We start from the raw sequence: 144,179 nt of genomic DNA on the forward strand, positions 1-144,179 counted from the left end.
CTGATGCTTTTCAGCTCCTCTTTAGACCTGTGAGAAAATTTTTGTGTTTATACTCCCCTAAGGAGTTTTAACTGTCATCGAGAGAACCAAAATTATAAAAGGGCTATTTATGAATTAGGTGGAATAGTAAGTATGATTAGCTGAATTTTCTGGCATTTTCAACCATTTTCTTTTCTTCTTTTTTTAAAGATTTTATCTATAAGTAATCTCTATACCCAGCATGGGGCTCAAACTCATAACTCCAAGATCAAGTGCTGCATGCTCTACCAACTGAGCCAGCCAGGTTCCATTTGGAACTAAAGCATGTGATTATTCCCAGCAATTCTATTCTTAGATATATACCCCCCAAAATTGAAAAGTTATGTACACAAAACTTGTATAAAAATGTTCATAGCAGCATTATTTACAATAGCCAAAAAAAGGGAGATAACCTAAATGCCCATCAGCTAATAAATGAATAAACAAAATGTAGTATCTCCATAGAATGGAACATTATTTGGCCATAAAAAAGGACAAGGTACTGATACATGATGCAACATGGATGTACCTTGAAAACATCATGTTAAGTGAAAGAAGCTAAGTGAAAAAAAGTCACATATTCTTTGATCCCATTTGTACTAGATGCCCAGAATAGACAAATCTGTAGAGACAGAAAGTAGATTTGTATTTACCAGGCACTGAAGAATAGGACGTGAGTGCTGATGGATATAGAGTTTCTTTTTCAGGTGATGAAAATGTTCTAGACTTGGTGGTTACATAACTCTGTGAATATACTAACCACTGAACTATATACTTTTAAAAAGGTAGTTTTATGGCATGTCAATTACAATGCAGTAAGGCTATAAAGTATGTGGTGATTACAACCTATTTACTGAGTCACTAAAAGAACCCTCGTACTCTGCTAAAGGGTGATAGGATCCAGTTCACCTTGTACATGTATCAATCATCCTGAAAGCTACTTTTGAACCAAAAATTTTGTTTCAAGACATCACTCTTACTATGGTTAAAAAAAAAAGAAAACAAAATATTTTTTAAACGTAAATATATTTAAAAAATTAAAACACCTAAGAAATGCAGTCTATACATATGAAAAAGTAAAATATTTATATGCATAACAAGTAGTAGCAACATCATTCATAAGCAGCAGTTAGTGTTTATTTTCCCCATATTTTGGTTTAACACCATAGTGGTAGTTTATTCTTCTTAGGGAAATTGCATAAGATACATATAGCATATGATGAGTAAGTTATAGAAGACTGTGTAATTGGAAAATTAATTCTAAGTAACAATATTCCCTCTAAAAACACATTTATTATTAAACAAATTATTTTAAACTAGTGGACAATAAAATGTGCCTATAACTTATTAAGTCCAAGATATATAGTCAACTTGCATAAAATTACATATGGCATTTTAAAAACAGCCTATTTCTAAAATATCAGTAATTCAGGCAACTGGGATTTCCACAGGAGATAAATTGCCATTAATTTCCTTTCTATGATGAAAAGGTCTGCCTTAAGAACATTACAATCATGTTAGTAGGAAATGCTATAGCATACTTTAAAAATCAAAACATATGCATTAGGATATTCTTTTATGGGTCCCAGCCCTATAGCAGCATTTCAGATGGAGATTTAAATCTAGTTAACCACATTTCCAAATGACTTGGGTTTTTATTTTCTAGAAATACAAATCACCTGTGTAGGTTAGTTAAGAACTTAAATTTCCATTATAAATGAGAAACTATCATACTGATAATGTAAAGATAAAAGAAATAAAGTACTTGGATAGTCTAGTACTTTATTAGAAATATATCTACTAACTCCACAAAAACAAATTTTACATGTAAGCAAAATACTAAAAATTTCTGATTTGGGAGAAATAAAATAAAATACAGTGAATGGTTGTTTCTTCATCTCTAACTGTAAAAATCCCTTTTGCCTATTTATTTGACCCGTCTCTATTCATGCAATTTAATGAATCCTCAAAATAATTTACACATCTTTATACAGAATTCACATCTACATCAGTAAACTGCCAGTCCTTTTATATTTTCAGTGCCTTATCAAAATATGGGTAACAAAGTTTTTCATTCTATGAGGCAGGAAGATGTTTCCTAAGTACTTCTTTGGATGATGAGGATATAGTATCTGGGAAGGACACGTCAAATTCTATTAGAAGGTCGCCACGCTGGTCAGGATTTTTTGGAAACGGCAGCCCATATCCAATAATTCTTCTCCTCATTCCAGGCTTCACAATATCATTTATTGACATAGGTATGGTTCTTCCATCCATTGTTGGCACATTAACTGAGCAGCCACACAATGCCTGAAATAGACCAAATAAAATTAACAAACTTCAGAACTTCAAAAACTCAACAACAACAACAACAAAAACTGGGTGTGAAAGATGAAACCACTAAGGTAAAATTTTAACCTCCAAAAGAATATCAATAATTATAAGACTTTTTCCCTATTAAAAGATCCCTTTAGGACATGCATGATCAGACATACTACAAAAGAAGGAAAGGAGGAGGGGAAGGGAAGGAAAAGGAAAGAGAAGTAAAGGATGTCTTCCACATTGCCTTGAAATGAAATGGAATGTTTGAGGTTGCCATTACAATGTTAAAAATGCAGGGATGGAACTGGACAAGAAAAGAGGGAGAAATTTAGGAGTGAGAGGAATAGGATAAGAGCAGCTACCTACTTGTTTGGAAGGAAAAATGTTAGGATAAGAAATACATTTATTGATCTAGTCAACAAATGTTTACTGAGTGTCTACTATATGCCACACATTCCTGCTAGATGCTGAGCTTAGGGACCATGAACACAGACCCCACCTCAGGGAATGCACAAGGAACTCAGAAGCAAACCGGTAATAATAATACAGTATAACGTGAGCACAGAGGTGCAGAAGTCTTTTGTGAGACAAAGGGCACCCAGCTTACCCTCCCCACCTTTAGCTTCTGAGAGTACAGAATGCTTGAGCTAAACATTGGACCAGTAGCAGGTTTTGAGGCAGAGTGAGGAACAACAGTGTTCCATAGATTAGAATTTAGACGATGACATAAATGTATGTAAGATAATAATAGAGCAAACTTAGGAAATGCATAAACATTTATGGGTAGAAATCAGATTTAAAATGACCTTCATTTTAAGCTAAAAAGTCTGGACTTTATGGTAGATACTATGTGGGATCATTTAAGAATTTTAAGCAGGGAACTGACATGGCCATGTTTGCAGGATTATAATGCAATTTGAAAAAATAGTGTCTAAAAATAGAACAAATAAGGACTCATATTAAAGCAGTATGCTTATAAATTATTTTAAATTAATCTTTTTGTTATATAATTATTACTCCAAATTAACAATTTTAGAAAAAATCTTATACATGGACTTCAATTACAATGCATATCTCATAAACCATACCTATAAAAACTGTTAAGCCAGTATTAGGCTTCATAGTACATAATCTGGTTAGCACTTCAAGTTGGCATTTAAATTGCTAATACAGGTAACTAAACTTAGAAAATATAATCTTATCCATAAAAGAGATATAATAGTAGTACTACCTCTGGAGGGTTCTTATGAGAATTTTAAAAAATAACATATACTAAACATTTAATAAATATTAGCTATTATTTACATAAATTCCCTAAGATCGGATGCATAATTCTGTTTGGTTTCAGAATCCCAGGTCCTACTAACTTACCTCTCGTAAACTAATTTTAGCAGTGTAAATTATATTTGATCCATCTCTTTTAAATTTTGGGTGATCTTTATCTTTAATGATAAAAACAATGTCTGCTGGGATACTAGTTGGTGTTTCATCTCCTTCCCTTGGAAAAGTAATTTTGGTGCCTTCTTTCCACCCTTTTTTAATCTCGATGGTGAGAATTTTGTCCTCAGATCTATAACTCCTTCCATCAGGATTTAACCTTTTTCGAGAAATCTTCATCCGTTTGGTACAACCAGTATATATTTCTTCAAGTGATACTCTAAGTTCGTGAATAACTGGAGGATCTTGTTTGATGCGGGATGGCCCCACAGAATTTCTGTCTCTCGGATATCCATTCATGCTGAATCCAAAGGCACTAAAAGGATCTCCATCTACTTCCATTTCATCAGAATCTCTACCACCAGCCATCCGTCTTCCAAAGAAAATTTCAAAGGGGTTGGAACCTCCAAAAAATGCTGCAAATGTGGCATGAGGATCGCCATGAAAAGTGTACCGGAAGGTACCTCCTTGTCCATCAGTACCTCCTGCTCCTCCTTTCAACCCTAAATGAACAGATAAACGTGATTAGAAAAAAGCTTGCAACTCTTGAAAGTTAAACTTGCAAAAATTGTATTACTAATAAACTTTGGCCAACTTAGGTTACAATCTATTAATATTGGCCAGAAATGCTATTATCACTAAATGCAGAACAGCTACCTAACTTTTGACCATTCCATCCTAAGTTAAATTTTTAGCTTTCAAATTCTTCCTCCAAATCCCCATCTTTAGTGACAATTTATTCCTGAATCTCTGTTCCACTGGTAAATAAGAAAATAAAACCGGGAACCTGTTATCTCATAAACTACTGGTTGGACAATCTGAAGTATATAAGTTTTCAAAAGATGTCAATTGAAATAGGTCTTTGGTAATCAATGCAAAATGCATAACCTAAGTCTTTAAGTGCCATTATAATCGGTGAGCATAATCAATAATATAAAATGCCATATTCATACTAACTAGCTTTATTTCAGGTCTTTTATTATTTAAGAATTAATTAAAATAGAACTCTTTCTGTGGCAGAAAGGGAAAAAATTCTGATAATAGGACACCCTATGAAAAATGTTTTTTTAGACTCCAAATTATTATCCCTATTCTATCTAACAAAATTGTTTATCTAGGCATACCATCTGATAGCATTAATTTCAACAGCATGTAGAAAAAAGACTAAAATCAAGTGCTGTAAACCCTCTTGACATGTAAGTCCTTTGGACTGGTTATTTCTGTCTACTGTGGACAACTCGCTTCAGACACCAAGATAGTGACCTTTTTACTCTGTTCTTTATTTTATTTTAAAGATTTTACTTATTTATTTGACAGAGAGAGACAGTGAGAGAGGGAACACAAGCAGGGTGAGTGGGAGAGGGAGAAGCAGGCTTCCCGCGGAACAGGGAGCCTGATGTGGGGCTCGATCCCAGGACCCTGGGATCATGACCTGAGCCAAAGGCAGATGCTTAATGACTGAGCCACCCAGGTGCCCTGACCCTGTTCTTTAAGGTTCAACTAAGTAATATGTAGCTCACAAGTGATCACATATTTGACAGCATTTTCCATTATATACCAAAGAAAGTTTCTATTAAAACCCACAAAACATTAGTATAGTGATCTTTTAAGGGATCAATACTGACAAGAATTTATATCATTACAGTAGTAGCAAAGTTTCTGAATGAGCCTTATGGGCATTCCTGATGAAGGAAATAAGCAGGAAGAAAATCTAAAAATTTTAAAACTGTGATAAATCCAAAGGATTAAACTAAGAGATTCTAATATGTTCAAACAGTAATTTGAGGGCAGGAAATATCTTTTATTCATTTTTGCATTGCTCATGTATACAGGGTGAAAATGATAGGGGTTCATATTTATTGAATAGAGAATGAACTAGTTCTTAAAGTCTAAACTTTAAAAGGTGTCGAGTATCAGGATAGAGAAGAGGTAAAAGCAAAAGCAATATAAAGTATAATCACACATACACATATGAGACTTAATAATAAAAAAATTATACTCAGCATGCTTTCAAAGAGACTTAGTTCTGCATGTTTTATTCTATTTGGCTTCTTCCATTAAAAGGTATACATATATTCTTATTTCATCCAACAGTGTCAGCTGATGTTTACATTTTTACCTTCATCCATGAATAGAAATCTGGAGAGACCAAGAAAAGTCTAATAATCTGAAAACTGTCAAAATATGAATTGAATGATATATCCAAAGAGCAGTTAGGATATCCCTTATAGAAACAGAATGGCAAGTATAAGCAGAACAAGGATATTAACATGCAGCTCATACATACTTCTTTTTATAAATTTTAGTGGTACAGTTATAACTCCAAATGTTAAAAAAAAAAAGCTAGAGACAGATTTTTATATATGATAGATTACGTATATAACTCAAGGTCATGACCAGTGTGACTAAACCAATGCTTAAATTACTTTAATCGTTTCATCTTTCATCCCACAAATATAACAGAGCATAATAGTTTAACAGAGAGTTAATAACATAAATTGAGTAAATTAGCTTGCCCAATCTAACTCTCTACAAGACAATATCTAAATGTTTGGACTCCTAATAAATTCATGAAAAGAAGGAATAACATTTTAAGTTATTATATTATGGGTTTGGCTTTTCCCTAAAACCTCTTCCCTTCTCTGCCAAAAATGGTAACTCAATCAGGATTACAGAGTCCCTGAGAAGATTCACACAGTCTGATGTGGCATTTATCAAAGCGGACAAAAAGGCTCCAATGAAGCTTTGAGGTTTTCCTTGACACTAAACAGTCAAGTACATAGCTTAGCTAAAGGACAAGGCTACTATATAAAAGACCGCAAAAATCCTACCAAAATTCTCAACAGTATAACTGAATTATTATGCAAGTACTGCTTTGCCTAGCACTCGAATTGTAACAGGCATGTTATCAACTATACGGTCAACTCTTTATTACATACATTTTGACTGCTTATGGAAAATTTTAATATTCAATTGGATTCTCTCTGCTCTCCAAAATGTTTTCTAGACACCATCATCACTTTGCGTGATCAAGGAATATGCTCTAGAATCAACATCTGCCTATGCTGTAGAAAGACTGCTATTATCTAAAACCAACCAACCAACCAATTTGCAATCCAAAAACAAATATATGTTCGGTATACTATCTATAACCATGATTTCCACTAGTTAGTTGAAAGTGTGTCAAAAGAAGCAGCATTGGAGAAGAATTAGGATTTAAAAGAAAAAAATTATAGGACTTTAATAACTCATACTTTAAGGAGATCTGATATGTAAAAATCTAGATTTATAGCAAGACTTATAGAGTTACTAGCATAATGAGAACCTTTAAGCAGCTTTGACTCACAAAAATCCAACTTATTTTTAAAAACACGTAGTAAATAAAAAGAGATCCAGTTGATTAAATATGGAAACTAAAGAACTGAAGAAGCAAGCTGGTATAGATTAATATACTAAACACAAGTTTGATCATATAAATACTACCTTTCAGTATTTAAAGAAAGTTATTGAGTAAACTATAAACCAAAAAAAGGCATAAGGAAAAAGAACTGTTAGAGAACTAGGATACTGTAAGGATGTGTTACTAAAAGATTTTTTTTTTCAGTCTTTTAATACAAACTTCTGTTGACATCCACTGAACAATTCAGAACTAAACCTAAAACCTTCTGGGAGAGACAGGTTCAAAATCCAATTTTCAATTTACATAGTTGTATTTTTTTGTTTTCAAATGATTCAACTATGGAGAACATTTCTCTCTTTTTAAAAATAGCTTTGCTTATTACACACTATAAAATTAACCCATTGCAAATATATAATTCAGTGATTTTAATAAAGTTGTAGAGTTGTGCAGCCACCATCACAATCCAGTTATCGATCATTTCCATCAACCCAATGAGTTCTCTTTGTTTCTATCTGTAGCTAAGCCCTGCTCCCACTTCTAGCACTAGGCAACCCACTCATCTGCTTTCTTTCTCTACAAGTGTGCCTTTTCCATGCATTTTATATAAATGGAATCATAGGATATGTAGCCTTTGACATCTGACTTCTTTTATTTAGCATAGTTTTTGAGGTTCATCCATGTTGTAGCATGTTTTATTATATCAATCCTTTTAATTGCTAAGTAGTATTCCAGCATGTACGTGTGTGTGTGTGTGTGTGTGTGTGTACATATATGCCACATTTTGTTTATCCATTCACTTAATGATAGTACTTTTAAATTGTTCCCAATTTGGGGCCATTACAAATAATGCTGCTATGAATATTCACATACATGTCTTCTTGTGGACCTATGTTTTCATTTCTCTTTTATAGATTTCTGAGTGGAACTGCTGGGTAATATGGTAAATTTAAAACATCTCTATTTTTATCCAAATTTTTTTAAACCAAGCCTTTAAAATTGTGGATATTAGAGATTTTCAAAACATGAATAAACTGGATCACTGGTTCTCTTACTTTCTAACTATATAAATTTAGCTTGTTCAACTCATACACTTTTCAGTTCATAGTTCCTGTTCCCATTGTCCCAGGCCTTGAAAGAGAGTGTAATAACTGGAGGGGGGTAAGGAGTATATTACATAAATTACTAATAGCCCCACAGTCCTAAAATTCAGTATTTTGTTACTACTGGAGAAACACATTGGGTGATGGAACCAGGCCTCCAGGCATAAACTGACCAATGAATGGCAAAGAGAAAAAATGTTTTCCCATTTAAACAGTATACCTAAAAGGGATTTTTCCAAAGTATAAATGAGCTATTCTGAATAAAGAGCAAAATAAACATAATGCTTTTCTGTAAAGGAAGAGTAATTTCTAAAAAATAGCCAAATAATTTTCATTTAACTATATTCTCAAGTAACTCATAACTAGAGAGTATTTCTGAATATATTTCAATGCTTTAAAACACTTATTCTTCCCTATTACCTCTATTGCTTATATCAATTCTCTGAATCAAGAACAACAACAAAAAAGATTCAGGGTACACAGATGATACTGCTTTCATTTTTTAAAAATTCATTCACTGATAATGATCAGTAAAAGTCAACCTAGAGAAACATCACTCAAGAAAAACACTATTAAGAGGTAATGTTAAGCCAAGAAAAATGTATCATGTGATGACTTGAAAATTCTGAAGATAAATATCCTTAGAAAACACTGAATCCTATGGCTTAGTTATAACCAAACTTGAGCTAGCAGTGAGATGTGGTTTAAGCAGGGGCTATCTGCTTTTACAGGGGAATGTTTGTGGATTTCTTTACAAAATTACAAATAACTTCTTTAGAAGGAGTATATTGTTTGTAGTATCTCAGAATCCTGTTTAGCTTTTGAGATGAACCTAATCATAGTATTTTGATTAGTAAGGCCATAAGAAACAGGCAGAATTGAACTGGCCATTGCGTGCCTTTTTCAATACTGACTTTGTAAGAACCTGACACAGCAGGTCCTCATCACACCAAAACCAAGAGCAGGAATAGCAATTTTTGGCAACTCAAGTCAAAAAGAAAAACAAAACAAAGAAAGGAAAAAGAAAAAAAAAACCTTTACACAATCACCCTGCTTATATAAATTTAGTTTTTTAACTCAAAATGAGCAGTTACTGCTTCACTGTATTTTAGCATATATCTGATTAGGAAAACTTTATGTTAAATACGATAAAGGAGGCAAAGAAATAAAAAAGATTTCATAACTACAATGATTTAAAAGAGAATATTTTGGGAGAAAAAAATTTATAATGAAGTAACTTAGTTCTGATTCAAAATGTTGAAAATTCCAGAATCTGTAGGAATTAAAGTGTTTTTGTTGTTGCTGTTAATTAGCAATTTAAAATAGCCTTACTTTATAGCCACATTTATATGGAAATGATGGACAAACTTAATTTAAAATACAGAACGATAAAGGGATAATCTTAATAACCCCCATTTACTGTACTCAACTAGTTTCTGATCTCACGATGAAAGAAACAAAAGTATGGCAGGGAGAGCAAAAGGAAGTTGTCATGCTTTCCTCTATACCTAGGTAGTAAAATTTCTGAAGACATAAAGTGACCTGTAAGTAAATCAATAACTGTTCTAATGAGGTGGCCATTTTAGGTCAAAAACTGTATTTCTGAGATCTCATTTTCTTGGCACACAATTACTGTTTACAATTAAGCTAAAAACTTGTTCTGGTATTTTATGACATCAGGAAAATTCTTTCCTCTCCAGGCAAAACGCCAAAAACAACCAGAACTAAATGCCTGGGCCTTCTGCTTCTCAGAGAGAAGATTCTATCTTGTTCAATCTAAATTAAATTGCTATCAGAGAGGCAAAAAACTTGTTTTGTTTTTGTGAATAAAATATAAACTACCCAGAATTTGAACTGCCAATCTTAACATTTTAAATGAGTGAAGGACCTTTAGTGGTTCCGGCAGAAAATTCATTAGAAAACAAAACAGGTTGCATAAGACTTTTGACACAATTCATTAATGGGTATGGGAATGTGATGTTTCTTTTCAAATATACAATGTTAACGTTATAAATCTAATGGCAGAAGATATATGTTATTACAAAATGCCAAAATCAAGAAAAAGGCAAACAAGTATATTTCATTCACAGCTATGTAATAATATTCATTCAGATGATCTAAGATAAAATCTTATTTTTATCCATTATTTGTCTTTCTACTTTGATGTCTGAGAATTTAAAGATAACCAGAAGGCTGAAAGAGCTGGGGGAAAAAGAGAGAGAGAGAGTGAGACAGAGCTGGAGAGACCAAAAGATATACACGGAATACTTACCTTCCTCCCCAAACTGATCATATATTTCTCTCTTTTTAGGATCACTCAATACTTCATAAGCTTCTGCGACCTCTTTAAATTTTTCCTCTGCTTGAGGAGATTTGTTCTTGTCCGGATGAAATTTGAGGGCTTGTTTTCGGTAAGCCTTTTTAATATCTTCGTCTGAAGCTCCTTTTTCAATTCCCAAAATGCAATAATAGTCTTTCCCCATTTCGAATGCCTTGAAATGAACTTAGATTTCCCTTTGTGAAAGAAAACAGCGTCCCCAGTCTTAGCAGTACGATTCTAAGAAAAATAAACCAAGCTGGGTATTTTAAAAGTTAAAGCAAATCAGCAATTCAGCTTCGCTGTCTTAAGGCAGCAAGCAAACCACGTCTCTGTATTTAATTCCTCCCTCAAAGGCTCACTTACAGATAAATATACACTACACAGGAGACAGCCTCCTTCTAGATCCTCCCATTTTCACTACGTGTCTCTGTACTTTCTAGAACAGCAAATGCTACAGGACGTCACTTCCCCAGCTGCCTCTAGTCAAAGTACTGAGCTAGGTTTTCTCCTCCTCCACGATTAACTATTCATTTTCCTTCTGGCTCTCCCATTTTTATTTCCTTTTTAAGAAGCTGAGTGGATTCAAAAACCAATATTTCAGCATAAGCAGGTCATAACTACATATTTATTTACTCTATTGTAGGTGAAAAAACAAAAATAATTACAGCCATTAGGCATCCTATGTTAAAATAAATTAAAAGTATTATACAAATAAAGGTACCCTTGAACTTATTTTAGGTATTTTAATTTTAATTTCAAGTTATCCAAATGTAAGATATACAATACTAAAATCTGGTTTGTTTAAATTAAAATTTTCAGATAATTTGTGTCATTTTTAGAATTCCTGGGATCTAGCAATCAGAAATGCCAAGAAGTCAATATGCCAATTTCACATTGTAAAAGGCTACATATCATTAACATCAAAAGCAATAAGGGACTTAAATATTATTTTAGCTAGTGGTTTTAACTAGTTTTTTGTAGTATACAAGAGTTAATAGTCTGGCAAACTAAATATTTGTGAAAGCTTCATATCTGATTTTAGTTACTTCAGCAAAAACAGAATGAGATCCCACTTTTCCCCCACTCCCCGCCTCCGCCCAATTCCTAGGGTCACTATTTAAAGAATTTTTGTGCTGCAGGAAAGATAGAAGACAAGTATCAGGTTACAGACAGTAAATACTCATGTTTCTTATAAGACCTTGACTGGATCATTTTAAAATCTGGATATGCTATTTATGGGGCAGTGATATGAGAAGTATTTTTTTCTTTTAAAAACACATTTCCCTAATTATAAATAGCAATACACATTGCTGAAGATTTTGGAAAACACAGAAGGAAAAAAGAAGAAAAAAGTATAAAATGAAAACCTCCCTATCATACCACTTTAGGTAATCCCTGCTAAATGTTAGTGTATTTCCTTCTAGTCCTTTTTTTTCTGATAGATATTTATGTTTATTTGTTGTAGTTTTGTATTTTTTTTGTTAACAAAGTTTATGCCCTATCATTTATATACCCTTTCAATGTCTGCTTTTATATATATATATGTATATATATATGATACTTATGAGAAAAATTTTCAATGTATATTACTCATCTTTTATCTCCTATATTGTTATGTCATCTTTTCAAAAATGTTCCCATTTCTAATATGGAAAGATGGATTAATAAGAAAATATGAGGAGAATTGCACAGAGCCCTATAAATAGCTTAAATCTGTAAGCTTAAAAGAAAAACAGAGCATGTAAAGGAAAAGTAAATGTACATATATGTTTAGAATATGATGAAAAGTTAATGATCACGTGTTAACCTTTAAAGATATGGAAACACCTACTCTATATGCCAAGCAGCTTTACATTCATGATTCAGCAATTCTTTCGGAACGTTCATCTTTGTACATTTGACAGCTAGGATTTCCTATTTTTCAAAACTCTCTCCTTTAAAAATACTTTGGTTTTAGAAATGTATAGCATCTGTCTAGCCTATTTACAGGTTACAGAGGTTTGTCAGCTAGCTATTCAAGCAAATTTTTTAGTCCCACCAAGGAATACTCAATGTCAAAAGGTTAACCATTCAAATCCAAAACAACTTGGGGAAAAATGCTAATATCCAAAGTCACCTTAAAACTCCTGCTTTAAAAAAAAAAATGCAAGTTGAAGTCCAGTGCAATGATCAGCATCTAGAGTAGGGTAAAAATATAACAAAAATCACCTTTTCTAGAATTATTCCTCTTTTATTTTTTTTATTATTATTTTTTAAAGATTTTTTTTTTAATTTATTCATTTGGGACACAGAGATACAGAGAGAGAGAGAGAGCATGAGCAGGGAGAGAGGCAGAGGGAGAGGGAGAAGCAGGCTCCCCACTGAGCCGGGAGCCCGATGTGGGGCTCGATCCCAGGACCCCGGGATCATGACCTGAGCCAAAGGCAGACGCTTAACCATCTGAGCCACCCAGGCACCCCTAGAATTAATTCCTCTTTTAAATATTCACTACCAAAGAAACACTGACATTACTATCTATGAAAAGTCTGAATTGTTCTGGTGGGTAATGCTGGGAGGAAAGAAAAAACAGATTCTTATCTGATTCAGTCATTTTTAGGTAGCTAGAAATATTATCAGGACTTGACACATTAAAGGATTTTAGAACCCAAAGACTAGATCTTCCACATTTCCGAGAAGTGCATTACATATTAACAAATGGAAACAAATCTGACTTTCCACATATAGAGAGAAGGGTGATAAAGGATTTTCAATCTTCTTCAAATATCATACACACAAAAAAAAGAATCATAGTGCTAAACTTGAAAAGCAAGAATCCATCTCAACTTTGAAATTTCAAGTTAATAAGGAAGCAATTATAATTTTAAATAATATAAAACAATCTAGCTAGGTTTTGATAAAATGAGTTGTGTAAATGATTCTTTCAAACATTTGGGAACAATGCCAACAGACACAAGATAAAATGTTCAACATCACTGATCATCAGGGAAATGCAAATCAAAACCACAATGAGATACTACCTCACACCAGTCAGAATGGCTAATATCAAAAAGACAAGAAATAACAAATGTTGGTGAGGATGTGGAGAAAAGAGAACCCTTGTGCACTGTGGTAGGAATGCATATTGGTTAGGCACTGTCAAAAATAGTACGGAGCTTCCTCAAATATTTAAAAATAGAAATACCACACAATCCAGTGATTCCACTACTGGGTATTCATTCAAAGGAAACAAGAACAGTAATTCAAAAAGATAGATGCACCCACATATTCATTACAGCATTATTTACAATAGCCGAGATATGGAAGCAACCTAAGTGTCCATTCACAGACGAATGGATAAAGAAGATATTATATGCATGGAATGAATAAGTCACAGGGATGAAAGGTACCACATAGGGAATATAGTGAGTGGTATTATAACAGTGTTGTATAGTAACAGATGGTAGCTACACTTGTGAGCATAACATAACATATAGAGTTGCTGAATCACTATATTGTACACCTGAAACTAATGCAATATTGTATATTAACTATACTTCAGTAAAGAAAATAAATATGGCAGCATCAGGAGGAAAGGTCGTGGGGATCAAGGCCAGCTCATACCCAGAGCCAGGTGAGCCTGACTACCTTTCCACTGTTTCAATGTCAAGTGAGCAGAAAAAAAGCAACATGGATCCCAGGAAACAAGGTAGGCCCAAGGAAAAAGGAAACAGTACATTCAGGCTACGGAGGAAAAACATCCTTTTTTTTAAGAGCTAAAATTCACTGGGCACCTGGGTGGCTCAGTGGGTTAAGCATCCAACTCTTGATCTCAGCTCAGGTCTTGATCTCAGGATTGGGAGTTCAGGCCCTACGTTGGGCTCCATGCTGGGTATGGAGCCTAGTTAAAAATAAAAAAAAATAATAATAAAAATAAAATAAAATCCACTACATTTTTATTTTAAAAGAATGAGAAACACTCAAATAAGCAGAAAAGTTATTCCTAAAATGTGTAGATCTATACTACTCTCCTAGGATTATCTCTCAGAGCCTTTGAAAGGAGTGTGGCCCTACCCACACCTTGGTTTAGCTGCCAGAAGTGTGAGAATAAATTTCTGTTGTTTTAAGATGTCTCCTTTGTGACAATTTGTTTTAGCAGCCCTAGAGAACTAGTACAGTGAGATATACAAAAAAGTATATGTGATGTAAATTGGCAGTTCAAAATGGTTAACAATAAAATAAACACCCATTTATCCATTAAAAATAAATAAATAATAAAAATAATTTAAAAAACCATTTGGGAACAACTCACAACCCTGTGATCAAAACCTGAGCTGAGATCAAGAGTCAGACACTTAACTGACTGAGCCGCCCAGGGGACCCTGGGAACAATTATTAAAAATGATTTTAAAATCTCTGTAAATACCATACCTGGAAATTTGTCCCTAGAAATAATCCAAAGACAAAAAACTATTAAGTATACCAATATACTCATTGCAATTAGATGCAATAGAGTAGTGGATTGATATAATTATTAAACTACATAGTACTTCAGAGAAATTTTGCTCTTATATTTACTTTTTCAGACTGAGCTGTCTCCTCTACCACTTAGGGGTTAAAAATCCATTACACAGTCACTTTACATTAAATTTTTTTCATCTAAGTTTTTTTCATCTATGAGATAAGTGTAGGTTTTTTTTTTTTTTAAATGGGGGTGTGTAACCAACTGTCATCCCTATAAATAATTATCACGAGGGACGCCTGGGTGGCTCAGTCGGTTAATCGTCTGCCTTCGGCTCAGGTCATGATCCTGGGGTCCTGGGATGGAGTCCCACATCGGGCTCCTTGCTCGGCAAAAGGCCTGCTTCTCTCTCTGCCTGCCGTTCTCCCTGCTTGTGCTCTCTCTCTCTCTGGCAAATAAATAAATAAAATCTTTTAAAAAAATTAAAAAAATAATTATCATGACAAAAATAGTATGTAAAGGGAAAAGTAGCGGCAGTTTTTAGGGAAAATGGAGCTGAGATGTGAACAAAGCTCATTTAATATTTTTAAAAGTACAAAAAGGGTCACCTGGGTGGCTCAGTCGGTTAAGCATCTGCCTTTGGCTCAGGTCATGATCCCAGAGTCCAGGACTGAGCCCCACCATGGGCTCCCTGCTCAGCGGGGAGTCCACTTCTCCCTCTCCCCCACTACTCGTGCTCTTTCTTTCAGATAGATGGAATCTTTAAAATAAAAATAAAAAAATAGGGGCGCCTGGGTGGCTCAGTTGGTTAAGCGACTGCCTTCGGCTCAGGTCATGATCCTGGAGTCCCAGGATCGAGTCCCACATCAGGCTCCCTGCTCAGCAGGGAGTCTGTTTCTCCCTCTGACCCTCCTCCCTCTCATGCTCTCTGTCTCTCATTGTCTCTCTCGCAAATAAATAAAGTCTTAAAAAAAAAAAAAGTAAAAATAAAAGCAAAGCCAAAAAACTACATAATAGTCTATTTGAAATATTGTTTAAAAATCACATAAATCCTGGGGCGCCTGGGTGGCTCAGTCGTTAAGCGTCTGCCTTCAGCTCAGGTCATGATCTCAGAGTCCTGGGATCGAGCCCTGCATAAGGCTCCCCGCTCTTCGGGAAGCCTGCTTTCCCTCTCCCACTCCCCCTGCTTGTGTTCCCTCTTTCGCTGTGTCTCTCTCTGTCAAATAAATAAAATCTTTAAAAAAAAATCACATAAATCCTGCTTATATGATTTTATAGGTATATATATGTGTGGCTGGCTCAGTTGGCATGACATGTGACTCTTGATCTTGGGGTCCTGAGTTTAAACCCCATATTGGGTGTAGAGCTTACTTTAAAAATAAGTAAATAAATAAATGAAAATTACAAAGAGATTTTCTCCTTAATGTTTACAGTTTACAAGCTTAAATTCTCATGCTGGGGTAGGGGTGATTCATCTCTAACTGAAGGTAAGTTACAATATATTTTAAGAGATTTTAATTTTTTCAACCAAATCAGAAAACTTAAGTGTGTTTATTATTTTGTTCATCAAAGTTTTTTTTTTTTTAAACACAGTTTAACAGTTTTTGTGCCCAATAATATATGTGGAGGAAGTGTGTCACTCTATCTTAGGGAGACATGGGCCAGAATTAAGTAAACATTCTAATGACTTTTTTTTTTTTTTTCAAAAACTTCAACAAAGCTTCCTTATTTGTGATATTATGCTTTCATAGTAATTACAGATAAATATTTTTACAGAAGAACGAGTCCTTTTTGATTGTATAATCACAGTTTAAAATATTATATATGTTTAGATCATGAGAGCTAAAAATAGCACTTTACCACACACAATCTTTAAAGTACATAAGTAGTCATTCAACTGATGCCTTCTTCACCTTCTACTTTGGCTTTATTAATAGACAATAAAAAAGGTTTTTTTCCGGGCGCCTGGGTGGCTCAGTTGGTTAAGCGACTGCCTTCGGCTCAGGTCATGATCCTGGAGTCCCTGGATTGAGTCCCGCATCGGGCTTCCTGCTCGGCAGGGAGTCTGCTTCTCCCTTTGACCCTCCCCCCTCTCATGTGCTCTCTCTCTCTCAAATAAATAAATAAAATCTTTAAAAAAAAAAAAAAAGGTTTTTTTCCTCCAATTCACAAATCATTTCTCAGTTTATAATACATTAGTACGAAGAAAGACAGCATGCCTTCCAGAGTCTCAGAAGAAATCACTATTGAAATTCAGATCATCACTTAAATACTTAAAGACAGATGACTTCTAATATTTTAACAGTGCTCCTGTTGGAAGCTTTTTGTCAATATTTAATTCTTAAATGGGTACATTTAGTCCAGAAATTTCTCATCAAGTAATTAATTTTAGTAAGTTGTGACTTCCATTCCCCAGTACTTCTTATCCCAGAATAAACAAACCGAGGCTCTTTTACACCTTGTTCCCACAGTGCTTTAGATAGCTGAATCGTGGTTATAAAATTTGCTAGGGTGGCACCAGGGAATACTGACAGTGTAGTGGTTAAAAACACAGATTTTGGAGCCAGACTGCCTAGGTTAGAGTTCTGACACCACCACTTACTAGCTGTGTGGTCTTTGACTTAACTTTTCTGTGCCTCAGTTTCCTCATCTGTCAAGTGGGATTAGCATTAATATTACTTCATAGGGCTGATGTGAGGATTAAATGAGATAAATGTGTGATACACTTAAATGTGACTGGCACATAATGAGGACTATGAAAATGTTAGCTACTATTGTGATGACAATGATCTCATCATATGAACTAGAAGAACTTTTTTCTAGAAAAAAAATTACCATACCATAGGAATAATAAAATGTCCTTATTTACATTTACTTTTTTATATACATCCACACACAACAGCTGTCAAACTAAGAATAAATGGCTCTTTCCAAATAGCCCAGTTAATATTTGCTACTTACTCATCTTGACTCTGTTAAAATTTAAAATCATTATACTTTCACATAGGTAGCATTCATTGTATTTCAAATGCAAATCTCAAATACATTGACTATTTCAAACACAGTAATCAAGCAGTGTGGTATTGGTGAAAGAACAGGCAAATAGACCAATTGAACAGAATAGAGAACCCAGAAATAGACACGTATAAATATGGTCAACTAATCTTTGACAAAAGAGCAAAGGCAATACAATGGAGAAAAAACAGTCTTTTCAACAAATGGTGCTGAACAACTGGACATCCACTTGCAAAGAAATGAATCTAGACACAGACCTTAAACCTTTCACAAGAGTTAACTCAAAATGCCCTGAGGACCCAGTTGCAGCTGCGGACCCCGGTGGCAGGGCCAGGTTCGGAACCGTGAGCTGGATTCCTTTCAAGACCAGGCAGCCCAAGAAACAGATTGTCCCCAAAACAATGGAGAGAGATTTTGAGAGGGAGTATGGAAAACTCCAGCAGCTAGAGGAGCAGACCAGGAGGCTGCAGAAAGACATGAAGAAGAGCACCGTTGCTGACCTGACCATGTCCACATCTGCCAGGAAGATACCCTTGGATTTGCTCTCCAATCCCCTCTGCGAGCAAGACCAGGATTTCCTGAACATGGTGACAGCTCTGGACACAGCCATGAAGCGGAAGGACACCTTCAACCAGGAAAAGGTGAACCAGATTCAAAAGACCGTGACTGAACCCTTAAAAAAGTTCGGCAGTGTCTTCCCGAGCCTAAACATGGCGGTGAAACAGCTGGAGCAGGCCTGGCAGGACTACTGGAGATTGCAGGCCAAGGTGGAGAAGTACGAGGAGAAGGAGAAGACGGGGCCCGTGCTGGCCAAACTCCACCAGGCCCGAGAAGAGCTGTGGCCTGTGCAGGACGACTTTGAGGCCAAGAACAAGCAGCTCCTGGATGACATGCCGAGGTTCTACCACAGCCAGCTCGACTACTTCCATCCAGCCCAGCTTTGAGACCCTGATCCGAGCCTAGGTTTGGTACTACTCTGAAATGCAGAAGATCTTTGGAGACCTGACCCAGCAGCTTGACCAGCCTGGCCACCCTGATGAGCAATGGGAGAGGGAGAATGAGGCCAGACTGAGTGAGCTCAGAGCCCTCTCTGTTGTGGCTGATGACTGAGTCCTCACCACCCTTGCAAAGACTCCTGGGACACCTCTCTGGTCTTTGCCCTTGTCAAGCTTAGGCTCAGGCATCAGCCAGCAAAAGGCCCTCCCCTGAGAGAAGTACGGGGACAGCAGTGGCCCCTGCTCTACCTCACCAGCCCTCTGCAATGAGCCTGGCACCAAGAGCCCCAAGCAGGCTGCTAGCTCCCCACCCATAGCAAGAGCCCAGATGGGTAAGCAGGGCAGAAAAACTCCAGGGGCCTTCTCATTTCCAAAAGAACCATCCAAAGGGCATCCTGGCCTAGGGCCTGAGCAAGCTTCCAGCCTTCAAAGGCACAGGCTTTTTTCTGCTCACCTGAGGTCTTAGCCTTGCTTGTATGGTCATGATCACATCTACCTCCAGAGACCCATCCTGGGGAGTCCATCCGCCCTTGTTGTCTTTCCACTTCAGACTCCTCTTTTCTGAAGAGGCCCGAGACACTGCCATGGGGAACAGACCCCTCACTCCAGCCTCCCAGCATGACAAAAACTGGCTTAGCCCACTTTTGTCCCTTAGGCCAAGGGCAGAGAAAAGCCCCAAGCCTTGCAGGTTCCCTAGGAAACCCGACTCACCTCGAGTCAATAGGCTACAGACCACACAAAATGTCACAGCCTGATTCACAGACCTCAAAGCAAGAACAGGGGTTTGTCTCACTAGAATATTTGGAATTTTATTTTTTCAAGTAAAGTTTTCAATAAAATTAAAAAAAAAAATTAACTCAAAATGGATCACAGACCTAAGTGTAAAATACAAAACTATAAAACTCCTAGGACATATGAAAAAATCTAGATGACCTTTGGTTTGGCAATGATTTTTAAATACAATACCAAAGGAACAGTTCATGAAAGAGAGAATTGATAAGCTGGACTGCATTAAAATTATAATTTTCTGCTGAAAAAGATATTGTCAAGAAAATGAGTAAACAAGCCACAGATTGGGAGAAAATATTTCAAAAGACATCTGAATCTGCAACAATGTGGATGGAACTAGTATTATGCTAAGCGAAATAAGTCAATCAGAGAAAGACACATACCATATGTGTTCACTCATATGGGAATTCTTAAGAAACAAAACAGATGAACATAGGGGAAGTGAATGAAAAATGAAATAAGATAAAAACAGAGAAGAGGGACGCCTGGGTGGCTGTAGTTAAGTGTCTGCCTTCGGCTCAGGTCATGTTCCTAGGGTCCTGGGATCGAGCCCCGCATCGGGCTCCCTGCTCCGCGGGAAGCCTGCTTCTCCCTCTCCCACTCCCCCTGCTTGTGTTCCCTCTCTCGCTGTGCCTCTCTCTGTCAAATAAATAAAATCGTAAAAAGAAAAAAAACAAACAAACAAACAGAGAGGAAGGCAAACCATAAGAGACTCTTTTTTTTTTAATTTTATTTTTATTATGTTAGTCACCATACAATACATCATTAGTTTTTGATGTGGTGATCCATGATTCACTGGTTTCATATAACACCCAGTGCTCCATGCAATATGTGCCCTCCTTAATACCCATCACCAGGCTAACCCATCCCTCCACTCCCCTCTAAAACCCTCAGTTTCTTTCCCAGAGTCCATAGTCTCTCATGGTTCATCTCTCCCTCCAATTGCCCCCCCTTCATTTTTCCCTTCCTTCTCCTAATGTCCTCCATGCTATTCCTTATGTTCCACAAATAAGTGAAACCATATGATAATTGACTTTCTCTGTTTGACTTATTTCACTTAGCATAATCTCCTCCAGTCCCATCCATGTTGATGTAAAAGTTGGGTATTCATCCTTTCTGATGGCTGAGTAATATTCCATCGTATATATGGACCACATCTTTATCCATTTATCTGCTGAAGGGCACCTTGGCTCTTTCCACAGTCTGGCTATTGCGGACATTGCTGCTATGAACATTGGGGTGCATATGGCCCTTTTGAGACTCTTAACTATAGAGAACAAACTGAGGGTTGCTGGAGGGGAGATGGGTGGAGGGTTGGGCTAAATGGGTGATGGGCATTAAGGAGACCACTTGGGATGAGCACTGGGTTTTATATGTAAGTGATGAATCACTAAGGTCTACTCCTGAAACCAATACTATACTATATGTTAACTAACCTGAATTTAAGTAAAATCTTGGGAGGAAAAAAAAAGGACATATCTGATAAAGGACTATTATCCTAAATATATAAAGAACTTTGTTTCCCTTCTGACAAAATGGGAGATATTTGCAAATGTCTTATTGGATAAAGGGCTAGTATCCAAAATCTATAAAGAACTTATTAAACTCAACACCCAAAGAACAAATAATCCAAACAAGAAACAGAAGAAGACATGAACAGACATTTCTCCAAAGACGACATACAAATGGCCAACAGACACACGAAAAAATGTTCAACATGACTCGGCATCAGGGAAATACAAATCAAAACCACAATGAGATACCACCTCACACCAGTCAGAATGGCTAAAATTAACAAGCCAGGAAGCGACAGATGTTAGCAAGAATGCGGAGAAAGGGGAACCCTCCTACACTGTTGGTGGGAATGCAAGCTGGTGCAGCCACTCTGGAAAACAGTATGGAGGTTCCTCAAAAAGTTGAAAATAGAGCTACCCTACAACCCAGCAATTGCACTACTGCATTCACCCCAAAGATATAAATATAGTGATCCAAAGAGGCACCCACTCCCCAACGTTTATAGCAGCAATGTCTACAATAACCAAACTATGGAAAGAGCCCAGATGTCCATCAACAGATGAATGGATAAAGAAGATGTGATATATATACATAATGGAATACTACTCAGCCATTAAAAAATGAAATCTTACCCTTTGCAATGACGTGGATGGAACTAGAGGGTATTATGCTAAGCGAAATAAGTCAGAGAAAGACAATTATCATATGATCTCACTCATATGTGGAATTTAAGAAACAAAACAGAAGATCATAGGGGAAGAGAGGAAAAATAAAAGAAGACGAAATCAGAGAGGGAGACAAACCATAAGAGACTCTTAATCATAGGAAAAAAACTGAGGGTTGCTGGAGGGGAGAGGGGTAGAGGGATTGGGTAACCAGGTGAGGGACATTAAGGAGGGCATGTGATGTAATGAGCACTGGGTATTATATAAGACTGATGAATCACTGACCTCTACCTCTGAAACTAATAATACATTATATGTTTATTAATTCATTTAAATTTAAAAATGGAAAAACAAAACAAAAATATATATGTGAAGAATTCTTAAAACTCAACAATAAGAAAACAAACCAATTAAAAAATGGGCCAAAGACCTTAACAGAAACCTCACCAAAGAAGATATAAAGATGGCAAATAAGCATATGAAAAGATACTCCATATCAAATGTCATCAGTGAAATGCAAATAAAAACAAATATACCACAACAAAGCTATTAGAATGGCCAAAATCCAGAACACTGGCAATACCAAATGCTGGCAAAGATGTAGAGCAAAAGGAATTCTCATTCATTGTTGGTGGGAGTGCAAAATAGTACACTTTGGAAGATAATTTGATGGTTTCTTAGAAAACTAAACATATACTTATCGTATGACCCCACAATCATGTTCCTTGGTATTTACTCAAAGGAACTGAAAAACTAGGTCTACACAAAAACCTGCACATGGATATTTATAGCAGCCTCATTCGTAACTGCCCAAATTTGGAAGCTTGGAAGCAACCAAGATGTCCTCTAGTAGGTGAATGTGATAAACTATGGTCATTCAGACAATGGAATATTATTCAGTACTAAAAAGAAATAAGCTAGCAAACCATGAAAAGACATGGAACTATAAATGTATATTACTAAGTGAAAGAAACCAGTCTGAAAAGACTATATACTATATGACATTCTGGAAAAGGTAAAACTATGGTGACAGTAAAAAAAAAAAAAAAAAATCAGTGGTAGTTGGGTTAGTGGGAAGGGAAGGATAAATAGGTAGAGTACAGAGGATTTTTAGGGCAGTGAAACTGCTCTGTATAATACTGAAATGGTGGGCACATGACCTTATACATTTGTCTAAATTCATAGAATGTATAACACCAGAAGTGAACCCTAATGTAAATTATAGACTCTGGGTGATAATGATGTATCAATTTAAATTCATTAGTTGTAAATAAATGTCCTATTTAGTGGGAGACATTGATAATGGGGTGGGGGGATTGTGCATGTGTGGAGGCTTATGGGAAACCTTCCACTCAATTTTGTGTGAACCTAAAACTGCTCTAAAAAAAAATAAAGTTTACTTAAAAATTTAAAAATAAATGTGAAAAAGGTATAATGTTTGTATTCTTAAAATACGTTTTTTGTTTTGTTTTGTTTTTAAGTAATCTCTACACCCAACGAGGAGCTTGAACTCATGACCTGGAGATCAAGAGTCGCATGCTCTACTGACTGAGCCAGCCAGGTACCCCTTAAAATATGTATCTTTGATTTTAGAGTCAGATCTTTCCAGCCCTAATTCCTGTTGCTGCAGTTTCTGTTGTAAGTTTGGAACTCAGATGCTAAATTTTAGAAAAACCTTAGACTTTGAGCATGAGTTACAATACCTAAAAATTTTGTCATCATTACAAATGCAAATTTATCTCTAGGGAAAAAAATAGAAAAATATTAAAGAGATTCATTTCTTACTCCATCTAGGTTATAAGACAGAATAAGTAAACTTAAGGCAAGTGTCTATAAGACATTAAACCCTATTTAAATGTTCTAGAAATCCTATTTTTTTCTTAACTATAAAATGTCCTTCTTTAGGTTATTACAGTAATTTGGACTCGTATTTGGAATTAAACAGTCAACAGAATTTGAGTGCATATTGTATAGTATTTGATGAGTACTATAAAACTTGTTTTAAAAGGTGGATATTATCATAGTGAACATTTTCCATGAATAAAGTATCTCATTCAGCAAATATTTACTAAGTGCTTACTATGTGCTATAAAAGAGATACACAACATCCTCACTTTCATTCAACTCATATTCTAGTGGGAGAAGACAACCAAGAAACGAGTTAATAAAGAAATGATAGAATTTTAGATAGTTTGAAGTGCTTTGAAGAAAAATTTTAAATGTTTCTAAGGCAGGAATTGATGGAGAAGGGCTACCTTACCCAGGATGGTCAGGGAAGACCTCGCTGTTTAGCTCTGCTTTAAGAATTATACTAAAAATTTGGCACTAAGATAGGTAGAGGAAAAGAGGCAAGGCTAGGTATCACAGTTTTAAAAAACTATAATGCTTTCAGAAGAGCAAGTGGACTGATGAAGAGCGCTTAATGACCTCTTTGATTCTATTATCAAGAAATGTATTCAGGGGCACCTGGCTCAGTCGGTTGAGCGTCTGCCTTTGGCTCAGGTCATGACCCCAGGGCCCCTGGATCGAGCTCTGCATTGGGCTTCTTACTCAGCGGGGCATCTGCTTCTCACTCTGCCCGCAACCCTGCTCTCATGCTCTCTCTCTTACTCTCTCTCAAATATTAAATAAAATCCTTAAAAAAAAAAAAAGAAATGTATTCAGCTCTCTTCACCTTTTCCATTTATTCCCCCCTTCCCCATGACCAATCTGTACATATCCCTCCAAGCCTACGGCTAACAATCAAGTTAAACAGTTTGATACACATAGGGTAACAATTAATGGCTTTAAGTAAGTGTGTTATGTAACTGTCACAGGATTTAAGGGACCATTAAGCCATAGAGAGTAGACGATGAAACTTGGAATGAGAGGAATTGGTTCTAATATTCCTAGCTTCAGTATTTAGCATCTATATGAAGTTCTGGAAAAATGACTGTATCTCTGAGACTCAGATCCCTTATTCTATGAAATAGATAACATCATTTATCTCATTAGACTGACATAAAGAATGAGAAAATATGTGAAAGGGCTTTACAAAAATAAAATACATACAAATGTTAATTATATGCTCATCTTGGGCTGGTATGGGGAAGTTTTATAAAAGAAAAATATGAGCAGGGTCTTGAAAGATTGATAGGATTTAGAAAGAAAGAGGGGCATGGGGAAGGTTTTCTATTTGGACCGAGAACACAAAGCCCCATGGAAAAGAACATAAAATGTATGTGATACAGCAAAAAGACTGGTCAGATTACAGCATGGGATTTAGGAAGGCTCACATTAAGAAGCTGACAAAAGAAGTTATGGTTAGATTGTTGAGAGTTTTGAATGTCATTTTTTTAACTTAATGACTGCTCCTTCATGTTCTTCAAAAAGGGTCAATTCATTAGGTCTTTGAAAAAACTTTATTTTTCTACATAACCTCTATGCCCAATGTGGGGCTCAAACCCACAACCCCAAGATCAAGAGTGGCATGCTCTACCGACTAAGCCAGCCAGGAGCCCCAAAAACAAACTTTCTTTTAAAAGGTATTTGACATTCCTTTCTTTCTTTCGTTCATTCTTTTTCTTTTTCTCTTCCTTTTCTTCCTTTCTTTCTCTTTCTTTTTCTTTCTTTCTTTCTTAGATTTTATTTATTTATTTGTCAGAGAGAGAGAGCACAAGCAGGGGGAGCGGCAGGCAGAGGAAGAAGCAGACTCCCCGCTGAGCAGGGAGCCCAATGCAGAACTCAATTCCAGGACCCTGGGATCATGACCTGAGCTGAAAGCAGACACTTAACCAACTGAGCCACCCAGGGGTCCCAGGTATCTGACATTTCTTTTTTATTATTATTTTATTAAAAAAAACTTTATTAACATATAATGTATTATTTGTTTCAGGGGTACAGGTCTGTTATTCATCAGTCTTACACAATTCACAGCGCTCACCATAGCACATACCCTCCCCAATGTCCATCACCCAGACACTCCATCCCTGACATTTCTTTTTTTTTTTTTATTCTTATGTTAATCCCCATACATTACATCATTAATTTTAGATGAAGTGTTCCATGATTCATTGTTTGTGCATAACACCCAGTGCTCCATGCAGAATGTGCCCTCCTCAATACCCACCACCAGGCTAACCCATCCTCCCACCCCCTCCCCTCTAGAACCCTGTTTGTTTTTCAGAGTCCATCATCTCTCATGGTTCGTCTACCCCTCCGATTTCCCCCGCTTCATTCTTCCCCTCCCGCTACCTTCTTCTTCTTTTTTTTTTCTTAACATATATTGCATTATTTGTTTCAGAGGTACAGATCTGAGATTCAACAGTCTTGCACAATTCACAGTGCTTACCAGAGCACATACCCTTCCCAGTGTCTATCACCCAGTCACCCCATCCCTCCCACCCCACCCCCCACTCCAGCAACATCCCTGACATTTCTTAAGTGTCAGTTTACTTTGAAGCTAGTGAAATTACTTTCTTGGTTCTAAGGTATATTCTTGACAAAGTTTCATTAACATTTGTAAGCTTCGAGAGTAAGAGTAAAAGATGTCAAACTAACCTAAAAAGAGAACAGAGCTGGGTGCCTGGGTGGCTCAGTCATTAAGCGTCTGCCTTCAGCTCAGGTCATGATCCCAGGGTCCTGGGATCGAGTCCCACATCGGGCTCCCTGCTCGGCAGGAAGCCTGCTTCTCCCTCTCCCACTCCCCCTGCTTGTGTTCCTGCTCTTGCTGTCTCTCTCTCTGTCAAATAAATAAAATCTTTAAAAAAAAAAAAAAAGAGAACAGAGCTTTTATCAGTCATAATTCTCCCTGGACTACTCTCTGTACCACTGGAATTTCCCAGCACTTCATCACTATAGTTATATTGGTAACTCCCAAAGTTTTCAAGTTTTAATACTGTGTCATTGCTTGATTTTAATACTTTTCCTGCAGAAAGCACTATAATTGAATATACACATTTAATTTTATTGAATTAATGGCTTTTACAAAAGAAAAGATTTACAACAAAATTTAAAAGTACAGGGGTACCTGGTTGGCTCAGTCTTGGAGCATGCAACTCTTGATCCTGGGGTTGTGAGTTTGAGCCCCATGTTGGGTGTAGAAATTACTTAAAAATAAAATTTTAAAATAAACAAACAGGGGCATCTGGGTGGCTTAGTCAGCTGAGTGTCCAACTCTTGATTTGGGCTCAGGTCATGATCTCAGGGTCATGAGATCTAGCCCCACATCGGGCTCCCCACTGGGTGTGGAGCCTGCTTAAGATTCTTTCTCTGCCGGGCGCCTGGGTGGCTCAGTTGGTTAAGTGACTGCCTTGGGCTCAGGTCATGATCCTGGAGTCCCGGGATCGAGTCCCGCATCGGGCTCCCTGCTCGGCAGGGAGTCTGCTTCTCCCTCTGATCCTCCTCCCTCTCATGCTGTCTCTCATTCTCTCTCTCTCAAATAAATAAATAAAATCTTAAAAAAAAAAAAAAAGATTCTTTCTCTCCCTCTACCCCTCCCCTCTCCTCTCTAAAAATAAATAAATATTAAAAAATAAAAATAAATAAAATTTAAAAGTACACGCCTTCAAAAAAATAAGATAATGTGAAATTGCTTTAAGAAGTTTATAAAAATTAGGAAGCCATGCTCCCGATGCCCCACTCTGCTCTGCTTGCTAGGCCCACCGGCCCGCACCCACCATGGCCACCATTCAGCAGCTGGTTGGAAGATGGCGCTTAGTGGAAAGCAAAGGCTTTGACGAATACATGAAGGAAGTAAGAGTGGGAATGGCTCTGTGAAAAGTGGGTGCAATGGCCAAACCAGATTGTATCATCTCTTCTGACGGCAAAAACCTCACCATAAAAACTGAGAGCACTTTGAAAACAACACAGTTTTCATGTAACCTGGGAGAGAAGTTTGAAGAAACTACAGCTGATGGCAGAAAAACTGAGACCGTCTGCAACTTCACAGACGGTGCGTTGGTTCAACATCAGGAATGGGATGGGAAGGAAAGCACAATCACAAGAAAATTGGAAAATGGGAAATTAGTGGTGGAATGCGTCATGAATAATGTCACCTGTACGTGGGTCTATGAAAAAGTAGAGTAAAAATTCCATCATCATTGTGGACAGGAATTAGCTGTGAGGATGAACAAGCTCAGTTCAATGAGCAAATCTCCATACTGCTTTTTTTTTCATTACTGTGTTCAATTATCCTTATCACAAACATTTCACATGCATCTCTTTCAAAGTGTTGATTTAATTAGGATCATCCCTTTGGTTAGTAAATAAATTTGTGCTAAAAAAAAAGTTTATAAAAATTTAGGGGCGCCTGGGTGGCTCAGTCGTTAAGCGTCTGCCTTCGGCTCAGGTCATGATCCCAGGGTCCTGGGGTCGAGCCCCACATCGGGCTCCCTGCTCAGCAGGAAGCCTGCTTCTCCCTCTCCCACTCCCTCTGCTTGTGTGCCCTCTCTCGCTTTGTCTCTGTCAAATAAATAAATAAAATCTTTAAAAAAAAAATAGCCCAGTAACAACTTGCCCTTCTTTGTACCCTTTTTTACAAGAAGTCATTGAAAAACTTACTAGAGGACTAGTGAATATACAGTGAGCTAATCTCATACTTTCCTAGCATTTTGGAATTAGTTAAAATAAAGTATTCTCTATATTACTTTTTAATACTGAATCAGAGAGCTAAAAAAAAAAAACTATAGAATTCTAGGTCATTTTAAATGGGTCTTGTAAATTGATATTTGATTATAACACTTTGACTATGTTGAAAGATCACATAATCTAGAGCAATGCTGTCCAACAGAAATATAAAGTGAGCCACATATGTCATATAAGCATTTCTAGAATCCACATTTTAATAAAAGTAAAGAGAAAAGTAAAATTAATCTTAATAATGTATTTTATTTAACCCAATAAATCTAAGATATTATCATTACAACATGTAATCATTATAAAGATAATAATGTTATTGAGTTAAAAAAATGACATTCAAAACTCTCAACAATCTGACCATAACTTTTTCTGTCAGCTTCCTAATATGAGCCTTCCTAAATCCTCTGCTATATAATCTGACCAGCTTTTTTGCTGTATCACACACATTTTATGCTCTTTTCCATTGGGCTTTGTGTTCTTAGTCCAAACTGAAAACCCTCCCCGTCCCCCTCTTTCTTTCTAAATCCTGTCGATAATAATAATCTTTTACACTCTTTTTTTGGCACTAAGTCTCAGAATCCAGAACGAATTTTACACTTATACAACATCTCAATTCAGATAGCCACATTTCAGGTCCTTAGCTTTCATGTGGCTAGTGGCCACTGTATCAGCCAGTGTAGACATAGAGGTTTCTATGAATCACCAGTGCTATAGTCCAATTTTTCAGAAATCTCAACCTATGAACTTAAGTCTCACACATACACATCTCTCACATGTGCATTTATGGGAAATAAAATCTTAACAGATGCACTCTAAAGAAAAGTCCATTTTTACTTATATAAAATAGTATCCCCGTGCTCACTTCAGCAACACATACACTATCGTTGGAATAACACTGAAAGATTAGCAAGGCCCCTGTGCAAGGATCACATGCAGATTTGTGAAATGTTTACTATCTTACGAAAAGGTAAATATGTGAGGTGATGGATGTGAATTAACTAGAGGGGAGGAATCCTTTCACAATGTAAACATATATCAAATTATCTGAAGTATCTTACAGTTTTGTCAATTTTACCTCAATAACATTGAAAAATAGCATCCCATTTGTTTTAAATATTTTTTTTAAATTTATTTATCTGACAGAGAGAGAAACAGCGAGAGAGAGGGAACACAAGCAGGGGGAGTGGGAGAGGGAGAAGCAGGCTTTCCGCGGAGCAGGGAACCCAGTGCAGGGCTCGATCCCAGGACCTTGGGATCATGACCCGAGCTGAAGGCAGACGCTTAACGACTGAGCCACCCAGGTGCCCCTAGTATTCCATTTTTTATCTTTAAGAAAAGATACTTGAGGGACGCCTGGGTAGCTCAGTCGATTAAGCGTCTGCCTTGGGCTCAGGTCATGACCTTGGGATTGAGCCCCTCATCAGGATCCCTGCTCAGAGGGCAACCTGCTTCTCCTTCTGCCCCTCCCCCTGCTCCTGCTCTCTCTCTCTCTCTCTCTCTCTCTCACATGCTTTCTCTCTCTCTCAAATAAATAAAATCTTTAAAAAAGGTACTTGTATTTTTTTGAAATGATACTTTACATTTAAAGTAGTGGGAATGGCTCCATTTACACATGTTCACTTAGTACATTTCTTTCACAGTGCTGAAAGTAAAAGCATCACTAGGAAATGAGGAACTTATGTGATTTTCACTTCATTCTTTTCTAAAGTTTCTCCTCTCATAAGGAGTCAGAGAAAGCATCAGAATCTTCTACATTAATGATGATCAGTTAAAAAACTGTTTTTGAGCAACATCAGTATTAAATACAGTCACCCAAAGTAATGTCTCTGAAGTGATATTTCTTTGGTATGTGTAAAGGAAATGGTGTGGATGTATTCCACTCTTCCCTCTGGGCACGGAGCTTACTACCACTTTGAGACTCAGCCTCTAGTTGGGCAAATCTGAGTGCCAGCTTGGATTAGGCTCCCTTGACCTTGATTTCCCGTATTTTCCCCAGTATCTCCACTCTATCACTTATCACAACTACATAACCATCTGTGTGCTTATGCCTCACCCACAGGGTCGTAACATCCCTGAGAGTTCCAGTTTGGGGGTTTTTTCTACAACTTTTTTTCCCCCTAGTACAAAGCCTTATAATACATTGCTATTCAATTAACTTTTACTAAGTAAATAATTCAATGAAGTGAGAAATTACAGGGACGTAAAGTATGACTAGGATATAAAAAGACAAATGGGTAAATTTAAGTAATAAAAAGATAGAATGTGTACAACTTGCCAACCAACTGTATCTGGGGATTTGGAAAGATTTTAGGTTGCCCTGGTTTCTAGATTAAACAAAGGTGTGCTCATTTGGGCTACTACTGACAGTATAGAATGTAGAATATAGGAAGAGTACATTTGAAGGGAAAAAGGAGATCCACCAGAACATGCCTACCACCCTACTGATCACTCATTCATCTACGTTATTTCTGTACTTGGTAAATTTTATCGCTTGCTAAGACTGCATTCCTAATTACCATCTATGTTATAACAACTCATTTCTCTGGCTAACTCCCCAACTATAATGTAAGATCATATAGGGCAAAGATTTATTTGACTTCCAAAAACCTAGTAAAACAATATTTAATTGAATTGAATGTGGATGAAGATGTCCAGGAGAGAGTTGGATATTCTTAATTGGGGCTTAGGAAAAAAGTCTTGGCTGAAATAAAGCTTTAGAAAATATTGTAACACAGGTGGTATTTTAAAGCGGAAAAGAGGAATAATTTTGAAAGAATGAAAGACAGAACTTTAGGATACCCAGCATTTAAAGGGCACACCAATCAAGAGGAGACAATGAAAAACACTGAGCAGGAGCAGAGACCAAGTGAGAATGCAATGGCAGATACTACTGATTATGAACCAAATAGCTATTCCTAACTTCTTTCTCGCTTAACAGATACCAATTTCTTCCAAAATAATGAAGTCAAGGAAGGGGGAGTTTCCCCAGTCCCGGGGGAGTGACTCATGGTTAGTTTAAATCAATTATAGTAATCACATTTCCTTTTGCCAGTGATTGGTGTAGGGGTGGCCAATGAGATGTAAGGGAAATGCTCTGGGGAACTTTAGGCAGACTGTCTTCCCTATAAAGAAATACCTACCCAGGAGAAACCCCAGCACTGCCTTTCTACTTTTGGAAAATGAAAACACAATGCTTGTTATCTTACAACCCTGAAGATAAACATCTGTGACACAATGAGAATGGTAGAGGGTAAAGAGAGCAAGCGGCTGGGTTCTCAATAGGGTTGTTGCATCTCTGAATCAATCCTGGAACCACCCATCATTGGACTTACTGTTAGAGAAATTCTGTTACTTGAAGGTGAAAGCATCCTGATACCACTAATGTCCCAAAATCAAAAGAAGGAGCATTTCATGAAGGATACAGGAAAGTCAAGAAAGGTAATAGAAGAGTACCCACAAAAGTGATTTCGGTTTCAAGAGTTATAGGTAATCATGGTAAGCACTCAAAAAAACATTAACTATGTGCAAGCACTATTCTAACAACAATATAACCTCATCTACTCTCTCACAACAATCCTCTGAAGTAGATGTAATTATAGGCAACGAAAAGCAAAAGCCAGAGTCCAGGGAATTGAACAAGAGGGGCATGAAAATAGAATAGTAAATTTAAACATTTCAAGAAAGTCATCTGAAGGAAAGAAGAGAATTGTATATAAAGGAGGGAATAAAGGAGGTTTTAAGATGGTCAAGAGAAGAAGAAAACAATGTAGAGGAAAATGAGATATATAAAAATACTTAAGAAATGATTGTTTAGGTAAGGTTCAGAGAAGATAGGAGGGTTTGGTACCAAGAGTATAAGTAGATAAAATTTGAACAAAATGAGAAGTGGGCTCTGAGATTAACAGAAAATAGGTAAGGACCAATTTATAAATTTGAAGACAAGAGGATGGACTAGGAAGAACAAGAAGTTCATAGATGCTAGCCATGTTCTTTAAAAAATTTTTTAAAAAGGAAATCCACTACTACAGAGCTAAGAATGAAAGTAGAGCATTTGATAATGGTGATGGTCTGGCATAGCAGTTATGAGAAATAGGAAGGAAACTGATCGGAAACAAGTGAGATTAGTAAATTGGACCCAGCTGAAACCAAGAAATCATGATGAATAAACATTCATTTCTTTACAAACATTTTAAGGACCTTCCATATGCCAAAGCACCTTTCTAGGTACTGGGGATAGAGTTTGAACAAAAATTCCTGCCTCATGTACTTTACGTTCTAATGGGGAAGATAGAAGATATTTTTTTAAGAATTTTTTTTTTTTTAAGATTTTCTTTATTTGTCAGAGAGAGAGAAAGAGAGAGTGTGCACAAGCAGGGGGAATGGCAGTGGCAGGCAGAGGGAGAAGAAGCCTCCCCACTGAGCAAGGAGCTCAATGCAGGACTCGACCCCAGGACCCTGGGATCACGACTGGAGCCAAAGGCCCACGCTTAACTCTGAGCCAACCAGGCATCCCTATAAAGATTTTTTTTAAAGATCTTTTGAGAGAGAGAGAGAGAGAAAGCAAGCATGTGAGAGTAGGGGGGAGGGGTAAAAGGGGAGCGAGAGGGAGAGGAAGAGGAAGAGAATCTCTAGCAGACTCTGTGCAGAGCATGGAGCTCCACTCCAGGCTCAATCCCAGGACCCTGAGATCATGAGGAAACCAAGAGTCAGCCACTTAACTGACTGAGCCACCCAGGCACTCCTATAAAGATTTCTTAATAATTAAAAAATATATTTTTAAAGATTTTATTTATTTATTTATTTGAGAGAGAGAATGAGATAGAGAGAGAAAGCATGAGAGGGGGCAGGGTCAGAAGGAGAAACAGACTCCCTGCTGAGCAGGGAGCCTGATGCGGGGCTCAATCCTGGGACTCCAGGATCATGACCTGAGCTGAAGGCAGTCGCTTAACCAACTGAGCCACCCAGGTGCCCCAATAATTAAAAATATTTTAAAAAACACTACTATATGCAATGTTAGATGATGGTAGGAGCTAAGGAAAATAAAAGAATTAAAATTTTAGATGGAGTGGGCAGAAACGGCTTCACAGAGAAAATGGTATTTGTACTATGACCTAAAAGAGGAAAGGGAGAAAGCTACGTATAGATGTGGGGGTTGATACCAAGTAGAGGGAAAAATCAAAGTACAGAAGTCTGGAGGTGAGGGAATGCCCGGCATCTTCGAGGTGCAGCTGTGTCAAAATGATGGGGTGGGGACATTCGGAGAAATAATAAGGGGCCAGATGGTGTAAAGTCTTGTAGGCTCCTAAAGACTTTGGTTTGTATTGAGGGAAGATGAGAAGCCATTGGAGAGTTTTATGCAGAATGACGGGATTGCCTTGATTTCTATTTTAAGAAAAGAGTGGGAAAGTATGGTGGGCAATGATGGAAGACCAATAAGAATGTATTGCAATAATTCAGGTGGTTTGGACAATGATGTAACAGTGGTGGTATTATTTATCTTAAAGGTAGAGTCAGTAGGACTTCCTGGTGAATCAAATGTGGGATGTGAGAGAAATCAATAATAACTACAAGATTTTTCAGTTTCAGCAAACGGAAAGAACAAAACTGCTATTGACTAATATAGGAAGATAGAAGAGCTGAGGGGTGGGGAATTGGGGAGTTCAATATTGGACATATTAAGTTTAAGATGCTTATTAAACTTACGAATGGTAGTATCTAATAAGCAGTTGGATATAGGAGTCTAGTATTCATAGAAGCAGTCCAGACGGAAGATAAAAAATTGGGAGTAGAGGTAAAATTAAAACCTTGAGGCTAGAGATTATACTAGAGTGAATGTGGATGGGGAAAAAAAAGTTCCAAGGACAGAGTCCTAAGATTCACAAATGCAGTAGTAATAATAACTATTACTAGGAAGGTGGGACCCTCTCCCTTATCCCCAGGAGATGAATCTTAATTATTCAGAACCAAGTACGTTACTTGCTAGAGTAAGCCTGTGATTCAGCTTTGGTCAGCACAAGGTTAGTCCGACTGGTGTTCAGGGGAAGCGGGTAGTAGAAAGGTTTCCTTGCTTTTTTAAAGACAAGAAACTTTCTTCTTCCACTTTACAGTTATGACTGCATACACTGGGAACCATGGCAACCCTTATGCAATCATTAGGAGCATTAAGCCACTAGCTGAGGATGGCAAAGGGCAAAGATGAAAAAAACATGGGTATCTCATGTATTGCTGAGCTGTAAATCAACCAGCCGTAGGGCCACTCTATGCCTGGATTTTTTGGTTATTATTTAATACGGGTTTTCATTACTTATGGGAAATAGCATCTGGTTATAATAATCTCATTTTTAATTTTCATAGCAATGCTTAGGGTATCAAAAAACAAACTGAAACTCAGGGGGTGCCTGGCTGGCTCAGTCAATAAAGCATATGACTTTTGATCTTGGGATCGTGAGTTTGAGCCCCACGTTGGGCGTAGAGTTTAATTTAAAAATAAAAACAGATTTAAACACAAATGAACAAACTGAAACAAAAAAGGTTAAAGTTGGCAAGGTTAAATAACCTAACACTTAGGTAACAAATGGTGAACTGAAGCTCATCTAACTCCAGTGTCTATTTTAAGTGATTAGGAGTTGTGGATTTAGAGTGGACACTACTGAAAGACAAGGGGAATGGGAGTTGGGAATTCTTTTTTTTTTTTTTAAGATTTTATTTATTTATTTGAGAGAGAGAGAATGAGAGAGAGAGAAAGCACATGGGGCGGGGGGAAGGTCAGGGAGAAGCAGCCTCCCTGCCGAGCAGGGAGCCCGATGCGGGACTCCATCTAGGGACTCCAGGATCATGACCTGAGCCGAAGGCAGTCGCTTAACCGACTGAGCCACCCAGGCGCCCTGGAGTTGGGAATTCTTGAAGGGACTGGCAAACTAAGGCCAGGAAGTAATAGAGATTGAAAGAAAAGGGAAGTGTCAGAAGAACAGATAGAGTAGATTAGTAAACAAGATAGAGAGTTCTTCTTAAGAGAAGAATATTAGAGTTGAGGATTTTTATTTTTTGAGTAGTGTGAAGACTAGACATAGGTTATGCCAATGAGAGGGAATGTAATTGTATCTTGAGTGCTCAGGGACTGATTGGTTACTATTTACTAACACACACTGTGGCATGCTATTTTATGTACTTGGGATTCAGTGCTAACTAAAATACACAAGATGTTCTGTGGAGCTCACACTTTGGTGTGAAGGACAGACAATAAACAAGCAAACAACTAGAACTTTGGTGAATATGGAGTTGCTGGTCAGAATAGTCAGAGGCACTCAGTAGCATCTGATTTGAGATGAAATTCCCTGGTTGTGGCTTGGCTAGCAACTGACGCCTTTACACAGGGTTGCACACAGAACACAAGTGAATGAGAATCAGGATGACAGTAACTGGCAATTATGTGAGTATTTCAAATAATTTTACATATGCACACTCAAGAAGTAAATGTTTAATGAATGAATGATCTGATCATTAAGTTTCTTCCATTCCAAGTCTTCAACCCATTACTAAATAAACTACAGGTTACTTTTTTAAAGATTTTAAGTAATCTCTACACCCAACGTGGGGCTCAAACTCACAACTCCAGAATATTCTTTGTTAGACTGATGCAAAGAACTATCTGAAAACAAAGATGGAGTCTTTGCAGTGATTCATGGTTTCATTCAATATTCACTCCCCAGAATAAGCTCCATGAGGGTAGGCATATTTGTCTATTTTGTTCACCACTGTATCTCCAGCACTTAGAACAATGCCCAGCATTTTTACTGAATCGAATAAATAAGCACCTACTGGATGACAGGTATTATGTTAATCACAAAGGTAAATAAAACAGTTCCCACCCTTAAGGAGTTTACCATTTTAAAGGCTCTAAGTAAAAATCTCTTGGTCTTCACCTGCATCAAAGTACATCCTTAAAGAGCAAGGTTGTTAAGAATCTAAAAGCATTATCTGTCCTGGATAAAAGAAATTTACTGTAGGCTTCATATGATCTTAAATTTAAAAAATAAACTACCATTCTATCTTGAAAAATTAGTATTTGTATCACTAGGTACTACAATTAGATGACCTGTTATAAACAATGATTATGGTAAATCAAAGAAAAATAACAATTTCAGATGCTCCTTTTAAAAATTTTAATTCCTTCTTTTCATTTTCCAATCCTTTCAAATATATCTTAAAAATGAAGTGAGAATATCAGTTAATATGAAGCAACATAAAAGAACAAACAGAATCAGAAGGCAAATTCCAAAGAGATCACTGCTATAAATAGAGACATGGAAATGTCAGGACAGAGAAGCAAAGTTCCACTAAAAAACAACAACAAAACTGTATGCCAAGTGGCCTTTACATCTCATACCCACCCATCTTCAGTTAAGGATTTCATTGGCAAAGATCCTCTTTAAATAATCTATTTCAAAGCATAAATGTTGTGAGTAAAGGTAGATGTCCTGATTACAAAAATCAAGATGTTTTTGGTTCTGCAAAGATTCTTCTTTCCTAAGAAGAATCTAAGAAGCAGAAAACCTCCAACTGAAATTTAACCCAATCACTGCTGCTTCAGAGTTCTTTGATGAAATTAAGAGCACTGGATTAGGAATCTAGTGTTGACTCTGCAATTAATCTTGTCACTTTGTGCATGGCTCTCAAGCAATCCAGGTCACAATTTCCTCCACCATAATATGACAGAAACAGATTAGATGATCTTCAAGGTCTTTCCAAGTCTGCTATCCTAAGAAAAATTGAGTGAAGCTTCTTTTCCATGCTATATAGCCTCAAAAGCCCCCAATATTCATAACCACATATTCTACAATTTGAACTATAGCTTTGAAGGGAAGTGGTAACTATGATAACAAACAATTCAATTTGATATTAAGATTTTACCAACATAAAAGCACCAAGCCATACTGGGCAAACCAAAGAGTAAGATCCAGTCCTCAACCAGCCCTCTTTTATACAGAGAGAAAAGGGGAGAGAACAAGATCTCTGTGTTCAGAACATGTACTAGTCTAGCTGGGGAAACAAAATTTAATTAAGCTAAATTCTGTATTTATTAAACTTTTTGCATAAGAGGGCAGTTTTCAAACTGATAAGCGTAAGAATCAACTATTATGCTTTTTTTTCTTTAAATAAGAAATGTGGATTTCCTAAAACAAGTTTCATTAGGCCCAAATATCCACATTTTTAAAAAACACCCAGATAATGCAGGGTTTTTCTCAAACATACCCTTGTTTAAGAAACACTGCCCTAGCTCAGATCAACAAAAAACTGATAGGGTTAAAAAACAGAAAATGCTTCTAGGGTGCCTAGGTGGCTCAGTTGGTTAAGCCACTGCCTTCGGCTCAGGTCATGATCCTGGAGTCCCTGGATGGAGTCCCACATCGGGCTTCCTGCTCGGCAGGGAGTCTGCTTCTCCCTCTGACCCTCCCCCCTCTCACGTGCTCTCTCTCTCTCAAATAAATAAAAATCTTAAAAAAAAAGAAGAAAATGCTTCTAGACCTTGAGTTCTCTTGACTATATGCCCATAACAACTAGAGAACAAATTATAAGGCATCAAAAATTAGCAAAAGTCTGATGGAGCAGTTATACTTCAGTGGCTCTCAAGTGTGGGCTGCACTTTAAGGATCAACTTAGGAAGTTGTTACACATACAGATATAGACCAGTGAAATCAGTCTCTGGAAGTGGGGGCTAGGGCTCAGCTTTATCATTTTCAATTAGCAATAATCGTGTCTGGGATATAGCAGCTCCCTGTAACCAATGCACTGAATTAAGTAAAAGATCAATGGAACTGGTTAGTCAGGTTAAGGTTGATGAAAAAAGATGATTTTAGGGCGCCTGGATGGCTCAGCTGGTTAAGCAACTGCCTTCGGATCAGATCATGATCCTGGAGTCCCAGGATTGAGTCCCGCATCGGGCTCCCTGCTCAGCAGCATTATATACCAGCTTTATTCTAAGTTATTGGGATGTATGCTATAGATTTAACTAAAATTACTCAGGAACTGGGTGGTAAAGCCAGTTTTTTGAGACAGATGCTGTCAGGAGTACCAAATTTTCAACCCAGCATTATCCCTACAGTAAGGGAGCATTATGGTATATCAGTAAGGGCAGGCAGCTCTGAATTTTTTTCACTAAATATTGTTATTCAATTTCCTATATATTTTATGATGCTGTGCTGTATCTCCCCTGATCCTGGTCAAAGGACAGATCCTGCTTACACACAGGCTGCCAAAAGATGTGTGCAACTAGCCAAACACTATTTATATATTCAAAGAGGCCCTGTGTATGATACAGTAAGGATGGTCCTTCTCTCATTAAATTTGAAGAACCCTGTAAAGTTGGGAAATAGTACTTTAGCAAGTCCCTTTCTCTTCCCCCATATATACCCTCTGCCTTCGCTGAAGGGCAAAGAAAATTTTTCTTATTCTCATGAAGAACCTTTGTCTCAAGCATTAATTGTTCTAAAAGATTAAACTATAAAGAATTTTAATTTTCCTAAGAGTCTGATTTTAAAACTCTTGGTATGCTTTTTTTGGGAGGTGGGCTATTTTGTAGAGGAATCCAATATGCCAACAGTACAAACACTATCATAGATGCTGTGTGGTAATACAGAGGAAAAATTAAAATTAAGCAATCCTATTCTTTTCTTGAAGAGCTTATAATCTAGTGATGTGGATTACAAACACATAAACCCCCTAAATAATGTATTTGAAAAATAACACTAATCATACCAAATATGTATGTATACACATAGGCTCTCACACATTCACACAGCATAGAGCACTATGTATATTTTAGTAAAGCATATTACTAATCCAACCAATGCAATTAACACAGAAAAACAAGCTTCTATCCTATTATACAACATATGGGTTCTTTAATTTTGTATGTAATATTTTTATTACATCAAGACCTGCCTTCTCATGAAGAACTTTGGCATATATCTTGATAAAAACAAATGCAAGTATTTTTAAAATCTAAGTAAGAAATACTAAGTTGTGAACCACACCACAGAAATTAGAGAGATCCATTTCATTACTTGACTTTTTATAGATTCTTCCATTCTTTCAACACAGGTTGCCTGGGTTCAGATCACTAACACTAACATGTGACCTTGGGCAAGTTAGTTAACTTACCTGTACCCCAGCAAAATGGAGATTTTAATAAGCACCTCATAGAGGTATTGTAAGAATAAATGAATTAAATACAGATAAAGCACTTAGAATAAGGCCCAGTATATAGCACTAGCCACTATAAGCTATTGCTGAGTGTGCTATGCAGTAAAGACACAGAAAAAGACATGGCCTTTATTGTCACCGACCTTACAATTTAGTGGGAATTCCAAATAAATAAGTGATACTACGCTATTATTGCCATGATGTAGTACATGACAACAAAGAATCCCTAAATTTTAGAGTTCTCTACAGGCTTTCTGGAAAAATGGAAATTACCAGGCAACAGTAAAATGGAAGAGGTGGGAAGTGTACCTGACAAAAAGGGAGCTCTGCAGTTATGGATAAGTGAGAATGATGAGGATAATAAAAGTCTGGATTTAGGGCAAATCAATGATCATAAGCAATATCCTAGTATTCTTCAGTCTTCTTACAGCCCTTAAATCAGGACAAACTATCAAATTTGGCAACCAAATTAGATAAGAAATTTCTAATAACTGAGGGTGAGAGGATGGTATTTTAATTTCTGAAAGGGTAACAGACAGAAGTCACAGTGTAAAAACATAAGACTTTTTATTATCCTTTACTGTTGGCTACTTTTCAGAAACAGATTAAATTGCCCTCTCTTTTTGGTATGCCGGTAAAAGGAAGTTGTGTGACTTACCAAAGGGCACATGGGTCGTACTTGAACACAGATCCTCTTGGGCCTAGTCCAGAGTCCTTTCCACTATCTGGGGCTGCCTCCAGTTTCAGACACTGGTCAAACTGTTTTTCTCCAGTTAATTTGTGTTAACAACTTTGTTCTCTTATATGGGTGCCTGGGTGGCTCAGTTGTCTGCCTTTGGCTCAGGTCATGATCCCAGAGTCCTGGGATCGAGTTGCACATCAGGCTCCCTGCTCGGTGGGGAGTTGGCTTCTCCCTCTGCCCCTCCCCCCCAACTCATGCACTCACATGCTCTCTCTCTTAAAATAAATAAATTTATTTTTCTCACAAAAATAAAATCCTTAAAAAAAAATAAAATGCTAATATATACTGCTTCCATTCACACCTTAGTCTGAAATAGAATTCTAAAAACTCAGTCAAAAGGGATATAAAAGTCATTAAACCAATAACCAACCTAATGATCAAACACCCTAATGACATCCTGGACTATTTAATTTGAAGTGGCAACTTTTCTTCTCACATCTAACCTGAAACTGTTGTGACTGTGTACTGAGAAAATATTGGCCTGGTTTAAATGACACACAGTATATAGCATGAAGTTATCAGATCCTTCTGGCCAAGAGTTATTAGGAGGTAGGTGAACGGTAGAAAGTTGAGGCAGGAAGCCTATCCAATTTTGTCACTCTAAAATGCCTGTTAGAGGAAGCCTGGGTGGCACAGTCAGTTTTGCATCCTACTCTTGGTTTCAGCTCAGGTCATGATCTCAGGGTCATGAGATGGAGCCCCTTGTCAGGCTCTGAGCTCAGCGCAGAGTCTGCTTGGGACTCTCTCTCCCTCTCTAAAATAAATCTTTAAAAAAAAGGGGTGGGGAGGCACCTGGGTGGCTCAGTTGTTAAGTGTCTGCCTTTGGCTCAGGTCATGATCCCAGGGTCCGGGGATGGAGCCCGGCATCGGGCTCCCTGCTCTGCAGGGAGCCTGCTTCTCCCTCTCCCACTGCTTGTGTTCCCTCTCTCGCTGTCAAATAAATAAATAAATAATCTTAAAAAAAAAAAGAAAAAAAAGCCTGTTAAAAAAGCCATAATGGATTAGGGGGAGGTGGGTAAAATCCATAATGGACTATTTTTCTCCAATAGCTAAAAATAAGAATCTGTTACTATTTCACAGATTTAATAAATCCAAAGTGAAAATTGTGCTAAGAAAAAAATCACAGTCATTTGGTAACCAGTAAGTCAGAAGGTAAAAGAAGAAACTTGCCAGTGCATTTAATAGTCCAACTTTTATTACATTTGCTAATCTTTTCACTCTGTTATTTGGTAAATCTAAATGCTCCCTACTATACTTCTGGAAGTTCAAAAACACCAACTTTTGCTTCATCCTAAGGATAAAATATGAAATACCAATTTCTGTGGTAGGAGTCTGACTATAAAATATAATCCAGGCAAATATTTAGCCAACTCTCAAAGCATAATAAGCCAATTTTAGATTATTAGCTATGATACACCCACTTTTAAGAAATTTACATTGCCAAAGGGAATAAATTTAGTCAAGAAAAGCCTGATGTTGGGTGCCTGGGTGGCTCAGTCCTTTGAGCGTCTGCTTTTGGCTCGGGTCATGATCCTAGGCTCCTGGGATAGAGTCCCGAGTCGGCCTCTCTCCTCAGCGGAAGCCTGTTTCTCCCTCTGCCTGCCGCTCCCCCTGCTTGTGCTCTCTCTGTCAAATAAAAAAATAAAAATCTTAAAAAAAAAAGCCTGATCTCATCAATTATAACAGTAACAGAAAAGTACAAATGGCTTTGAGAAGAATGAGTGGACTGAGAACTCACATAGCCTAATCAAAAGTTACTGATTAGTTTTCCCACAATTCAGTTGCTCTAGCAGGATCCTGGGGTTTACCAAAACTAAGATTTGAACATAACTGCAATTCAAAAAATGTACATGGATTATCCTTTCTTGATTATAAAATGCCAGAAGCTGAATTACATGTTTATTACTAGTTTCCATTTGCACAGCACTTTCTGGTTTCTGAAGAGCTCACAAATATCTCATTTGAGGACAGTAAAGGAAGTTATGATCATCAATGTAGATGAGAAATCTGAGACACAGAGACTAAGTTACTTGCCCAAGGTCACAAAACCAACTAAAATGTAGAGGCAGATTTTTTTCAATATGCATTCTTTGAACAAATATCTAAAACGCTGACTAGGCATTAGGGACTGGTCAATGGTAGACAGACAGTCCTTATTCTCCAGTTTAAATTCTAAAGGAAAAGAAACAATAAACAAGTAAACACATAGAACATAACTTCAGATAAATGCTATAAAATGATAATGGGATAGTGATTGCAGAATGGCACAACTAGAGGTCAGAGATGGCCTAAGGGGGTGACATCTGAACTGAGCCTCGAATGATGAGGACATATCATCCATGTGAAAGTCTATAAAAGCATCCAGGCCAGGCAGAAGAAAAAACAAATATAAAATCCCAAAGGCAGCAAGTATCTTGGACAGCAAGGTGAGTGAAGAAGAATGAAAGGGAGGAGTATTTAGAGACAGTAGCCTGATCATATGGAGCCCTTACACCACTCCAGGAGAGAGGATTTAAAGTGCAATACTTGGGGCGCCTGGGTGGCTCAGTCAGTTAAGTGTCCAACCTTGTTTCAGCTCAGGTCATGATCTCAGGTTGTGAGATGGAGATCTCAGTGTCGGGTTCCCCACTCAGTGGGGAGTCTTCTTCTCTCCTTCTTCCTCTCCTTCTACCCTTCTGCCCACCCCCACCATGCATGCTCTCTGAAATAAATCTTAAAAAAAGTATAATAGGAAGACAAAGATTAGATGATCTGATTTGTTTTAAAGGAATCATTCAAGCTGCTATATGAACAAACAACTGCAATATAATCAGGTAGAGGCTTGAACTTCAAAAGTACTGGTAATGGATCCTTGTTACTTTTGAGAACTTAACATGTATATTACATATTTTTATAATTTCATAATTTTAAAAAAGCAAATTGTAGAGATTTAAAGGTGGAAGCAGAAAAACCAAGTAGAATACTATTACAGTCCAGGACTGAGGTGATGGTAACTTGGGAGTAGTAGAAATGAAAATTAATAGAATTTGGAATATACCACGAAAGTATGGTAGAGAGGTCTTCCCAATGGAGAGGAAGGGGCAGGAATGAAGGCTGACCAGTGGTTCTCAATGTCCTGGTTCCAGGACAGTCTACAAATAAACTACAGATGAAGGGCCTTACTTTGAATATTTAGACACAACGAAAATAGAAATAAAGTTTGTTTGGAGGTATATTATATCACTCTGTGGTTAACATTACGTTGATCAGAAGGACTGGTATATGTCCAATTAATAAAATACGAAAAAATCAATTGATTAATAAATGTCATGTTAGACAAACTTTCTCAAAACATAACTGAAAAATTTTTGTTTAGCAATACCCCCAACAATGCTTTTAGTCTTTTTTTTCCAGTTATACTTAAATCTGTAGTCCAATACATTTGCTGCTTTTCCAAATACAAATCCTCACCCCTCCAAATCTAAAGGGATAGGTATGAACACTGAAGAAGATAATCAGAGCTATTAATGGTTAAGACGGTAGGAAAAGCTTCGTTGGAGGAAAATGACCGCCCACTTGTAGCTATATGCATATATCTGTCTAGTTATCTGACTTACTTAGGGCCCTGAACAAGCGGACACATTAATTACCAGGAAGACCGCAACACACATTTCTTCCAATTACTCTTAAAACTAGCAATGGGAAAAGTACTTTTTTAGCCCTAATTCACAAAACATAAAATGCCCAAACTGGTAAAGTTCACTTAGATAACAGAAAATACACACACTTAAAAAGTTATCCAGTCCCGCGATGACAATTCAGAACATTACATTTGGGTTCTCATAGGCAGGGGCTGGGGTAAACTACTTTTAGGAAGCCACAGTCAATTTTGGTCAAGAGATGGATGTTGTTGTTAATTATAAGATGACCTCAATAAAACTGGCCCTGGACAAATACAGTATTAGGTTATTAAGTGTAGTTACAATGGAATTTTACGAACAATCACGTTTTTAAGAGGCAAGGGCAGTCGTGATTTCACAGCCTCATCGACATCACACAAAAATACCGAAATCAGCTCGAGAACTAAGAGGCCTCTAACCTGAATTCATCCCCACTTGTGATAAAACAAATCTGCCAATCTATAAGTAAAATACAGGGACACTTTACTACCCTGAAAATCAGGACGAGATCCCGCCAGACCGGGCGGACGTTTTCGGAAACATCTCCGCTTGGCGTCCCGGGAGCACTTCTACCGGGGACACTCCTAGCGGCGGCGCTCTCGAGATACTGTAGCGTCGCCCTTACGCCTGTCGACGTGACTCCCTTTCCTATGGATACACAGAATGACCCTTGGCGCAAAATTCACCCACCGTCCCGCCCCGAGTCTGCAACCAATAAAAAACAACTACTCTTTCTTCAGGTCTTAAAAAACGCAAGCCAACCGGGGTCACCGCGCTAGTCTCACCCACCACCCCGGAAGTACAAGCAACACAGCTTCAACAAGAGAATGAGCGTAGAGGAGGCGCCAAAAATAAATCCCACTCTCGCGATATCTTAAACACAAGTCTCGCAACATCCTTCTGCTTCTCCTTGTTTTTCAGCCCCATCCCCACACCAGTTCGTTGCTTCAAAACATCGCGAGATTTTCTCCTTTCAATCTCCGCCCCTTTACGGCACGATGGTCGCACAAGAATGTGATACAGGCTCGACGGCCGCCATTTTCTTTCTTTCTTAGCAGTTGGCTGAGGGAAGGTCTCTGCGAAGAAGCGGCAGCGGCCACTATAGCGTAGACATGGCAGACTACTCAACGGTGCCTCCACCTTCTTCTGGCTCAGCTGGTGGTGGAGGTGGCGGCGGTGGTGGTGGAGGAGTTAACGATGCTTTCAAAGATGCGCTGCAGAGAGCACGGCAGGTAAGTCTGGACCGCGCGGCGGGATCCGAACGCTCATGGTAATTGGCCGCTGGCTGTGTAGGCCGCTACTTTTTCGCGCATGAGGAAGAGGAAAGAAGTGCCCTTCCGGGCTCTGAAATGTGAGGAGATTTATGGTTCCCCACGTTGGTAATACAGTTTGGAGGCTGGAGCTCGGTTCTGTTTATCTTGGTGTCTAAGCCACTTAGAAACCCCAACGCGTGTTACGCATAGATGGCTTTAGGTCTGTAGCTTCTGCGGCAGTCGCGCTTCTTTGAGGAGTTAGCTTGGCATTTTCTTTTTTTCAGAGTGAACATTCTCCTCCATGGGATAAAGCGCGCTTAGTTTTTACACAATAGTGTGGAAGGTTCTGGTAATGAGTTTGGGAGAGGACTAGGGTCTGTCCTCAGGAGCCATAGTAAGAGAGGGATATGTCAGTAGAGCAGTCTTTACAGCTTCCAGCTCATTCGAGCTCTGTCGAAATTGATCTTTCGGTATCATTCTCTTTCATATCTACAAGGAAGAGACTTAAGAGAGCACTAGTATCCCGTGTTGGAATCCTTCCTCAGAGCAGGATTTACGTGTCAGTGTGTTCTACCAGTCCTTTCCCCTTATTTCTCAAAATGGCTTCAGGCCCATTATACCCGAAGTTTCAGTTTGAATCTGCCTCTCTGTTCAGAGTCGTAAACTGACCAGACCTCTTTGTATTACGTAGGTGCGTACATTTGCCCTGAAGGCAGTTCTTTCCCAAACGAAAGCTGTTAAAAAAAAAAAAAAATTACTCCAGGAAATTTAAAGGCTTCTTAATTTGATAGTCCCTTAACATAACTGTAACTTAAAAGGTATGGTGTTGATACGGAGTTGTATGTAAGCAAAATAATTTTATTCTCGTTATGACATTTTTCATATTAGGTGCTAGACATTTTTAGATTACAGCGTTAAGCGAATGGGAATCAGAAACTAATTTTGTGGTATGTTTTGTTTGCGTTAGGAGTTAACGTTGTTAACCTTTTTAACCCTCCAGTTCCATTAAAGCATCATTTGAGTCAAACTGCGTAAACTCTATAATAATGTAACAAATCGCTCTTATTTTTATAATGTGAACACATTATAATTAAACTTACCTATACTTGTGTATGATCAGAAAGTCAACAAAAAAGTCACCATTAATACTAATTCTGCAACTTTTTCACCTGAATTTTCTTACTTCTGAACATTTTTGGAATAGCGACTGAAACATATATAATGACATAAACTGTTAGTGGGTTATTATTAGATTGGTTGAAAGACTCACCTGAATTATTTTATTCGACCAGTGTATTGAAATTAATTTGTGCTGCACATTGTACTTAGATATTAGAGATTTTTTTTTTTTTACTGTGTGAATTGTATTTCTGCCTTCTAGGAAGTGATGATACAATCAAGGAACCAAATGCAAATGAATAGTAGTATCTGATTAATACTTTCAGAGAGGAGTAGACAAAAATGGGCACCGTTAATTTGTCCACTTGTTCTGTAAACATTTATAGAGTTCCTGCTGTGAGTCAGGCACTGTACACAACACCAAAGAGTGGGGTGCCTAACTGCCAAAGGACTGATATTTTAAGCAAGGCATTAAAGAATGAGTGAAAGTTTGATCAGTGGAGAAAAGAAGCAGCATGTGCAAAGGTATGAGAGTTTTTGGAATGACAGGAACCCAGGAATGAAGTCACTGGAGGATAATGGTGGTTGGGGGAAAGAGGGTGGAAATTGAGGTGAGTACAGATGGATACAACTTCTGAAAGACTTCATGTTGCCATGCTTTAATTAAAAATTGGACTTCATTATTTGGCTAAGCTGTAATTTCCTGATTATGTTAGATGGCTTAATTTTTAAATACAGAAATTGTCCTCAAACTGGATTTCTTGTACTCACTTTTTATGCCAATAGGTCAGCTGCCTCAATGCTCTTGTTGTAATGATATGATTTTTATAGATGTCTTGCTGTAATAATTTGGTTGTTTCTTTACAGAATTGATCTTAAGCCTGAGATTCCTAAATTTAGCTTTTGAGTTGAATTTCCCTTTCTGATTACATTTGAAGATGCCTCCATATGTCAGTTGTAGCTGCTTGTCTGATATATATAAATGGAATACAGGGAGGAGTACTTGGACTGAAGAAACAAGTTAGGTTAATGCCTGAACTACTTTTTCCTTGTCTATAGTAAAAGCATGCTGGATTATATTTCCAAAATCCCCATCTAACCTTAAGTTTCTTTTCTTTGTCCAGCGTATTATGCTGTGTTCTTGGAAGGAGGAGGTATAAGAACAGTCTCTTGCCCTCAGAGAGCTGTATACTAACAGGGATGCTATTGGCTTTTTTAACTGGACGGTTCTTTGTTAATGCAGGACAAATGATTACTACCTAGCTCTTTCTGCCATCTGGTAATTTAGACCAAGTTGCTTATTTTTCCAGAGAATTCCAATGGCTTATTTTTTAATGTGAAATTTCCAGATTTTTTAAATACCCTCTGAGCTAAATTCAGCACAGGGGCACCAGATTGCTTCTCTAGTTTAGGAACCACTTGAGAGATTTATATTTGTGTATTTCAAGCTGTAACTCCAAAGGGTGGGGTTGGCATTCTTTGGTTAGGACTTTGGTGATCACACTAAACCAGTTTTGTCTCTGAAACACTGGAAAAGCAAAATGTATCTCTCTTTTTTTCTCCCTGACGTCATGAAGATAGAAGTGAATCAGGCTGCGACTCCATGATTGGTAGAACACAAATGAAGCAAGAGTATCAGCCCTGATTCTTTAGCTTCTAAACAGCTATTAGTCTTTAAGTACTCAGTTATTCTTGAAATCTCTTCCTGGATTATAAAAGTGATTCAGGCTGCATTATGTTTGAATGCAATGAAAATTTTATAAAATAGAATTGTTGACTTTTCAGTTACCAGTAATTTCTGCTGAAAACGAACACTTGAGCAGGGTTTTGGGGTGTTGTTTTTTTGTTTTTGTTTTTGCTTTTGTTTGTTTCTACATTTTGTGACAGGATAGCAAAGCTTGATTATGATAAAAAATTCCTCTGTTGTAGGAGGGCACAGTGTTAAAAAAAAAGGTTGTTAGTATTTTTACTAAGAGCTCTTCTCTAATGTCTTTGTACTCTCTGAAATTTTAAAATGGTGTTACTGATTTCTTTTGAATGAACGAATTATCAGGCTTTCATTTTCATTTGGATAGTTTTAGAACTATTCAATGAATAATGGATAATAGGGAGGTATAAATAAGTATCCTTTGTATATGCAGAGTTTCCTTGGAGTTCAGGGAGTGGTGGTGTGCAAACTCATGCATTTATAAAAGCTAACTGCAGAAGGTATTCACAGGTTAAGATCATCAGTAGTTACTATCCTGTCTGGCCTGAAATGCTTTCTTCTCTAAAATCAGTGCCGGGCAGTGTATTTAAGTTCTGAGGAACAGTTCAGATGTTAAGCCTTTAAAACTTAAGGGGTGGAAAAGCAGTTGTTTTCAGGTATGATGAAACCTTTCAGAAAAGAAATAAGATTTTAATTAGCTGCTCGAAGACATGGAACAGGCTTTTGAGAAAGTGAAAGGATGATTAAGGAAGGTTAGATTGAGCCTTTTTTTTTTTTTTTTAAGTAATCTCTACACCCGATGTGGACCGAGGTCAAGAGTTGCATGCTCTTCCGACTGAGACAGCCAGGTGCCCCCCAAAGCCTTTTTTAAATCAAGCATTTTAATATTTAATCCTGATATGCTTTGTGAGGAAAAGGGAAATCTGGAAACCCCAGGAGGTACAGTTGGGAACTGATATATATATTTAATTTTAAGTGATATGTTTGGATTTTAAGACTCAAGTCGTTGAATATATACTTATCCTTTCCAGTTTTCTAATTATAATGAAGCATGAAGCAGTTGGTTTAGTTCCACATCAGGATCCCTTTGGGGGAATTCTAGGCAACAGAAGTTCGAATTTTCTGTGTAATTTTTTAACATGGAAAATTTCAAACATACTCAAAATTAACAGAATAATCTAATGAACCTCCAATGAGCATATCACTCACCTTTGGTGATTACCCCCTTAGAGTAATTAGCATGGAGCTATGTAGAAATTGGGACATCTCCACCATTGACTTACCATGTAACCTGGTTAAGTTCCCTCTTGAGATTTTTTCTGCTGTAAAATGGATCACTATCTCACTAAGTATTCTCACCTCTTAGGATTGTTTGATGATTGAGTGACAAAATGAGTATAAAACATATAGTATGGAGTTTGGCCTATTGCTGGCACTCAGCAATATTAGTTCCATATCTCTTTCCATATAAAGATGGAGTAAAAACCCACTGGTTGTGTCCTGCCTTGTGACTTGAGGCTGCTATTTTTTTATATGATGTTTAGTTAAGTGCAAGCAATTATTTGTCCCACTCTAAAAAAGTCTTTAAGAATCTGTAGCTGAGACTTTTCTTAGAGGTACAGCCTCCCAGGCTTCCCCCACCCCCATGTTTCCGTAGAACAGGATTGTCTGATAGAAATATGATGCAAGTCATGTATTTTATTTAATGCAGCATACCCAAAACGTTACCATTTTGACATGTGTGCAATATAAAAAAAAAAAACTGAGATGCTTTCCACTCTTTGTTTGATTCAAGTTTTCAGTATCCATTTGTGTATTTAACACTTAATTCGAGCTAAAACTGAGATGCTTTCCACTCCTTATGTCTGATTCAAGTTTTCTGTATCCATTTGTGTATTTAACACTTAATTCGGGCTAGCCAGATAACCATGTGTGGCTAGCATCTATCTTATTAGACAACACAGTCTTAGAATCCCATAAGGTGTTCACATTCTCTGTGCCTACAACACATTTTTTGAAGAGTCATGGGAAAGAGCCATGGAGAAGATAGAATTAGGACCACATTTTCCCCAAAGCTATTTATTTGTTGGTCAGTCAATTCTGAAGATTCCTGATTACTTCTTTGTTCTTACAGAGATTTATCAGAAGCTTAATTCCAGATGATGGTTATGTTTTTAACTTTGAAGTTATTATTGGTAGTAATACATTGATCTGTAATTTTTGTTTTTCTTTGAAATTAATTTTTTTGTATTTGATACTTAGCATATGTATGTATGAGGGAATATAGCACTGAATAGTGTAGATATGTTATCCTTAATGATGGTGTGCTTTTGTTTTTTAAGATTGCAGCAAAAATTGGAGGTGATGCTGGTACATCACTGAATTCAAATGACTATGGTTATGGGGGACAAAAAAGACCTTTGGAAGATGGAGGTAAGTTATAGTCATAAGTATTTTAATTGTTTTACACACAGGTTAGTTGAAGGTGATTTTCAATATTTTTCAAATGTTCTTTTATTGGAACATTACTTTTATAATAAGGTTCTTAAAATTGTAAGGTTTATATTGGCCTCAGGAGGAAAGGGGGGGGGAAGACCTTAGACAAGGTAGGTAAAATTTTGAGTCAATCAGCCAGTTTTGTCTTCGTAGAAAACAACATTTTCTCTCTTTGAGGATTGTGCCAGATTGACAGTTTGCACAGACATCTTGTTAATATACTGAAAAGAACAAAAATATAAAATGTTTAGAAGACATTTCACTGGTTTTTCTCATCATACGTGAATTAATCTTTATATGCTATGTTTTCATTGTTTTGCTATTTCAGATTTCACTTTAAAGGTTGATGTTGCTATAGCTTGCTACTGTAGTGTGTTGCAGGTTATACCTTTTTTTATGTTACTTTTTTTGTTTTAGTACCTTGTTTTGTGTTTCAGGTTTAACTCAAAATGTGGCTTAAAACAGATTTACAGTGCTTTGTATTTTTTTAAAAAACGTAATTGTTGAAGCTTCTGAACTTAGAAGTCTGCAAGTTTTTTTTTTGTTTTAGATGTATGAATTTTGATACATTTTCTTTTTGCCCTTTTATTTACTTAATTTTTTTTTTTAAGGAGGATTCTGAATGAGCCTATAGAATGTATTTGTAGCTTTTGACCAGGTGTACTTGGTTTCCTTTTATTTAAGTGTCTTTCACATTTATAGTGAGGTTTTAATATACAAAAAAATGAGCTAATGATGCTTCAGATGTTGTATGTAATGTATTCTTTTTATTTTATGTGTAGATGGCTCTTGGACAAGTCCGAGCAGTACAACACACTGGGAGGGAATGCCCTCTCCTTTTAAAGGCAGGAATTTTTATTTATTACCTGTGTTTAGTATGTAAACGTGAAATAAACCAGTGGATTCTTAAATGGACACAAATAATTCTTGGATTATGTGTCTGAATTTTTGCTGCACAACATTCTGATGTTTAATCATTTAAGTTTGAAGGGGGGAGGAAAATGTAGTACTTTCAGATGTAGGTTGTCTATTCTAAGGTATGCATTGTATTCATCTGTGTAAAGGATGTAGATGAAGGTAGTCATGTAGTTGCTTTGAGTTTTTCTGCTGAAGCGTATGCTGTGAAATGTTTGGTTAGGAACAATAGAATAGTTTAGATTGAGATTGCCTTGTAATGTGATTTTTTTATTTATTTATTTTGCATAGCCTTGTGGTCACTGTCAGATACACTCAACTTTGATATGTCAAATTTTCACATTTTGATAGGTTCTGTTTTTCTTCCAGTCTTCAGTTCCTACAGTGGGAAGCATCATTAGCCTTTAGCATGTGATATTTTGCTAGTAATGGACCTAAAAACTTTGTCTTGTATCATTCTAAAGTGCTTAACATACATTAAGGTCAGTGATTTGATACAATCAAAAAGAATTTTTTTTAAATGTCTGTGCATCTTTTAAACATGAAAAGAATGAAAGAAATGTAATGTTTCTTTTGATTACTAAGAGTTTGGGATAAGTTTTGGCACTTTTCGTTCAAATGATCAACAATTACCCTCAGCTATTTCAATAAGTGTTTACATTGATACTTATTCTTGCTTGGGCACTGGTTAGCTAAGTCTTATATTTGTATTTATTGGCAAAAAGTTAAAAGGCTCTTAATTTTGCAGATCAACCAGATGCTAAGAAAGTTGCTCCTCAAAATGACTGTAAGTATTTTAAATTGGGTTAAAAGCTAAAGTAACTGGATTTTAATATCAGGGTTTTGTGCCTGGATTTTGTTGGGTGTCTTTGGAGTTAGTTGATGGCCATGAATATTTTAGAATGAATGTCTTTGTAAATATTACTTCCTGTCTTCATAATCTCCCACTTCAATTATGGCCAGGTATATAGTAATAAGATTTGATTGCTAAATTATTTTCATATTCAATATATTTTATAACTCCATTTTTTAACCTAAGCTTGTGCCCCTTGAGAAGGAACAGTTTCGGTGTCATTGTTAAAGATGCCTGCTATTTCCCTGACTTTTCTTGCCCACTGTCAATGTTTATTTAAGTATTTTACATAAAATTTTACTCTTAAAGGTGGTGTTTTCTATGTGTATGGGAAAAATTTTAGTATTGCTTGATAGGATTATATTGTTAAATATGTGTGAACTTAAAGTTTTCATTTTATTTGATTTTTTGGTAGCTTTTGGAACACAGTTACCACCGATGCATCAGCAGCAAAGGTATAGTGAAATGCCTTTCAAAGAGTACTTTGCAAGTTTTAGTTGAACGGTCTGTAAAAACACAACCAAGTTAGTGTATAGTGAATATGTGTCTGTATATTTTTTTTGTATATTCATTTCTCTCCACTTAAGTTGATACAGAATGATCATTTTTCCTTTTGAGTGAGATGCATTTGTAATTTGGAAGGATGGGAAGAATTAGCCACATATTAGAAGTAAAGTGAATGAAAATAATTGTTAAAAAAACATTCCCTGAACTCCACCCCAACTCCTTTGCAGTTCATGCCTTCAGACTGTTCATCTGCCATACCCTCCTCACTTGATGTGTGTCACCTTAAGATTCTGACTTGAGCTACTCAAGCTGTATTTTGACTATGAATATGTGCCTGAAAACCTAGTTTAAGCCATTAGATGTCCATTTTTATTAGATTACCTTTTATATGTAAACAAATTCTCTTTCTTTGAAGGAAAACGTTAGTTTTTGTCTTTTGTTAGCAGGTCTGTAATGACAGAAGAATACAAAGTTCCAGATGGAATGGTTGGATTTAGTAAGTAGCCTAATTTTTAAAGCTTTGAAAACAATCAAAACATACTTTACAGTCTTTACCAAATAATTTTTTTCTTTTTTCTTTACTAGTAATTGGCAGAGGTGGTGAACAGATCTCACGCATACAACAAGAATCTGGATGCAAAATACAGATAGCTCCTGGTAACGTTATTCTTTTTGCTATTTTCAGAGTGACTGGAGAACTAGGATATTTTTTTAAGTAACTACTGAAAAGGATGTTATAATCTTTTCTTGGCCTAAAATATTTTTGGTGTTTTTTTAATTGCAGACAGTGGTGGCCTTCCAGAAAGGTCTTGTATGCTAACTGGAACACCTGAATCTGTCCAGTAAGTATGAAATCAAATGCCTGAGGCCAGCCTCTCTTTCCTGCTGAAAAAGGACATTGCCCCTAAATAGAACTGATTTTCTCCTGCACTATTAATTTTCCCATTTTCTAGGTAATTTCTAACAAGATATAAAGATGCTTGAAAATCCCTCCATCTTAACAAAACCTATCCTTGAACCTTACATTTCTATTTTTCTGCCTCCTTACACAATAGAACTCCTTAAAAGAGGTAGTTCACTTTGCCATATCATTTGCATCTGTTTTCATTTTGTCTTGAACTTGTATGAATCAGACTTTTATTCCCATGGTTCCATTAAAATTGCTCTTTTCAAGATCACAAATGGCCTCTGCATCATTCCACCTATCAACATTGTTTGACACAGTGAACTACTTTCCTAGAGATACCCCTCCCTAGCTGCTCTTTCTCAGGCATTCTTGGTTGTCCAGCTTTATCTTCCTGGCCTTTCAGTATGAAAGTGGCACAAAATTCAGTCTTCTTACAGTCTGTCTACATGTACTCTTTAGATGACTTTATTTACTCTTTTATAAACTTTTTTTTTTTAGATTTTATTTATTTGACAGAGAGCAACAGCGAGAGAGGGAACACAGGCAGGGGGAATGGGAGAGGGAGAAGCAGGCTTCCTGTTGAGCAGGGAGCCCGATGCGGGGCTCGATCCCCAGACCCTGGGATCATGACCTGAGCCAAAGGCAGATGCTTAACGACTGAGCCACCCAGGCGCCCCTATAAACTTTAATATATAGCTTTACATATCATACATTTTATGTACTCCTAAATTTTTATTTTCAGCCTTGCTCTTTTTCTAAATTCTAGACTCCTATCAAGCTGCTCACTTAGTATTTCCACTTATGTCTACTAGACATTTGAAACTTTAGATTGTTAATAATTGTTTTCCACCCCATTCCCAGCATGCTTTGTCTTCTCATCTCAGTGTATGGCAACACTGTTTTAATACTTTTATCTTTTGGGGGGGGGCACCTGGTTGCACCGTCGGTTAAGCACCCAACTCTTGGTTTCAGCCCAGGTCTTGATCTCAGGGTTGTGAGGTCGGGCTCTGCGCTTAGCACAGAGTCTGCTTGAGACTCTCCGTCTTCCTCTGCCACTTCCGCCACCCCCATCCCTGTACATGGGCACTCTATCTAAAATAAATGTACTTTTAAAAACAGATTTATTTATTTATCTTTTCTTGTCCTTCATTTATCCATAAGCAACTCTCTTTGGTCATTTTTCTTCATAATTTATTTGGACTCCAGACTCTTGCCACCTTCTATACTATCACCTTGTTTGTGACCATTTTTTTGTATTTCAACATGTTTCCATTCTTTTTAGCCTTGTTCAGCAATAATCTATTCTTAACAATAGTATAGCCATATGATCTTTTTAAAATGTGAATCAGTTCATATCATTACTTTGTTCAAATCCTCTAATGCTTCACCACTTAGAGTAAAAGTCAGTGTCTTTATCATGGCCTGATTTATCTGACACCTTTCTCACTTCGTTTTTTACCACTCTTCTTCCAACTCTGTTCAAGCCCCATTTAGCTTCTATTCTTTCAGCACACCAAGTATGCTTCTCATCTGAGTCCTTTGCAATTTCTCTTAACTCTTTGGAATATTTTCTCTCTGATATTTTCAGTTACTCCCCCTCTTCCTTTACATTTTAGTTCGAATGTCTCCTTATCAGTAAAGTCTTTTATGTCTGCTTTGCATAAAATAGCATACCTTTATGCACACACATTCTGTCCCCCTTACCCTGTTTTGATTTTGTTTATAGCACTTAACCAAACATGTTGTTTTTAGTTACTTAATAAAGGTGAGCTATACCAGCAGGAACCCTGTGTGTTTCATTCAGTGTTGTAACTCTATTACCTAGAATAGTACCTGGTATATAGTTAACATTTCTTAAGTATTTTTGAATGGATAAATAAATTTTAATGTGTGAGTGACCAAAGTGACGTCTTAAAATTGGAAATACATCATTTAGTTAATTGGCAAAATAGCTTAATTCTGAGATAACTTTAGAAGTAGAGTGGGGAAAAAAAGTAGAATGCTACTTCTTGGAAATTTAGGACTATCCTCAAAAATACTGCAAATTACATACCTAGAAAATTTATTGCATAGTTTCATTCTTTGTTTCTGATGGCATTTTCTCTTAATTAAAATTCTTAAATTAGCTTTAAGCCACCTAAACCTGAATTGGGATGGGAGAAGTACCTGCTTAAATTATTTTGTATTTCTCTATTTGGATAAGCTTTTGAGTATGCTATAACTTATTGTTTGACTCCTGATTTGTTAACAGATCAGCAAAACGGTTATTGGACCAGATTGTTGAAAAAGGAAGACCAGCCCCCGGCTTCCACCATGGTGATGGACCAGGAAATGCAGTTCAAGAAATCATGATTCCAGCTAGCAAGGCAGGATTAGTTATTGGAAAGGGGGGAGAAACTATTAAACAACTTCAGGTATTACTTCCTAAGATTACTTTTCATCTGTTTTGAAGCCAGTTTCCTTCCACTCCCCTTTTGTTAATACATATGATTTCTTTGATTAATAGGAGCGGGCTGGAGTTAAAATGGTTATGATTCAAGATGGACCTCAGAACACTGGTGCTGACAAACCTCTTAGGATTACAGGAGACCCATACAAAGTTCAGGTAAACTTAAGTTTATATCTTACATAGAAGGATTTGGGGGCAGAATGGGCAGAATACATATGAATAGTGTTTTGAGACATGCTTTGTAAGTTGGGTGTTGTTTTGTTTTTTTGTTTGTACTTCAGCAAGCCAAGGAAATGGTGTTAGAGTTAATTCGTGATCAAGGTGGTTTCAGAGAAGTTCGAAATGAGTATGGGTCAAGAATAGGAGGAAATGAAGGGATAGATGTAAGTAAAAATACCCATTCAGAAATGGTTGTATACTAATTCATAAATACATGTGGATTCCCTCCCGCCTGCCAATCGCCCCCCCCCCCATAACTTAACGCCTTAGAGTACAGAAGGTATATCTTGTTACCCTATTTGATGCAACCATAATGCTGTATATACTTTTATGGTTTGAGGTGGATTAATTTTCAGGAAATTACTTTCCTTAATACCTAGTCTTCTTTGTATAAGGTCCCCATTCCAAGATTTGCTGTTGGCATTGTAATAGGAAGAAATGGAGAGATGATAAAAAAAATACAAAATGATGCTGGTGTTCGAATTCAGTTTAAGCCAGGTGAGTACATATATTTCATTATCTATGTGTTAGCAGCAGTTACTTTTTTGACACACATTTGTTGCTAACTCAATCCAGTTTGTTTCTTGGTTTTGAAGATGATGGAACAACACCTGATAGAATAGCACAAATAACAGGACCTCCAGACCGATGTCAACATGCTGCAGAAATTATTACAGACCTTCTTCGAAGTGTTCAGGTTTGACAGATGTTAATATTTTCATTGTTTTGTTTTCATTTAAAAAATGTTTTCCTTTAAGTCTGAAAGGGTCCCCCCCTCCCCCTTTAGTTTTGTATTAGAATCTGATGATACTTTGTTAATAACTGGGAAGTTTAAGTTGCTTTGAGGTAGACATCTTGGGAGTGGGAAGGTAGCTACGTGAATTGTCTTATTCATCCCAGTATAAAAAGAATAAATGGTGGGTATTACTTGTTGACTATTTGGGCCACGTCATCTCCCAGCCTCTTGAATTTCTGGTATAGGAAAATGAAGATTGAGGAAGATAGACATGTAATGACTTTATCATGGAAAGAAGAGTTTATGCTGACTTTCTTTCCTTGTTTTTCTCTTTTTTAGGCTGGTAATCCTGGTGGACCTGGACCTGGTGGTCGAGGAAGAGGTAGAGGTCAAGGCAACTGGAACATGGGACCACCTGGTGGACTACAGGAATTTAATTTCATTGTACCAACTGGGAAAACTGGATTAATAATAGGAAAAGGCAATGTATTTTAAACTCTTTAATGTTTTGATGTGTGGGTAAAAATTCAACACAAGGCCTGATTTTTCTGTATACTATTTCTGTTGTAAACCAATAGCAGTGATTTTTCCTTGGCTGTATCTTACGTTGATTTGTAACAAAAACATAAATGAAGGGCCTTATATATAAAATAAAAATGGGATTTGAATCACACTGGCTTCTAGAGAGGGGACCAACAGTTTTAATTAATGTTGTAAGAAAATTTTCCTGACTCATATCTTCTTAAAATTTAGAATTTTTTTTGTGTGTTAGTTTATGTTACTTGTAAAAGCAATTTATTTGAGCCAAATATTTTGATAAGTTAGAGTTTTTTTGTTATTCATTTTAAGGTTGGGTGTAGGCATACTAATTTATGTCTTAAAACTTGAATGTGTTTTAGGAGAAGCATGAATGCTTTATATAACTTGATTTAAAGTGTAGAATAAATGGGAAATCCCAAAAGAATATTGGCAGATGGGATACTGCTCAAAACTTTTTTTTAATGGCCCTTTTAGTTGTGACCATTTTCTTTTGGATAGTTCCTTTTGTATCCTTTGAATCTTTAGAGAAATTAATGTGTTTTGATTTTAGGAGGTGAAACCATAAAAAGCATAAGCCAGCAGTCTGGTGCAAGAATAGAACTTCAGAGAAATCCTCCACCTAATGCAGATCCTAATATGAAACTATTTACAATTCGTGGCACTCCACAGCAAATAGACTATGCGCGGCAACTTATAGAAGAAAAGATTGGTGTGAGTATGCTTTAAACCTCAATTTCTAGGGGTGCATGGCTGGCTCAGTCAGTAGAGCATGTGAATCTTGATCTCCACGCAGTGAGCTCAAGCCCCACATTGGACATAGAGCTTACTTAAAAAATAAATAGATAGGGGCGCCTGGGTGGTTCAGTTGGTTGGGCATCTGCCTTTGGCTCAGGTTGTGATCCTCGGGTCCTGGGATTGAACCCCATGTGGGGCTTCCTGCTCAGCAGGGAGCCTGCTTCTCCCTATCCCTGACCCCGCTTGTGCTCTCTCTCAAATGAATAAATAAAATCTTTAAAACACACACACACAACAGTTTTAAGAAACCAAATACATAAATAGATAACCAGCCTCAATTTATACAAAGGCCCTCTTAGTTAAATAAGACATTAATGCACACGTTCCTGTAATGGCTATACGGAAAAATGCCAATTTCTAGTCTAAGATTATAGGTTTCATCATATAATGGGTACATATAACATAGAAAAGATTCTCCAGCAGTGAAAAATAACCCAATTAAATACACATTTATAAGTGTTCAGAACCTTATATTTGGGTGTGGATAAATAAACGGGTAGTATTACTTGCAGATACGATGTTAGGGTTGGTGGAGGGTTATAGAATTACTTGAAGGACATAGTTAATGGGAATTCAGTATTTAATAAGGGCTTACTTTACTCAACCCCGGTGAGGTAAATATGAATTGTATGCATCCCCCACTTTAGAGTAGAAATTTACAAATCCAACTCTTAGACTGACAATCACTTAGGGAGTTTTAAATGTGTACTACTTGAATGCTTTCCACCTCTACACATACCACACAGCTCTGATTCAGAATGTCTGGAACAGGGCCCAGCATCTAATTTTAGAAGGATGTTCCAGGTGATTCTGATACATGGCCAAATTTGGAAATTTTTCCTGTAGAAAAGTTTCCTGGTGGTAGTACAAAAAATGTATAGAGTCTTGATTGTGCTTTCTTATAAATGAGGAACTAGTGCTTTACTGCATTCTTTTACTATAGGGCGTAAGGGAGCATCTTAAGTTACTAATAACCATTAGAATTTCTTAGGAAAATTCTCCTTAATGTTTGCCATGCTATGAATGGGATACAAAAGAAGTTTGACACTGTTTCTGTTATGGAGAAAGACAAATATAGATGTACAAAAGATGCTTAAAGAATGTCTCAGAGGGGTTCCTGGCTGATTCAGTCAGTAGAGCATGCAACTATTGATCTCAGGTTGTAAGTTCAAGCACTACATTGGGTGTAGAGATTACTTAAAAACAAAAAGAATGTATTATAAAAATACAAACACTGTAAGTTCTATGGGATGGACAGTAAGTGTTCAAAAACATGAAGAAAATAATTTTGGACTCGGTAATGGCGGAGATTGATGCCAGAAAAATGAACACATCTTGGTTTTGGGCTTTACAATGCTTAGTATGCATGGATCAAGGTTTCTTCTGGATTGATGGGCAAAAAGATAGGTTATAGAGAAGTAGTTTAGTATGGCGGTTATGAGCATGGACTCTTGGGAGTCACGTGTTAGGGTTCAGAATACTCTGAGTCATTTACTGACTTTGTGACCTTGGAGTAAGCTATTTATACTCGTTTGCCTCCCGTTTCTTCTGTAAATGAGGATAATAGTAGCTCCTTTATGGGGTTGTAGGGATTAAATAAAGTGTGTGTCGCTTAAAAGAGTGTCTGGCACATAGCCCTATAAAAATATTAATACTTTTTCGATAATCCTTTTTTACTTTTTGGAAAGGATTGTTTTTGGATAGTAGAAGTGAGTGATAATGACAAGTTAGAGATTTAAAGGGATAAAGTAACAAAAAGGATTTTAAAAGTCATGAAGTTTAGCTTCATTCTTTTGTTGTGCGAAAATAGACAACCAAATGTGGTTTAAGCAGTTCGCTCCAAAACATCATGATCTGTATTAACTGCACGAAAGCTGTGTTTAGGACAGTTAAATCTAGTCTAGTGGTCTTTACAAGTGATTATGAAAAAGAAAATCAACTAAGCTTTATTAATTATGTGGTGTGATATGAATATGAAGATACGGTATTTGGAAAATGATAAAGAGCAAGAGGAAATGAACTTAAATTGTTCATGTAAGTGCAGTTCAGTGACACAAAGGTTGTGAAGAGGATAGTGTTTTGAGTGAGAATTGTTACTTTATTGGTAAAGTACCCAGTAGACAATTCACAATATAAGCCTTAAGCAATTTGGGGAATATATTGTCAAGGTGGTTGTCTGATTGTTAGGAAAATAAATGTAGAATGGATGCAGAAAAAGAAAAGCTAGAGACAACATATTTCATAGGCATCCATGATTAAAATGATAAAGGAGTAGTAAAAGTAAGAATTAAAAAAGGAAAGAAATAACAGAAAAGGGAATAGTCTGAAAGGAATAGAATGGAAGGTAAAGAAGATGTTTCAATTTGCTGATGCTGTTGATTTTAATGAATTTACATGTCTCAGTATGGTAAAGAATTTAAGCAACATGAATGAGAAAATGAAGGAAATCTAAAATATGTTGCTTGTGGCTATATAAAAGGGTAGGAATGGAAGGTTAATTTGGCCTTTGAATTGTTCAGCCATTACCATTTTTCTGATTTTTTGCATCTTTCTGCTTTTTTATAGGGCCCAGTAAATCCTTTAGGGCCGCCTGTACCCCATGGGCCCCATGGTGTCCCAGGTCCCCATGGGCCTCCTGGGCCTCCAGGGCCTGGAACTCCAATGGGACCATACAACCCTGCACCTTATAATCCAGGACCACCCGGCCCTGCTCCTCAGTAAGTATTGGGTTTGGTTCTGGGATTTTCCCCCCAAAGATTCTAGCTTTTGGTAAATTGTATTTTTATGTTGATTTCTATCTTTTCAGTGGTCCTCCAGCTCCTTATGCTCCCCAGGGGTGGGGAAATGCATATCCACACTGGCAGCAACAGGCCCCTCCTGATCCAGGTAAAAGACATTTATCATTCATGTGTAAATTGTATTGTTTGTCATTCCTGTTACCTTTTTAAATTTTCTAGTGTCAGTTCTACATTGTGTGCATTTTTCTGCACTTAACACTCTTTCAGTAGGAGTCTTAGTTTCTGGTTTTACCACGGTGTATAAGATTGGTGTGGACATGGTCTGTTTTCAGTGAACTTTTTTCTACTTGCATTTGGCTTTCTGTCCTTTCAAAGTGATAAGGGCAGAGTGCTAAAGGCCAAAAACTACAGGAAGAAGTACAATGTCTTAGTTTTAAATACCAGTGCCATCAAATGTATAATGTGTTAATTGTGACATTATCCATGAAAGAATAGTGTACGTTTATTTACAGAATTATGTGAGTGTCTAATGGAGCATTTAATACTTGAGTATTAAACTTTGAAGTTCTCAAATAAGATATATAAGCTGTTTTCATATTCCTGGTATGGTAACTTCACATATTAGTAAAAATCAGGGTTGTGTTTAATGTCTGCATGTTAGAACTCAAAAATACATTTAGTTAAATGTATTCTCTGTTCAGATCTGGATTTTATATATACATTCTATTCTGTTACTGCATCTGCCATCCTCTAGTTTTCTTTCCATGATGGTCAAAAGGGCATTCATCGAAACCAATTAACATTTATTTATGATCCTTCTTTCTCACCTACTACCTATCTTTTAGGCCTCTTTCACTGGATTAGTTTCAAGGAAGGTACTGAATTATGGATTCCTTTCCACACTAGTGTTTTTATTTCTTAAAAGAATTAAATAATTGATTTAAATGAAATCGTTTTAGTAAATTTGATTAAACATTCTGTTATTTAAATGTGGCCCTATATTATAACATACTTTAATTTCATAGGAGGTGTGCTCTTTGGAATATGATGGCACAGCATGACAGTGAGCAAATAACCACAACTTACACTCACTCAAGAAACAACTTGAGTGTGCAAGGATGTGGGTATGCAAAGATTAGTTTACGTTGTATAGCAGAAAAGTGCGTTCTAAGTGTTAGCAGTGCTGTGTTGACTGAGAGTCAAATATAATTTAATGTATAATAGTTTAAACATCTCTTAAGAATGAAAAGACTTCCCTCCCTTTTGTAAGCTAACTGGGATGATGTGATTAGGCAGAAAAATCACATAATTTAAGAGATTCAAGAGTTTGAGCAAGTTTAGGGGAAACCTGGATCTGCAGGATTGCACCTTATGAGCACTGTTTGGGTCAGTAACATGATTGAGAAAAATGTTGGGAATCAGAAGTAGTCTCTATCACAGTCAAGTTTTCTCCCTGGGAGTAGTACTTAAGTCACCACTGTAAGAATTGGTTGATGAATATGGCTTACAGCATTGCCTTTGGAAAAAGAAGTAACCCATTTAGCTAAAAGATAGCAGCTGGGGTTAGATATTGCTTGTATTAGACTTAGCAATATGTAAAAATCAAAATTATTTAGATGAAACTGTTTTAGTGAATTTGATTAACATTCTGGTGTTTAAATGTGGCCCCACAATGACAACGTCCATATTCTCTGGACTAAAATATTTTTCTTTGAAAAATAAATGGGCTGTTGAGGATTTATGTAGTAGTCAAGAACTTAGATTTCAGAGTAAATCAGACCTAGATAAGCCCTAGTGCTACAACTTTAGTAATTGGGATAGTAAGCAAGTTTTTTAATCCCTCTATATTTTTTTTCTTACCTATGATAAGTGAAAGATAATTGTGTTGAATAATTAGTAAATTCTCTGTAGGTATTATATGTAACTGTGAGACTGGTTCTGTTATACCCTCTACACATTGAGGAGTACAAGTATCATTTTCTAAAGTCTGTTTTATGTTTTATCTCAGTTTCTCTAGACAGAGATGGTGTCAAGTGAAATATTTGTATTAATATACAGGTAATGACACAATTAAGACAAACATGCAACTTAGAAAAGCACTACATTTATTACTTGAGGAAGGTGTGGAGGGTGTGGATCATGCCTTAAAATTGTATTACCTTAGACATTGTATCATTCTAGAAATCCTTGCTCCTTTTTTCTCAAACTTTATTAAACACCTGAGAATTGCTGCCCATTTGGGATAAAGGCTAAACAGATTTCATATAGATACAGAGTCTGGCAAAGGAAATTACATTTTTATTGATAATATAAACTTAAAAAGACATATTTATAGTGTCAAATGATATTCTTGATATAAAGGACAGAATCAAGAAGAGGATTTCTGTTTCTGACTGAGAGATCTCAAACTGTTACTGCATGAGTTTGATTTTTATGAAGGATGAAATGAGGGTGCAAGTACAGAGAAAGCATAACATGGTCTAAGGCCAGATAATGAACGTGGCAACTTCTGAAAAGTACAAGCAGTTTACTGTGACCAGAATTTGAGTGTTGGAAAAATATTGACAAATGGGGGAAGATATGGCTAGAATGGGAAGGATAAGCCAGGGGGTCAGATCATTAAAGATGTTGAGTGATAATGTTGCACTTAAAAAAAGCTTTGACAGCCCTGAAGACTGTATGGGATAAATGAAGAATTTCAAGTAGGGCAGTAACATGAAGTGTATGTTTTAGGATAATTACTGTGAAATATGAGGAGATGAAATATGGCTAAATCTTGTTTATTTTTTAAGATTTTTACATTGTCTCTACATTGAAAGCAAGACAGGACAGAATTCATAGTTCTAAAGTAATTGTTTCTTGTACAGGTTAGTTCCTAGAAATCCTTTTCCTGTAGTCCTCTGTCATGTAGAATTGCCGTGCTTGAGGCAAAACCAGTTTAGGAAGAAACCAAGGCCACAGGATGGTTTGAGGCAAAGCATTGGATTTGGAGACAAAAAAGCTTTGTTCCTATCCTAATTCTGCCACTCAGCTAGTTCTCTAAGAACGTCACTTAATCTCTGCACCTCACTTTTCTGTAATTAACGCTAATGATGACAAAGTAATAGAATTGAAAACTTCCCATTTACTATTTTTGATAACCAGTTAATTTGGAGGTCTATTTATTTACGAGAGAGAGTGTGTGAGAGAGAGAGATTATGGACTTCAGATGCAAACCTTGAACTTGTGTTTATTCTAGCTAAGGCAGGAACGGATCCAAATTCAGCAGCTTGGGCTGCCTATTATGCTCACTATTATCAACAGCAAGCACAGCCACCACCTGCAGCTCCTGCTGGTGCACCAACTACAACCCAGACCAATGGACAAGGTAACTATGGTAATTAAAGAATTTATTTTGTATGTAGAAGTAGAAACTTGTGTTTGGAAATTTCCAATATAACTATAGCTTCAGTGAGCAGACTTTGCTTTTTAAAAATAAGTTTGAAATAATTGCAAACTTTCATAAAAGTTTTAGTTGTAAGATACATTACAGAACACCCAGGTAACCTAGCTGTTAATATTTTATCTCTCATCTCCCATTTGTCCCTTTACCCTGTCATACATGCCCATATCCATTACCAGTAGTTTTTGAGAACCATGTAAGACCAGGCTGTACACAGGAAGTCCCAGTAACCTTAAGTATTCTTTCTGTATTACTCCAAAAATACATTACCATCATATAGCCCGCTAAAACAGTCAGTCAGCCTTGATACGTCATTACTGTCCCAATGCAAAACCCTTACTGAGATTTCACCAGTTGTCCCATCAGTTTCTCTATTCTGATCCAGGGTCCCATCTGGCAAAAAAAGTATAGACCTTTTGTTTTGCAAGATGATGATCAAATCAACATAGGTTCCTTCAACTTTTTCTCACAAAGATGAGGTCAAGATCATGAGGTCCTACTTGATGGTTGGCAGTACCTCTAAAATAATGCTGTGCTCTTGGTGCATTATATCATGGGGTCATGTAATTTTGACCTGCTTCATCCCTGGAGATGGTAACCATAGTCCCTTGGTCATGTTGGTGTCTTGCCAGGTTTCTATACTATAAAATTGCATTTTTCTCTTTGAAATTAATAAATATTTTTTGGAGAATTATACTGAGATTATATGAGTACTGTTTTCCTCATATCAACTTCTCTGATAACACATTCTTGATTCAGCTACAGCTATGATGATAATTTTTATTTACATCATTTTATATGTATTAGTTGGTATTGTACTATAAGGAAAAAGTTTTTTTCCTATTTCTATCAGTATGGACTTCTGTTTTATTCAACATGTTGTGTTTTTAAACTATCTTTACTATATGATTATCAGATTGCCCTAGCTTTGGCTAATCAGGAGTACCTTCAAGATGGCTCCTGTATCCTTTTGACATGTTTGTCATTCTTTAAGCACATCCTTACTTTCTTGTACAATAAGATGCTTATTTTGTGCTTTCTGGGCTCAAGCCCTAGAATCAGCCATTTTTCCAAGGAGCCCTGATTCCTTTTAGTAAATACCATCATCTAAGAAACCAAACTCAGTGTGTTCATTGCTACCAAGCTGTCATTGCTTCTAAATCCTCTCAGCATACAGAGCTAAGAAATTTACCTGTATGTATATCTACATACACATATATGAAACAACATAAATAATTTATGTATGTATATATTTATAAGACTATTGTATCTCTTGCAATTCCATTATAACACTTCAGGATTCTTTCTAGCTTTTTCCCTTTCCATGCTTATAAATGGTGAAAGACCTTGTATCTTCATTGTGTTTCCTTTTTTAACCAGTGAATTTACTTAAATGCTCAATGTGACTAGTCTTCCTTCCATTGTATATAGACAGATTTTCTTTGACTGCCTCTATACCTCCTGCTTCCTATGTCTTTGGCACAAGCAAGAATCCCACTACCACACAGCACCCTCACTCACTATGGCAGGCCGCTCCCAATTTCTCCACTCAAGGAACAGAAGGAAAGGGCCAAGAATGTCTTTTGAAACCCTTAATCTTACCATTTGTTGTTTTTTGTTTTTCTTAAACAAGGAGATCAGCAGAATCCAGCTCCAGCTGGACAGGTTGATTATACCAAGGCTTGGGAAGAGTATTACAAGAAAATGGGTATGTTCTACATTTCTTTTTTATACATTTAATTAAACTGCAATTGAAGCATTTAGTAAATATCACGGTAGAAGGATGAAGACTGTGAGAAAATCATGTTTGTATCATGGTTTTGTTACTGGGACTTTCTATTTTTAACTTTTAAAATTTTGGAGAATAATTGAACGCATTCTAAAATCACAACTTCTGGGTGTAGCAAGGTTGTTACAGATAATTCTTAAATTTGTGGTCACATAACAAGGAAATCTTATTTCTAAATGTATGTGTCAACCACTTAATAATTGAAACTAAAAATTGCCCCATTGACATATAACATTGGATATTATTTGCACTTTTGTCAAAGATAGTTACATATATTAGTAGCCTAACTGGCATAGGTTAAATTCTGGAGTGCCAAGCAAAAATTGGTTGTGTGTGGTATTTTCTGCTCCAAAATGAAACTGACAGTGACATAGTGCATTAATTACTTAAATAACATTTGCGTATATGAAAAAGAAAAGGTCACCTAGAAAGGCCATTTCCATTCAGTAACTGTAGAGCACGTACCACATGCCAAACATAGTGATAGAGCTGAGAATGTGATTATGGGCATAATAGCAGGAGCTATTCTGGTTTTATTCTAATGGAGGATACAATTGTTAATCAAGTACTTTGCCAACTATATTACTACAAACTGTTACTAATGAAAAGGACTGTATTTCCACTAACATGTCACATGTACAGCTACTAAGTGGTAGAAGCAGAATTTGAACTCCCTAGAGGGCGTAAATCCCAAGTCTATCTCCCAAATTGGCCTTTTCCTGGGACCACTTGGAACCTGATGTTATGCTCTTAACCCCTTAATAACAACATAAGTTTGAACTTAGCGGGACTACTTACAAGTAGATTTTTTTTTTACAGTACTATAAATGAATTTTCTTTATATTTTTCTTAGTATTTTTTTTCTAGCTTACTTTATTGTAGAATACAGTATGTAATACATAAACATAAAAAATAGGTGCTAATCAACTGTTTATGTTACCTGTAAAGACCTCTGCTCAACAGAAGGCTATTAGCAATTTTTGGGAAGTCAAAGTTACATGTGTACAGTTTTCAACTGTACACGGGTCAGTGCCTATAACCCTGAGTTGTTCAAGGGTCAACTGTATTTCTGAACAGATCGTTTTTGCTTTTAGAAGCTTGTGGTGGTAGTCATTTAAAATTAACACATATATACCACAGCCACTTACCACAAATGAAAGCTAAACAGATGAACTTATCCATCCTTCACTGGAATAGAATGAATCTATAGATGCTAGAATTTTTCTCAGAAGATACAGTCTGAGATTCTCAGCCTAAATTTCTCAGCCCATGGATGTTTTGTCATCCTCCACAGAAAGAAAAATTTCCAGAAGGGTAGTTATATTAATCTTTTTTGTGTGGGATACATTTACCTGGTGATGAGAATGTTTTACACAGCTTGATTTCTGTTTAAAGAAAAATTGTTTTTCCTCAAAACAGTATATTCTATTTAGGGTGATCACATAATTTATTGTCCACATTTGGATAGTTTTGAGAATAACTGAGGATGGTATTCTGTCAGGACTTACGGTCACTCTAATAACTTGTATTAAATAGTGTCACCATTTTAAAGATTAGAGGATTTGCAATTAAATTGTTGCAGTTAAAAATCATTGGATCCAGCTTATATTTTCAGTGGTTAATAAGCCAGAGATGTTCCCTACGTTAATATTAAAAATGAGTAAAAATAGGCCTGTTTGTGGACCTAGAAAATTATTGGGGAATTAGTGCAACTTGTGTTTTAGTGTATTTTACCATTCATTTGCAGGATGGCCATTAATTACTGTTTAGTATTTTTATTTTACTTGCCCAAAGTGAGGGATGCATGTTGAATGTAATCTGTGAGGTCTTACTACCTACCATTCAGATTTTTAAGGATAGACTTTTCACCTTGCCATCCTTTTTTCATCTTCTACCTTTACTGACTGTAAAATTTTAATTTTATAGATAGTATGCTGGACTCTGTTGACTCCTTTGTGGAGAAAAATGTTACAGAAATAGTTAAATAACACTATGTTTGGCTTAAGAGCCTCCTTAACCCCCACCTTTTTTTTTTTGTCAGTTATGTGTTCTTCTATAGCACGACATTGATCAGCTGTTAATTTATTGAGCAAAGGATTAGTTTAATGATTCTCTCACATGTAAATCTTAAAGGAAATAATGTTAAATTGCCAGGTCTTTAATGTTAGCTACAAAGTCAATTTATTTTTTCCTTTAAAAGTTCTTTTGTTAAATGATTGGTTGCTTAACTACCTTAATTTCTCCTAGGTGCATTGCTGGTCCTTAGGATCCTTTTAGAACAACTGCGCATAAGCGACCTTAAAGCATAAAACTAATAGTTCAGTTTTCAAGATTGATTTTTATGTATGTATGTACATGCATATGTATTTAAAGTAGCCCGTATACCAACGTGGAGCTTGAACTTACAACCCCGAGATCAAGTCACATGCTTTACTGACTAAGACAGTTTTCAAAATTTTTTATTTTATTTTTTTAAGATTTATTTATTTATTTTAGAGAGTGCTTGAGCAGGGGGAGGGGCAGAGGGAGAGAAGCAGACTCTGTGCTGAGCATGGAGCCCAATGTGGGGCTTGATCCCACGACCCTGAGGTCCTGAGCCGAAATCAAGAGTCGGATGCTTAACTGACTGAGCCATCCAGATGCCCTCAAGATTTTTAAATGAAAGGGAAGAAAGTAATAAAATATTAGGGAGATAAAAATCTTTTATCTCCAAATCTAAGTCCCCTATTGGGAGAGGCCAAGTTGAACTCTTCCAGTGGCAGAGCTGTGATTTTCTAGGACTCTGGACATCCCAGTGCCCTCTTTACCAAACTAGGTAGGCTGTCCCAGCTTTTGAAGGCAAATTTCAGCTTTTTCTGTTAACAGAAAATACCCACTAACACTATAAATTTGTCATTGTTCACTTATAAGTAAATAAACCTCTTGAAACGGGTTAAGTTTTTAAATTCGTTTCATTTTCTGAAACAATTCTAAATTTCCTCGGATTAACACCAACAGAATTTAGGAGAGAAATTCACAAAAATGAGTTTATTAGAGGGTTAATGAAGGAAATTTTAAGTCTTAATAAAGAATGGCAGCCAACATGGAAGAGTAGGTATTTTTGAAGCTAGAGTGAAGGGAACTTTTGTAATAAGTAAACACCCTAAAGAGAGATGAAAAAGGATTTCAAAGTAGAGACTGGCAGTTGCCCTTTGGAAGAGGGCTAGTGAAGGCATTTTTGGAAAAGTTGGGAGTTGAGGAGGGCCCTTCTAATGTTAAGCGCTGATATGGTGGACACTGCACCTTTGGTGTAAAGGCCAGGGGATGGGTGATGGAGGTCGTGTGGTGGGGAAAGTGGTTGTGGGAAAGATGCAGGTGTTTAGAGAATTTAGAGGGAAATCTATTCAATCAGGTTTGGCTCAGGAATGTTACATGTGAACTCGGGCAAGTCTCATCTCTTGAATGAAATGAAAGTAAAACCTTATATATTGTAAACCTATATGTAAATATTAAGTAATGTTCTAAAGGATAAACTAAACTATCTGGCCTCAAACAGTTTTTGAACTAAGGATAAAGGGAGCAAGCTAAGGACATTCCTAAAAGGGGCAGAGAGGCACAAGAGGCTAGGGGATAGCCAAGTCCCAAGTAGATAGGAAGAGTTCTTTCTTTACTTTCAGCAGGGCAAAATGAATCACGTTTGTCCCCCAGATTGGAGGAATGAGTTAAGTTTTTCTTCGGACACCTTCAAGAAAGGAGTGTGAGGTGTTTACTACTTACCAAGTGTTTGTTTTTCTTAGAGTCTAATATGTTTACCTTTCACTTCCCACAGAAATATTTGAGTTGGGGGGAGGGTAGGGAACATTTGAGTTTGATGAATTTTCTTAACGTGTCTCCCTGTTTCTACCATGTTAGTTATTTTGCCTATAAAATGAGTATCTAACAATGATCAGTTCCTTTTTGTAAACCCAAGGTAGAAATTGCTGCTCTCTTAACCAAGTTTGGCCTTAAGTCAGCAGGTTTTCAAGTGTACAGTTTGTAAGACACATTGTGTAGTTTTATTACTGTTGATACCCTGGGGGTATTTGGCAGTTGTCTTAAATATTGAAACCTGTTTCAGATTTGCTTGAATTGTGTCTCATAGGATAAAATGTTAAACTCACTTCCTCTTTGAAGATGATTAGGGCACGCAAAAATAAGAGAATTTTGTTTATATTACATGGGATTTCTTTGCTGTTGCCTATATTTATAGAAGGGGGGGTTTTCCTGGATTTTTAAAGTTACTCATAAATGTTAAAATTTTATTCACTGAATTGCTTCTGTTCTTCAGCCAGTTTTGTGATGCTGATAGACACTAATTTCTGCAACTATATAAAGTTACCTTGTTGACAACATCCAACAAACATAAAAACAGCTTTCTCTGTGTCTGTGCTTCAGTATTTTTTGTCTAGCCATACTTCATCAAGTCAAGTAATTATAAGCTAAATAAAATTCTCAAAGGAGCTAAATTAGAAAATATGCATTCTTTCTCCCCACCTTTTTTTTTTTTTCAAAAATTATATACCTTCGGAAAATTAGAAAATAGTACAGCAAACACCCATATTTATATTTTCTACTCAAATTCAACACTTTTTAAAAGCTTACCATATGTACTTTGTGTCTGTGCATGTGTACATATATATTGTGCCTTGAGCCTTTACAAAGTTGCAGACTTTTAAATTATTTCAGTAATATTATCAACATACAAACCATATTTAAATTTCCTTCGTTGTCAGACAAGTGCTTTTGTAGCTGTGTGTGTGTGAGTTTTGTTAAGTTGGTTTTAATCCAGAGCCAATTTTAGTTTTGTGCATTGTATTTAGGTTGTTAGGTCTCTTTAGTCATTCAGGAGTTACGCTGCCTAGAAAAATAGCTGCTTATGAAAGCTGTTGAGTTTTGTGTTTCATTGGTCTTGTTGCTTTGAACCTCTCAGTAATTGTTCTTTATGTCCTTTGTTCAGCTTACTTTTAATATAATTTTGTTGTGATTTGAATACATTGTATTGAAACTTTTAACATCTTATTAAAAAGTATCTTGAAGATTAGTCTTTGTACACACAGTTTGTAGGTTACTAATCAGGAAACAAAAATCTTGACCAGATCTTAATAAAGTCTTTAAAAGCTTTTAGGTGTTTTTTGTTTGTTTCTCAAAAATGTTCTTTTTCTCCATCAAGGATTTACATTTTATTTAAAATCTATAGTGTAACATCCAAATGAGTAAGACAAAAAATAATGGTCTCCCCCATCCCTGTGCCCAACATCAGTACCAGGGTACCATAGATTGCTTACTTGAAGTACTTTCCAAACTCATTTTAGAACATATTTATAAATTTTGTATTGAATCAAGATACCTAAATTTTCTCCTTTCCTAGTTAAAACTGTCACGGTTTCGATTTTGCTTTTCCTTAATAGTGATACTCTCGAACTAAAAGTTACTAATATTAATAAGGCAAAAAGAAACAGCATTCTGATTTTTTTTAATTACAAGAGTAGTTTTCTAATGAATATTTAAAATAGGACACTAATGAATATATAAAATAAAACAGGAGCAATTCTGACCCTCTGTGCTTGTCTTTATAACCTGTACTTACAGTGGATATAATTTTGTATTAAAATTTAGGGGGTTTTTTTTAGGTCAACAAGGGCAGACACAAGATTATTCAAAAGCTTGGGAGGAATATTACAAGAAGCAAGGTATTGTTTTTATTAGAAATGAGATTCTTTTGGGCTTTTAATTGTGGTTACAGCAACAAAGTTGTTCTGTTTTCTCAAAGGTCAAGCAGTTCCTGCTCCTACTGGTGCTCCACCAGGTGGTCAGCCAGATTATAGTGCAGCCTGGGCTGAGTACTATAGACAACAAGCAGCTTACTATGCCCAGACAAGTCCCCAGGGAATGCCACAGCATCCTCCAGCACCTCAGGTATACGAAACTTGCTAATGTGTTGATTTCTATTCCAATCATGTTTTCTGCATGTTTACTGTTTTGTCTGGGATTATGTTTGCCTTTTTAATTTTTATCTGGCATAGCATAACTAAATGAAGTACTGTGGTGTATTGTTTGGGTTTTTTTGTTTGTTTTTTATAAATGCTTTCTGGCATCTGAGTGCTGAATATTTCTACAATGCCTTTGATTTTAAAAATAAATTTTTTTCCCCCAGGGATTTGCAAATCATGCAAGAAGCCACCACCATTTATATTAACCAGTTTTTCTTTCTTAAAGGATTCACTCCTGAGTTAGCTCCATTTAAAGGATTTTCTTTAACTTTTTGTGTATTTCTTATGTATCTCTTCTGCACAGGGCCAATAATAAGAAGTGGACAATACAGTATTTGCTTCATTGTGTGGGGGAAAAAAACCTTTGTTAAATATATGGATGCAGACGACTTGATGAAGATCTTAATTTGTTTTTGGTTTAAAATAGTGTTTTTTTTTTTTTTTTTTGAAAATGTACAAAATATCTATCACTACTGATAGGAGGTTAATATTTCTGTGTAGAAATGAAAATTGGTTTGTTTTTAGTATTTAGTGTAGATGTACACATTCCAGCAAATGTATTTGCAACTATTATGTGGTCAATGCTTTGTGATATAAATGTACTTTTTCAATGTATACTTTCACTTTTAAAATGCCTGTTTTGTGCTTTACAATAAATGATATGAAACCTCCTGTGTCGGTAAGTTGGATATGTGGGTATTTAAAGGATTCATAATTTCTTAGCAATGATAAATTAAGATACATATACACAAATATATAAGCTTTCCCCATGAAATATTAATTGAGTTTTTAAACACTGGCATGTTTTTTCCCCCTTGCAGTATAGTAGTAGATTGGAGGATCTTTTCCATTTATTGTATTTGGCTGTTTCAGCACAAGTAATCCTGATATCTTCATTTTTTTTTCCTTCTGTTTGATTAAAACCTGCATGTGTGTACAGTGATCTTTTGGCATACTTCCATTGCATTAACAGTGAAATTTCCTTTTATACATGACCACTGTTTCAGATCTGTACTGCTGCTATAACAGTTAACCTTTCTGTTCTTAATTTAATAATTACTTGATTTCCAAGACTATTTCAGCATAACTAATTTTTAAACAGTTTTCGGATAGTGAATATGAGTAGTTGATTAAGAAGTTTTTTCATGTAAAGAAACTTTCAATGTATACAATATTAGTGTGTTTCTTTTTAAATTTAGGGTAGAAAAGTGAATAGTATGCAAAAAGTATAGCTACAGTGCATCTGCCATTGAAACATTGGGGTATGGAAATGTTCAAGCTTTTTTCTTTTTTTTTTTTTTTCTTTTTGCAGTATAGATAAGCTTTGTTCTGTAAATGCACAAGTCCAATCATTGAATCAACTTAAGTTTTTATGTACTTGAAATCACTTTATTACTCTATAACACTCATGCTGAAGTTCTGATATTTTGTTGAAATCCATTGTTTACTCTTTGCATATTTGTTGGCTCTTTGCATATTAATATATTAGACTACATGCAAATACAGTCTGTCTTGCCATTGTCTGTTGAAGTGCAGGTTTGATCCAGCCAGTATAGAACTAGCTCTGTAGGGGTGAGGAGGACTGTGCTGTGTATCATCCTTGATTGTGTTCCTTCAAGGAGCATTGCACTGTAAGTACATCAGAATGACAAATTGATGAACTGCAACAGTATCTTTTTGTCAATGTTCCACATAATGTAAATGCCATACTTTGTGTGAATATTATGTTGGAATACAGTGCTGATATCTTGGAAAACCATAACTGCTTCTTAATTTAACATAGAATAATACATAGGTCTGTATTTTTTTTTAAGTGAGCTTAATGGGTAAGTATTTTTGATATGCTTTAGCTATAGCTAAAGAAAACTGATCATTAAAATTGAATAGTATTACTCATTGGTGCTCCTAAAATATATTGTTTTTCAATGTACAATATGCATATCTTCTATATTAATATGAAAGACTTGAAATGTATCAGACAGAAGTGGTTTTCAGTTTGCGAATATTAAGCAATGTAGCAGTTTAACACCATTTCATAAATATATATTAGTTCTTTCATTGGTGGGGAGCACCAGTTGTTCTGAATATACTATTAAGGGAGATGTACAAGGACAAAAATGTTGAGATTACTTACAGGGTAGAAAATAGCAGTTCAGTTCATTATAGATATTTTGAAATGTTTTTGATTGTTTTATAGAACGTGGAGTGACTTCCCTTGCCCTTACTTAGATATGGATATATAGTTCTAGTTTCAAGTTTAGTAAGGAGTTAGTTATGTGTTATCTTTAAGAGTAGGGTTATTGACATGAACAATTTCAGTATTTTGCATGATACTGTTTTATAGATGACCTTTTAGGAAAGTGGTGCATTTATTAATTAAACTGAAGAAATAGTTCAGTTGGATTCAGTATCATAACTCACAAATTGGAGGCTGTTGATTTTGATTCATTTAAGGTTTAAAATCTTTATTAATTGCAAACAGTGCAATTATTTATACTTCACAGTGCCTTCCCAGACCTTCCACCTTAGGTTCTGCTGCAAAAAGCAACAGGTAAGCACAACCTAAGGACATATATAAATAAATATTTCAGTACATTAATGTTGTCCCTGTGAGGTTTTTGTGGTTGTGTAATTCAAAAGCAATCTGCTACTGCTTCCCCAAAATGTATTTTGTTATTTATGCTACCATTTCAGTGGAAAGTCTGTAAGTTGTTCAAACAACTGTTTACATTTCTGGGTAATGGTTTTTGTTTTTTTGTTTTTTGGGGTTTTTTTTGTTTTTTTTTTATGAAAACGAAAAAAATGATGAGTAGATTGCTGCTGTAATTGAACTACATCCAAACTTTTTGTGATCTTTTCCCAACTATAGAGGGATTGTTAAAATTAAGAAAGGGCAATTACAGTTTTCTAGACTTAGGAAATCACTTGGTTAGAAACTTCAACAGCCTTCACAATCTTTTTATGATTGACAGGACATTTTCTTTGCCCTCCAAAGCTTGGAATCTTTATTTTTTTCTTATTCTTGAAGTATAATAATTCAGTAAGGACATTATTGGTCAGAGTTTTATTATGACTTTTTTTTTTAGACAATTCAGTTTTCATAATCTTTATATACACTGAAAAAGGAAAAAATTATAAGGAATACTGGCAGTATGTTTTTGATAAGGCATGTGCATCAGTGAAATGTTAACTGTATAGCAAATAACCTTTCATAATCTGTATAGCAACCAGTATTTTTCTGATTTATAATACTTTAATAACTGACGCTGCATTTATTTTTTGCCAGTTTAAAATGTTTGTGTTCTTATAGATGATTTTAACTGGTACATATTTTGAGTTAAGATGAATGTATTAAAGCAGCATCATATCAGTTTTGTTTATTCAGTTTCTAAAATGTGCTGATCCTTTTAAAAACTCCTGCTTATCTCTACAACAAAGAAAAATATTCAAAAATACTGCCTTCATTTTCACACACAGTGCTGAAGATGCTGCAAGCACCAAATCATAGCTCATAAAATCAGGTCCTGAGATAGTTACCCATAAAGAGGAATCCTTTGAGTGTATGCCATTGGTGAGCCGATGAGCATGGACCATAGAAGGGCTCAATGTAGAAGGTAAAATTGGCAAATCATAATTGAGAAATATGAAATGTATTCCCATACATAATATGGTATAGGGTGTAATGTACCTGCTTTTGATCACTTTTCATTTTAAAGTGCTATTCGCTTGATCTTGAATGTTCCATGAACTGTTAAATTTTGTAAGTTATATAGTTACTGCACCACATTTATGTGTGTGTATGTATTGTTTTAATAGTCAATGATAGGTATGTTAAGACTGATAATACAAAGGAGCTCTTTGAACCTTAAGAGCCTGTCAAGTTTTGGTTAGTTGTAGTTTGCATTTTTATAAAATATAGATGAATGCTAATAGATATTGGGGCATTGTTTCTATCTCGAGTTTTTTCTATTCATTACCATAAGCCTTCACTGATACTGCATTTTTTTAAATGGCGCTAATCTTAACCTTGAAATAAATGGAAAGCAGAAAAGGTGAGCCAGTTGACTTGAATGCAATGGATGTTAGGAGTGGTAGAAACAATGTTTAGATTGAAATTGAACTGATTTATTTTATTTAGCACTTAAAAAACTTGACAATGTGTTTCATTTTTTAATGATATTTTAGAGTGGTGTTATGTAGAATTCTTATGGTTTGATGTTTCTTTTAGAAATGAAAAGTATACTTTTAACTAATGAAAATGGTTTTAATACTAAAACTAATGATTTGATACTAGTTGTTTATAAACATTATAAAATATTTCCTTAGACAAATACCTTGGTAGTTAATTCATAAGGGTGGGTTTGGGTAGGAGTGGCAGAGTACCTTAAGAGGGAAATAGGAATATATGCAGAAGTGATAACATTTGTTTGAATACTCTGCCAGGAGAACCAGCTCTATCTGCAAACATCTGTTGTCTAGAATAAGGATGTAGAAATGATCAATGAGGATGTCTTTTTATTTTCTGAAAATTCTGCCTCATTTTAAAATTATTTTAACAATACTAAAGATAATTTTGACTCTGAAAATAACCTTATTTTTTGTTTAGTCACTTGAGTTTTCTTGCCACAGTATAAATTTCTGAGGGATTTTTTAAATTGGTGCTTTTAAGAAGCAAATCCCGAGGTTTTATTTTCTTCAATGATAGCCCTATAGAAACTCTTAAATGTATTTGCGCATATATATATATATTTTTTCTTATGCATGCTCGATGCATTTTCGTCCTGAGAAAAGTGTTCTCTACAGAAACTACCCGTGTGTAAAAAGAAGATTGGCTTAAAATGGCTACTGTGATGGGAACAGTGTCTTAGGGAGATGCAGCTTGGACTTGAGGTAAATTGAATACTTTACAAACTGTGGTTTAGAGTTTGCTTTAATGACATTGTATGTAAAAGGGCACATGATTGCTGTAATTTTGTATTGATTATGGTTTCCTCAATAAAAAAAATAAATGTACATTGATCAATATTATAAAAGAGTGTTTTTCTTTTCTAAAATATTGACTTTATTTTTTAATACAGAAGTTACTTTACTGAGTTTACGTTGTAAAATACAGTTGTCTTCCAGAAAACTAAAATACAAAACAACTTGGTACTAGAACATGGTAGTTAATTATTTACAAACTTGAAGACCAGATTTTAAAATTGAAGATTGTGCCATTTTTTTTTCTTAGATCTTGAAATCGTTCATTATGTTGAAAGTGTTTTCTCCTGCATAAACTACTGATACAAAGTTTTCTCACTAAACAATTTGTTCAGGCTAGGTCACAACATAAATTGGCTTTATAAGCTTGAATATATATTACACACATTTGAAAAGTACATGTTAATATTTATTCTCAACATTCAGAACTCTATAGGCAGTGGTTTCCATTAAGTTTTCTCTGGCAATTGTTTCTTTAAAGTCCTCCTCTTGTTCTCCATGCTTCCCCTTTCCCTTGAAAGGAATGGTACCCCTTCCCCCTCTCTGCTTCAGAAAGACTTTGAAACTATAAGGAAAATGATGTATTAAGGAAAACTCAAATTGATAGGTTCCAAATTAAATCTCTACTATCTTGGACTAATTTTCGGTGAAAATAGCTCATAAATGACATTCTTTCATGCAAAATAATGTATTTTAATAATTGAGTAAATTTTCCATTTTACCCCATTAGATACACCTTAACTTCTGCATAATATGGCGATGAATCTGGTGATCATTTGGAAAGGAAGAAGTTATTCCTTAGATGAGCTTGTGTTTTGAAGACTATTATGAAAAGGAATAGAAAGTCAACATAGTGGCACTTCTGGTTTCCATTTTGGCCCCGCCACAGAAAACATGGGTGTAGTAAGAAAGTCGGGGGGGCAGGGAGAGAAAGTTCCAGGGAGAGGGAAGGGGAGCTAGTAGTCGTCAGCTAAAAAAGAGAAGAAGAAGAGTGATTTTTTTTTTAAGGAAAAAAATTTAAATAGAATAAAAGTTCTAGATTAAGTGATTAATTCTTACTTTCAATTGTAAGAATACAGGTACTAGCTGCAGAGCCTTTGTTGTTGACTGCTTTACACATATACTCTCCTTCATCTTCTGGGAAAGTTTCTGGTAAATAAAGGCAGTAAGTTTCTCCTCTTTCAATATATTGGTAGTCTTCTCCATCCTGCAGTATTTCTCCTTCAAACCACCATGTAATTTCCGGTTTGGGTTCTCCTGTTACTTTAACAGTAAATCTAACTGGCTCACTGTCTACAACCGATGTGTTTTTTAGAGGCTTCTTGAACCACGGAGCTCCTGATCTCGTTTGCTCGTCATCTTCAATAGTGGAGCCATTCACGATGCTACCACCTTCTTCTTCCTCCTCCTCTTCTCTTTTCTATATTAAATATAAATAAGCACATTCAAGTTGGTGTTTAAAGTAGCATTTTCAGGACAACGGTTTAGCAAAAGAATTTCCTGAGTGAATGGGTTTTTGCTTCCCAAAGAACATGTAAATATGCCTACTACAATGTGTACTTTATAAAACATTACACTGACCTGAAAGCTATTAAAAAATTATTTTTAATCCCTCAGTGTTTTAAGAGCATATCTGAAAAATAGAGTATGTAAGCCTGCTACCTTTTGTAGTGCTGCATCAATTTCCTTTTGTTCAAACTGCATCCGTAGTAACTTTTGCTCTTCAATTCTTCTTTGTTCTTCTTCTTCTCTTGCCTTAGCCATTTGTTCAAATCTAGCTTTCATGTTCACTTTATGAGTAAATGGGGCCTCACTTTTTTTTGCAGGCTTGACATCAACATCTTCTTCCTTTATGAAAATGGGCCAAGAATAAGAATTACTTGTTTTCTAGAAACCAACAAGAACTAAAGCATTAATAGTTATGAAGTTGTCATTTATAGGCACAAAATAATGACGCATGTTTGGTTTACATATTTGTGCTATACTCAGATGTGGAGATTTTCACTATCCCTTAATTTGTGAAAAATGGAAGTTTTATTTGAGTAACAGTCTCCTGACAATTAGAACCCTTTTCTCCCAGTGTAAAGGTATATCACTGGAGTCCCAGTGTATTTATTTGCTTAACCAACTCTGTGCTGGCTGATAGTACTAACAGAAAAGGGTGGGGATGTTACACATTTTAACAACTATTAAAATACTCCCTTGTCACAAGATTGTCCATCACTCTTCACCCTCCTATGTAATACAGAAAAAATGCAATTTCTGTTACTTCCCACTTCATGATTTCCTTCCTCACCCTTCTTCGCTAATAACTGTCTTTGAGATGAATTTCACCCAACAAAATATATTGATGGTCAAATGGCATATGAGTGTTTGCAGGTAGAGTAAGTGGAAAGACAACTGCAAGAGGCATTGGCTGGAAGTTGGGGAAATCACTGAGTTGAAGTAGGTGGTTAGTCATCTACTTAGGGTAAGAGTTGGAAACCATGGAAATAAGCAATAATCTAAGTGCAGAGTTTAAACTATTAAAACAACGAGTCTGTAAAACAATTTGGTGATAATGAGGTCACTGGTGGCTTTTGAGGGAGGTTTTAGTAGAACGGGTTATAGGTACAGTTGATTCAGGGTTTCTAAAGTACCTTAGGTATAGTTTCTAAACTAAGACTTTTAATGGATCTGTCTGCAAGTCTCACCATTTATATTTCACAGTACTAAGAAACTGCTTCAGGATACCACATCCAACTGAAGGAAATTCTGAAACAAGCTCTAAAATAATTGCCTATGTAAGAAAAATAGGTGCATGCATGTTTTGCATCAGTTTCTTCATTGTGTCTTCTAACAGTCTCTGAAGGCCTGCCCAATTTCTCACACCTGCTTTATTAGTTGATTATTTGATGAAAATTCATTGCTAGAAGAACATAAGTTAAATGCTGTTAAGTATTATAAAATGGCAATTCTGGCAGAAAAAATTCTCCAGATCATATTTAAAGCAATATTCATAACTAGACCTTAGGTTGGAAGGAACATTATGGGTCATCTAGTAATTGCCTTTTTAATATTTGGAGGTACTTCAAATTCATGTCCTCTGAATTCTAATTTAGGCTCTGTCACTGAATTATTGGCATGACTTTGAGCAGATCATTAAGCTTTACTGGCGTCATCCTTAAGTATGAATAATCTCTGGAGTTTATTTTAACCCATATGTACACTGGTTCTAATGATTCAAACTAAAATTTGTGCCATAAATATATTTTTTGAAGACTTTATTTATTGTCAACACAAGCAGGGGGAGCAGCCAGGGAGAGAGAAACAGGCTCCCCACTTGAGCAGGAAGCCTGATGTGGGACTCAATCCCAGGACCCTGGGATCATGACCTGAGCTTAAGGCAGGTGCTTAACCAACTGAGCCACCCAGGCGTCCTGTGCCATAAATATTTTTAAACTATTTTTTCCAGAGTGATGTTCACGATAGGCTATTTAATTCTAATAAAAGCCATTTTTGAAACAATGCTAGACTGAGGCAACCTTTCAAAGTCTCTTAAGATCTTAATGTGCTTTTGCTGTTTAGTTCCCGGGTTGTTATTTATACCTATGATTAAGTACCATATTTCAAAGTCAATGTTACATTTCTAAGTTCATCATAATTACTATACTGTAACTATTAAACACAGTATACCTCATGAAAGTTTTCTGCTTCTCGCTCTTTAATTTCAAGGTCAATTGCTCTCCTCCTTGCTCGTTCTTCTTCTATTTTTTTCTGTATTTCTTTTTCAGACAATTGTCCAATCTTTTCAAACTTGCTTTTTAGATTTTTGGCTTGAATAGAGCCACTTCTTTTCAATTTGATTAATTCTTCATATTCCCTACTCAATTCGAAGGTTTCATGTTCTTCCTCTTCCTTCAAAAAAAATTTTTATATATTAAATACTAGAAAATTAGTTTGTACAAGAAACCATCCAAAAGGTGTTCATTTCTTACTTGAAGCCAAAAATAAAGCTTAAATAACCTGTTTCCTAAATACAATTACTAAATTTACTGATTAAAAGTAATGCTACAAATTTAAGACTTTAGGTAACATCTTATTTAAAATATTTCATTATGGGATATGGCTCAAAACTTCATTTAATATTTCATTATAACCTCCTAAAACTAAAATATGCATATCAAGATTATGGGGCGCCTGGGTGGCTCAGTCGTTAAGCGTCTGCCTTCGGCTCAGGTCATGATCCCAGGGTCCTGGGACTGAGCCCCGCATCAGGCTCCCTGCTCAGCAGAAGGCTGCTGCTTTTCCCGCTCCCCCTGCTTGTGTTCCTCTCGCTGTGTCTCTCTCTGTCAAATAAATAAAAATCTTTACACATACTAGGAACCATAGGAAAATCCATGTTTAGGGGAAGATGAACTATAATTGTAAGAACAGTGGGCTGGGAGTCAGATACAAGTTCTAGTTCTGACTTTGATACCGTGTGGCCTTTTGCCTTGTCACTTAGCCCCCTGGACATGATTTTTTTATCTCTATATAGAGCCAGAGTATCCTAAAGTTCCTCCTGTCTTTGTTTTGATGATAGTCTAATAAATACCACTTTTTTTTTTTCAAGATTTCATTTATTTGACAGAGACACAGCAAGAGAGGGAATACAAGCAGGGGGGAGTGGGAGAGGGAGAAGCAGGCTTCCCGCCAAGCAGCAAGCCCTATGTGGGGCTCCATCCCAGGATCCCGGGATCATGACCTGAGCCGAAGGCAGATGCCCAATGACTGAGCCACCCAGGTGCCCCTGATTATCACTCTTAATACTCAAGTTAACTGAATGAACTCTTTCTACAATACAGCCTGGCAAAATCCCTACATTTGATATGTATCACTTCTAGTCTCAATTTTATATCCTGCCAAGAAAGAGAAGAGTCCACCAAAATTGGGCTCCAATTCTTTAAACCATTTTATCTTAAATACTTTTTATTCTGGTTTCCCTTGGCTTTTCACAGTTTATTACTAGTTCTTTGTATACTTCTTACACTAAACCCTAATCTCACTATATGAAATGTTAAAAAAAAAAAATGCAGTTATTCCTGGTATACTTTTCCTGGAGAAGACCTAGATTCTAGGTGTGGGGAGGGGTTAGTGGGGAAGGGGAATGAAGGTGCAGAGGGGTGGGGTTACAGTGGACGATACAACATGAGGGTTAATTTCTTGGTTCAACCAAAGGGGAAAAAAGAGAACTTATTTATACTACCTTCACTTTTTAGTCTATGTGAGTGAAAACAGACAACTCCTAAAATAACAGAAACCTAACAAGTTTGTTATGTACCTTCTATCATTGGTTCCCAAATCATTCTGGTCAAAATTAATGATTGAACTAATTTACAAGTTTTCCTAGGCAATTCATTTTCGTCATCCTTTATAAAATAAATGCTATTACATTTTTAAAATAAGGCTAGACCTTGGAATATTTTCCTACAGCATATTCATGATATTACTACCTATATATTTATATAGTATTCACAGTCTCTCAATTGTCTGGGGCAAGGAAGTAAATATCCCCACAGGTCCACTGCCCCAGCCCATGACAAAAGAGACAACTTCTACGAGATTGCAACCTCTGCATAGGATCCCATTCGGTTCCTAGATCAGGAGTTGGCAAAAAGTCCCCACCAAGTTGCCTGCCAAACATGCCACATCACTGCCAGTTAGAGTCTGGGACAACAACTGCTCGTTTCACCCCAAGTCACCGGGCTGTGTGCTGATCCCTGACCCTGTTCATGTTGCTGCCAAGAGCTACTACCCCCCATCAGAGGTCGAGGGTGACAGTGGAATGCTGGCCCCCTTTTTCTATCTCCCCTCTTCTGCTTACACAACTGGCCATCGAGATGGAGGGTGGCAGCTGTGGGAAAGAACCCTTTAGAAAGGGCCTTGGGGCATCAAGAGATAGGAAAAGAGCTGAGAATGCACCATGGAGAGGCAGGGGACAGGAGATTTGAGCCACGGCTCAAAGTCTAGCACATGCTCCATTGTCCAAGCAGCCTTCACTTAAAACACACAAATTCAAAGATAAGATGATGGTGTTAATTTTAAGTTTTAAATTTTACTTTAATTAAATTTTTAAATTAAAAATCAAGATGGCAACCTTAGAACATTAAACCTTATGCACAACCTATCTGAGCACAGGGTCCTGTGAGGGCCCAGGTCGCATGCCCATGAAGCTGACCCTGTAACAGTCTATATTTATGTAGATATATATTTATGTATTTATTTAATTCACTTCAATACTAGAGAAATCATACTGAAATATTTATCATGACAGTTCTGTCTTCTAATTTAGTAAAATAAAATGATTCAAAGACTTGCCAAACTGATACTGTTCTATTGGTATCCATGGTACTCTTGTAATTTTATTTTGACTAATCAGTTTATTTCAAGGAAAATAAATATAAAACATGGGCATAGTAATAAGCACTTTAGGAAACAATTCTCCATCATAATATAACCACATAATTGTGAGGTATATAGGAAGAAATATTTACTTAAGGTACTATAGTAGTATGTTAGTCACTTGCAATCATATATGTTTTAACCTAGTAAGAAAGAAGCAGAGTTATAGCAGGCTAGAAAGTGCTCATAACTATGCCAAAACTTGTACCAAGTGCCTCATGGTATGCTGGGTGTCCTTTATGTGAATAATAATACTTAAAAAGTTATTGTAAGATACTACATGTAAAATGCTTATATTAATAAATATTTGGAGAATATAAATGGTATTTCTTAAAATCTCACCTCTCCCATTTCTTGTCTCAGTTGTTCAAATTCCTGTTTTTCCATCTCTAGCTTATGCTTCCTTTCCTCCTCTGTTCGTCGTTTTTCTTCTTCCATTTTTTGTTTTAGTAATTCTTCAAAATTAATTTCCAGTTTTCCCGGTGTAAGAGATTCTTGAGAAATTGTTTTATACATCTCTGGGAAGTCATCATCTACTACCTATTCAAAATGATTCTTTCATTATTTTTGCCAAAATTACACAAACTTTAAAAAAAAATTTTTTTTGTAGAAACTGTGATCACTTGAATAGAAAGGTTTCACACTGAACTAAAAATTTGGAGACCTAAATCTCTTCAAAAGTATAAAACAATAAACAAGGGAGAAATTACTAGAAAATATAAGACTAAGGTATTTTGTGGTTACAGAGGAAATGGTGACCATCTGTTTTCTGCTCCAATGAACACAAAGAAATCCTTTGAATTTGTATTATGAGTAATTTGAATTAGATATTAAGATTTTCTGATACTGAGAACACTTTGAATTGAATTAAAATGAATTTCCATTCTGCTAATTAAAATAGAGCATTTCCATTAAATCATGGTTTTGTCTGAATGAATTAGATAACCCATGATTCTTTCATAATCAGATAAAAATCATTCTTAATGCTGTAATTTTTTTGTACTAATTTATTTACTGTCTGGTTAATTAAATAATAATAATACTTAGAGCTGCCATGTAAATTCTAAGCACTTTACATTGATTTATTTAATCCTGTAATCCTATGAAGTAGATATTATTAATATCCTCCATTATAGATGAGAAACTCAGGTACTAACTTTTCCAGAGTGAACACAAATATTAAGTGGCAAAGGTGGGATTCAAACCTTCAAAAACTTAATAAAAATTATAAATAATGATTTAGACTATCTTTTTGTAATTTCATGAATTACATGTCTAACTGCCATTAAGTTGTGACCTTGGGCAAGTTACCCAGCCTCTGTGAGTTTCCCTATCTGTAACAACTTTTCATACAGTTGTCATGACAAAGTTTGGAAACACTTATAGTGTGTAGGATACCCAATAGTAAGCTCCCAATGGCAGTTTTTTTTTTTTTAAGATTTTATTTATTTGTGAGAGAGCGAGCAAGCATGAGCAGGGAGGAGGGGCAGAGGGAGAAACAGGCTCCCTGCTGAACAGGGAGCCCCATGTGGGACTTGATCCCAGTACCCTGAGATCATGACCCGAGCTGAGCCGAAGGCAGTAGCTTAACCAACGAACTGAGCCACCCAGGAGTCCCCCCCCCCCCACAATGGCAGTTGTTATTATTATATTATCATTCCCTGTAATAAAGGCAATCCCTAAATTGCAAATAGAAACTTTGCTTTTAAATCACTGACTTGGAATACATTTTACCATGAAAAGCAATTACCTAATTCTGTTTTTCTATCCCCTGAAAGTAGAAAATAAACCTCTGGCCTGAATTACGACCCTGTGGCTAAAGAAGACATAGGGTAATAAGAAGGCAAAGGTAATTATTTGTTTTATGTATGACAGGCTTTACCAAAGAATAAACTCAACTCAGAAACAATGTTTACATGGTTTTACAATCCAAAGATTACCAAAAATTTTTATTAATATATGAGCTGAGCTATAATACAAAATTAAAATATGGCCCTGGATAAAAAAAAAAAAACAACAACATAAATGAAGGAAAAATTTTATCTTTCCTGATACAGAAATACCTCTAGGAAACTAGAGTTTTGGTTTAATGCAGTTTTCCTTCCTACACTTTTTCTAATAGTGAATCATGGCAGTTTCAGCCTAAAAATCTGCCCCTGGCATTAGATCTCCTGATCTTCACAGCTACTACTTGTCTATCACTCTGAACCTGCTTATTCTCCAAAAATTAAGTGCCTTCACAATGTTTATGGGGTTTCTGCATAGAAATCATTTGTGAATCAAGGATTACCTAGTTTTACACACAAGATAGTTTTAAGGAGCACCTGGCTGGCTCAGTCAGTAGAGATGCAACTCTTGATCGTGGGGTTGTCAGTTCAAGCCCCATGTCAGTGGTAGCGTTTACTGAGCAAGTAAATAAGTTAAAAAGATAGTTTTAATATACTCCACAAACATTTATAGGAAATTTGTTATGCTAGAATGCTTTGTGCCATGTGCCTGATGAACAGTCTAAGCCTCATGAGTGAGAACGACAGCTGTAAGCAACAACAATACAACATTAGTGCTATGCCAGGGGAGTACAAAATCCACAAGAATGCACAGAAAGAACACGTCTTTGGAACTTGTGTTCTCAGGAAAGGCTTCCCAGAGGAAATGGAAAATATGAACAGGAGACAGCAGAGCATGGGGAAAGGAAAGAGGGGCATGTTTCATTCAGCATTTATGAAGGTCCAGAGATGGATAAGAGTGCAGTATTTTGAAGAAATTGGGAGAAATTTAGTATGTCCAGAACAAAGATGGCAGATTAAGAAGAACGAAGAAATGAAACTGGAAAAATATACTAGGACAATATTATAAAGAAATAGTTTTAAAAATTTTTTAGATTTAAAAAATTTTTAGATTTTTGCTTAAGGGAAGTGGAAAATTCTTAAGCAAAATAGTATCACAAATTTACCTGAAAGAAAGAGAAGGAGAAGAGAGTGAGAAAGATCACTCTTGTCTTTACAAAGAAGAATGGATTATAGACAAGAAAGCAAATTAAATAGGAGTTGGTTTGAGGCTAGAGATAACTGTGACCTGGGAGGAGATAGGTGACCCAAGGAAGGGATAACAATAGCAGTGGAAATGAGGGAAAAACTGATCGATTTTTAGAGTGATTTAGAAGGTAGAATGAATGAAACTTAGTGAATGACTGGATGTGAGGTATGAATGAGAAGGTGGAAGTCTTTAAGACTCCCAACTTTCTGATTTGAGCATCTGGATGGGTAATGAAGCCAAATAAACACGTGGATATATGTGCCTGAAGCTCCCCCAGACATAGGAAGAAAACCAGGTCATGATATCACTGAAGCCAATTAAAATGTTTCAAGAAGAGGGGGAGCACCTGGCTGCCTCAATCAGTAGAGCCTGCAACTCTTGATCTTCGGGTTGAGTTCAAGCCTCATGTTGGGCATGGAGCCTACTTTTTATGTTTCAAGAAGGAGATGCAGCATTTATAGGTCAGCTTGCTTGAAAATAGTTTGCGAGATAACTATATTTTACAAACATTAAAAAGTGGTATAGGGGGTGTAACTTTGTGATGGAATTAAGTTTGGTAGCAATATCCAGAAGTGATAGGTGAGCATTTTGGAGAATTAAATAATTGTGATTAAATGGCTTTGGTCATTTAATATGTACTGGATGGGATGGAAGGTGAAATGAAAGAAGGAAAGAAAGGAGGGAGGGAAGAAGTGAAGGAGGAAATGTGGGAAGGGAAAGAAGAATGGAGAGAATGGAAGGAAAGGTAGAGTAGGAAACTCTCTGCTTAGATACTTCTGGAAAACATACCTTCCCAGAGAAGGAAGATAATACTCAATCCTTTAAGCCAGGCATAGCAACTTAATCAGAACCTTCTCAACATTACACTGAAGCAAACACCTTTAACTGATAGGTGTTAATGCCATAGGAGACTTTAAAGCTTATTTGCTATCCCTACTTTTGAAAGATTCCAGAAATAATATCTAAAGTTTAATTATTTTTCTTAACATACTCTATTTTATTTATTTTTTTTAATTAAAAAAAAGTTTAAGGTCTATTTGAGAGACAGTGAGTGTGTACCTGAGTACAGGGGGAAGGAGCAGAGGGAGAGAGTCTCAAGCACTCTGTGCTGAGCGTGGAGCCTGACACAGGCTCGATTTCAAGACCCCGAGATCACAACCTGAGCCAAAACCAAGAGTTGAATGCTTAATTGACTGCACCACCCAGGCACCCCAAATTTAAAAAAATTTTAAAGTAATCGCTATACCCAACATGGGGCTCAAACTCACAACCCCAAGACTTGCTCCAATACTGACTGAGCCAGTCAGGCACCCCCTCTTAACACACTTAAAAAAGCTGAATCCTAATGGCATTCTCCAGTTACATTCTATCTTACCATGCTTCTCCTTGCTTCAGCAAATGCCTTCTTTTCTTCCTCTATTCTCCTCCTGGCTTCTTCTTCTGCTTTCCTTTTTTCATCTTCTCTCCTTTGTCTTTCTATTTCTTCAAAACTGAGTTTGAGTTTACCAGGGCGGTACCCTTTTAAAATTTTTTCTGTGTCTTGGTTTTCCTCCTCTTCATTTACCTAACCAAGAAACAACTCATTACTAAGAACTGAGATTCATCAAGGGCAGGAATGAATTATCAATCAAAAGGCACAGAACTGGCCACCTCACACACAAATATTTTCTTGCCCTTAATATATTTGACCAAATTTCCCTTCCTTTATAATTTCTTAGCTGATAAAGTATTTAAATTTGGAGAAATTCCAAATAAAGATGTACTCAAGTTAAATAACAGTTCCCATGAAAGTCAAATTTTTAAATAGATAAATTGAGTGTTTGAAAGAATTTAAGGGGTCATTTAAGAGTTCTAATAAATATTAACTCTCCCAGAAAACATAAAATGTGTGTGTGTGTACTTACTATGCTTCAAGTATATCTATAGAGAGTCTCTACTGTAGTAAAATAAAATTCTCATTTTGTAATTTTCATGGATATTTTACTATGAACTATGGTACTTTTCCTAATCAGATAAAAGATTACCTGGAACTATTTTTTATAAAATTCAAATTTTATGATTTTATAATTAAAATTATAATTAAATATTTATTGAAATTTATGATTTGATTATTTCTATTTTCATGAAATTGATCACCACTGGTAGCTAAAGTGTGTACATATTATGCAATTATAATTACCCAGAAGTAATAACATTTTCAAATGTCTAGAGAATTTAACTTTTGTAGATACAGTCCTTAGAACATCATTAATGAAAGTTGATCAAGAAATTCTGAAACTTTTAAAAAATTATAGATATTCCATTAAAATTCAAAAAATTTTTACAATGAGATTTGGAATCAGTATTTTCTTATTTCAATTTTATTTTTTATTGATATAGTTAATAATAGTTAACATTTTACAGCACTTATTATATGCCAGACATTAACTGCTTTCTGTATTAACTCACGTACAATTTAAGAAGTAGACACAATTATTTTCACCATTTTACAAATAAGAAAACTAAGACATAGAGGGGTTAAATAACTTGTCCCTGGTTACACACTAAATAAACAATAGATACGTGAATCCAGGCAGTGTGGTTCCAGAAACTATACTCTTAACCACTACACTCCATACCTCTAGACACACACACACACACACACACACACACATCTACATACCTTATATAACAAACTGCATATTCCATAGTAAACTTATTTTGATAAGTTCAAATATTTGAAAAACTGGACTAAAACTAAGTGTACACTTATGATTAGACTTGAAAGTGTGCATGTGCTGCACCCTGTCATTAAATACACTGCAGGCTGAACTAACAAAGAGAAACCAGGTTCATTGACTATTATTATAATTTATAACATAAAAATAAAAATTAAAGCATATTAGGTAAAATGTCCCATCATAAAGGGAAACTAGAAAATAATACAGATGCATTTTATATAGGAAATATGTATAGTTTCAAAATCAGACCCTTTTATATAGACAATCTCCTTGAATTTATAGGAATGAGTTTTATTTAAAGCCAGCTTCCTTCCCTAATACTAAGTTTTTTATATATAACATTCATAGGACATACATAAAATATAATTTGTAGGTTATATATCATTATATATTATATATAATATCATTATATATAAATACATATATTATAGGGGCATCTGCTGGCTCACTTGGTAGAGCGTACAACTCCTGGTTCGAGCCCCATGTTGAGTGTAGAGATTACTTAAAAATAAAATCTTTAAATATATATATATATTTTAAAATACGTTTTATATATATATTTGTTTTACCATTTGCCGCCTTGCTTCTTCAAAAGCACGCTTCTCTTCTTCTAAACGTTGTCTTGCTTCCTCTTCAGCTTGCCTCCTTCGGTTTTCTTGTCTTTGTCTTTCCAATTCTTCAAAAGTTAGTTTCAGTTTTCCAGGAGAAAGGGATTCTTTTTTTGCCTCGCTTTCTAGTTCATCATCCTAAGAAACATTGTGCAAACACATCTGTTAATCATAAAAGGAAATGCTGGTAACTTAACTGCTTTGATTTGTACCTAAAAAAAATAAAAATAAAAATTACCACAACCAATGAAAGACACTTTGCTTCCTTGAGAGATCGCCGTTGTTCTTCATATCTTATTCTTTTATCTTCTGCATATTTGACCCTTTCTTTTTCTTCTCGTTCTTTCTCTAGATCCTCAAAATTCTTCATCTTTCCAGAAGTTTTTTGTGATTTGACAGGTACCACTGTTACAAGCAGTGATTCGTCTCCTTCCTAATTTATAAAATAGAAAATTAGCATATTTCTTGCTAACCAAAATTTAGGTTTCATGGGATTTTGCCTCCATTATTGGTGAGTTTTATTACATTGCCATCAATGTTACGAAGAACAAAAATTTATATATATTTTTTACAGATTTCTATTCAATAGTTGTTTCTCTGAATTCATTGTACATTGAGTTAATTTAACTGAAATCCATTGTTGACAAGGTTCAAGGAGCATCTTCTTTCCTAGAAGGTGGTGTTAATACAGCTGTTTGGATAAAACCGCATGACATCATCTGAATTTAGCTGTCCGTGCACTACTAGTTCCACAGAAGGCGGTGGGCATGTGAGTGTACTCTAAATCAATTTGATGGTGGGTAGATTCCGTTTAAACACACACAAAAAGTCTCCACAGGACTTTTTGCTCCATGCAAGTTTTTAACTACTTAACAAAACTATTATTTAGTGAGGAAAAACAAACAGTATTTCCAAGTTATTTATAAAACACTTATAGAACAATACTCATTGGCATTTGGTCCTAGTAAAATATTCTTAAATTTGTTGTTTTTCAAATTCATTTTAATTAATTCTATTAATCTATTGTTACCTCTGAACTTTTTTCAAAAATAAATTATAATATGTAACGCATGTCCCTAAAATAAAACTGCTTCCAATTTATGTGGCTGTAGTTTTAGGCACACCATCAAATTGACGCTTAACCTTCTCTGTTAGGTAAAAAGGAATTAGCTAAAGTTTTTGTGGTTGTTGAACATTCCTTCATGGTACTAGATACTGTACTTTCTACTAGTATGTGATAAAACAAACTATCAAGAACTCCGAGGAAAGAGGAAGACAAATGATGGGGAAAAACCCTGCTTTCAAAAAATGTTAGCTTTAAACAATCTCGACCATTAGTAACAGTTCAAGAAATACATAGTCTTGGCAGAGTATCTCAATCTGAGACTTGTGTCTTTAACCATGAAAGCAAAAACATACTTTTTTTTTCATACTTTTAAGACACTAAGCTAGTGTTTGAAAGTGCAAAAGTATGATCTTGCTTTGCAAAATATTTTTGTCCTTTTTGTTGTTGTTGCTATAATTATAATGAAAATAAAAATGCTTTTCATTTTTTAATTAAAAGATTATTTGTGAACCAGATAATTTTAGGTGATGTTTCATTAAAGGAAATGTCCATTTACCTCTGATGCTGATTCAGTTCCCGTATTGTTTATGTCCTCAATCTATTGAATGAGAATTTCATATCATTACATTACATTGAATTTCTGCTTTCTGCTTTTAAATATACAACTGAAAAGTAATTTAGCTGTGACTTATGGTAAATTTTCAAATTTATAATTTTTGAAATATTTTTATGTTTCTCCAAATTGGCCTATTATGTCAATTTAAGTGGAGATTAAACCTTATATTAGTTTTCGTATTTTGACATCAAAATCAGTATCTAGGGAATATATTAAGAAAAAATTAAAATAAAGCCTACCTTTGTAATTCTGGAATTTGAATAATGGACCAAATTCTTATGACCTGCTGTAGGCTTACAAGTAGCAATTATTAATTAAATTAGCAATTTAAACTGAGATACAGAAACATTTCTCCATTCTCGGTCTCTGCCCCAGCCAAAGTAAAACCTATCAGTAGTAATCAAATAATCATGACTATATTTTGCAATATAAATATATGGCAAAAATATAACTGACACAGTAATACAGTGCAGTGCACTAGCTTTCACATGGCTGGTTTAGAAGGGACAGGAATTCTGGTCGATATAATTGTTTACTCTCTATTTTGACCACATCTAGGAAAGAAAGGCCCTCATTCAATGGAAGGGGTCTCAACTTGGACATTATTCATAAGAAACACCATTAGGGTAGCTCGAGGGGCAGGCTAATGTATGTAAGAGAAACGGGAAAGAAGCTAGGCAATTTAAATAATGCAATGTTTGAGATCTCAGGAAAAGGAAACATAAGCAGTGGGAAAATGGGAGAAGTTAGAAAGTAAACATTCATATTGTTTATTGTTTTAACATGATTTTTAACATCAGTGAAAGAGTCTGGAAGTAGTTTGTTCCTTATGCAGTCTAAGGGAATTCTGTTGTACCTTGGCTCATAGGAGGAACTGGACTGGCTAAGTCCCTGTTCTTCATTATTTCACTTTCCTTTTCTATATTCTCTGTCACGGGAGAATTAATACATTTTATTAATATACCAAATTTCTTGAAAAATAAATTCTGAATAATTTATTAAAAATAAATCTATTTTACATTTTAATAATTTTATTGTTTTGTTTAGAATGATTTCTTTTGCACAATTGTATATTACACTGATTTGCTATGTAAGTGAAGGTTTTACTAAATGATGTATTGTACTAAGAAAAATTTTAAGCCATAATAAAATAATTACAAAATTATTTCTTTTCAGGGGTACCTGCTGGTTCTGTTGGAAGAGCATGCAACACCTGATCTCAGGGTCATGAGTTCAAGCCCCACACTGGGTGTAGAGATTACTTTAAATAAATAAATAAACTTAAAAAAAAAGTATTTCCCTTCCAAAGAATGCTAACAATTCCTTGACAAATCAATAAAAAGTTCTAGGAGATACAGTGAGAAGCCAGACACAGAGTATAGGAAAGATAAATTCTAAATTTCTTAACTCTAAATTTCTTTTACTTGCTACTAAAACCTCAGATTTTTATTAGCTTATGATAAGATAATAAATTATATTATGGAGTGGCTTTTGTTTTGTTGTTGTATGCTTTCTTCTTTGCTCATTTTAAGCCATAGTCAAAACTTTAACAGAAGACATAATTTTATTTTCATTGGGTTTCCATAAACAAAGGAAAAAGTGAATTTGTCTGAGTGGCCATGGTGTCAGTATATTCACAGAGAACTGAGACATTCAGTTCTGTTATAGTGTCGGCTCTCAGAAGCTACCACTGAAAAGCTGCTTCCCAACTATTTCTTTTGATTATGAAAAGGAAATTCCTTTTACTCCTTCCCAGAGGAACTTCCTTTTGTCCCCTTTATTTTCAACATCCCAGTCCCCTACCAATAAATTCTTATTTTCTAAGTTGATAGATGTTAACCTTGCCTGTCAGAGTATCCTCAAAGATAACCAGATTCTCCCCCAAGTTTTATTGGTCTTTGATTCTAACATCCAGTATACGAAGTATACCAATTTTTAATTCATCATAAGATGATCTAGAATCTGGTAGTTATCCTCCTGAGTCAGGAATCCCTTCTCAAGCATTCTTAAATATGGACTTGTACAAGTGGGTTTTTCAAATTAACGTTAAGACTTTATTTTTCTTAGTAAACTCCACCCCCAATGTGGAGCTCAAACCGACGACCCCAAAATCAAGTCACATGCTCCACCAATTGAGCCACCCAGGAGCCCCAACATTAAGACTTTTCTTGATTACCTATGTCATACTTCTTAAATTCAAAGATAGATTCAATTTTATTAGACTTGAGCAGAAAATGTACTTAAATTTTAAAATTGGACTTTCCATATTTGTAAGATAAAATTACTATTAATAGTTTATTTTGCTCTACCTACATATTCTCAAATAATGTAATAAGCCAAAAGTTTCATTAACCAGGACTCTAAGGCACCCTGCCATGTAGTTTCTGGAGTTACTAAAGAAGTGCTTTTTGTTTTTTTTTTCTTGATACCTTGTCTCCCTCTCTTAGTATCCCATGTCTTCATCATATTTAAACTCACCTCTTCAACACACATAGTTTTTCTTTGAGAAATCACTGCCTATGTATTCAGTTCTTGATGTTGTTAGTGGGTCTTAAAGTCTCATGAGTCTAGTTAGTGCTTTTTGAAAAACTATATAAGACTCAAAATAAGTAGACTAACCCCATGCACATACCCACTATTTGTTGTCAAATCCTTATATTTTAATTATATATTTTAGTCTGATTTTATTACCCTATTTTATAATTTATATTAAAAATGTAATTACATATGCTAATATATTTTATATTTACAACATAAAATCTGTAATATTTATTATATTTGTACTCCTGGGTGAAATTTCATTGCAAAATGAATTCTTGGGCACCTAGGTGGCTCAGTCGTTAAACGTCAGCCTTCGGCTCAGGTCATGATCCCAGGATCCTGGGATTGAGCCCCGCATCGGGCTCCCTGCTCAGCCAGGAGCCTGCTTCTCCCTCTCCCACTCGCCCTGTTTGTGTTCCCTCTCTAGCTCTCTAGTGTCTCTCTCTCTGTGTCAAATAAATAAATAAAATCTTCAAAAAAAAATGAATTATCATCTTGGATGACTGGAGAAGGCAGAGATAAAGTACCTGTCATCCTTTCTTTAGATAAAGAGGTACAAAGTGATAAAATATAAGAAATTCCAATTCTTTTCTATAATTCATCTGGCATATGTCATAAGTGGCTGTTTGTGCCACAGAAAGTTATTTGCAAAATCCGGGTAAATTTCTTTGACATTTAAGTATGGCATATGCTTTGCCTTCTTTGTTATTTTTCTTTTCAGAAAGGTAGGAAACTGGAAGGAGCATAGCAAGTAGATTTATGGCACTTAAAGAGTAGGCAAAAAAGAGCCAAGTACAATTTCACAATAAAAATGGTTTTATACCGTGAAGATTATGTTAATTTGTTAATGATGAGAGATGGAGGAGAAGCTAAAATGGTTTCATGACATTTTATCTATATGTACTAAATAAAATCTTTAAAAAATAAATAAAATATTTTACTTATTTGACAGAGAGAGAGCGAGCACAAGCAGGGGGAGTGGCAGGCAGAGGGAGAAGCAGGCTCCCCACACAGCAGGAAGCCAGATGGGGGGCTCAACCCCAGGACCCCGGGATCATGATCCAAGCTGAAGGCAGACACTTAACTGACTAAGCCACCCGAGCACCCCCAGATTCTTGGGTATTTTAAAAATGCTTACCAACCTCTTACTTCTCATGCTTTAAGCTAAAATATATAGAAATTCTAAATCCATTAAAGAGACTATATAAAATCATAGTAATAATTTTTTTCTCCCTTCTAATTTGTCCCCTGTAGCTATGGGCATCAATAATGGCTATCTGAAGCAAATAGCTGTCACATATTTCTCCCCTCTCCTACCACCAACTTAAAAAACAAAAAAAGCTGGGATGCCTGGGTGGCTCAGTCGTTAAGCATCTGCCTTCTGCTTAGGTCATGATCCCAGGGTCCTGGGATTGAGCCCCACATCGGGCTCCTTGCTCCGCAGAGAGCCTGCTTCTCCCTCTGCCCTGCGGCTCCCCCAGTTTATGCGCTCTCTCTCTCTCTGACAGATAAATAAAATCTTAAAAAACAAAAAAGTTAATAAGCTAGCTGATAATAACATTATTAAATGTGATTTGTTTCAAATTCTTGAGTGGGAAGGTATCCTAATTATGCCTTAATGTGTAATAATAACCAATAACTACTTATTGATTACTATTGAAAGACAAGCACATTGTGGATAGTTTAGGTGAAACTGCCCTTATGTCTTTGTAAAAACCTCTAACATGTCAGGAAAAACAAGAAATGTGGTCCATGTAAGGAATATGGACTGAATGACAAGATGGTACATAACAAAAGTTATCTCAGCATTCAACCTTAAAATAAGGACATTCTGCCCTTATCCTTCTGGCATTTGATAATAAATATTTGTACTTAAGATCTTGTTTTCAGGGGCGCCTGGGTGGCTCAGTTGGTTAAGCGACTGCCTTCGGCTCAGGTCATGATCCTGGAGTCCTGGGATCGAGCCCCACGTCGGGCTCCCTGCTCAGCAGGGAGTCTGCTTCTCCCTCTGACCTCCCCTCTCTCATGTGCTCTCTCTCTCTCTCATTCTCTCTCTTTCAAATAAATAAATAAATAAATAAATAAATCTTTTTAAAAAAAGTTCTTGTTTTAAAGTTAGCTGCTATTTAATAAGCTAATGTTATATTAAAATATTTTAATTAGGCAATGTACTAATTAGTTTTACTCTGTACAGTTTCTGAGGCAAATACCAATTTAATATTTAGTGTATACCTGCTCAGCCCTTTTTGCTAATTCACGTTCTATCTTCCTCTTCTCTAACATATCCTGCTCAATTCTGCGTCTTCGTTCCTCCTCCGTCCTCTTTCTTTGTTCCTCTTGTCTTTGTTTCTCCATTTCAGCAAATCTACCTTTAACAGTTCCTAAGAACATATGAAACATGTTTGATATTTTGCTACATTTTCCTTTTTGCAATTTCATTTACGATTTCCCTCTCAAGTTTCTTACCTGTTAGCTTTGGGACATAAGCCTTTTCTACTTTCGAAGATACCTCTTCCTCATCATCAGAAGCAAGCATTTCTTTAATCTAAATGGTTAAATAAATTAATATGAACATGTCCAAAATTTAGACTAAATTATATACAGAGTTTGAAATTAACTTATAAATACAGAAAATTATTTTAATTATTTAATCATATTTAATATAAAATATGATTAATGTGAATAATAATGTGTAAATTAAAAAGATGAAAATATGAATTTTGCACAAGAATAAAATAAAATAAAATAACCTCCTGCTTTCTCCTGTTCCATTCTCTCTCTCTAATATATTGTTCTTTTCTTCTTTGTTTTTCATCTCTAGATCTCCTTTGATTTCTTTCTTCCCTGGCTCTCTGCATGGCTTCAAACTTATCCTTTACATCACCCTTGCCAAGTTTTGGCACATAGGTTTTTGGGACAGGTTTAGATGAAGAAAGCAGAATCTTCGTTAGAAGAAAATAAAGAGAAGAAAGTTAAAAAATATAGAAGAAATCAAGTAAAGATAGATCAGAATAAGCAATATAAGAAATACTTATTGAAACAGAAAATAGAAACAAGTTTGAAACATTTGTACAATCATAATCTGATTATTTTCTAAAGTCTAAGTATGAAAAATGAAATTTAGAAAATATGAATAAAAACTTATTAATATAAAGAAGTTCCATTTTGTAGGTGTGTTCCCCTGAAACTGAAGGCTAGTAAAATATAAAAATTGAATACTGGATTCTAATTTAAAACAATATATTTTCCTACACCATTATTAAAAATTCAGATTTGACATTTCTTACTTAAAAGATACCAGGACTAATTACAATAAATTAGGTGAAAGTGAAAACAAGGCAAAAGTTTAGGCTTTCAAGTTTAAAGCCTACTTCATATATCCATGCTCTTGCTTGTTTCCCTATCAAATATGAATAAAACTGAAGGGCAGTCCTTTATTCCCATGTATGGCCGAGATGCGCCCGGGTCTTCACATACAAGCGGTGATTTAGAGGTTGACTGCTACCCAACCCATCCAGAACTTCTGTACACCAACATTAAAAATGTGTAAAAAGGCTGTATCATTCCAAGTAGGCTGACCTCTAAGACAGCAAAAGAGCTTCCCAGGAAGGGAGGAATCTAGTAAAAGACTAGAGAAAAGATTTCCCTCCACTCTTAAAACCAGGAAAGCCAACTATTTTCATCATTTCGAAAATTAAGCTGATCGCTAAAAAATTTCAGTAAATAAAACGTCGGTGCCTCAGAACATCAAACCCTTTTCTCCTAGTGATAATGGCAAATTACTTATTAATCTGTGGCATACCCAGCCTCTCTTTTATTATCATCTTATGGTGTCATTGGCCATTTAAGGTTTTTTAAACTTCATAATTTTGGGATGTCAGCAACTGAACTCTTCTTACTACAACTCCCCGTATCTACAGCCAAGAGCCAGAAAAAGACAAAGAGAAGTTTTGCTGCAGCTGCTGGAAGAAATAGCTGAGAAGGAGCCTCACCTGAGAGTGAATTATTGCTTTCTCCTAAAGATATACATCAAATCTGGTTTTTTAAATACTAAAAAAAAATAACTTCTAAGACTTATCAAGGTATTACAATTCTATTCAAGGTGCTAGCCATCACATCCACTTCACCATCATTCACAAATTTAATAATTATGCTGCCAAGATTAGAATACAAATGAAAATACTGGGCCCAAGAACAGCCTGTGAATTCCAGCTTTTACATTTTCTATCCTGACACTAGGTCATTATGAACTATGACCTTTCCACCAAGCAGCTCTACCATTTCCGCAGCTCTATAGTCAATCCTACGTTTCCCCCATTTTTTTTTTTTTTAACGTTGGAGACTTACCTCAGCCTTTTGGGAAATATCATTCATGTCTGCTGTATGTGTTATCAGGGTGATTTTGGAGTTTTGTATATTTTTGCACCTGAAAAAACAGATTAGTATTAACAATTTTTAATGACTTAATTCTTAATATGCTATGTATTTTTGTAAACAGAAACAGCATGTTAATTACTCCTCAAAAAATATTGACACAATCCAGGCAAGTAATAAACTGGGATAACCTTCAGCTCCTTTTCCCAAGATTTAGGGTATAGAAGGGACAAGGCACATGGTATTAAGAGATCCTTATAGGGGCATCTGGGTGGCTCAGTTGGTTGAGTGTCCAACTCTTGATTTCAGCTCAGGTCATGATCTCAGGATCGTGAGATCAAGTCTTGCAACAGGCTCCATGCTCAGCATAGAGTCTGCTTGAGTTTCTCTCTCTCTGCCCTTCCCCTTGCTCATGTGCACACTCACTCTCTCTCTCAAATAAATAAATAAATCTTAAAAAAAAATCCTTATAAATTTATGGTCCAGAATAGCGTGGTCAATGTATCAAGAGCCCTTGCAAAGAATTTTTATTCTGGGGCGCCTGGGTGGCTCAGTAGTTAAGCGTCTGCCTTCGGCTCAGGTCATGATCTCCAGGGTCCTGGGATCGAGCCCCGCAGCAGGCTCCCTGCTCGGCGGGAAGCCTACTCCTCCCTCTCCCACTCCCCCTGCCTGTATTCCCTCTCTGGCTTTGTCTCTCTGTCAAATAAATAAATAAAATCTTTTTTTAAAAAAAAGAATTTTTATTCTGCAGTTACTGGGTATATTATTCTGTAAGTATCAACTAGCTCAAGGTAGTTGATGGTGTTATTTAGATCTTCTGTGTCTTTACTAATTTTTGTGTGTGTGTGTGGCCTAGCTCTTCTAACAGTCTTCAACTATGTGGAATTGGCTATTTTTTCCTTTAATTCTGTTATTTTTTTCATGTAATTTCAAGCTCTTTTAAGCACATGTGCATTATGATATCTTCTTTTTGAACTGACTCCTTCATCAGTATGAAATTTCCTTTTGATCTCATTGTCTTGAACTTACCTGATATTAAAATAGCCACACCAACTTTCTTAAGTTTAGTCTGCATGATGTATATAATTTTCTAGCCATTTACTTTATATTGGTCCATATAACTGGACCTTGCTTTTTTGAAAAATCAATTCTGATATCTTTTAATTGCAGCATTTAGTCCATTAACATTTAATGTAATTATTTATATGAATGGACTTAAGTCTACCATTTTACTATTCTTGTTTGCCTCTTTTTTTCTTCCTCTATTACTCTTTCCCTACCTACTTCTGAATTGAGTAATTTTCAGAATTTTATCCATTGGCTTAAAAAATTTTAGCAGCTTTACTAATTGACATACAATAAACTACACTTTTAAAAAGTGCACAGTTTGGGGCCCTGGGTGGCTCAGATGGTTAAGCGTCTGCCTTCAGCTTGGGTCATGATCCCCGGGTCCTGGGATCGAGCCCCATGTCTGGCTCCTGGTTTGGCGGGGAGCCTGCTTCTCCCTCGCCCTCTGCCTCTCCCCTGCTCATGCTCTCACTCTCTGTATCTCTCTGTCTCAAATGAATAAAATCTTTAAAAATAGGCTGACATATGTATGTCCCTGTTGACACCATCACCACAATCAAGAGAATATATGCATTACCCACAAAAGTTTTCTCAGACCCCTTAACTCCCTCCATTTCTTGCTTTTCCCACCCCTATCCCCAGGCAGGTACACTTTTGGTCACTGCAGATTAAATTTTCTATAAATGGAATCAGATTGTATGTACTCTTTTGTCAGGCTTCTTTACCCAGCATAATTATTTTTGAGATTCATCCACGTTGTTACATGTATCAATAGTTCATTCCTTTTTAGTACTGAATATTATTCCATTGTATGAATATACTACAATTTGTTAACCATTCATCTGTTGATGGATATTTGGGTTGTTTACAGTTACTATTACACATAAAGTTACTATGAATATTCATGTACAAGTCTTTGTGTGAACATATGCTTTTTTATTTCTCAAGTAAGTAAAGTATAATGGCTAGGCCTTATGGTAGATGTATGTTTAACTTCTTTCTTTTTTTTAAGATTTTATTTATTTATTTGACAAAAAGAGAGACAGCGAGAGAGGGAACACAAGCAGGGGGAGAGGGAGAGGGAGAAGCAGGCTTCCCGCTGAGCAGGGAGCCCGATGCGGGGCTTGATCCAAGGACCCTGAGATCATGACCTGAGCCAAAATCAAGAGTGGGATGCTTAACCAAGTCAGCTACCCAGGTGCCCAATTAGTGAACTTTATGAGCCTTGAAAAAGTTAGTGTAACTCTGACTTTGTTCTTTTTTAAACTTGTTTTGACTATTCTGAGTCCTTTGAATTCACATATAAATTTTAGAATCAGGTCATCAATTTCTGTAAAAATGCCTGCTGAGATTTTGATTGGGACTGCATTGAATCTGTAATGACATCTTGAGTCTCTTTTTTTTTTTAAAGATTTTATTTACTTATTTGACAGAGAGAGATAGCAAGAGGAGGAACACAAGCAGGGGGAGTGGGAGAGGGAGAGGTATCCTTTTAACATACTGATAAATTCAATTTGATAAAACTTTGGTAAGTTTTGCATCCATGTTTATGGGAGATATTGGTCTGTAGTTTTATTTTTTTGTAACATCTGCTTTTGTTAACAGTAATACTGCTCTCATAGAATGAGTTGGGAAGTATTTCTTCTTTAATTTTCTGTAAGACTTCCCTCATATACAACTGATATCATTTTTTCTTTAAATGTTTGCAAGAACTTTCCAGTGAAGCCATTTGGGGCTAAAGTTTTCTCTCTGGAAGAAGACAATATGATGGAGGTGGATGGGACATGATTCCATGTAATTATTAACAAAATCCTAACTTTTGTTGTTCAGTGAGCCGGTGGATGATTATTACATTATTAACAATACTTTCCTAATAAAAGCAGGCCATGCGTGACTGTGTGTCATTACTAAGGTGTATGAGTAATCTAATTCTGTGTGCCTGAGATAAAAATAACAAATAGCTCTAGTCCTGAGCTATTACCTGAGTCACTCAATCATATCTAGAGTTACCTATTAGAGATTTCTTCTTGTATAACCAATAAAATTTACCCTTCATTCTCACAGCTTCTCAAACCTTAGAATTATTTCTGGGTCATTCTTCTTTTTTAGATCTCCTAAATTATGATAGATTGTCAAGATTTGTGAATGTTTCTTTCAAATTTGTTCATATATATTACTTCACTATTTTCATTGCCTCCATAATAACAGAGGTGAGCCTTTATCACCTCACACTTTGATTACAATTTGATAATCACACCTAAATCCAAATTTCAATTCTGTGCTTCCTAGTTAGGATTAGATAACATGTGAAAAATTCTAGAATAATACCTAACAGTAGGTACCCATAATTTTGATTAATTTCATTATTCACGGTCTCCCTCACTACCTTTTTTACCCTCTTCAGTAAAAAACTACATTTCCCTGCCAGTGAGCACACATTAATATATTATTTGTGTAATCTAAAAGAGTAATACCAAAGAGTAAGAGGAAATTTTGAGCAAACTCACATAGGATTATAGGGGTTGATAAACTTAGCTAAATTAACTGGCCAGAGGGAACTTCAGGGAATTTGTGTGTGTGTGTGTGGTGAAATGAAAGAAAATTGTGTGGTTTGGTGATGGTGAAAAATTAGCCTGTCAAGAACAGTCCTGGAGAATAAATGAATCAGCTACCTTTATTTAATTTTTTAAAAATCTTCAAATTATATCTTGACTTATTTATAGATTCAGAATAAAGTTTAATTTTTAAATTCAGTATGAGTAAAACCAGTTAAAATAGTCTTTTAAATATCATTTCAGTATTCTGAGCTCTGAAAAGTTGTGAAAATTTGAATAGTACTAATTTTAACTTTTTTTAATAAAATATGAGCAAGTGATCCTTTGTTGAGTTTGCTCTGTTCTGCATTTTGATGATAAAAAAGTTGTAGCAAAATAAGTTTACTGGCTTTTTGTCTTACAGACTTGTCTTTTAAGGTGTAGATTACAAACCAGTAGGAATTCCTATCTCTTAAATAGTTTTATGTAGAGAAAAAAAAATTCAAGATCAAGCAGGCAAATATCTATATGTTTCCTTTATATTTTTTATTATTTTTAAAGATTTTATTTAGAGGGAAAGGGACAAGAAGACTCCACACTGAGCGCAGAGCCCGATGCAGGGCTCCATCCCACAACCCTGAGATCATGACTGGAGCCAAAATCAAGAGTCAGAGGCTCAAGCAACTGAGCCACCCAGGCTCCCCAGGATTCCTTTATAATTTTTAAAAGGTGTGACTCTGCCTGGTAGAAAGAGCATTATATTCCAGTCGCTAACCCAGTTGTCTTTCTGTGCTAAAGTTAAAGGTATAAATTTGACTATGTTTGGATCATTAACTTCACAAGAAAGAATTCGATTCCACAGTCCTTATCAAAACTATCTCACTAATACATCCTTTGATCACATATGAATAAAATGATAATAAACCAAGCTAACATTTATGGAGCCTTTACTGTGTGCCAGGTAATGTGCCAAGTGTTTAACAAGCATGATTTCATCCACTCCCCTCAATAACCCTTTCAGGTAGGGCGCCTGGGTGGCTCAGTTGGTTAAGCAACTGCCTTCGGCTCAGGTCATGATCCCGGAGTCCTGGGATCGAGTCCCACATCGGGCTCCCAGCTCAGCAGGGAGCCTGCTTCTCCCTCTGACCCTACCCCCTCTCATGCTGTTTCTCTCTCTCTCTCTCAAATAAATAAATAATAATAATAAAAAAATAACCCTTTCAGGTAAAAATTATTATCCACCCTCTCTCAAAATTTCCAAGCCCAGTAATTTTAAAATTCTTAAGTGGTTGGGCGCCTGGGTGGCTCAGTTGGTTAAGCGACTGCCTTCAGCTCAGGTCATGCTCCCAGGGTCCTGGGATCGAGCCCCACATCGGGCTCCCCCTGCTCAGTGGGGAGTCTGCTTCTTCCTCTCCCTCTGCCTGCCACTCCCCCTGCTTGTGCTCTCTCTCTCTCTGTCAAATAAATAAATAAAATCTTAAAAAAAAAAAAAATTCTTAAGTGGCTCCAGGGCACCTGGGTGGCTCAGTCGGTTAAGCTCAGGTCATGATCCTAGGGTCCTGGGATCAAGTTCCACATCAGGCTCCCTGCTCAGTAGGGAGCCTGCTTCTCCCTCTGCCTCTCTCCCAGCTTGTGTTCCCTCTCTTGCTCACTCTCTCTCAAAATAAATAAAATCTTAAAAAAATAAATAAAATAAAATTCTTAAAATATTAAGACGAGAATAATATATTTGAGTTTATCTAATAGGTTTGAACAATCTGTAAATTGTCACAGATGGGACAGCTTAGACTTAGGAAGTTAAGTAACTCGCCCAGGACCACACAACTAATGAGTGGTGGACACAGGATAAAAACAGGCAGTCTGACTACAGGGTCTGCAGTCTTACCCACTGTATTATGCTGATGCCAAAAAAATAGTACAACTAGTGCGTCTGGTGGAGGGAGGGGGATACCAACCAGCTTAGAAGGCTTAACCTACTAGTATAGTCAAATTATTTGAAAACCCTAATTCTGAGCAGCAGAAATATACTGGAAGCTCAAAAGACATGACTGATAGTATTCTCTACATTTAATGAATTTGTAGTCTTGAGCTGGCAACTGGCAGTAGAACATGGTGCTGGTATTTTGCCCCATGTGAGCACAGTTTTTATTTAAGTAAGTTTATTTACTCTTAAATTGATATGTGCTAGCAGTTATTCTCTTAGAATTACTTGGAGTTAAGGAGACCCCAGAGTTAAATTATTAAATGACTCTCAAGTACTGAATGAAAAGCAGTTAACTCGGCTTTTTTACAATTTACAACAAAGGAGGCAGGATTATACAGGAGGGAAAAGACAGTCTTTTCAATAAATGGTGTTGAGAAAACTGGACAGCTACATGCAAAAGAATTTAACTTTTCTTTCTTATACCATACACAAAAATAAACTCAAACTGGATTACAGACCTAAATGTGAGACCTGAAACCATGAAATTCCTGGAAGAAAACACAAGCAGTAATCTCTTGGAAATCGCCCCTAGCAACATATTTATGGATCAGTCTCCTCAAGCAAGGGAAACCAAAGCAAAAATAAACTATTGGGACTACACCAAAACAACAAAGGAAACACAGCAAAGGAAACATCAACCATCAAAAAGGGAACCTGCTCTATGGGAGAAGATATTTGCAAATGATATATCCAATAAGGGGTTAATATCCAAAATATATATAGAAGTTACACAATTCAACATCAAAAAAAAAATCCAATTGAAAGATAGGCAGAGGACACAAATAGACATTTTTTTCAAAGATGTTCAGAGGGTCAACAGACTATGAAAAGATGCTCAACATCACTAATCATCAGGAAAATGCAAATCAAAACCACAGTGATATAACCTCACACCTGTCAGAATGACTAAGTATCAAAAAGATAAGAAATAAGTGTTGGCGAGGATATGGAGAAAATGGAACCCTAAGGCACTGTTAGTGGGAATGCAAACCAGTGCCACTGTGAAAAATGGTATGGAGATTCCAGTGCTTGTCATTCTAATTGTCATATCTCATTCAAAAAGATAAATGCACCCCTATGTTTACTGCAGCATTATTTACAATAGCCAAGATATGAAAGCAACCCAATGTCCATCAATGGGTGGATGGATAAAGAAAATGTGAAGTCACACTCACACACACATACACACACACACACACGAATATTACTCAGACATAAAAAAGAATGAGATCTTGCCATTTGCGACAACACAGATGGGTTTACAGGGCATCATGCTAAGTCAAATAAATCAGAGAAAGACAAATACCCTACGATTTCACTTATATGTGGAATCTAAAAAACAAAGAAACAAACCCAGTAAACTCTTAAAAACAGAGAACAAACCAGTAATTGCCAGAGGGGAGGCAGGTAGAGGGATAGGCCAAATACACAAAGGGAATTAAGAAGTACAAACTCCAGTTATAAAATAAGTCATGGGAATGAAGAGCACTGTATAGGGAACATGGTGACATGGTGACATGTGGTGACAAATGGTGACTACACTTATCGTGGTGAACACTGAATAATGAATACAATTGTTGAATCAATCTGTTGTACACTTGAAACTAATATAACACTGTTAATTACACTTCAATTTTTAAAAACTGCATATTCAGGTTCAATCTTGTCCTAATTTTTCATAAACCTTCTCTCATACAAAAATTTCCAAACCCCTGAATTTTTAAATTTGGCAAAAGGTTAATACAAATATATTTTGAAGTCTTCCAAAATATTCTACTAGAGCTTTTATTGCTTAAGGACCTTTGTAGCAAAATGCTCGGAATTATATCCTGATGACACGTTCTCAGTTAACTGCTGATTTTCTAAACACATTAAGCAGACGGTGATGGTGGAGGAAACACTGGAGTTACAACCAGAAAACTCATATTAGTGTTTCTGTTTGGACTGTTTATTAGATGCATGGTCTTGGATAAGCCACTTTACTTCTGTGAACTTCAGTTTCATATATAAAATAGGAACAATAATGCCTTTCTCATTATATTGCCCCATAATATGGACATTTCCCCCCTTCAGAATGTCAAGACTGCATCTGACATTCTCGGCCACTCCTTCACTCTGAAATCCTCCTCCCTCAGCTCCATGACGCTGCTCTCCCTGTTCTTCTGTGTCTCTGACCATTCCTTCTGTCTCCTCTGAGAGCTTCTCCGACTCTCACCGCTTCTCCGATGCTCTCTGCCCACGTTTCAGTCTTTGCCCTTTCCTTCTCTTTCTACACTTTTTATTCAGTGATGTCATACGCTTTGGTAGTTTGCACTGCCTCGTGAGCCTCATCTCTGTCCACAACTTCCTCTCTATCACCCACATGGAAAAACTGGCACACCTCAAGCCTTTGCACAGCTAGCTCCCTCAGCTTCAAGTTCTGCCCATTCCCTTATCTGTTAGCTAACTCCTACTCATCTTTTAGGTCATATAGTCATTTTTCTCCAGCAAGTCTTCCTTGACTCCACAAGACTGGATTATGTGCTTCTCCTGTGTGTATTTCCATTGCACCCACACTTACCCTGACTCTAGCATTTACCATAAGGTATGGTAATGAACCACTTTCTTGACTCCCTCTCTACCAGAGTGTGAGCTCTTTGAGAGTACAGACTGTAGTTTATGCATTACCGTGTCCACAGCCTTGTGGCATGTACCTGGCATACAGAAGACATCCGTAATAATTGTTTGCTGCATAAGTAAATCCTGCCAACTTCAAGGTGAAGCACTTTGGAAACAGTTAAAGATTGTTTGGATATAATGTATTACTATCATTATGATTTTCATCATGCAGGAATACAATATAAATAGAACACACCATTTATTACACAAATATTTATTAAGCATCTGCTATGTGCCAGGCACTCTGCTGAGCATTGAGAAATACAGTTCAATGAATAACAGACGCTCTCCCTAGTCCCATGCTGTTACAGTCTCTTGGCCAAAACTCCAAAAGAATCGGATGCTTAATGGACTGAGCCACCCAGGCTCCCCAACACGGGCAGAGTTCTAACATCAACCATCTCTGATACAGAGTTGAAAGGCAGCATGCACCATACCCCCAACTTCCAGTTAGATGCCCAAGAAAATGACCTCCATCCTCAGACTACTTTTTGTACTTCTCTTACGTCCACCTGTACATCTGGTAGACTTTATGCTTCTTTCCCAGATTACAGCAGATTGGTTCCTTTCCAGTGCCTGCCTCAATGTCATTAAATAATAAATTACAATTTAAAATAAACCCCCAAAAGCTATCACAGAAAGATTTTTAATATTCATGTAGTAATCATCAAAACTGAGAAGTCTAAAAGATCCCATTCCTTTGACCCAATTTTTATTTCCTTAATGAACTGTCTGTACTTTTGTTAAAATCTGCTACTGGATACTTATAGAAGATTTTCAAATTAATTTTTTGGGAACATATTCTCAAAATCCAAATATCCATTCAATCTTCGACTAATTTTATCACTGCCTCCCACTTTCATGCTCTTTAATATGTTATTAGTCAACATTTTACCTACCAGCCTATAAACTCATGTGGAATTTGCCGATTTAGAACAGAGACCCCAAGCCCTCCTTCAATTTCATATAATTATAGTTACCAGATATACTCATATATTTAGTATTCACATGTATTACTGTCATTTTTATTAATAAACTTACAAGATGAGAAGCTATAAAATTCAAAGTATCCACTTTAACAGTTTTCTCTTCTTCAGAATCCTGGTAAACATTTTCGAATTATCAAGTCTTTTCCATAGGTCCCAGAACCCAAGTGTGGTGAGTACATAAAGTTACCTCAGTTTCTATAGGGAAGCTGTATTAATGCAGTTTTTTCAAAGTTCTTAACTGATTACATATTATCAGAATAATGATTTTAAGTATACATGATTAGTAAAATGAGGTTTAAGAAAGTTCCCATAGAAACTTCTAGTCATGATTCCTTTGATTTCTAATAGGGTAACAAGTCACCATTCCTTACGTCTTCATCAGGTCACCTACTCAACTATCGCATCCCCTACCACTCTGTGCTGTTATCACTCCAGCTCTGAGGCTATTAACTGCATAGGGCAGCATGGATCGCAATTAAAATTCTCATCTGGGCTTGTTAGGACTTCTTCAGGCCTTCTCAGACCTGGTTTTCCTTCCCATTCCTTCAACCTCTCACCTAACATACACATTCAATAGCTCATTTCCACCTCCAAGAGGATTCTTTTTTTTTTTTTTAAGTTTTTATTTAAGTAATCTTTACACCCATTGTGGGGCTCAAACTCCCGACCTCGAGATCAAGAGTCACCTCCTCCACCTAAGCCAGCCAGGTGCCCCCTTCCAAGACAATCCTTTTTTTTTTTTTAAAGATTTTATTTATTTATTTATTTATTTGACAGAGAGAGAGAGACAGCGAGAGAGGGAACACAAGCAGGTGGAGTGGGAGAGGGAGAAGCAGGCTTCCCATGGAACAGGGAGCCCGATGCGGGGCTCGATCCCAGGACCCTGGGATCATGACCTGAGCAGAAGGCAGACGCTTAACGACTGAGCAACCCAGGCGCCCCTCAAGACAATTCTTAAGCCACTTTTTTTTTTTTTTACCAGTGAAGTATTTTCCCAAACTAATTATAATAGAAATCATGATTTTCTCCACTAAACTCTAAGCAGAAATGTTTTCTCTCCTTCAGTCTCTGACACCTCTAATGTGCTTAGGCTTCTAGGTATACTTGGTATAAACTTTTAAATTTTTTATATGGTTAAACATCCCAGACATATCAGTTCTTTACCTTTATATTAAGGAAATTTCCGACATACACAAAATTAGAGAGACAAATACAATGAACCCTCATATACCCATCAAGAAGCTTCAACGATTACTCACTTTTTCCATCATCTTCAACAATACAAAGTCTGTTTCATTTATTTTGTACATCTCTTGCAGCATAACACATAAATACTTCCTAGGTGTTTTAAATCCTACTGCAGCTGCAACCACCACATCCTAGGTACCACGCAGACCATCCTCCTATTCCCTCAGAATCAAACCCCTTAATTCTTGCCTTTTATTCTGTCTTGGGAAGACTTCAAAGCAACTACTCAAAGAAAACTGCTAAGTTCTCATTTGATGAAATCATTAATAAAATTAAGATACATATGAAAATAAAACATAAGGATATTTTTAAAGCTACAGTACATCGCAAGAAAGACCTGGAGTCTCTATACTGATAAAGGAGAAGTGTGGAAACTAACAACTGAATCCCTATAATGGACCACACAGTAGGTGATCTGCATGTTATTTCGTAGATTTAGAGGTTAAGAGTGTGGTAGAATTAAGAATAAATTGGAAGTCACACTGATGAATCACAGATCTGTACCCCTGAAACAAATAATACATTATATGTTAATTAAAAATAAACAAAAAAAAAAGAATAAATTGGAATACAAATCAAAACCACAATGATACCACCTTACACTAGTCAGAATTGATAAAATTAACAAGTCAGGAAACAACAGATGTTGGCTAGGATGCGGAGAAAGGGGAACCCTCTTACACTGTTGGTGGGAATGTAAACTGGTGCAACCGCTCTGGAAAACAGTATGGAGGTTCCTCAAAAAGTTGAAAATAGAGCTACTGTACGACCCAGCAATGGCACTACCGGGTTTTTACCCCAAAGGTACAAATGTAGTGAAAAGAAGGGGCACATGTACCCCAATGTTCATAGCAGCAATGTCCGCAATAGCCAAACGGTGGAAGGAGCCGAGCTGTCCTTCAACGGATGAATGGATAAAGATGTGGTTCATATATACAATGGAATATTACTCAGCCATCAGAGAGGATGCATACCCACCATTTGCATGGACATAGATGGAACTGGAGGGGATTATGCTAAGTGAAATAAGTCAAGCAGAGAAAGACAATTATCATATGGTTTCACTCATACATGGAACGTAAAGAATAGTGCAGAGGACAATAGGGGAAGGGGGGGAAAACTGGGAAGAAATCAGAGAGGGAGACAAACCATGAGACTCTTGACTACGGGAAACAAACTGAGGGTTGTGGAAGGGGTGGTTGGGGGGGGAAGGGGTAACTGGATGATGGTCATTAAAGAGGGTATGTGATATGATGAGCACTGGGTGTTATACTCAACTAATGAATCAATGAACATTATATCAAAAACTATGATGTACTATGTGTTGGCTAAATGAATTTAAATAAGAAAATAAATTTAAAAAAGAATGGGAAAAGATGAAACTAGTTAAAATGAGTATTCATTCAAGAAACTTATCTTTCTACAATGTGCTAGACATAGTATAACGCACTACAAAGATGAATAGAATAAAGTATCTCTCCTTTTATTTTTTTTTAAAGAGGGAGAGGGAGTAGGAGGGGGAGAGGGGGAGAGAGAATCTTAAGTAGGCTTCACTCCCAGCGCAGAGCCCAGCAAGGGGCTCAGTCTCACAACCCTGAGATCATGACCTAAGCCAAAATCAAGATTTGGACACTTAACCAACTGAGCCACCCAGGTGCCCCTAAAATATCTCTTTTTATGGAGCTCATAGTCTAGATGGGATAAAAGATAATTACCAATATAATGAGGCTAACATTTTTAGTTAGAAAATGATTCATTTAAATAACATCTGAGAGTGTGAACACATATAAAAACAAGTTCTCTGATGTTAAAGAAAAATGCCTCCAGGGACGCCTGGGTGCTTCAGTCGTTAAGCGTCTGCCTTCAGCTCAGGTCGTGATCCCAGGGTCCTGGGATCGAGCCCCACATGGGGCTCCCTGCTCAGCAGGAAGCCTGCTTCTCCCTCTCCCAGTCCCCCTGCTTGTGTTCCCTCTCTCGCTGTCTCTGTCAAATTAAAAAAAAAAAAAAATCTTAAAAAAAAAAGCCTCCAATAGAAGAAAGGCTATGAATTAGAGGAGTGGTTCCCAAACTTTTTGAGTTCAGGGCTTAACGTCTGGGCCATATTGAAAAGCCTTAGAGAGAACTTTTGTATAGGTTAAATCTACAGATATTTAATATATACATATATATTTAAGATTTTTCATTTATTTATTTGACAGAAAAAGAGAGCACAAGCAGGGGGAGCAGCAGAGAGAGAGGCAGGCTCCCTACGGAGCAGGATGCAGGACTCGATCCCAGGACCCTGGGACCATAACCTGAGCCAAAGGCAGACACTTAACCGACTCAACCACCCTTGCATCCCGGATATTTAATATATTGTAAATTAAAACACTCTTTCCACTCTTCTTTATTCAGTATAGAGACTCCAGGTCTCTCCTGCAATGTACTGCAGCTTTAAAAAAAATCCTTACATTAAAAAACAAATCCTTACATTTTATTTATATATGTAACTTAATCTTATTAATGACTTCATCAAATAAGAGCTTACAAATTTTTTTTAAGTGGTTAAAGTCTTCCCAAGAGAGTCATTTAAAATAATAACAAACCCATTATATATCAACACAAACATTTTATGAAAAATAACTTTTTCAAAATAAAAATAGTGGGGCGCCTGGGTGGCTCAGTCGTTAAGCATCTGCCTTCAGCTCAGGTCATGATCCCAGGGTCCTGGGATCGAGCCCCGCATCGGGCTTCCTGCTCCACAGGAGGCCTGCTTCTCCCTTCCCACTCCCCCTCTGCTTGTGTTCCTGCTCTCGCTATCTCTCTGTCAAATAAATAAAAAAAAAATCTTAAAAAAATAAAATAAATAAAAATAGTAAGAGTAGCATTGTTTTCTATTTTTGCACATCTCTTTAATTCTGGCTTAATAAGAGACAGATACAGGGGTGCCTGGGTGGCTAGTCGTTAAGCATCTGCGTTCGGCTCAGGTCATGGTCCCAGGGTCCTGGGATCGAGCCCCGCATCGGGCTCCCTGCTCAGCGGAAGCCTGCTTCTCCCTCCCCCACTCCCCCTGCTTGTGTTCCCTCTCTCACTGTGTCTCTGTCAAATACATTTAAAAATCTTTAAAAAAAAAATGAGACAGATACATTCTCATACCTGCTTCTGCATTCAAAATTGTGATATGTTATTCTGACTGAAGTATTTGAAGATATGGCCTCATACAGACATATAATTGGAAAAGGAAGGGCTTCATGGGTTCCAAAGGGTCTTGGGGACTCCCGGGGATTTTGAAAGCACATTCTGAGATTGGCTGAATTACAGGAAAGAATGTTCTATCAAATCATGTCAGTTCTCATTCCTCGATGGGAGTAGTTGGATCGAGCACGCCCTCACGGTTTTAGAATGCTAAATGAAGTTACTTTAATTACTTAATTCCTATAGTCAGTAACCTGAATGCCAAAGGATTTTATATGGGGAATCTCAGAGCCTTTTCCTAATCTAGCATGAAGTGGCTTTTCTCCCGCCTGCACAGACAGATGCGATGTCCTTGGCCACCTTCAGGGGGCAGCAGCAACACAACCATTCAGCCCCTCTGCAGGGTTCCAAGTGTTTAAGATGGCAGGCAAGCCAGATGAATTGTTATGAAGAATGCGTAGAGAGAAAACACCAAAGGATAAGGTAAAACATGTAGCTCATCAGTAAGAGCTTGGTCATAACATGGAAGGCTTGGATGATGAAGGGATTTAATGATTCCGTTCTAACATATTAATCATTCATGTCAAATGAAGACAACTAAGTACCCATCATAGGTTTCAGAGAGTGTATTGCAATATTACTATAGCCTATAGCATATTACTATACGATTTATCAAAAAGGCTGCATTTTTTTTCAAATTTAACATATTTGGTCTGTATTTATAATACCGTATTTTTGTAAAAAGGAGAACGTACTCTGGCAATGGGATACAAAATGTATGAAAAAGCTTTTGAAATCAAGTAGCTTTGTTGGGAGAAATAGATGGGACCACAAATAATTATAATACAAAGTATTAAGTGCTATAATAGCAGTATATATACAGGGCTACAGAAACATGGAAAAGTTGTGGAAAAGACAACGGTGGGGTGAAGGAGGGGGTTGGGGTTAAGTTACACAAAGTTGGTGACATTTGATTTAGACCTTGAAAGATAAATAGGATTTAAAATAAACAGGATTCCACACATTCAGACAAAAGAAGCAACATGAACAAAAACACCAATGCCTGATGACCCATTGCAAATTTGGGGAGCCGTAGGTTAGTTATCCAGCAAATCCATGGTGAAACTAGAAAGGCTGGGCACGGACTGGGAAGATTCCTGAATGTCCTATTAAGAAAGTTTAGACTTGATCTACTTAGTCCCGGGGTGCCTGGGTGGCTCAGTCGGTTAAGCGTCCAACTCTTGGTTTTGGCTCAGGTCGTGATCTCATGGGTCTTGGGATTGAGCAGGGTGTCCAGCTCTGTGCTCAGCAGGGAGTCTGCTTGAAGATTCTCTCCCTCTGCCCCTCCCCCCACTCACACACATGGGCCCACTCACGTGCTCACTCTCAAATAAATCTTAAAAAAAAAGATCACTCAGTCCAACCCCATATAAAAAAATAGGCACAAAGAAATTCAGTGACTTGTCCAGGTTGTAAGCTGTTCAGCCACAGAACAAGGAACTAGACTCCAGGTTTTTTGACTGTTACTCAACTACTCATTTCACCTTACTATTCTCCATTTTTACCTAATTTAAGTACATGAAACATATATATAATATACCCAATGGTAATATTAATACTGGTATCAACAGGCATAGCAATTAGTGAGATAAGCTTCAAGAAGCTTTTGAAAATGACTTAATAGCCTAATAAAATGTGTTCTAGAGTATAATTTTGGGCTGTTATAATTTCCAGGTTGAATATTAAGGTATGAAGCTCAAGCTGTGAGACAATATGTAAGTCTCATAGAATGTAATATTAAGTACAATGGATCAAAAAATACGCATGCTAATATTTCTGTTCTAGAATTTCATTGGATCTGTATTTTCTATTAATTAATTTTCCTTGACTTTTCAGACATGCAATTAAACTATTCCGAGATAGCAAATAATGCAGGAATCAAGAAAAGAATTTTAAATCATAGCTATCATTTATAATAACGGTTTCATTGTGTTAATGTGTTATCTCCTTTCTCAAGGAACAGAATTGTCAAGACAGACAGCTTTAAATCTGCATTTCATTAAACTCAAGTAAATTCTTTGTCTCAACTTTTAAGATGATTTTATTTTTTAAGATTTTATTTATTTGAGAGAGAGAGAGTGCACAAGAGAGCATGAACAAGAGTAGGGGGAGAGGGAGAAGCAGGCTCCCCACTGAGAAGGGAGCCCAATGTGGGACTCGATCCCAGGACTTCGGGATCATGACCTGAGGTGAAGGCAGATGCTTAACTGACTGAGCCACCCAGGCACCCCTTTAAGATTTTAGAACACTTAACTATATACCACAAGTAAATGTTAAAACCTATTTCTTCACAGTCTTTGGAACAAATGTTTTGAGCTTTATAAAATGTAAGCCTAAATTTTTATCATTTTTCACTTTAGCAGAAATATACACTTAAATACAATGTAGCTTTATCACATTTAGTTAATGAAGATTATAACCTTATACTTTAAAAATATCATAAGGGGCGCCTGGGTGGCTCAGTCGGTTAAGCATCTGCCTTCGCCTCAGGTCACGGTCCCAGGGTCCTGGGATGGAGCCCCGCATCGGGCTCCCTGCTCTGCGGGAAGCCTGCTTCTCCCTCTTCCTCTGCCCTCTCCTGCTGCTTGTGCTCTCTCTGTCAAGTAAATAAAATTTTAAAAGATAAATAAGAATGTTTTTAATTTTAAAAGATAAATAAAAATATAAAACCAGTCATAAACCTTATCACAATTCAAAAATATTTTTTCTATTTGAAATGAGATTTTTTCCCTCCTACCCACAATTCCTCACTGATAAGCAAGAATCTTCTTTTCAACCTGCTTTGATATTCTTCTGTATTAACAATGTATAACACTTTGCACTCATAAGACTGTATGTGATAGTTTCCAAAGAGCATTCACCACACTCGAAGCCCCTTAAAAGAACGCTGCTCTACTCTGTTCTTTATCCTTGGTGTCTCACACAACAACTAGGACACGGTACAAACTCAATTCACATTTGAGCGAGTGGATGAATGACAAAGAGGTAACAGGTAAATGGTCTGATCCAAAGTCAGCCCAAGTAAAACTTACGATTGACAGCTCCAAAAAGAGGGCTGATGATGAGGATACATAAATGAATGAAGAGAAAATAAAATCGAGTGGGTTTACATTAAGTTGGGTATCATGAAAAACCAGAAGTTGGTTTCACAGGCACATGGATGTGGTACTCTCTGGAGGAGACTGGGCCTCCTCACCCTCTCTGGGAATGGGCAGACCCAGGCCTCTGGCTCCAAACAAAGGGAGGGTGGGGAGGCAGAAAAGGAAGAGTAGTTAGCTCCTCTTTACGGCCAATCTCTAGGGCTTAAAAAAAAACAACTCTCCTAAACACTTCTGGGGTGGAGAGAGATGAGGAGTATTTTAAGAGTTCCCAGGACTAGGATTTCTTTCCCAGAAATACTTACCCTATGCTTTCTGAAACCCCACCAGTTAAAATGTTTTAGTTAGTATACATGGTCCCTTCCAGCTCCAACTGACACAAGCAATTAGTGTCAATGAATGTTAACCTCTTCTCATTCCCATGGTCACACTATTTAAGAGGATTGCTAACCCAAATATATCTACAACATTTTTTTTTATTCTTATGTTAATCCCCATACATTACATCATTAGTTTTAGATGTAGTGTTCCATGATTCATTGTTTGTGCATAACACCCAGTGCTCCGTGCAGAACGTGCCCTCCTCAATACCCACCACCAGGCTAACCCATCCTCCCACCCCTATCTACAACATTTCAAGTGCAGGTCCCTGATGCCGGGTCCAGACTCTCCATCCTCTCCATCCTATCACAGCTTCAGACTTGCCTCATACGGACATCAGGGGACTGCTGCGTACTCCAGTGTCTAGGGTTAGGCAAAGTAAATGGAAGATCAGGTAAGGCAGTGTCACTGACCGGTAACATGAGCAAGTGACGACTGGTTGTAAGGTAACAGGGAATGATGGCGACAGTGTCCAAAGGGGTATGTGTGCCCTGAGGGGGAAGCAAGTGCTCAGTCCCAGGGTACTGCTGCTATGCAGAAAGGACCCAGTTTTTCAGGAGACGCTAGAAATCCTTATCATAAAATGTACCAATTTGTAAGCATGGCCGTGGCTTACATGCTAATGCTACTGTGCTAATCTGTGGCCCCTGATCTACAGGAACAGGCGGCACTGAGAAAATGGAGAGACAAAGGGAGGCCTAGTTTGGCTGAAAGAAGGAGGCACAGTCAAGGGGGAGGAAAGGACAAGAAAGAGGCACAGAAAAGAAGGCAGAAGTCAAATTTCACCAACCTCAGAATGCGGACCAGGGAGCCCCAATCTGCCTTCTAATCTCACAGTAAAAGGGAGGAGAGGACAAGAAGGAAAAAAAAAAAAAGGAGGAGGTGTGGGGAGAAAAAGAAGGGGTACTGAACACTTACTGGATGGCAGATACTGCACCCGGGGCTTGCACACACGGCTTCCCAGAGATCCGGCAACACAAGAAAAGAATCCTGTGCACGGGGAAAAGGAGGAAACATATCAAAACACTAACGGTACATGTGTCCTGTTTTGAAAGTCCCCCTTTCCATTCTTGATCATTTTTAACCATAAATACAATATGGTTGTATTAACTTTAGAACAAAAAACAAATTTTACTAGAAGTAAGTTGGATTTCAGGGTAAAAATCCACTCATCCTAGAGTGTAGAAAGTATAGTACCCTAAGTCCAGCCAAACTGTGCACTGAATTTAAACAGAAAGAGAAAATATAACAATTCCAAGTGTATGTAAAGAATATGTAATTTTGCAATTACAAAACCAGAAGAGAACATGAAAGAAACTACACAGGTGATATAAACCACAAACTAATTAAAGAACAGAACTAGGTGAAATTATTAAGAATGTTGTAGGTCATTTTCCCTCTAAAGTAGACTACCAAGATATTTTTTGTGTGTATATGGCCTACATACTATAAAATGTACTGACTCGTCTCTTCCATAAAACTTTTAGACATCTGCCCGTCTATTACATCCTTTTCTACATTTACTGCATTGTTTTCTTTCTTGTAGGCATGTGTTATTTAAACAGTACCTTTATTTGCCTTTAGGGTGTTTCAAAAATAACAGGTTTTTTTTTGTTTTCCTAAACGAAGTATGTCATTTTAGGTCACTCGGGTTCTAAGCAATCTAAATCCCCAATTAATCTCTTCTAAATATACATACGCGGTTTTCATTCTGTTCACAAGTGAAACCCTAACCTAAATACTTCAAGTGTAATTTCAGGGGAAAAATACTGTTCAAAAGCCTAGATAACGCATTCCTTTGTTGATGCTAAATATAGCCAGCTCAAGATGACATACATTTTGACAATGATCAGTCTTACATATCAAATTTTCAAAAATAGCACAGATTTCATTGAAAGTGCGCAAGAGAAACTGCTATTCACTACAGTTCAGCCTAAAATGGATGTAGAAATGTGAATCTTCTATTAAAATTGAATTACACCAATCCTGTATTGAGGGAAACTGGATTTAAAAGAATTTTGTTGTGGTTTTTGCTCAGGGCTCCTTAAGGAAGTTGTTGCAGATAAAATACACAATTTCCCACATTTTTATTTAAATTATGCCAGTCAAAAATAGAAAAGATCTTCAAAAATAGGGGGCTAATACCTGTGAGGATAAATCTTAACTAATTATATTAAATAATCAAATTTCATTTATATTAAACACATCTCCCCAGAAAACTGTCGCTCAATTATGCATTTTTCCACACCTCATTTTTCACACACCTCAAACTCAAAAAGAATTCCAGAGACTTACGTGTATTTTGAGTTTTCTTACGGCAGTTCTTTAAGCTGTACAAGGACTGGGCAGAGGGGGGGATAATGAGGTTCGCCCAATGACGTGTGACTAAGATGGTATAAATACTCAGGTTTACTTAATGGTACTGCCAAATACATAGTTATGTTGTGACTCGCAGGCCAAAGGGCCCGTTACATGAATTCATTAAGAAAATTTATCTGATGGGGCGCCTGGGTGGCTCAGTTGGTTAAGCGACTGCCCTCGGCTCAGGTCATGATCCTGGAGTCCCGGGATCGAGTCCCGCATCGGGCTCCCTGCTCAGCGGGGGGTCTGCTTCTCCCTCTGACCCTCTCCCCTCTCGTGCTGTCTCTCATTCTCTCTCTCTCAAATAAATAAATAAAATCTTTAAAAAAAAAAAAGAAAATTTATCTGATGAATGATGCTCCCATTGCTTTGCAAATGGAACTATTTCTTTCTTAAGGCTCACTTACATTTTTCTACCTGCCTCTTTCCCTAGGACAGACATTTTGATAGGACATCTCCTTATGCTATTTTTACCTTGTTCTCGCTCTCTCTCCACCGCACCCTCCCCCCAACTCTCTTTGTTCGCGTTATGGACCTTAAATAAATACAAAATGAAGACCTCGGAGCCATTGCGATAATCAACTAACCTCTCAACTCGATTATTTTCTTTCAAATGCCAACACATTTTTAGCATTGTGGAGCGTTTCACAGTTACAAACAGCTGGAATGGCTTCGCATTTTCAAAAAGCACAGGGACAAGGGAGAGGTCTCAAGAGGTGACCACGTTGTGCACTCCAACTCCCAACTGTAGCTGTGCCACCCCAACATCCCACCTCGGACAAAATCGCCTCCAAAACATACTTTGCAGGGAGGGGGATAGATGATAGGCTGTTAAATCCCATTTTACTCCCCAGCCGCCGCAGGGACAGACCGGGACTGGTTTTCTCTTAAAAAACAGCAGGCATCGCGGGCGGAGACGGAGCGCCGGGGGCACGTGGTGGGTGGGGGACGACACCGAACTTTATACCCGCTTGGACCCCAAGGGTAGAGCGAAGGGACTGCACCCGCTCCGCTCGCGCGCGGAGGGCTCTTCCCTGTAGGAGTGGAGAGAGCAGCCGAACGCAACTCGGCCGACCGGGCACGAGCCGGGGCTGAAAGCAGGAGCGCAGGGCGACGCGCAGACCCGGGCCGCCACCCCGCCGAGCCCGCAGGACGCCGCTCGCTCGGGCCGGGCCGCCCGCGCCGCCACAGCTGGCGGCAGCCCCGCGCGCTCGGGTGCGGCGGCCGCAGCCCGGCCAGGAGCCGGGAGCGGGGCACGTCTCCCTGCGGCCCCCGCCCCCGCAGGGGGGGGGGACCCGACACCTCCGGGCCCCCGCCGCCCCCGCCCCACGTTCCCCGACTCTCTCACCCGCCAGGAGCCGGCGATGAGCGAGCGTCCTCGTTGCGCGCGGAGAGGCTGTGCGCGTCCTGCGCCTGGGTCTGGGCGGGGGTCTGGGCGCTCCGGCCGCTGCCGCTCCGGCCGCTGGGAGCCCTTTGGCCGCCGCCGCCGCCGCCGCCGTCTCCACCAGCAAGTTTCCATAAAAGTCCTGGTGCGCAGCCTGTCCCCGCATTCCAGGCGGGCCCAGCGCCGGCAGCAGCTGTTCCGGAACACTAGGCCAGTTCCCCCCGCCCCCACCCCGCCGTAGCGCCCGGGGCGGGGGGTGGCGTCGGGGAGGGAGCCGGGAGGGAGGGCGGTGGCTGCCAACTTTCCGCCAGAACCTGCGTGTCGCCCGACTCTGGATCGCTGAGCCTTTCATACGGGGTCAGCCTCCACCTCCCGGCAGGGGCCGGGGACGGAAGGCCGCCTCCCCAGTGGGAAGGGAGTGCTGTTGGAATGGGATTCGTAGTCAGGCTGGAGCTGGCTCCCCACCACCCACAGCCGGTTTGCCCTGGGGCCCGCTTCTCTCGGCGACATAGGGCGGCAGTCCGGGGACCACTTCGTCTGTCTGTGGCTGTCCTTTTCTTGGCTCTCCTCTTTAACTCCAAGGAGGGTGGTGATAGAGAAAAGTGGAAGGAGAAGGGGAAGGGAGGGGAGGAGGTTAAAAAAAAAAACCCCTAAAAGCAAATACTTACATAATCTTGCACCTTTCCTTAGTTGAGGGCAAGTCATCTCTGGTCCTTCTAAACCTACATAAAGGCACCTTTGAATATTAGCACCCATGGGCCTTTTCAACCTGGACCACAAGCCTGTCAATTAAACCCATGAAACAACCCATATTAAAACCTGAAATGCTCATCCAGAGGGGGAATTTTTCTTGTGGGGGAGATCTTCAGTTCTTCGCTGCATGCAGAAAATAAATAATAAAAGATCGATGAAAGAAAAGAAAAATTTTTTAATTGAGCTAGCATCCACAGAGATACACCAGGGACAACCACTTCCAACTTGGAGATCTGGGCAGAATGTGGTGCTCAGGCTATATTTTCAGGGGTATTGAGAAGGCTTTCTACTCTCAGCTGTAACTTTTCTTCTACACTCCATCCCCATACACTATTTACTCAGGATAGAAATTCTTTTCAACGTGTAAGCTATTCATTCTTCAATTAGAGAAAAGTTCCAGACTGGTAATTAAAACAGCTGTTTAAACTTAATCTAATACAGATAGGTGGCCTGGATGACCTAGCTCACCCCGCCCCCTTGCTCCCTTCAATACCATCATCTTGACCTTCTTTAGTTCATGGAACTTTCCAGCTTCAGGGCCTTTGCGAAAGCTGTTCTCTGCATGAAAGCCTCTTTCCCCCACTCCCCACTTACCTAACTTCGGTGTAAGTTTTTGTTGTCCACTTAAATGATGCTTTCTCAGAGAAGCCTTTCTTTCATTCCCAGTCTGTCAGTGTCCCCTATTATAAACTCTCATTCCACCCCTTTCCTCCCTACACTTTTCAACTTCCAAGGATACATTTATTTTCATGACTTAAAGTAATGAGTAGAAGCTCTCTTAACGGATATCCACTCAGTGGATTCACCAGATTAAACAGAGTGCTCCATTTTTCCTACAAAACTCTGATAGCTACCCACAGCATGCAAGGCCTGTTTCTTCTTTCACCAATTCATCATTCATTCATTCATTCATTCATTCAACAAATACACAGTTCTAGATACTGATACAGCAGTAACAAAGCAAATAAAAAGTCCTGCCATCATGGGAAGAGACATTTTGTGGAAGGGGGCAGACAATGAGCAAATAAACTATGTACTTAGTGATATCCACGACGGATAAATCCAGAGCAGGAAAGTAGGGAAAGCCATGAATGGGGCGGGTGGATACTGAGGGGACAGCCTCATTATAAATCAGTCCTAAGGAAAGGGAGACAGTGAGCTAGGTAAATCTCTGCAGATGCAGAACATGAGTCATGTAAATATCTGGAAACACATGAGGGAAAGGGGTCCAGGGAAAGATTATAAAAAGCCCGAGGAGGATCCTGACATGTTCTAGGAAGAGCAAGGAGGCTTGTGCGGGTGAAGCTGGGCAGGCAAAGGGGGAAAGAGGAAGCGGAGTGGGGCAGGACATGGCTGGTGAACCCTTTTGCCCAACGTTGGAAGGACTTTGGCCTTTAACGTGGGTGGCCATGGTGATTTTGAACAAAGTAGTGACATGATCAGACATATTTTTAACACGTTCACTCTGGCTGATGTGCTGCAAATACACTAAATGAATCAGGGAGACCAGCTGGGAGGCTTCCAAAACAGCCGGGCTGGCAGGTGATGGGAGTTTGGACCACAGTGATGCCTGGGAAGATCGTGAGACGTGCTCGGCATTTTTTTTTTCTTGGTACATTTTAAGAAGTAGAACTGGTAGATTTTGGCAACAGATTCAACATGCGGTGTGAGGAGCAAGTTTTTGGCCTAGGAGAAGGGAGTTGTCATTTGCTGGCATGAGAAAGACTGGCAGGAGGAGGTTAGGCAGGTGTAGTCAGGAGCTCAGTTTGGATAAGCTAAGTTTAAGACTATTGGAAATCAAAGATTTGCCAATTTGTATGAACATTCCTCATATACCTCATATACCTGAGTCACCTGGGCTTGTTCTCCCACTTGATTGTATCAGATGCATGCTATCGAAATGACATCAACATTACAAAAGGAAGAAATATAAAGGCAAAATGAGTTACGGTTTTATAAAAGCTAGGATGAAAGCTTTGAAGACTTGATAGATGATAAAAATTACCATCAAGCTAGATGTGGGAAAGACAAATATATAAAATTGGGTACAAAATTCAGTATACATTGCTTTTCATGTAAATTTTTTCTCCTTCAAAAGTAAGGGAAACTGGAAATCCCAGATGATGATTTAGCGGTGCAGTTTATACAACAAAGATACCTCAGAACCCAAATGGATCCATATTCCAAGTAAAGGCCTTGAACCTACATCAAGACTGCCCGAAGAAAAAGGTCTACCTTAACTAGATGTAGTGTATTATCATTCCTTATGGTGGTGTCCAGCCACTAAGATGACCCCAAATGATCCCACCTTTTAATATTCGCCTCCCACATTGTGTCAAAAAGGTGGTCTGCATGATCAATATAACACGATATGTTAGCATGGTATAATGGTATGTCACTTCCAAGTCTAGGTTATAAAAGATACTGGGTCTTTTGCCTTGATACCTCTTGGATTACTCAATTTGGGAGATGCCAGCAGTTTTAAAGAGACTCAGGGAGCTCTGTTATGAGGCCCATATGGCAAGGACCTAATGCCCCCTGACAACAGCCATGTGAATGAGCAAATCTTGACAGCAGATCTTCCAGTCCTGGTCAGACCTTCAAATGGCTGCAATCTCAGGAGAGACCCTGAGCCACAACCACCAGGAACAGCCATTCCGGGATTCCTAACCCTCAGCAACTGTGTGAGATAATGTTTGTTGTTTTGAGCTGCTAAATTTGGGGATAATTTGTTACACAGCAGTAGATAACAAACACACTTGCTTTAACCTACTTTTTAAAATTAGCCACCCCCTATCACATTAAGGATCCAGTCCTTTTTAAAGCCTGTGGGCCTATTCTCTCACAGTGTTGTAAAAACAAAACGAAACAAAACAAAACACACATGCAGCAAAGTTCTGGAAATCATGCATTTCAATTGCTTGCAAATGTCAAAGTGCTCCTCTATATTCAAGCATTATGGTATTATTTCAAACATAGCATATTATAAAAGTTCTGTAATCTCCTATATATAAATGTACTTTGTGAAAGGCTTTTGTGACACACATAAGAGAGAGTTAAAAGCAAAAGGTTGAGGTGGTATTTGATGTACCAGTTGCTTTGCTGTGGCTTTTAAGTAAAGAATAAAGTGTCGTAGGAGGGTTTGCTCTTCTCTTCTGTACTGGAATTCAGTCCTTCCCTGCATAAACGATGAAGGTTACTTAGAGGTAGGAAAAAAACCAAAAAAACAAAAAACACCTTAGCAGACAAGAGAGCTGTTCATGATCAAAGATGTCAGCAGCATGAGGAGAGAGCGAGATCAAAGGAGAAGAGGTGGCAGGGTAAAGTATCACAGAATACAGGGTATGAAAAGAAATACTATATAATAAAAGTCAAAAGTGGCATAAGAACAGTAAGGAAGACAGTGGATGAATCAAATGAGTTAATAGAGATTTCCAGCAAAGCCCTACAAATAATATAACAATAAGACACTGAGATGCTTGTAGAGACGTATTTTAAACATACCTAAAAATTCAGAGATGTTTAAGGTTTTTATTGTTCTTTATTTACTTAAGTAATCTCTACACTCAACGTGGGGCTCAAACTCATGACCCCGAGATCATGAGTCAAATACTCTTCCGACTGAGCCAGCCAGGCGCCCCAAAACCCGGAGATGTTTAAAATATACAAAACATGACATTCGGGCAGTGGGATGGAAGAGGATGGCATGGGACAGCCCAGAGGATGGTAGGTGTCAAAGAAAACAGAAGAGGAGGCTGAGGTGCTGCTCCAGCCTCCCGTCCATGTCCAACCCTGTCTCCTCGCTGGGAAGAGTGCCTACAGACTGGGGAGCTTTGGACTGTTTTTCCATCCGAGGAAAGCCCCCTTGCCATCTGGTGCCCCCACGGCCGGCCCAGCAGCAGCCCCTCTCCTTGTATGTGGACTCTGACCAGGAAGTGGGGGGAAATGGGAGGTCTGAATAGGGACGGATGCATGAATATCAATTAGATAAATGTATATTGTGTTTGATGGCATTCCCAATCCAAACACCTTATTAATTAAAACACAAGTACTCTGGCTTCACTCATCACAGAAATGTCTTTTCTCCTACTTCATCCACAGAGGCGATCATGTGCTTTGGCACTCGATTCCAACAGTTCTGCGGTCGTCGGCATTCTCTGTGCCCATGTATGTGGTCTAACGAACACCGAGAGCTCCCATGTGACAGGGTCTGATGAGACCAGTGTGATCTTGCAAATATATATATATATATATATATATATATAAGCATTGTATAAAATAGTCAATACATCAGTAAGATGTACCATCACTGTTTTATTTGGCAGTAGTAGAAATACATCCATGTTACAGTGCTTATTTTAGCTAAAGAGCCAGTGCTATTTTTTTTTCTGCTACTGTAGTGTTTCACCTGTAAATTAATAAGTACAGTCCCTACATTTAGGAAATAGACGCATTTACTAATATCAGCCAAGTAAGGACAATACATGGTTGTTCCAAACTAAGCAAAACATAACATAATAGAATCATTAGGAACAAAGAAAGAATGCCCTTATTTCCACTAATCACAGATTATACAAATTCTTAAGTCTCACAGAGAAATTTCTAAATGTAATTAATCCAAGCAAAAAACAAAAGATTTGAATTCAGCCTAATTCTTATAATCACTTTGAAATGTATATTCCAAATAATTTCCTAATATGTGTTCACATTAAAATAAAAGCAAATTGTCAAGAACATAATTTAAAATTTCTGATTATGAAAGGTCACAGAGAAGTATATTAAATGTTACTTTGGCATTTCTATTTCATAGGTTTAAAGGAATAATAAACTAAATTCTTTTGTGATGCAAATAAGCACTCTTTAGGTAATCATTTAAGCAGAAAATGTGACATCTTTTTTTTTAAATTGAAGTACAGTTGACAATGTTACATTAGTTTCAGGTGTGAAAATGTTACATCTTAAGGCAAGAAAAAGTTTGTAAATATTTTTTATAAAGTCATTTAACAATAGAATAAAAATAAATGGATGCAAATAAACAGTACTATTTTATGAGAGAAAGTTTTTTGGAGCTGACTATAACCATATGAAAAACTTGGCTTCTTTTTTAAAAAAAATCTCATTTTGACATTTAATAAACATATTGTAAGCCTTAAATGAAGAATTACTAGCTTTTTAGTTGAACAAAAATGTAGAGAAACCAAAGTAGAAAGTTAAACATAAATCACCTGAACATGGATCTTTTGTCTTCCAGAAAACAAGAGGAAAAACCCATTTTCTCAGGATGAATTCAAGGCCCCCTGATGATCAGGTACACAGGAAGATGGCCGGTAGTAGGACTGGCGGTGGCAAAGGCCGTTCTCTGACTGTACCAGCGTGAGTGTCTAACGGGGTTTTTCCTAAAAAACTCTAGTTTAATCATTTTTTATTATTTGTAACATTGCGTTAGTTGCTTAACCCAATTTCAAGGCAAACTGAAATTGGTACTTATGTCTTAAGTACTCTGTTGTGGTCAGAACCATTTTTAAGAGATGTTTCTTTTAAAAAGTTCAAGTTTCTTCCCTTACAATAGAGAGGGTTTTTTTTTTCTATACTTATTACCCTGAAATTCTATTTGGTCACTCTTGTCTCTTTTGTTTTTTGGGTTTTTTTAAGATTTTTATTTATTTATTTGACAGAGAGAGAGACAGCGAGAGAGGGAACACAAGCAGGGGGAGTGGGAGAGGGAGAAGCAGGCTTCCCGCCAAGCAAGGAGCCCTACAAGGGGCTCGATCCCAGGACCCTGGGATCATGACCTGAGCCGAAGGCAGACGCTTAACGACTGAGCCACCCAGGCGCCCCACTCTTGTCTCTTTTGTCAAAGGCCACAAAGAAAGCATTTTGCTGAAGTAGTAGCTATGTAACTGACCAGAAACGAATGAAACTCAAACACTGAATTTGACAAACCAGCCTCTTGAATATGGGCAACTTTTTTTTTAAGGTGAAGTGAAAAAAGAGAAAAAAAAAAAACACTTTCTGGAAAGCCATTCATCTTATCTGATGAAATAAATTCCCCAGAGTTATCTTATGTAGTAGCAGCATTATTAAATAGTGCAATTCTTCAAAATAGATTTCAAATAATATCTTCCTCAAATAAAAAGGTAATTAAGTTTACTTACAGCTTTGTTTATAAAACCACAGCTTAAAACAGTTAGCCCCCCCCACAGGAAAATTAATATAAACAATACCTGTCTTGCCTACACAATGATGGGAATGTGTGCGTGCACACACACGTGTGTGTGAATCATTCAAGGTCAATGGTACCTCAACAAGAAGCTAAAAATACAAGATATGAATTAAAAATTAAACAACACATAATGGAATTTTTAGCTTTGATACTTCTAATGCTATTCCTCCATCAATAATAAGACTTGTGAATAGCCAATTGTTAAATTAAGAATATATGTAGGAAACGTCTGGAGCTAAATATCAGAGCAATATTTCATATTGTTTAATGCTGTAACCCCCACATTATGGGACACAGTACATGCAAAGAGCATAAAGATTCTGAAACTCATAATTTGTAACTAATATTACATAAATGTGGCACAAATGTAAATTTAAAACCTTAAAAGATTATGCTTTTCTCCCTCACTTTTTATTTTCTATTCATTAGTCAGAAGCTAGGCACTTTAATCTAAACATTCATTTTTAAAAAATATATTTTAGATCTTTCTGGGTAACTCCCTCTTGAAATAAATAAAGCCCACCTTAGGAGCAAATTCCACGAATCCAATCTGTTGATGTGCTGAGTGAGCCACTTTAAATAAGTGGTATATGATTTAGACACAAAATTAACACAGCTCTGAATGTATCTAATATACTCTGAAGAACCCTACTCATATGAACAACTCATTTGTTCATTTATTTATCATAAAGGACATGAAATATACTTCCATGCCATTAAAAAATATTTTGTTCTATATTCAAGGGAAAAAAACCTTTAAAACCTCACGAAGATTCAAAGAATGAATATTTTTAAAATATGGGCATAATATGACAAATTCCCAGTGTGCTATAAGTTCTACAGAAGGAGAAGGGAGAAATTATTTTACTGTATCCAGATTAATACCTTCAGATATTGGGAAATAGTTTCAAAACTACACACAGAAAATCTTAATTACCTCTCATAGTTAATAAATGTTATCTTTTTAATCAATAATCATTCAAGGGAAAATGCTCTAATCTATAAAAAGATAACAGAAATTTCTTCAGTCTCGTTATTCTAACTTATAGGACCAACAATAATATATTTTGGAAACTGAGTAAATCTAATATAAACTTCTAACTTGTAAACTTCTCAGTGTCAATTCATTTAAATGTTTATAATGATACTCAGCCATTACAATTTCTTTGATTCAAACATGAGCAAATGCACAAGCAATAATGTAAGCAGTACATATTAAACACGACTACTGCCTATACTTGATTGAATAATAAATAACTTTACAATGAAAAATACATTTTCAGGCAAAGTTCAATTTGTTGACACTAGGAGTAATATATTCTTACATAAGGGGGCCACAAAGGTCTTGGCTAAAGTGTATATTTTCAAGGTGCAAAGTATAAAGACAGAGCTTTTGAGAAGGATACTGGACTTTGCAGACAGCTTTGGGACGACAGATCAACTAACTCCCAAGTACTGGTTTCAATTCAAGCAATATTTCTATAAAATATACAGCATTTCATGACTTAAATTATTACCTAAAGACAAGAAAGCGCCACTTTGGATACAGTACACAGGGATTCAACTGACAGAACTTCTGTGTAAATACAGTATGATCACTCATTCTCTACCAGATGTCTTTTCCCTCCCTGAGTCCATATCCCCCAATTCCTTGTAACACGTGGTACAAAATCAATAGTTACCTTAACTATTTCATAGCACACTCCAATGGTATGGTTTTTATGGTACTTATTGTACTTTGGCTTCCAACAGGCCACTGGACATAACCTGACCATGACTACTTAGACAGCTACTTGTATGCCTCAGTGCATCAGCTCCAAGATAGGCCGTTAACAGTTCAGTGCGGCGAATAAGTAACTGCATGAGGTCTTCAGCCAAAGTCTCTATACTGGAATAGCGCACCTTCTCGAAGTCAAAAATGTCTTTGAGAAAGAAAAGAACTTGATTCTGGAAAATGAACATAAAACAAATTGGCACTATCAGACCAAAATTACATTAATCTAAATAGTTACCAATATTGTAACAAGCACTGAATTAGGAGTCAGAAGGCCTGACTGCCCGTACTAGTCTCATATCCCATTGGAAAAGGGACCTTGAACAAGTGATTAAAGCTTTCCTAGGTCTCATTTTCTTTTTCTGTAAAATACGGGATACTACTACTTGTCCTTTATACTATTCACGGCTGACATGATGATGAAAAAAAAAAAATCTATGGGAAATGCCTGTAAACCTTAAAGCACTGTCTAAATGTAAGGGGCTACTATTAATTCTTTCTTAATAACTGACATTTTCAATGTTACCTCTGAACAGTGGTACTACTTTAAGACAGAAGAGTAAACTATTTCCAATAGTTGGAACTTTTAAGATTTTTTTGTCTTTTTTTTTTTTTTTTTTTAATTTTAGAGAGAGAGAAAGCACGAGCAGGGAAGGGGCAGATGGAGAGGGAGAGGCAGAGAATCTCAAGCAGATTCTGCGCTGAGCATGGAGCCCCACTCGGGGCTTGATCCTATGACCCTGAGATCATGACCTGAACCAAAACCAAGAGTGGGACACTTAACTGACTGAGCCACCCAGGCACCCCTGTAACTTTTAAGTTTTTCTTTTTTTAATCTTTAAAAAATGTTTTATTTATTTATTTTTGTGAGAGAGTGAGCACATGCGCACAAGCAGGGGGAGCAGCAGGGAGAGGGAGAAGCAGGCTCCCCGCCGAGCAGGGAGCCCGATGCGGGGCTCGATCCCAGGACCCTGGGATCATGACCTCAGCTGAAGGCAGACGCTTAACCAACTGAGCCACCCAGGAGCCCTAACTTTTAAGTTTTAAGTGTATATTTTTCTGTATATAAAAAACTTAAGATACATGAAAAATAAAAATTTCAGGTCTCAAACCACTGGAAGATCTGAAGGATATTTCATTTCAGTAAGTTAATACTTATGCTGCAACTCATTTTTTCACTGAAGTACAGTTGAAATACAGTGTTTTATTAGTTTCAGGTGTACAACACAGTGATTCAACAAGTCTACACATGACTCAATGCTCCCCATGGTTAAGTGTAGTTACCACCCGTCACCATACAAGGTTTTTACAATATTATTGACTATATTCCCTATGTTGTACTTTTCATCCTCGTGACTTATTTATAACTGGAAGTTTGTATCTCTTAATCCCCTTCACCTATTTTGCCCCTCCTCCCAATCCCCTCTCCTCTGGCAATCACCACTTTGTGCTATTTATGATTCTATGGGTTTTTTTGTTCATTTGCTTTGTTTTCTGGTTTCCACATATAAGTGAAATCATGGCATTTGTCTTTCTCTGTCTCACTTATTTCACTTAGCACAATACCCTGTAGGTCCAACCCTGTTGTTGAAAATGGCAAAAATCTCATTCTTTTTTTCTGAAACTCATTTTAAGCAACTTATATACTACTAAGTCACAGGCTGTTATGCCATGATGGGGGGGAAAAAAAAGTAATTCCAAACAACAAAAAACAGATATACTTAATTTCTATCCCACAGAAATCAAGAGTTATGAAGTACTAGGAAGGCACACTACATAGATTTGCTTGACTCTGTATCTGGATGAGTTAGCAATCAACCTGTCGAGCCCTGTCATTTTATAGATAAAGACAAGGAGGACAGAGCATGATTTGCCTAGAGTCAGGCTGTTCATTAATGACAAACTTAATTCCCAGTCCAAATTCTTCCCACTAAACACATACCTTACCTTTTGGGAGTTCAAAAAAACACGAGTCAAAAATTGATCAGTTTTGAATGGCAGTAAAATAACTTTTCCTAAACACTTATACAAATGTTACATTAACAGCACATAAACATAATAATTTAACTTTTTAAATGAACAACAGAATGAAAATCCACACTTTCAAACATCAAAAACTTTCAAATTCATACTTGATTATGTTTACTTTTATTTGCTCCTTGAAACTCAGCCTAAATTCAAGACAAGGAAATAATGAGACTTTTCTTGGCACCGTGCCAGGCAGAAAATTCTGCAAGGAGCTGTAACTTGCATTTTGGCAAACTGCTAACGACAGGGTATGACCTTAAACTCCCATGTTAGCTCTCACAACTGGGTTTTATCATTCATGTTACCTTAAACCAGAACTTCTAAATTGCCCACATGTGCAATAAAGACACATTATTATTTGATTTATACATTTCAGAAGAGTCCAAGGTGAAGAACAACTGTCTGCAGCAACTTGATTGTAACAGGGTAACACCCACACAAAACCACGTCTCACACCACACAAAAGCACAAAGCCATTATAGAAGGATTTGATAAGGTGAACGGACTTGCTGAATCTACTCTGGGATAAAGCACCAAATCTATATAATAATGTTCCACTGGCGTTGAAACACTGAATTTAGGTGACTTTTATAACTACCTTTCATTAACATTCTTTTTCCTACGAAAGCAAAAACAAAACAGAATAAAGCCTCATCCACTTTTCGATTTAGAAAAAAAAAGAGATGATTCAATGACTGAACATACCTTAAAGAAGCAACATAAATCATAGAGAGAATTTCGAGGACCCAAAAAGCCCCAGGCGAGGACAGGGCTGATTTGCTCACAAATGGCATAAAAATGGGCAAAAAATCCATCTGGGATCTGTTGGGAAGTAAAGGAGAATTGAGTTATTTTTACCTTCTTGAATTAGCTATCTCTAGCAAAGAAACTTAAATTGCTATCCATCATATGATCAGCTTTTTGAGGACAGACCAAGGGTTAATGATGAGCCAGCCTACTAAGGAACTTTTAGAGTCACAGAATGTTTTATATAATTTTCATATCCTAGCCAACAGTTTCAAATGTGCTGAGGAAGATTATTTCTTGAAGGCATTTTCACCTCATAAAAATACTTCATAAAAAAGTAATCATATCAGTGTTACAACCAAGCAATAACAAGAATGCTATGGTGTTCCTTAGCAGTATAATTTTTAGGATGAATGAGATTACTATGGTTTCAGCTATTAAACAGTTCCATTCAATCACTTAATTAAATTACCTGAAAAAGACCAAAGTGATTTTTAAATGACTAAGCACAAAAATATGCTTGTTAGAATCCTAACTTTTAGTTGAGGAACCAGATACTATTGAAGCATTTAATTGTGTACTTACTACCTCTTTTTGTGCAATAATAATACATATAATTGTAATTTAGGAACCTCTCTAACTTTATTAACTTTCTGAATTTACCTTGTTAAATAACATCCTGTGGGATTTGTCATATAGCATCAACTGGGGATAACTATGCCTTACGATTCTGTCTCCTGGAGGGGTTATTTTCTATTTTATAGGCCCCAAAACATCTTCTAAACCTCCATTTAAAATATATATATACTCTAGCAGCAATTACATTTAATGAGTACCCATTATATTCCAGATAATGTGCTAGGTTCTATTTAATCTAATAAAACGTTCCTGAAAAAGTAGGTTGTGTTAACATCATAGAAAGTGATACATCAGAGGAGTTAAGTAACCTGTCCTAAGTCACACAGAGCTAACCAGTGAAGGCCAAAAAGTTATGAAGGATGCACTGAAGTTATTATTTAGTCTGAGAGGTTCTGCATAAATTAAAATTCTAAATCCCATAGACTCTAACTGTAGTAGGAGTTCAGACAGGTAGAACATGAGTGTGAGCTGACTGAAGAGACAGGCTTCCCCAAGTAATAACATGAGCTGAACTCAACATGAGGTAAGATATATTTAAATACAGAGGAAAGAGTACGGCATTCCAGGTCTAGAAAATAGTTCCCCAAGAGGGGAGATATATAGGTAATCTGTGGATATGGACAGGAGACTAGTCTAAGGTATGATTTATGCTAAGAAGACATAAAGTTATATATGTTATTATCATGATTATTATGGAAACTACTACTTATTAAGCTCATTTTTATATTTACTTTTCATTATGTTTAAATGAAGCTGGTTGATATTATCTTATTTCATTCTTACACCGAGCCTGTGAGGCAGGCACCAATTTCATCTGCAAATAGGAGAACTGGAGGTCAGCTGATGGTCAGGAACGTGCCCGAGGTCATAATAGCTAGTGTAAGAATCAAGCCCAAGTCTACAAGTCTGCTCCCTAGCCCCAAACCAGTGGTTCCCAAATGTTAAGAGTTTAGAATACTCATTTGGAAAGCTTGTTTAAAACACAGGGTCTCTGGAATCTTTTTTTTTTTTTTTTAAGTTTATTGAATGATAGAGTACAAAGCTCCCAAAGAGGGAGGGGACCTGAGAGGGTTGCCCTCTGGAATCATTTTAAACAAGAATTATTCACGTACATGGTCCCCAGAATTATCTTAAAAATTCTATCAGAGCCATTTCTAACCAACCCTAAACCCTCTCTCACATAGTAGAAATCCCATGCATGCCTCAGTTCTCTCTACTGAAAACTATACCGAATGTTAAGGAAGAGGAAGAAGGAATTCAGAACAGGGGAAGCCAACCCAGTATCAGTAAGTCACTCTTCCAGCTCGAGGAACAGTCCCTATGAGCTGCCATCCCCACTTGAGAACTGACTCAGCAGTTTCTTTGACAGGAGCCTCATATGACCCAAAAGAGAAGCAGCTGAAGGCATAGTGAAGTTTACCTTCATCTGCTGCCTTCTTTGTCTCAGCTCCGACCAACAGCTTGAAGCCACAGCCTAAACATATACAGAGGAGAAAAAGACGTACATTTATGACTATATAAACTTTGCATTAGGAGTGATTTGTATTAGGAACTCATAGGCTTATGGGTTTAAAATGTTCAAAACATTTTAGCCAGTCCTGGTTCCTTCTATTGTTTGTGAATAAATAATGAAAAGGTATTTTGTTTTTATAAATTTTAAATTCAATACAAAGCCACTGAAGGAAAAAAGGCTGAGCTCTGGCACCAAGAAACCCGGTTACCTATAACTGAACTCTCAGTTCTCCAGTTCTCTTCCTATGGGAAAAGAGTGAAACTATGTGTACACAGATACACATATACAACAGCTGTTTCATGCAATAATAATAAAGACAACACAGTATTTTTTTTTCTTCAAGAACAGTACTGCTGGAAATAGCTGTGGGTAGAGCTAACAGTTATTCCAATAAAGAACTAAGAAATACAACCTTAATGATAGGGACTAAAATACCCAAGCGGATCTTAAGGAAATCTGGCATGGTCCAACTTTGATCAAGGTCACTTGACCAAATCAGCTAAGAAATGGGAGAACATGTAACTTTTATGGTTAAAACATATTTTGAGTGAAAAGTGGATTTATTAAAAATTCTTTAAAATTTAGTATCAGAAATTTCCAAAATAATTGTGAAATAGGCAGCTGGAACATTTTTTTAGAGGCATTCTAATTGCAGCATGAATATCTATTTTACCTACTTCCTTCCAAGTACATACTTAAAGCACAACAAAAAAACAATGTCAACTAGAGATCTGAGTACAAAAAAAACAGAGAAACTGAAAACATTCAAAGTATAGAATATAGTTTAAACCTGTTTTATTTTTGCATATGCCTATTTCTTTTACTCCTTTTTTAATTTTTAAAAAATTTATTTTCAACTACTCTCTACACTCAACGTGAGTCTTGAACTCACAACCTTGAGATCAAGAGTTGCACTCTCTACCGACTGAGCCAGTGAGGCGCCCCTTCCTCCCCTAATTTTTGATAGTATTTGAGAATATAAATCTCCATATTTTCCTCTAAAAAAATACATACTGTCTTTTTACAACTGCTGTATTTTAGGTTAGTCACAGAGACAGTTCAGTTACATTTTTGGTTAGGCCTGAACTGGTCTGAAGCCTGAGTTTGAGATCTGAAGAAACACTAGTCCTCCAGGTCAGCACAGGGACAGACAGAAGAGCCAAAGGGAATTTCATCTGAAGATGTTGTGTATCATACACATCTGATCCCAGTATCAAAGATTGAGCCGTTTCCACACTAGTCATTCTATAGGCAGATATATAAGTAAATGTTATTGATCTTCCCAGTTCTGACCATTTCCCATCAAATTTAAATGGTTGAGAAAAAGGTAAACCACCACTTACAGTTTCTTTGAAGGAGGAGTTTAGCCAGCGATTATTTACTACATTCTGTATGGATGTGGGTGGGTTTTCTAAATCTTCAAAGGAATCCATTAATATAAAATCCAGAACAACATCATAAAAATTTAGATTTTTCACCTGCATTAAATTATGAGTTAAAACACAAATTATTGTTACATAGAGCTGAAATAAAGTCTGAACCAGGGCTTCATGCTTTATAACAGCAGGGTGTTTATAGTTGACTCAGATTATATCCCTGACGAAAAAAGGGGAAGAGGAGAGACAAATATGAAAACAACTCATCACCAGAAACTGTAATTCACGTAACAGCTCTTTCTTCCTAGATCCCTTAATCTCTCCTTCACTGCATTCTAGGAGTCCTTTGTCTATACTGTGCTTATGGTAACCACCATGCTCCATCTGCTTTGTTCTATAGCTCCTGGGATATCTGCCTATCTTCCCCACATCATGAGCCTCTTGCTCCTTCATTCAGTCATGCATATCATGTTGTATTACATGCTGTACCAGGTGCTCAGACCTCCACGGCAACCAAATGAGATGCTTAGAATTTAGTGGGAAAACAGACAGCAACAAATAATCCCACAAATACACAATTATAAACTGTGATAAACCCAGTAAAGGAAAAAGGACATGGGACTATGAGAGCTTATGATGGAGATTCTAATCTAGACTAGATGTCAGAGAGGGCTTTCTTTAGGGAGTGAGGCATCCCAGGTACGGGAAATACCTGTCAAAGTGTTTCAGGTAAGAAGGAACACAGTGGTGTCGAGTTGAAGAAAACCATCGAAAGTGTGCTGTAGCCTCTATAGCAAAGGGCACAGGGTCAAGGGGCTGGAAACAAGGAGGAAGGGCTAGGTCCATGTCTGTAATTTTGGATTTTATCCAGTATTTTGGAGCGGCAGTGGTAGAGGGGAGATGGATGATCAGATTTGCATTTTTTAGAGACTGTTTGGCAGCAGTGTAGAGATTGGAATGGAGAGGAGAGAGGGTGACTGGGTAGAGGGATGAGTAGCCAGGGAATCTGGCAATGCAAAGACTCTGAGGCAATCCAGGGAGAGAGAGTAGTTACTCAGGCTCAGCGATGCTGGCAGGATTAGAGAGAAGATGAAGAAACTAAAAAGACTGACAAAACTCAGACATAAATATGATATGGTAGGCAAGGACCAGGAGGTGTAAAGGATGAGTCCCAGGTTTCTGGCCTGCACAACTGAATGGATACCAATCCCTCCACCAAGTGAGGGAACACCAAAAAAAGAAAGATTATGTCTCTCTGTCTTTGTACCTACTATTTTCTCTGCCTAGAAAGCCTTTCAGCCCCTTGCAAATTCATTCTTTAAGCTTCTGTTACAACAGAATGTTCCAGCCTCATTATGTACTTCCCCTATCGCAGTGCTGAAATCAGCCATTTTTCCAAGGAGTCCTAGGTTCCTTTTAGTGAACAGTGGTACTTAGAAGCAAACCTCCGTGTGCTAGGAGTAATTTTTTTTGAGGTGTGGCTGCTCCCAGACTCTCAGTGAACAGAACTAGGAAGTATTCATATGCTTCTAAATATACAAACCTTTATATTTATTTCTACATCTTTATACACACACACATACACACACACACAGTAAACTACAAATTCACAAGGACAGCTCCTACTCCAATCTTAGCTTTTTATACCTTCCTTCCCTGAGAGTGCAAAACCTGGCTCCCATTATTCTCAATATATTTGATTATTTGTTTAATCCTGTGTAGCCAATCCCCCCCTCCTCCCTCTAAGCTGTCTGCTGTCCCATTCAAAACCATCCCTGCCCAGGCCACCACTCACCCTGCTAGGGCCTTCTTACTGATGAAAGAAGAGGGAAGGAGGGAAGGAGGGAGGGAGGGAGGGAGGAAGGGAGGGAGGGAGGGAGGAAGGAAGGATGGGCTTAAACAATTGTTTTCAACTATTGCCCAAAAGTATAAAGACTGTGGTTGTTATTGTTTATGACTGTGATAACCACTACCGCATAATTGGTTTTACTGTCATTTAACAAGGACAAGGAAACAGTGGCCTCAGATTATCTAAATATTATATGTACATAATTAAGGGGAATGAATATACAAAAAATTGAAACTTACTCCTCTAGCAGCAAGTTCCATTTCAGTACTATCCCAGTGATCAGTTTGCTCTAAAAAATAGATCATTTCATCAAAAACATCTTCAAACTTCTTTGGATTCTGCAGAAGAAAACACACTTTAATCCTAAACTCAACTTTATAACAAGGCCCAAGCCTACAAAGTAAATGAGTTACTCTTCATGTATGTTTGTTAGATCTTTATTCTTTTTTTTTTTTTTTTTTAAAGATTTTATTTATTTATTTGACAGAGAGAGAGACAGCGAGAGAGGGAACACAAGCAGGGGGAGTAGGAGAGGGAGAAGCAGGCTTCCTGTGGAACAGGGAGCCCGACGTGGGGCTCGATCCCAGGACCCTGGGATCATGACCTGAGCTGAAGGCAGGCGCTTAACCAACTGAGCCACCCAGGCGCCCTGTTAGATCTTTATTCTATTAAGTAACTGAATTAAAATACATTTTCAAGGTTATGTCATATTCACTTGGTTTAATATTTTGTTGTTTCAACAGTAGTAAAATGTTGTAAGCAAATTGCTTACTAATCAAATATGTATGCCTATCTAGGTCAGTCCTTCAGATGAAAACTTGGTTACAGCAGATACTGTGTGATGCTTTTGATGCAGTTCTATTCCTCTTAGAGGAACTCTAGGTGAAATCACTGGGTTTAATCTGTCACGGAAAGGTCAAGAAAGCAACGTAAGATTTACACCGGGAATTACAAGTAGTTAATATCACCTTACATTTATTTTGCACTTTAAAAAAATTTTGCTTTCCCACTTATCATTTAATTAATGATCATAAGAACCCTCTGACATAGTGTACCATAAATATAATTCTATTATACAAATGAGGTAACTGAGGTTCAAAAGGATTGGGTCAGAAAACCATGTGTTCAAATGGCTCAAGGAAGGCCTGTTTTACTTGATTTTTCTTCTCAACACCTGGACACACCTTACATAAAGGGAAGTGGTTCCTTACAGTCTTAATGAAGTTCTTATGATTGCTCTGCTTCATTCAGTCCCATGAATAAGAGTAAGAGGCAGCTCAATTTGTATTTCCAGATTTCTGAGATCTACACTATTTCCTGGAACCTTACTGAACAGGATTTGAGGGAGGTAAGTGAAGAGGTATTAGGAAATAATAGTGGTGGCTATAGTATCAGATCTAATGATGATCCCCATATGACATTCACAGACTTTACAGCAAGCTGGGAATAACATATGAGCAACAACTTGATCAAAATAGTGTAGACTTCATACACAGAAACTAAATCAACCCAAGTAGAAGTCAATGCTCTTTAGGTAATTTATTTTTAATATGTGAACCTTTGAAATGATCTACAAAAACTTTTTCTTCTATTAAAAATTCAATGTATTTTAATGTAATGTATGGTAATCTCCAGCAATCAACAGTAAAAAACTTGCCACCAAATCAAGTTTACCTTTCGTGCTTTCACAATTAATGCTGATAAAATTTTCCTTCCACTCTCAGCAAGGAATATCCTGTTGGCTGTTTCTGAAAGTATTACCTGAAAAAATATCCAACCCCAAAGAGAAAAGAAATCTATAATTAATCTGAACGGACGTCTGACTCTATAGCACATCTACACATAAACGACCCTAATACAGTCAATGCATCGCATGCGGCACTACGTCCGCAGGTAGGCCACAGAGAAAAGCTGTCATTTACTAAGGTTTTAAAAAGAGCTCTTGAAACTTATAATCGCAAAAGATTAAAAGGAAATAAATATGAATTAAATTCTGTTCAATTTCATATTAGAAAGTCCAAAATAAATGTTATATAGTCCCCAAAACGTAGAAAAATAAAGATGTTAAGTGATCTTATTTCATTTTAGGAAATCAATGATTTTACAAGTGATTCAAATACAAAACAATCTAGAAAGCATACTAATTGATAATAAGCGGATTTTTATTTTAAGCAGCCATCTCCAGCATCAGAACACCCTGTTTGACAAAGTGTGGTGGACCTGGGAAGCCATGACAGAGGACAAAGACAAATGAAAGAACTAGCAGGCAGGAAAAATAAACTTAGATTTTATAGTTGCCATTAAAAATAAGGATAATAAAGAGCAAAGAGCTGTCCTGTTTATATTCAGCTGGACTCTATAGCATGAGGGTGGGGATGAGTGGCTGGGTGAAGTCACTTAATGTTAAAAAAAATACCTGAAAAGCCTGTCGAATACAGTGAAGTTTGGCAAGAAAATCACTGTCTCCTAGGCACTCCAACATTTCAGTTCTATGTAACAAACAGGGAAGACAACTGTTAAACTGCATTCAAGATCAAGCCCACTACAAATTTGGATTCAAATAAGGCTTAACCTCAGGACCTTAATATAAAACACATGTCTTTTCAATAATGACAAAAATGTAAAAAAATTTTTGAGCCTAAAAGACATTTCCCCCCATTCTCATAAACATCTTTAATAAATATTATACCAACATAGCAACAGCACCTTAATATTTTTCATAAACAAAAGCACAACTGAAATGGTACCTAAGCACTCTTGAGTAAATTTTCCCTTCTTCGACTAAATGCATGGCTTCTTCATAAAAAGGGCAGTGGCAGAGAGACTCTAGACTGTAAGCATGTCGTCCTTCTCTGTGTTCTGCAAGCTAAGAATACAGTGGGTTACAACAGATTACACTGATGTAAGAAGAAAAACTTAGAAAATAGGATCTTGCTAACATCAAAACATACTCAATTTGAATGAACCATGAGAGACTATGGACTCTGAAAAACAAACTGAGGGTTCTGGGAGGGGGGGATGGGTTAGCCTGGTGATGGGTATTAAAGAGGGCACAGACTGCATGGAGCACTGGGTGTTATACGCAAACAATGAATCATGGAACACTACATCAAAAACTAATGATGTGGGGCACCTGGGTGGCTCAGTTGTTAAGTGTCTGCCTTCGGCTCGGGTCATGATCCCGGGGTTCTGGGATCGAGCCCCGCATCGGGCTCCCTGCTCCGCAGGAAGCCTGTTTCTCCCTCTCCCACTCCCCCTGCTTGTGTTCCCTCTCTCTCTGTGTCTCTCTCTGTCAAATAAATAAAATCTTAAAAAAAAAAAAAACTAATGATGTAATGTATGGTGATTAACATAACATAATAATAAAAAAACTCAATTTGATTAAACCATAAAAATCATTCCGCAAGATTTTACAGTTACTGAGCTCTAACTTCACTTTATTTCAAAATTCAGTTGTAAAAATGAGTAAAACTTTGTAACAAGCTTTTGAATTCAACAGCTTAAATCCATAGGATACACAGAAAAGCAGTATCTTATAGTTCAATAAGGGTAACTGAAGATGAAGCATTGAGGGAAAAAAAGGGAAGGATTTTATCATCCAAAGAATGCTTAAAAGTATTAGAACTCACAATTGCAAATGGAGCAAAACTTCCTACAAAAATACTGCAATCTCAGTTTGGCCAATTCTAAGGAATTTTTTCTCATAGCCAGCTCTGACTAACCTTTGTCTAACTGAAAAATAGTCATGCACCTCTGGCTAGCGTAACAATGCTACACATGAAATTCCAGTCTTCTGACAATTCATTAAAAAATAACAACTGCAAACACCATAGAGTAGCCAGCTAAGCAAGAAAGCTTTGGAGTGATTTTTATTTTTCAATACCAGATGATCCATTTAAATAGCACGCTGTAGGGGTTTTTGGTTTTTTTGTTAAGATTTTTTTAAATTTTTAAGTAATCGTTGCACTCAGTGTGGGGCTTGAACTCACAATCCTGAAATCAAGAGTTGCATGCTCTACCGACTGAGCCAGCCAGGTGCCCCTGCATTTTTTTTTTTTTAAGATTTTATTTATTTATTTGAGAGAGAGAGAGAGAAAGAGAGAACACCTGGGTGCATGTGCACACATGCACACTAGCATGCTGGCCTGCAAGCTGGAAGCAGGATGGGGAGGGAGCTGGGGCAGAGGGGGAGTGAGAGGGACAAGAAGACTCCGCACTGAGTGTGAGCCTGATGCAGGGCTCAGTCTCAGGACCTGGAGATCATGCCCTGAGCTGAAATCAAGAGTTGGATGCTGAACCAACTGAGCCACCCAGGTGCCCCTGTTTTTTCTGTGGGGTTTTTTGGTTTATTTTTAATAAACATTTTATAAAATTTAAATTCAATTAATTAATATATAACGTATTACTGGTTTCAGAGGTATAGGCCTGTCATTCATCAGTCTTATATAATACCCAGTGCTCATTACATCACATACCCTCCCCAATGTCCATCACCCAGTTACTCCATCCCTCCACCCCTTTCCCCTCCAGCAACCCTAAGTTTGTTTCCTGTGATTAAGAGTCTCTTCCGGTTTGTCTCCCTCTCTGGTTTCATCTTGTTTCATTTTTTTCCTCTCTTCCCCTATGATCCTCTGCCTTGTTTCTTAAATTCCACATATCAGTGAGATCATATAATTGTCTTTCTCTAACTGACTTATTTCGTTTAGCGTAATACCCTCTTAGTTCCCTCCACGCCATTGCAAATGGCAAGATTTCATTTTTTTGATGGCTGAGTAATATCTTTTTTTTTAATAGCTTTATTGAGATATAATTCACATACTATAAAATTCATCCTTCTAAGCATACAATTCAGGGTTTTTTTTTAAGCATATTCACAGGGTTTTGCAATTAGCACCAACTTTTAGTTCCAGAATATTTTTACCACTCCAACAGGAACCCCCTTACCCATCATCAGTCATCCTCATTTCCCCCTCTCTCTAGCCCCTGGAAACTAATCTACTCTCAGTCTCTGGAGTTTCCTACTTTGGAAACTTCATGTTTACAAACAGTAATGTGGCCTTTTGTGTCTGGTTTCTTTCACTTAGCATAGTGTTTTCAGGGTTCATCTATGATGTAGCTAGTATCAGTACTTCATTCTTTTTTATAAATCTATACCGAATTGTATAGATATGCCACTTCCTTTTTTTATCTATTCCTCAATTGATAGACATTTAGGTTGTTTCCACTTTTGTTATGAATAAGGCTACTTTGAACATTTGTGTAAAAGTTTTTAATATTTTCAATTCTCTTGAGTATATACCTAAAAGAGGAAGGGTCAGATGATTACTCTATGTTTAACATTTTTTTCTTAATTTTTAAATTTTTGTTTTGAGAGGGAGAGAGAGAGAGAGAATCTTAAGCAGGGTGTGGAGCCTGACGTGGGGCTCGATCTCCCAACCCTGAGATCATGACCTGAGCCAAAATCAAAGAGTTGATAAGCCACCCAAGCGCCCCACTGCCAAACTGTTTGGCAAAGAGGCTGCTCCACTCCCACTAGCGATGTACAATGATTTAGATTTTTTCACACCCTCACCAATAATTATATATTTTTTAAAGACTTTTTATTTATTTGAGAGAGAGAGCACACAGGCATACAAGCGCACAAGCAGGGGGCGGGGGCAGAGGGAGAAGCAGACTCCCTGCTGAGCAAGGAGCAGAAGGGGCTCAATCCCAGGACCCTGAGATCATTACCTGAGCTAAAGGCAGACACTTAATGGACTGAGCCGCCCAGGTGCCCCTATTATTATCCATTCTTTACATTATAGCCACTCTATAATTAAAAACATTTTTCATCTCCTTACTGGCCTCTATATATCTTCTTTGGAGAAATGCTTATTCAAATCCTTCGCCCTTTTTTTTTTTAAGATTTTATTTATTGGGGCGCCTGGGTGGCTCAGATGGTTAAGCGTCTGCCTTCGGCTCAGGTCATGATCCCAGGGTCCTGGGATTGAGCCCCGCATCGGGCTCCCGGCTCAGCGGGGAGCCTGCTTCTCCCTCTCCCTCTGCCGCTCTCCCTGCTCATGCCGTCTCTCTCTCTCTCTGTATCTCTGTGTCTCAAATGAATAAATAAAATCTTAAAAAAATAAAAGAAAAAGATTTTATTTATTTACTTGACAGAGAGAGACACAGCAAGAGAGGAAACACAAGCAGGGGGAGTGGGAGAGGGAGAAGCAGGCTTCCCGCGGAGCAGGGAGCCTGATGCGGGGCTTGATCCCAGGACCTGGGATCATGACCCGAGCCGAAGGCAGACGCTTAACGACTGAGCCACCCAGCCTTTGCCCATTTTTAAATTGGGATATTTGTCCATTTATTGTTGAGTTATAACCATTCATTATATATTCTGGATATGTGTCTTTATAAAACACATGATTTACAAATATTTCTCCCAATCTGCTGTTTTTTCACTTTCTTGTTGGTGTCCTTTGAACCACAAGTTTTTACTTCTGATAAATTCCAATTAATCATTTTTTCCCCCTCTTTTCTGCCTTAACTTTCACTCCCTGCTCATGCAGAACATCAAGGTCAGCCAGAGGTGAGGGGTCAGGGACTTCTATAGTCTTTCCTGGACATATGCACAATCCTGCGCATGCCTGTGGCCTTCTAGATTTCCAGGAATATGTTGGAACTTTTCAAAGCGCTCTGTCAAAATCTCATTGCCCAATTTTTCCTTTTAAGTTTTTTGGTCAGCCTCTTATTAACCCTCACTGGTATCACCACCTCAGGTAGCTATAATGTTAAACAACTGCCACTGATTGTTTTCAACAAAGGCCACAGGAATAGGACTTTCCTTTGGAGCAAGCTCTAAATCAGATCAAATAAAGATTAAGTCCTGAGAATGGAACTTTACAGGGAGCTGCCATATAGGTCAAAATAGAATTTTGTGAAACTTCAAAATCATTAAGTTTCTTTTAGTGGTTGCCAGGCCTGGTTTTTGCAGTTACCACAGTTGTGAGATTTTTGGTTTTCAAGACTATGGAAGAGAGGTGGATGGGAAGAGATCAAGTTAAAAATCCACAAAGTTCACTGTTCTTAGGGAGATTCAGCCATTCTTCTTGAAATAAAAAGCCCCTTGAATCTGAAATGTCTTTCATTAACATTCAGAGTTCTTAAAATTTTGATTTTGACAATTCTTGCCAGTGTTTTCATTGCTTTTATGGAGGAGATTTTTGGAGATTGTTACTCTATCATTCTAGAAGTATTTCTCCATGCTGTAGTTTTGGCACTTC

At 37.0% G+C, this 144,179-nt stretch overlaps 5 protein-coding genes, 1 non-coding gene and 1 pseudogene across 43 annotated transcripts in view; 4 read left to right on the forward strand and 3 right to left on the reverse strand.

The window, feature by feature from the left end:
• Positions 1–1,025: 1,025 nt before the first annotated feature.
• On the reverse strand, positions 1,026–44,884 carry DNAJB4 (DnaJ heat shock protein family (Hsp40) member B4). 2 transcript variants are annotated; one of them, XM_035018225.1, is made up of 3 exons: positions 44,726–44,884; positions 3,712–4,280; positions 1,026–2,328 (listed from the first exon to the last, which is right to left on the reverse strand). In XM_035018225.1, exons 2-3 carry the CDS (start codon positions 4,144–4,146, stop codon positions 2,095–2,097), a joined length of 669 nt encoding a protein of 222 aa, XP_034874116.1. In that variant the 5' UTR covers positions 4,147–4,280; positions 44,726–44,884; the 3' UTR covers positions 1,026–2,094. The 2 variants fall into 2 exon arrangements, with proteins under 2 accessions (XP_034874116.1, XP_034874115.1); XM_035018224.1 differs by lacking the exon at positions 44,726–44,884 and adding an exon at positions 10,550–11,307.
• Positions 18,107–19,160, forward strand: LOC118019245 (annotated as a pseudogene).
• On the forward strand, positions 27,673–28,281 carry LOC118019246 (fatty acid-binding protein 5-like). Its single transcript, XM_035018229.1, is given in 1 exon segment — positions 27,673–28,281. A coding segment is annotated over 1 exon segment (408 nt). The 3' UTR covers positions 28,081–28,281.
• On the forward strand, positions 29,487–29,592 carry LOC118020447. Its single transcript, XR_004681885.1, has one exon. It is a non-coding gene; the product is annotated as a U6 spliceosomal RNA (small nuclear RNA).
• Positions 44,885–45,174: 290 nt separating the features above from the next.
• On the forward strand, positions 45,175–78,239 carry FUBP1 (far upstream element binding protein 1). Of its 21 annotated transcripts, XR_004681634.1 has the most exons (24): positions 45,258–45,467; positions 50,658–50,748; positions 51,594–51,656; positions 52,475–52,513; positions 52,995–53,034; positions 53,530–53,582; positions 53,672–53,743; positions 53,871–53,928; positions 56,245–56,407; positions 56,500–56,598; positions 56,724–56,825; positions 57,057–57,159; positions 57,258–57,358; positions 57,737–57,878; positions 58,488–58,648; positions 61,298–61,449; positions 61,539–61,618; positions 64,709–64,846; positions 66,546–66,620; positions 72,350–72,409; positions 72,490–72,635; positions 75,214–75,260; positions 76,187–76,323; positions 77,513–78,239. XR_004681634.1 is itself a non-coding variant. In XM_035018198.1 (23 exons), the coding sequence occupies exons 1-23, from the start codon at positions 45,348–45,350 to the stop codon at positions 76,215–76,217; spliced, it is 2,136 nt and encodes a 711-aa protein (XP_034874089.1). In that variant the 5' UTR covers positions 45,258–45,347; the 3' UTR covers positions 76,218–77,736. The 21 variants fall into 21 exon arrangements, 19 of the variants coding, with proteins under 19 accessions (XP_034874096.1, XP_034874100.1, XP_034874102.1 ...); XM_035018198.1 differs by having other exon boundaries at positions 76,187–77,736; XM_035018199.1 differs by having other exon boundaries at positions 53,533–53,582; positions 76,187–77,736.
• NEXN (nexilin F-actin binding protein) lies at positions 77,622–120,241 on the reverse strand. 14 transcript variants are annotated; one of them, XM_035018188.1, is made up of 16 exons: positions 119,977–120,241; positions 117,186–117,257; positions 116,592–116,630; positions 99,047–99,125; positions 97,450–97,641; positions 97,166–97,244; positions 96,932–97,080; positions 92,099–92,140; positions 90,715–90,909; positions 90,438–90,614; positions 88,524–88,712; positions 84,455–84,652; positions 81,365–81,586; positions 79,352–79,537; positions 78,749–79,109; positions 77,748–78,659 (listed from the first exon to the last, which is right to left on the reverse strand). In XM_035018188.1, exons 3-16 carry the CDS (start codon positions 116,594–116,596, stop codon positions 78,646–78,648), a joined length of 2,088 nt encoding a protein of 695 aa, XP_034874079.1. In that variant the 5' UTR covers positions 116,597–116,630; positions 117,186–117,257; positions 119,977–120,241; the 3' UTR covers positions 77,748–78,645. The 14 variants fall into 14 exon arrangements, with proteins under 14 accessions (XP_034874087.1, XP_034874088.1, XP_034874079.1 ...); XM_035018185.1 differs by lacking the exon at positions 119,977–120,241 and adding an exon at positions 119,216–119,729 and having other exon boundaries at positions 90,721–90,909; XM_035018182.1 differs by lacking the exon at positions 119,977–120,241 and adding an exon at positions 119,216–119,727.
• Positions 120,242–126,743: 6,502 nt separating this feature from the next.
• Positions 126,744–144,179, reverse strand: part of MIGA1 (mitoguardin 1) — a 100,143-nt gene continuing 82,707 nt past the window's right edge. For 2 of the 4 annotated variants that reach the window (XM_035018219.1, XM_035018220.1), the window contains exons 9-16: positions 139,662–139,780; positions 139,331–139,403; positions 138,589–138,675; positions 137,154–137,252; positions 135,033–135,167; positions 133,597–133,650; positions 131,496–131,612; positions 126,744–128,935 (exon numbers count right to left, since the gene is read on the reverse strand). In XM_035018219.1, coding sequence (XP_034874110.1) covers positions 128,717–128,935; positions 131,496–131,612; positions 133,597–133,650; positions 135,033–135,167; positions 137,154–137,252; positions 138,589–138,675; positions 139,331–139,403; positions 139,662–139,780 — 903 coding nt within the window. In that variant the 3' untranslated portion in view covers positions 126,744–128,716. The remainder of the gene's footprint in view (positions 128,936–131,495; positions 131,613–133,596; positions 133,651–135,032; positions 135,168–137,153; positions 137,253–138,588; positions 138,676–139,330; positions 139,404–139,661; positions 139,781–144,179) is intronic. The other 2 variants (XM_035018221.1, XM_035018222.1) reach the window with 2 other exon arrangements.

Source organism: Mirounga leonina, unplaced genomic scaffold, assembly GCF_011800145.1.
Source record: "Mirounga leonina isolate KUSES-001 unplaced genomic scaffold, KU_Mleo_1.0 Mir_173, whole genome shotgun sequence".
NCBI lineage: Eukaryota > Metazoa > Chordata > Mammalia > Carnivora > Phocidae > Mirounga > Mirounga leonina.

Coding starts and splice junctions, on each gene's coding strand:
- DNAJB4 (XM_035018224.1), bottom strand. CDS start 10,760: ATGGGGAAAGACTATTATTGCATTTTGGGAATTGAAAAAGGAGCTTCA. Junction 4,281..10,549: donor TGATCAGTTTGGGGAGGAAG/GTAAGTATTCCG, acceptor CTGTTCATTTAG/GGTTGAAAGGAGGAGCAGGA. Junction 2,329..3,711: donor CTAAAATTAGTTTACGAGAG/GTAAGTTAGTAG, acceptor GGTCTATTTCAG/GCATTGTGTGGCTGCTCAGT.
- FUBP1 (XM_035018198.1), top strand. CDS start 45,348: ATGGCAGACTACTCAACGGTGCCTCCACCTTCTTCTGGCTCAGCTGGT. Junction 56,599..56,723: donor GAGACCCATACAAAGTTCAG/GTAAACTTAAGT, acceptor TTTGTACTTCAG/CAAGCCAAGGAAATGGTGTT. Junction 61,450..61,538: donor CCACCCGGCCCTGCTCCTCA/GTAAGTATTGGG, acceptor CTATCTTTTCAG/TGGTCCTCCAGCTCCTTATG.
- NEXN (XM_035018182.1), bottom strand. CDS start 119,262: ATGCTAAAAATGTGTTGGCATTTGAAAGAAAATAATCGAGTTGAGAG. Junction 97,642..99,046: donor ATATTTCCCAAAAGGCTGAG/GTAAGTCTCCAA, acceptor CTTCTAACGAAG/ATTCTGCTTTCTTCATCTAA. Junction 81,587..84,454: donor TGAGACAAGAAATGGGAGAG/GTGAGATTTTAA, acceptor TTTTTTTTGAAG/GAAGAGGAAGAACATGAAAC.